Source organism: Cyrtonyx montezumae, unplaced genomic scaffold (genome assembly GCF_038088225.1).
Source record: "Cyrtonyx montezumae isolate F1298 unplaced genomic scaffold, pur_monq_1.0 scaffold_2, whole genome shotgun sequence".
Classification (NCBI taxonomy): domain Eukaryota; kingdom Metazoa; phylum Chordata; class Aves; order Galliformes; family Odontophoridae; genus Cyrtonyx; species Cyrtonyx montezumae.
In genome coordinates, this window is record NW_027071936.1 from 63584666 (window position 1) to 63727876 (window position 143211).

The 143211-nt window shown below is 43.5% G+C and overlaps 4 protein-coding genes across 4 annotated transcripts; 3 read left to right on the forward strand and 1 right to left on the reverse strand.

Moving 5' to 3' along the window:
* Nucleotides 1–27368: 27368 nt before the first annotated feature.
* LOC136048524 (octopamine receptor-like) lies at nt 27369–31514 on the forward strand. Its single transcript, XM_065736174.1, has 4 exons — nt 27369–27393; nt 27497–27773; nt 30023–30199; nt 30651–31514. Exons 1-4 carry the CDS (start codon nt 27369–27371, stop codon nt 31327–31329), a joined length of 1158 nt encoding a protein of 385 aa, XP_065592246.1. The 3' UTR covers nt 31330–31514.
* A 1371-nt stretch (nt 31515–32885) lies between these two features.
* EIF2AK3 (eukaryotic translation initiation factor 2 alpha kinase 3) lies at nt 32886–70288 on the reverse strand. Its single transcript, XM_065735936.1, has 17 exons — nt 69970–70288; nt 65542–65671; nt 51454–51648; nt 49486–49616; nt 47394–47628; nt 46973–47126; nt 45740–45877; nt 45122–45244; nt 44766–44986; nt 44329–44441; nt 43147–43269; nt 41813–41962; nt 40021–40807; nt 37244–37411; nt 36602–36703; nt 34713–34775; nt 32886–33637 (listed from the first exon to the last, which is right to left on the reverse strand). The coding sequence occupies exons 1-17, from the start codon at nt 70215–70217 to the stop codon at nt 33461–33463; spliced, it is 3258 nt and encodes a 1085-aa protein (XP_065592008.1). The 5' UTR covers nt 70218–70288; the 3' UTR covers nt 32886–33460.
* Nucleotides 70289–75045: 4757 nt separating this feature from the next.
* On the forward strand, nt 75046–88000 carry RPIA (ribose 5-phosphate isomerase A). The gene is made up of 9 exons (XM_065735957.1): nt 75046–75315; nt 78204–78264; nt 79874–79929; nt 82513–82572; nt 83625–83689; nt 83797–83865; nt 84372–84513; nt 85833–85932; nt 87878–88000. Exons 1-9 carry the CDS (start codon nt 75130–75132, stop codon nt 87973–87975), a joined length of 837 nt encoding a protein of 278 aa, XP_065592029.1. The 5' UTR covers nt 75046–75129; the 3' UTR covers nt 87976–88000.
* An 11154-nt stretch (nt 88001–99154) lies between these two features.
* On the forward strand, nt 99155–112865 carry SUCLG1 (succinate-CoA ligase GDP/ADP-forming subunit alpha). The gene is made up of 9 exons (XM_065735937.1): nt 99155–99260; nt 104152–104255; nt 105165–105281; nt 105802–106014; nt 106103–106160; nt 108091–108174; nt 108821–108972; nt 109412–109600; nt 110704–112865. Exons 1-9 carry the CDS (start codon nt 99209–99211, stop codon nt 110728–110730), a joined length of 996 nt encoding a protein of 331 aa, XP_065592009.1. The 5' UTR covers nt 99155–99208; the 3' UTR covers nt 110731–112865.
* The last annotated feature ends 30346 nt before the right edge of the window (nt 112866–143211 follow it).

A 143211-nucleotide genomic window follows, 5' to 3' on the forward strand; every position in this document is an offset into this window, starting at 1 on the left:
ACGCTGTAGGTCACCAGAGGAAGGGAAGGAACACGTGGATGGAACAGTTCAGGTGAACCCAGCCACCCACCAAACCCAAGTGGAGAGCCCCACCTGCCTTATAACTGCAGTGTTCCTCACCCCTACATGTAGTGAGGTGAGGATGCTCCCTACAACACACCCTTTTTTTCTTTCTCATTTCACTGTCTTTTGGTCCCATTTTCAGATGATGTTGGCCTCAAGGGCTCACAAAGAGATTTGCCCCTCTCTTGTGTCTCCAGCCTTAGCTGAAGGAGCAGGTGAGAGATCCCTGGGGTGGCTTCTCTTCCAGGAAGCCCTTATCCCACACGTTATCTGAATCCCATTCCTCCTTCCAGGATCCACACCAAATCTCTAGATCCCTTTCCCCTTGGGGCAGTGTGGAGGAGAAGATCTGGTATGCCAGCTGTTGATGGAATGACTTCTTCTGGGCCAGGTTCCTGGATCACCACGGAGGATGCAATGAGGAAACCAGTGCATTCGAAGGTGAAATACAAAAGGGGTTCCCTCCCTCCCTGGGCTTTGAGTAATGGATTTGCAGTCTGCCAGGTTGGGAAGATAAGAGGAGCTGGTGACAACAGGCTTCTGGGTCCTGGCCAAAGGCAGTCACTCATCTGGGAAGCCCAGAGGGAGAAATGAGTGAAATGTTGGAATAGAGTAATGAGGATATAAAATATATTCTTGCACATAATGAATGGCACTGCTGGCAAGGCACAAGAAACCTTCTGTAAGATGCTGTGTGCTGGTGCAGTTATTGGTTCCTTTTATCTCAGTAGGTGCTTTAAGTATTTCAGCTTTGTCCTAAGCACCAAAGTGAGCCTGAAGGCTCATCTCACCCACTTTCCTGTCTCCAGCAGTGGGCTGTGGTGGATGCCAAGAGGGGAGCACGGGAAACAGGATGAGCACGTAGTGCTTCCTCCCTAAAATCCTCTGCACATCCCCTGAAGTTTACACTACATTAAGTTTTGGTCTCTGGGTTGGTGTCGCTGCCTCAGCATCCAATGGTGGAATTTCCTCCACAGTTACTCCAGTTGCACACAAGAAATATGAGACAGAAGCACATCCTTGCTTAACCTGAGTGACACCGGACCTCAAAGCTGATGAAAATATTTAACAGCTTTATACTTGTGTCCTGAGCACCATTATACTTGTGCCCTGAGCAGTCCAGGGAGGCTGGAGAGATGCAGGAGGAAGGTGTTCACTATGATGGTCTCCCTGGGACTAGAAGAACCCAAAAGGTTGTTGCCAAAGGATCTTGGACCTTCCTGGTCACCCTTCTTGAGGCTTAAGTAAGCAAGGGGCTGGAAATCCCTGTTGGACTGATCCCAGGGGATATAAATTGCATCCAGATGAGCAGTTTGTCCCCTAAGTATAAAAAGGCAAGGGAGGTTCAGGTTGGATATCAGGAAAATTTTCTTCTCTGAAAGAGTGGTAACGCACTGACACAGGCTGTCCAGGAAGTTGGTGGAGTCACCATCCCTGGAGGTGGCCAAGAGCTGTGGAGATGTGGAACTGATGTGGACTGAGAACACAGTGGGGTTGGGTTGGTGTTTGGGCTAGATGACCTTGGAGGTCTTTTTCAACCTTAATGATTATATTCATCTGTGTTTCTGCCACCACCTTTCAAAGGTGACAGAAGGTGACCAAGCCCTATCAGCTCCTTGTGTTTGCTTCCTTCCCTTCCAGCCATCTGCATCACTGGGCATGTACAAGAGCATGTACAAGAAGGACTACACGTGGCACGAGGAGAGCAAAACACCCACTGAGGAGGACGTGCAGGTACTGTGGGCTTCACCTTGCTTTGCTCTGTGTCCTTTTGGTGTCAGCTTCCTGCTCTTGGCTATGTGGGACAGCCAGGGACTGGTTGGACCTGAGACTGGGTGTGTGCAGAGGTGTGAGTCTCTTTGGTCCACTTTGGTACCTACTGTTGTGACCCAGAAGCAGTTTCTATCATGCCCAAATGCCCAAGGCCTCTGTCCTCATCCCTTCTGTGGGAAATCCCCCTAGTGCTCTCCAGTGAAAGCATCTGGGGCGGGCCATGCTAATTACACTCATTAAGCCAAAGCTGAACCACACCTAAGCCTTGGCCTCCTATTGCTCCTTGTGGGGCCGACCGAGCGATCAGGATCAGATCCATCCCTGTACCGCCTTTAGGAGGAGGGGGACTGCGTTTGGGATGGAGATGTCTCCGTGCCCCGACACAGGCCTGAGAAGGCTTCTGGGGGGGAAGCTTACGTTGTTTTCTTTCTAATCCCTTGGCGGTGCGAGTGACCCCCTGAGCTATTTAATCTGATTTGCTGCGCTCCGCCTGCCCTGCCCTAATTGCTTGTGGCAGCCCGGTGGGGACAGCTGTGGTTTGCACCGGGCCACTGCCGAGAAGTGGCGGGGGGCATGTTGGCTCGCTAAAGCGCTTTGGGCTCATTGGCTCACGAGAGAGAGGGGGGGAAAAATGCATTCAGGCTGGGGAGGGAGAGTGGGCAACAACAGAGGAATCATTGTGTGAAGGTGCCCGCTGGGACTGTCTGCGCAGGAGGGTAGTGGTGGCTCTCATCCTGCACGTCAGGCCCTGGCTGCACTGCTGTCCTCAGCCCTCTGCTTCCCCTCTTCCCCGGCTGCCAGCTCCCCTCCTCCTGCCCTTGGGAGTGCTCCCGCTGCCAGCAGCCTTCATTAGTGGGGCTGTGCTGGGCTGGTGAGTGCTTCCCGGAAAGCCCAAGCCTCAGGTGGCCTCCATGAGGGCAGGGGTAACGCCTGCCTGCTGCGGCATGGCGAGGAGCGCTCCTGGTGCCCAAACCATGGGCCTCAACTTCTTTTCTTTATTGTTTATTAGTAATATTTTTTCTTGACATCTTTGGAAGGCTGTGTGCATTCTGTGGATGCTCCTCATGGAGTTGAAGGGAGGAAAGAACCGAGTTGTGACTGCTTTCACTGTGTTCTATCTCCCATTCACTCTCCACAGACCTTCTAGCAAGGAAAGCTGTCCCACAGGGTCGTGCACTGATGAGGTCCTTGGGAAGCCCAAGTTTTGCTGTTGGACCTGCTCGTTTGTTTTTTGTTCAAGTGGATAAAACCACCTCGGAGTTTTTCTGTGTGAAATCTGGGGTGGTATCCTGCTGAAAGCTGAAGACAATTTTGGGTTAAGACAGAAAGCACCATTTGCTCTGTCATCCCCAGCATGGGTCTCCAGAGGCTCTTGTCCCTCTGGAGATACCTCATGAGGAGTTCTTGCCATCCTTGGAGGAGGAAACTCCCAAATATGGGTGGACCCCATAACTCAGCAGACTCCCCCTGCCCTGCTCTATGCACAGTGAAGAAGTCACCTTGGGCTGCGTGGTGGCAAGGGGAATCCAGGAATTTATGAGACCAAGGGACAATTGAAACTTGTGGAGGTGTAAAACGAGAGGACACAGATAGCTGATGGATGGAGCGTGGTCCTGGCTGAGAAGGAGTTTCTTTGTCTGAGCCTTTATCAAGGAACTCTGCACTGAGCTGCAGCATGCAACTGGAAAGATGCTGAAGCCGTGAGATTCCCTGAGCAGCTGTGCTAGCTGTCATGTCAGCCTTACCCTGCCGTGAATCCTTGCATGGATCTGTTCCTTCTGCTGAAAAGATCAGCAGCCTTCCTTCTCCACTTCATGCGTTGTGTTCTCATTGCTAATAGCTGAGGTGATAGTATGCTGCAGTCAGGTCATTGCCTCATCCATCCACCTGCTCTGCTCATTGCTTAAAGACGTGCTCATCCACTGTGGGAGGACATGGAAGGCTGGAAAGACACAGAAGGATGGAAAGTGGGCAACAGTGACACAACAGAGACCACAACCAGACAGATCTGGGCTTGCTGTTGCCCTGTTGCACGTGGTCTCAGTGCCCAGCAAGCCACAAAATAGAAAGAGGAGGGACATGAAGGCAAAGGGCTGGAGCACCCCTCTTGTGAAGAAAGGTTGAGAGAGTTGAGCTTGTTCAGACTGGAGGCTTCAGGAAGACCTCATTGTAGCCTTCAGTACTTGCAGGGAGCTTATAAGCAGGAGGGGAGCAGCTTTTTATATGGCCTAATAGTGACAGGACAGAGGGGAATGGCTTTAAATAAAGAGGGGAAATTTAGTTTAGATGTTAGGAAAGGATTCTTTACTCACAGGGTGGTGAGGCACTGGCACAGGCTGCCCAGAGAAGTTGTCCTTGGAGGCATTCAGTGCCAAGTGGGATGGGGCCCTGGGCAGCCTGATGTAGGGGATGGCAACCAGCCTATGGCAGGGGGGTTGGAACCAGATGATCTTTAAGGTCCCTTCCAACCCAAGCCATTCTATGATTCTGTGAAAGAGGCAACCTTAATGTTCTGTGCATTATTTAATGACAGTTGAGTGGCTGCTTTGAGGCTGTGATGTCCCTGTGGGCAGGTAGCACTGTTTAATGATGCTTTAGTAATCGTCCCATGCCTCCATTCACACCTGACTTCTTTCTGCAGAAACTAAGAGCCAAGGAGTTTGCCGTGCCTCAGGAGCCACGGGAGATGACATACTATGACAAAGCTGTTGGGGAAGGCAGAGACGTCTCTCAAAGCGAGAAGCAAGAAGGCACTGCCCTCAGTCCCAGAGTGCTGCAGCAGGCTCGTGAAGAGCAGAGAAAGCACTTAAATTCTGACCTCCCCCTTGCAGAAAGCCATGCACCAAAGCACTACCCCGATGCTGAACTGACAGCAACCCAGGTGGACAGACTGGAGAGGCCCTGGGCTCTCATGGGGCTGGAAAAGGAATTTTCTTCTTCCCAGAACCTTCAGGCTGCTGGTAGTGGCCCAGGAACTGCAGGTAATCTTGCTCAGCTTGTGTTGGAGAGATGCAGCAGCTGAGAGCTGTCTTTTGGGCTAACCCAGGTCCCCCTGCTCTGGGCTGGCTGGGCACCAGGGGCTGCAGGTTGGCTTAGCAGGGTACCAGGCTCATGGCCTGTTTGTGTGGATTAAAATGCTGATAAAAATTTGTGCTAGGACATTAGAAAAATAGAATCAGTGATCTTCATCTGTGTTCTATCTTCCCAAAGCACTTGAGATCTTCCTCTGAGTTCCAAGGTGGAAGGGAGGAGGGCAGCTCAGCTCAGCCGTGCTCCAGCACCAAGCAGAAGGATACAGGCAGGGATGTCCACTCTGAATTTCCATCTTCCACCATAGGACATCTGTCTGGAGCTCTCAGCTCTCCTAACGGGCAATGAGGAGAAAAGCCACAGATGTTTCTCATAGCCTAGATGCTGCCTTGAAAATGCTAGAATTGTAGAATTGTTAGAGTTGGGAGGGCCCCTTAAAGGTCATCTGGTCCAGCTCCCCTGCAATGAACAGGGACACCAACAGCTCCATCAGGTGCTCAGAGCCCCATCCAGCTTGACTTTGAATATCTCCAAGTACAGAGCATGAAATAGAGTGAACCTCGCAGGACTTCTGTCCCTCCATGCACTGGAAGTAAAGCTGGGACAAGTAGCTCAGATGGAAATGTCTCCATCTGCACAGATGACCGTTTGAAGATGTCTCTTAACATCTGAAGGCTTCAAGCATCTCTTTGCTGAGCCCATTTTATTCTGTATTGTGTTAGTGACACAACTTCTGTGGGCTTTTTACTTGTTGCTCTGCCTCCTATAGTGCAGTAGTGTTGTATTTCTTGCAAAGTCTTTCATGCAATGACCTGCAATGGGTCTCAGCTCCTTTTAGAACTCTGGAGCACCATGGAGACAGCATGGCTCCTTCCACTCACTTCACATCACCATAAATCTTTCCCCCACTGGCTTTGTGAACCAAATCAATTTCAAATTGATGCAATTCAGCAAAGCTCCACTGAAGGGAAAGAGTCTTTCCTTGATTTATACCAGCTGAGGCTCCAAGTTGCTGCTGTTGTTTGCTCGCTCCCACCTGAGAGCAGGATTTGGGTAATTGATAGATTTTCCCATCTAATGCACCATCTTCTCTCATTTCTCAGGGATGTTGCTGTATAGGCAGAAGCTGGATCCGACCTGGGGTACCTACCAGCACTTCATGCTGGAGACAGGCCAGGCCCTGCAACACGAAGCTCAGCAGAACAAGAACACGGCCTTGGGCTCATCTGTTTTGGTGGAAGGTCAGTGGGTGGAGGCTGTGGCAGGTGACTTGTGGTCTTCAGCCTGGCTTTGGGCTTCTTGAATTTAATGCAGGAATAGGCTGAGGAAATAAATGGGAAATAAAGTGGGAAATGCCTACAGGATCCCCACAGCCATCCACCTGTCGGTGGGCAGAAGTAGGGCAGGGAAAAGAGTTTTCTTCCAGAAAAGGTCGGAGCGTTGTTATCTCTTTCATCCCTATTTCCATTCGGGCCACTCCAGGTGGTGCAGCTGGAGTTGGTGGCTCTGTGTGCCACTTTGCTGTGAGTGATGGCAACACATTTTCTGCAGGCAGGTCCATTTGGTCAGGGGGACACACGTGCAGGGGAAAACATGGCACCCCTTCGAGCCAGCTCCTGTGGGGATTTTTGGGGACAAAAGCAGAGCAGATGTGATGGTCCTCACCTGGGGGCTGCCCTCCCTGCACGCATCCCCGCTGGCACAGGCTGAGCTGCTGTTCCCTTTCCAGATATCTGTGGTTTCTGCACTAAGAGCAGCCCTCCAGCAGCAGGTCTGCAGCCTGCAGACAGGAAGCATGGTTTTATCACGAACTCACTGCAAACTGGTTTTATTTGGGGTCACTCCTGCACCTATTTCCAAGCACACAACCAAAGACACAAACACAAGTGAGGAAACAGCCCTGCATGAGCACACAGCTCAGCCACACATCGGTGTCCATGCATCCTCTTGTGGTAACGTTGCACAAGATGGGCTGTGGATTTTTTGTTTGTTTGTTTTTCCTGCAGAGGAACTCTTCCTTGTATTAATCCTGACAAAGTAAGGCAAAGACATGTTGCTCTGGCATGATAAAGGAGGAAAATGTACACAGCAGGAAAAAATATTTAGCAGCAGAGCAGTCAGTGTCCACAAGGGACAAGACACCCTTTCCACCACATCTGCCTTGTGTGACTTTCATCACACTTAAAGGGCTGTAGGAAATGAGTGCTCAAATATCTCCATCCCCACCAAGGAAGCTCTTCTTGCATTTTCCCTTGATCAACCCTCCTTCCTCTTTGTTCATGGTAGCTCCAATGGGAGTGCCAAGAGCATGAAGTGCTGATGGAGCTCAGCAGGAGGGGGAACGGTTGGACTGCAGGGTGCAGGGGATAGAGACCCCCAGAATGTTTCATAGAATCATTTGAGTTGGAAGAGACCTTTAAAGGCCATTGAGTTCAACCTGCCTGCAATGAACAGGGACATCAACAGCTCCATCAGGTGCTCAGAGCCCAATCCACTGTGACTTCTCAATTATTTGTACTTCACTAGATTGCTTTGACACTGACCAGAGAAGTACCTACAGCACCGACTTCCAGTGCCCTCCAGCAGCCTACAGGGGATGCTGTACAGCAAATAAGAATCTATCTCACATTTTCACTGAAGATGAACACTTCTACCAGTAAGGGAAAGCTGGGCTGGGGGAGTGGGTCATGAGTGGGGACAGGGTAAGAGTAGGTAAGGGAGGTTTTGGAGCTGGTTGGGGTTGGAAGGTGTTTCTCAAGTGTGTTTCTCCATGTCCACATTATGCAATGTGTTCAAATGAATTCCCTCAGGGTCACGGCCTTCCACAAGGCTCAGCCTTTTCTTGAGAAGTTTTATACTGGGGTTAGTGTGAGCTGGGAAGATTTTCCCAGGGCAACCACTGGCACTTGCCCTCAGGAAGAAGGAACTGAAGGCCCTGTGGCATGAGCACAGGAGGACACATCTCAACATTTTGGTGCCTGAGCTTCCCCTGGGAAAGGCAGCTCTTGGATCAGACAGGGCAGGAGCTGTTTGTGAGGTGACTCATCTGCACACTGTGAACAAACAGGCATAAATTGCTCCTGAGCTCTCATTTCTCACTGGAAAGGTAATTCCTCCCTGCTGCCTCACCCCGTGCCTCCCCCTAGCATATATATATTTCAGATTTATGCTTGATTTTGATCCACAATCTTGGATTTAGGTGTGGGCTGCAGATGGAGCTGGTACAGTGGTTGACCTAGGTCCCAGTGACAGTACCCACCCCTCACTGCCTTGTCCATGTGCTCCACAGGAACCACTGGGTGTCTGAGTACAAAGACAACTACAGCATTTACTTGTAGAAGCTGAATTGGGCATCTCAAGGCCCCACTGCAGGGCTCAGCTCTGCCTTGAAGCCTCTAGGGCTGTCCTCCCAGAATGAGGTTGCTCCAGACACAGCCCAGTGAATGGTGCAGCAAGGTAAGTGGCAGGGTTATCTGTGTCTGCACTGAAAGCTGGGTGACACTGTGATGGGAATCAGTGGGATTTCGGGGCTGAGACAGGGAGGTTACAAGGAGACATTCCTGAGGTGATGAGCCAAGGCCTGAGCAGCCTCATCCATCTGGCCCTGCTTTCAGCAGGCTGAACCAGGACACCTACAATACACTGTGGTGTTCTTATTGATGTTAGGATCTGTGATCCATGCTGTTCTGTGATTGCAGCTCCCTGCTCTCCAAGCTGTGTGTCATTTTCCACTGGAAACCCTGGAAGCCTGAAAACCTCTCTTCCAAATCCACCACTACTGAGTGTCCAGCAGAAACCTTTTCAGTATTTCATTAACAAACCTGAACTTTTATCACTGTTAGAAATAAAAAGGGCTTTTTGAACATCACAGAGCTAAAAGCACCCAGCAAATTTCAATTCATATACTTGTTAAAAAAAACACTGTGTTCCTTTACTGTCTTAGAAGCCTTGTGCATGTTATTGAGGGCAGCCAGCATTAGTTTTGCTGTGTGTTTTTTGGGTTTAAGGTAATTTCTAGGATTTGTGGAAGGAGAAAGGCTGCTGCCAGCCTGAAGGTGGCATTGTAGGGCTGCATTTGCATGGAAGGTGCTGGGAATGCCTGTTGGCCCTGATCCTGCCCAGCTGCTCTGCCTTGGGATGTTCTGAGCAGGCACTAAAACTATCCTGGAATAGCATAGAGGAGGCCTTCCTCCTCAGCATCTCAAACATGCTGCTTTTAATGTGACTTGCTTATGGTACTGAAGAGTAAGCAAGATACTTTGAATGGACACAGACAAAATATCAAAAGATCATGACAACAAATAACCTCTTTTACAGTAATATCAAACATATCTAGTCCAGGAGCAGATGGTGATGGCATCTATAGACAAAGCAGCACACTGATCCTTGCCCCAAGGAATTGACTGGCAAAGGGAATCACCTCTTCTGCTTCTTTATACTTCACTGGTGTTCCACTCCATCACCATACCCTGATGACACATTTTGCCATTAACTTGCTGCAGGACCCTAGGAAAGCTACCAGTTCTCATAGGACAAGAGATAATGGCCTTACGTTGTGCCAGGGGAGGTTCAGGTTGGATATTAGGAAAAATTCATTCTCTGAAAAAGTGGTAATGCATTGGAACAGGCTGCCCGTGGAAGTGGTGAAATCTCCATCCCTAGAAGTACCCAAGAATCGTGTCAATGTCACCTTTAGGGACATGGTTAGTGGGCATGATGGGGAAGGGTTGGACTTGATCTTAGTAATCTTTTCCAATCTAAACGATTGTATGATTCTGCTCAGACATGCAATAGGAGGATGCTTGAGATGTCACTGACCCGGTCAGCGTGGTATTGGATGTTGTAGGGATTCCCATTGTGGCTGTGTATGATGGGTAGAATTTGAAAAGCAGAAACAATGAAACTATATTTACCTTAAGAATAGGAAATATAACACTTGTCTACAACGTAAGTTTCAGAAGTTGTTTGAATTCTTTGGGGAATGGGACCATGAGAATAGGAATGTTCTCAATGGGACATGCACTTTTGTACCATTTTAAACAAATTGTATGAGCTCACTGATAGGTTTATCTTATGAAAAAATGTCATTATCCTGAGTCCCCATGCTGGAGATGCTCCTCTGCAACAGTCTGATAGGCAGACAGGGCCATGGTGTGATAAATTCTGTATATAAGGTAATTTCAAGTCATCTTCACTAGGAAAAAAAAATACACTGCTAGTTGCTGATCAACATGAGCAACCATGATGGAAACCAATGTTCAGATTGGACCATACACTGGTGATGCACACATCAGAGTACTAATGAAGATGTTCAGTCAGGCAAACTGATGATGGACTTGCTAATGGGGTGCTTAACTGTGTGCTTGTCTGCAATGAATTATAGATCATCAGGCACCAGTCTGTAGTGGGGCACCCTGGAGGGTCTTCTACTTCATATTGTCTCAACTAACGTGTGGCAGTTTCAGTCTGTGGGTTATTCCTCCTCTCCTGGCAGTTGAGGAACTGAGGCAGAAGAAATCACTCCTTGGGTGAAAAAAACAGCCACTGCTCTGGCCACATAGGATTCTACCATTTGTCTTCCCAAAATTGCATTTGTTTTCTTTCCTCCTTTAGTTTTTCCATCCCACGAGACCTTGCTTTCTGCGGAGAGGCCTTGCACTAGCAACAAAGTTGAAAAGATAGGCAAAACAAAAACAAAAACAGTGACAACAATAAACCAAGATGGCAGAGGGAAATAAGTGGGAGATGAGTCGGACTGCGGCTGGTGGAGAGCAGGAGGCATTTTCCAGGAGCATGTCACCCCAATACTGCTGTGGTTGATACTAGGAATATTCCTCCAATGCATTTGGTGCCATCTCCTGGGAGGACGGGGAAATTCTCGCTTTTGGAGTGAATGTGTGTCCCAATACCCACTTGGTCCTGGCTGTGCAGGCATCTTCTGGTAATGGGGCGTGAGGGTGTGGCCTCAGGGTAAAACACTGTGTCCCATCTACTTTGTTTCTCAGTACTTTTCTTCCTTAAGATGCACAATGAGGATGACTGCTCTGGGAAAAGGATGTTTCATCACCTGTCATTAGAGTGGCGTTTTCCTCCTTTAATTTTGTTTTTTATACTTCCAGGTGGGTAAGAACTAACTGAATTCTGAACTTACTCCATGCATCCTTTATGGGAAAATTCATTCAAAGTGATGGGGCATTAGTGCAATGACTATTAGAAGTGAACTGAACACAGCAGAGCCACAGCAGTGTTTGGGGTCAGCTTGTAATAAGGTGTAATTTGTAAAAGAAAAGAGACAGGCCTCCCCTCAGCTCAGCCACTAACTCAGCAGAAATTATGAGCAAAGGCCAAGAGCCCAACTTGGCAAGCAATATATTTCAGCAAAATTATTTTCATCAAGGGATGTAAATTAATCAGAGCTTTGGGAATAGTATATTTTTATTGTAACTTTCTTGAGCCAATGATAGAGTTCAAAAGAGATGGAGAGAAGTGGCAAGAAGAGAGGAAAGCCTGTTGCAAAGCAACTGATGTCTTGGGAGTTGGGAATAAAGAAGCTGTCAGCCACTCCTCCCAGTTTTCATCGTATGGCCTTTGGAAGACACGAGCACTGCCCTGATCCCAGGGAACAGTGGTACCACCCAGCCATGCCTTCCTCCCCAGGAGGAGGCAATCATATATCAAGTCAAGCCTATAAGCATCATTTCCTTTCTCTTAAGTGTCAAATTGAGACACATTAACGTATTTGCCGACTCAGTTTTTGTCCTTCTACATCCAGCTTGGAGCAGACAGATCTTATGTGGTAGAATGGGAAGCCAAAATAACAGGAAAAAGGAATAGGTTTTATTTCTCTATAGACCATTCCAGCAGACCAGACATGGCTCCTGGCCAAGTTGCTAATAATAAGCCAATTAATTGAGTAGGTCAGCAGAGCAAATGGTCACATCAGAAAGCTCCTGATCTAAGCAACAGTTGAGAGTCTCCCAGCTTGGCTGTGCTAAATCTTAGCACTGTCGATCTCAGTTTACATTAAGGGATGGCCCTGGATTTACCCAAGTAATATGCAAGGATGGCTGGGTCTGGGGAGTGGTGGTGAATGGAGTTAAATCCAGCTGGCTACTGGTCTCAGGTGGTGTTCCTTAGGGGTCAGTATCAGGGCCATAAATCAGGGCTTATAAAAGTCAAGACTATGAGGCTGGGAGAAGAGGAGGGCCTCAGTGGAGCATCAGGCATCCTGCTAGCCAAAGGCCCTGGTGTTTCAAGGACCTTAAGATGTGCAGGAGGGTGACTGAGGGCTCTGTAGAGTGGGACAGGTACTGACAGATTTCTGCTCAGAGGGAAAGATAAAACTATTGGCAAGTCACGAGATCCCTCTCTTTTCCCTTTCGGATCATGCCAGCAGTGGGTGCTCCCTAGTCGTCTTTAGCTTTAGCATAAGGCCTTCAGTTTTTGGACACTCTCTCATTTTAGTTGATTTGTTAGCTTCAATTCCAATTATACTGTATTGCATTGTGTAATTTTGCATTCCAATGTCTTATTTAGTAAATCAGCTTTCCTCCTCAGATTATTGCCACTGTTTTATTTTTAGGCCCAGCTCCCTTTTCCTTTTCCCCCTTTCCCAAGGCATGGGTGTGGGTCACACAAGAACCAGGCCGAACCAGCCTGTAAACCACTGACAATAGTTTTTCTGATTGTTTAATAGGAAGTAAGTGGTTTGTATTCCAAATGGAGCTGTGCAGTCAGTGTGAGAGATACCAGCTATTAGCTCTGGTGCTTTGGTTTTAAATACAATTCTTCCTCAAGCCAGCCATGGGCGTGCTGCTGGTTTTGCAGGAAAATCATCAAAGTGGCATTTCTGCTGCAGTTTAGAGTACAGAGTAGTTTGGGAACAGTCTTTGAATTGGAATCAGACCTTCTTTTTTTCACTGACACATTTCTAGCTTTCTAGGGAGAGGTCAGGAAAGAAGAAGGACTTAAGAAAAGACAATATTTGGTCTTCTGGAAAATTATTATGGGCTTATTCTATTTGTTTTTGACCTAATCTATCCTCTCATCTATTTCAGAGCGGAGTGAGCTGCCCCTACAGTCAACATATTTCCAACAATGCCAGAACAAGGTGACATCCATCTGCATTTTTGCATTTATGTATATATATATATGTTCTACTACTCAAACACTGTTGTATTTTCAATGTTTTTCCTTTCTTCCATTTTCAGTCAGAATCCTCACTGCTATGAATAATTAAGAGCCTGATTAGAGGATGACAGTGAAAGAATACTTAGTGTGTGTGCATGTGTGTTACCATACTGAAACAAATCTTGGAGAAAAGGGAATCCTGAGGGCACATCTATGCTGCTGCATCAAAGGGCCAGGCCCTCAGCTGAATCATTAAATCAGCACCTTAACTCCATGGCTCCCTATGACAAGCTGCTATAGAGGGCTAGCCCTGACTGGTCAATGGCTATGACATAAAATCACAGAACAGTTCGAGTTGGAAGGGATTTTAAAGCCCATCTGCTTCCAGCTCCCTGCCATGGGCAGGGACACCTCCCACCAGATCAGGCTACCAGGGCCCTATCCAAGCTGGCCTTGAGCACCTCCAGAGATGGAGCATCCACAGCTTTTCTGGGCAACCTGGTCCAGTATGTAAAAAGCAAAGAATTTCTTCCTTGAATCTAATCTCTTAGTTGAAAACCATTACCCTTTTCCTACCACAACACGGGTAGGATTAGCCATAAAGGGATTTAAATACAGAAGTCCCAGTTATGGTTTTGAAAGCTGTACCTAGCCAGCAGTGGAAGTCTGTGCGTCCCTGTGGTTTGGGTAATAAGGATCTCCAGGGAGTTGTCTGTCTAGCTTAGGAATAGGATCCTAATTTTTTGGGGGGGATGGTCGAAGCCCAGCTGCAATTCATCTTGAGGATAACACCTCAGTCTGGGACTGAGGCACAAAACAAAAACTGAAGTCAGAGCACTAAGATTAAAACGGGCTGCTTTTCACTGGTCAAAGTTTGAAATGAAAATAATACAGATTGGCTCCAGTCCTGGATTTTTCATTCCACGTTTATCATGGATGGCAATGAGGAGGAACTACAGGAGGGCAGTGAGTGAGGCTGTGCTTCCAACAGCCCACAAATCATTACACCCGGAACAACTGTGGCTTCTTCAATCCTCAGCTCGAGGTGAATCAATACATTTGGTAGTCTGCACCTGTGGAAGCTTGTAGGCTCTCCTGGGTACCTCAGGAGCATTTTCTGGGTGAGCATTGCCTCTGTTGCTAATTTCCTACCTTTGATGACCCACTTTTGCCATTGCAGTGGCATTCATTGTTTTAAGTTAAACCAATGGAGAGGGGCTGCTGGGTGGCTCTCTATCAGAGAGTTTAGAAAATCTGCCCAGATGGATATTTTTCTTCCTTAAAAAGATGTGGGCATGAGATTTTCCAGTTATTTCTTTTGAACAGATTCAGTCTTACAGAAAAGCAGTTTCATCAGAGATTAACTCATCCTCATCAAATGCCCCCATCTTCACTTTAGAACTGGTTATTTTTTTACCATAGATTATTTTTCAACCAATCTAAAAAGATTTTTGCGTTTTAAAGGGATTTTTTTTTCCCATTTAAAACTGCTAAAACGTTCTGCCCATTCAGCTTCTGGCATTAGCAATCTCCCTGCAAATGGCTGTATGAAGATTCAGAAGTGTTTCAATTTCCCTGTTATCAAGCACAAAAGGCTGGGGGCTGTTCCTGCTGACAGAAATGCTGTCTGCAACCTGCTATCCAGTTGGTATGGGATTTCTGTGCACTAAGGAGACTGAAGCTTTTGTAATCGTCAGCCTCATCAACCACCTCTTCTGGATATCAAGTTATGTAAATATCCCCTCAATACCATCTCTTTGGTGGATGCCCCATCCCTGGAGACACTCCAGGTCAGGCTGGAGGGGCTCTGAGCACCTGATGGAGCTGTAGGGTCCCTGTTCATTGCAGGGGAGATGGACCAGCTGGCCTTTAGGATTCCCTCCCAACTCAAACCATTCTGCAAGGGTCTCTTCCAACTCAAGCCATTCTATGATAAGATGTTGCCCAGAGGAGCCTTTCTAAAACATATTTCTAGCATGCCTGTCTATTTTGGATCACTTCAGGCATTTTTAGCCAAGCTTATTCTAGTTTTCCAGACCAATCTTTTAAAAATACCTATTATCATTCAAATGGTGGAGGATGCTGGTGCAGATCAATTATTTGACACACTCTTGCTTTAACAGCTGGGCTGCAGAATTGCATATATTGGCTTTACAATCCACATAAGCACAGTGTCTGCAAATGAAGTGCTGTCTCCTTTTTACACGACAGACTTGCTATCAGAGGAACCTGGGGAATCTGATCAATACATAAATCAGCAGCCTGGGGAATAGAAGCTGAATTGCAGGGTTTCTGCTCTGAGATAACCAATTTTGTGAGTCATGCAGTTTGCAAGTGAATGTTAGAAGAGTTCTTGGGCTTTAACTTACTGCAGTGCAGAAGTTGCCAAATTCTACTGATTGCTCTGCCTATTAAAAAAGATTTGAAGTAATCTCACATGCAAGGTTCCCCTCGTAATGAGTGTTTAATTGAAAACTTATTTGACTTGAGTGAAGTATTTTTGGACCCTGGTAAAGTAAATGAACATCTAAAGCTCCCTTGAGGCCATTATAATAAGAACTATCCAGAAAAAGACAAAAAAAAAAGTTGTACTGGGGAATAAAGGCTCCACCATGACACAAAGCAAAACCAAGGCATGTGAAACAGCCAAGAGGGCTGTGGGTCTGAACTGGGCAGCAGGGACCCCACACTAGGGCAGGGTTTTGTTCTGTTGCTAGAAAATGCTCTGGTTTCTGGTCTCCATGAGAACACGTGGACAGCCATTAGAGACTGCAGCCATTTCTGTATTCAATCGTTACTTATCAAAATTGATTAAAACTGACTCAGCAAATCTGCTGAGAGTCTGGATACAAATTCTTTGAATCCAACCCACATTCACCCAGCATCAGTTGTATTTATCTAGCAGAAGTTACTGGCAGAATTTAGGCATGAAAGCCAAGCAGCCGAAGCACAAACTGGAACCAGAACTTGAGATGTCAGACACTTGTCCTGGGGAATTTCTATCAGGAAAACTTAGACAAATAAAATCTTCCTAACACTGAACCAGAAGCAGTGAAGCTTATGGTGCTGACTCACAGGACTCCTCAGGCTCCTCTTGATCTGGACTGTGCTGTAGAAAGGCAAATTTCACAGGACCAGGAAGAAACAAAGCAAGAAGCAGCTTGTTGAGCTGGATGCCTAGGAAACTCAGTCTTTAAATGAGGAAAGCCCTAGAGACCAGTATTTTAGTGTGGGTATACAGATTATCTATACAGATAATCACTGGATAAAAAACAGAACATCTACAAAAGGCTCAGAGCTGGACCTGCTTCACTTCCAGAAGCTGCTCTGGTCATGATGACAGATGCCTCCATCTGCTCCATGAGAACCACTCTCTGAGCTGGGTGCCTTCTTTTTCCTGAGAGTTATGCATTTATGAGAATTTCAACCCTTGCCCTCTGTTTCTACTGGTGAGATTCTTTCCGTTGTGCACAGACAATGGGATTTGAGAGCAGTGCCACTGTGGGTCTGACACACTGTAAATCATACGGACTCCAGCACTCTGCTCTCCCAAGGATGGGAGTAAAATTAATGGAAGAAAGCAGAGGAGGAAGAATATTGCTCCATTTATTATAGAAATAGCAACTTTGTAATGGTGAAGCCTGACTTCCCCTGAAAGTGGTCTTTTGATTGGGAAATAGAATGTGTTATTATGTACAGAGCTGTTTTTAGTACACACATATGCATATTTTTAAATAGATACATAGCATATCTTCTCCTTCTTAGTATACTCCTTAGATTTTTGTGTGACAGAAGCTCAAACACTAAAAGCACATAGGACAGAAGTGGGAGAAAAGTGCATATTCTCATTGAGATGAGCAAGGCCTTCAGCAGAATTAAATGTTTCCAAATTCCATTAAGATCAGGTTGCCAGACCCAGAGCTGGAGCCAGTCATGAAAAATATAGTAAGTAGAAGTCAGGTAACATTATGTTTTAGTTTTCCAGGTCAGGCAGTGGAAAGCAGGGAGATTATTATTGTGAAAGAAGGTCTTTGGGCTTTGTTCACAAGTTCTTGGCTAGATGAAGTAATTCATTCTATGTTTTTTTCATTCCCTTCTCCACTTGCTTTACCTTTGCTTCTGGAAAGGATAAGATTTTGGCAAGACAGATTTTTGTTCTGCTCTTAAAAAGTCATGTCTTCCAGCACAGAGTAGTTCATCTCCGTGAATGAAGGACCTGATCCTTTTTGAGCCTCTTTCATGGTGTAACTGCTGCTTTTTCCCTCCCTGCTCCTCCTCCTGAGCCCAGCAGCCATGCATCAGGAACAGCTGGGCAGCACAGTGGAGGTGCCTTTGCTGACCGTGCATTTATATCCCCGCCCTTCTCCTGCCATCCAGATTTTCTGACCCAGTAAGATTCACACGTTGAATAATGAAACAAATCTTTGGAGTCCAAAGTCTAATTTCTACCACACGCTCCTTCCATCTCCTCAAGGCTCGCTTCCTTCTGGAGCAAAATACCATGGCCAGAGTTTGATTTCCCATCACTGTGAAGCAGCATGTTTCTCATTCTGCTAGTTTAAACACATCCTCATTTCACCTAACACCTTCATGGGTATTCAGATCAGGTGTGTACTCATCCATAGGCAATTATCCCACACAAATCCTGCACTGCTCTGTTCAGTTTTCCACCCATGGAGCTGCAGGGCATGTTATGGCATTAGTTAAGCTAAAAGCAAGTGATGCTGATTTTTAAATAAGAATGCTCTATGGATTTAGTATCACAGTTACTGAAGTTGGTGAATGTGGGTTTTTTTTCCTATGTGGGCAAGGGAATTCAGCTACGCAGCTCAGAAATATTCCTTAATTGTGATTTTGTCAAGAGGTACTGCAGGAGGAAGATCATGTTCTTAAGAAAAGAAGGTTATTCGCTTCAAAAAAGAAAAAGAAAGAAGCAGTGTAGATCAGGCTTTGTGATTCACAAACATTTTGAGATCCTCAGGTGAAAATACATCCTAAAATGTGAAATACCACCTGTTCTGACAACTTCTAGTTCTCCAGCTATGAATCACATCAGTAAACAGTCCCTGGTCTCTCCTGGGTTTGGGTATGCCTTGGAAAAAAACAAAGATAATGAATTTGCTGTCGATTCGTTCTTCACTATGGTGTAGCCCATGTCACATTTGTACTTGGTGTCTAATCCACTTGATCTGGGTGGGCAGTGATAAGATTTGAGAGGAGATATTCAGCTACAGCTAAAAATAAACCAGAGTTATATTTGTTGAATGATGAAAATGTAATGCAGCTGTTCGTGCAGCAGAATGTACCATCATAGCACGGGAAGGTCTGAGATGTAACAGCCTGGTTCCAAAAAAGCATCTTGTTCAATTCTTTCACTTTCTATAATTTTCCTGCCTACCTGAGTGCTTTTTAACTTGATTTGCCATTCTCTACCCTGAATCCTCCCTGTTTTTTGGAGCAGACTGGTGCTGCCACAAGACCTGTCAGCAAACCTGTCCCATTCAGGAAAAACTGTGTTTTGGAAATACTCTGCCCACCTTGCTGTGGAAGGAAGTCGTTCTTCAAAGTCTTTTAGGACATTTAGAGAGGTATCTTTGATTTCTTCAGGTAAAGCTTGCCTTTAGGGGACCCCACTGGATCTGATGCTCCAAGCTCTTTGGCTCCATCTTCTGCTCAGCCCAATGTGCCTCTCCTTGGTGCTGGGCTGCCTGTGCGTGTGTAGGATGGACAAGGAGATGCACTGTGCTTCCTAGCAAGACCTTGATCTTCCTGGTGAGGGCATTGGGGTCTCACTGTAAGGACACTGGGAGCACTCCTCCTCACCACTTGGAGCAGGGTTTCCATGCATCAGCCTCTGTCCTACAAGGGGGTGCTCATGAAGGTGTAATTCAGAGAGCTCCACGTTTTATTTTAAAGTGGGAGGCCAAACCTATTGTTTCATTGTAAAGCTAAACATAGCTTGCTGGGCTAGAGCTGCATGGCCTGATGAAGGCAGGAAAGCCTCAGAGAAGAGCTCACCTTGTGCCTGTGATATACAAGCTGTGGTCCCCTCCAACTTGCTTCCCATGTCCAAGCAAGAAGTTCAAAGCAGAGGCGTAGTGGGAACAGTGCTGGGTTTGGACTCCGCCGCTGCTGCACGTACGGGATGTGCAATGGTCTATGGGATAAAACAAGACCCAGGGAATGCTTGTGTTCATGCCATTGTTGCTCTTAGGTATTGCCATTTTGGCTGTATCCTCTTCCACTTAGACAATGCCCTGTTTCCTCACATTTCATGGGTTGCAGAAACCATAACACCTTGCTATGGGAGTTGCCATGGAGACTTTGGTTTGTCTTTTAGTGGTTTACTTTCTGCAACGTTTGTAGTGCCAGGTGTCCAGTGGAGGCTTCCTTCCATCTCCTTCCAATTACTCAGCCTAATCCTTGTCAGCCTGCAATCAAACCAAGCAGCCTTGTGAGGCACGAATGTGTTTCATGGTTGTAGTTAGCTTGCCAGCTTCAATGACATTTGGAAAGACAGTGGTGAGTCATACAAGACAAATAGTTACTGCCTTCTGGTTTTTTTATGTATGTATATAATTAGATCTTTTCAGCAAAAGAGAAAGCATCCCTTGTCCAGCTTGTCAGGAAAATAATAGAAAGGGAAAAGAAAATCTTCTTTGGCAACTTATTTCAGACTGAGAAGTGGTTTTCAAGATAAGTGTCAGAGATGATTTTTTTCTCCTCAGAGATTTATAATACAATTTCGTTGCTGTTGCCAGCAATACATAGTAGAGCCACAAAACAGAACTGCTCGAAGTAAGTAAAAATTCTGCAGCTATTTACACTCTGCGGGATAAATTGCCTTTTTCCTCTGGTGGTTTTGTGCTCTCCTCCCACCCAGAACACTAGGTATCAGTCTGGTACAGGTGCTCTTTCCTTCCAAGGTCAAGGTAAGCATTTGCAACGCCCCTCCCTCACATTAGACACTAAAAGGTATCACACAGAACCCAGAACTTCTTGTTTCAGACCTTGACACTGATTCATTGAGTGGTTTTCGGCAAGTGATAGAGGCTGGCAAAAACGTCCACTCATTTCTGATGACTCAGTTTGAGAGCTGTGGTACCTCTTGGGCTTGAATATCTTGAAGGGCTTTGAGAAACCAAAGTGCACACTGAGTTACACAACGCTGCTGCAAACCCAGCCTCACTATCCCAGTCTGGGCACTTAGGATCAGAGGACACTCTGGGGAATGTCAGTCTTACTCACTGGGTCTTGGTTTATGGCTCATTAACATACAGAGGGAAATACCAGCACTCCTGAACAGTAGGCCTTTGTTTGCAAAACACAGTGATCCACAGGTGAAAGTGTGGTGATGTAAGCAGGGTGCCCATGTTAGAAAACGTGACCATCTGATAACTGGGACGTGCCCTTTCGTAGGCAGACATATTTTGCTTAGAAGTACTACCAAACTTCTGGAGAACATGAACACGAGGCGTCTGCCCAGCAGCTAGGCAGATAAACAAGCCACTTCAGAGAGGTGAGAGAACTATTTCATTAGAGTATACAGCAGATGCATGGATGCTTCATGGCAAACTAACCCAAGTTTGCAGAAAGCCTCCTGATACCTAACAGCTCGTTCTACTGTAAAAGTCACCACTGCTTTCACGTGAACTCGGGGATATATTCCTGCCAGCCCCAGACACCTCCATTTGAGTTACAGAATATCTCAGGCACAATGATTTCTCTTGGATTATCAGTCAGTGTGCTGTGATCTGACAGCATTAGATCTTTCTCTAGGGGTTAAGTGCCCAAGGTCTCCTCAAAGTGTCAGATGAAGATTGAGATGGAGCTGCTCACGGCCATGCGGAGAACTGCCCATGTGTGGTTGAGCTGAAATGAAGCAGCACCAAACAATTCAAACACATAAGTAGAAAAACATTCAGGAACTGTCACCATCGTAAGTCATGAGCAGCACGTCTTCTATGCTTCTGAGTTTAAGTTTTTACAGCTTAGAAGGCTCAAAGACTTCTGTAGCTCAAAGTAGAATCCATAACAGCAGGATTTGGATACAGAGCCCATTTATTAATTAGTTCAGCACCTACACCCCTGCATTTGACGGGTTTTGAACAGAGCTATGGGGAGAACAAGCACAGGCCCACCCCAAAACAACACCTTGCCTGCACGTACCAAAGAGGAACCCAGCTAAAATACCAGAAAAAAGAGTTTAAAAATTCATTTTCATGAACAAGCCACCAAGGACACTCTTCCTTTTAGCACGAGTCCCACAGACTATGCTCCAGGGTTTCCCATAAAATCCCCCTCATCTTTGCCCTTCTCTCTGCTGTGGGTGCCCCCTCTCCTGCTCTTTGTTTGCATCCCTAGCAGCTGTAAAAACTGGGGTGGGTCAGCACTTGAATGGGAGGCTTTTGTTCTGCTTTTGTGTTTGGTCTTGGAAGCTTTGAAAGAAGTGTCCTTTCTTCTCTCCAAGTGGCCCCAAATTGCCCCATAGGATAAAAATGTTGAGCACTCTGAGAACTCTGTTCTAGGCTGCAGCAATTCGATTTCACAGGGATTATTTTGGGAAGATCCTGATTTTTCAGTGGAATGACTTGGGCCGACGTGTCGTTCTGTACTCTTTACTTCAAGAATCTAAATTGGACACAATCGGGCAGGAAAAATGAGGAGTGTGTATCCCCTACACAGCCTTTGGAGAAGGGAGCAGAGAAGCAGTGCAGAGCAGCTGAGCTGAGTGTCTGAAGCATAGAGTGTGGACTAATCCCTCCGTGTTCCTCTCAGGGCTGAGCGTGTCAAGGCAGAATGCTCATCAGTCCCACTTCAAAGATGGGATAAATACATGGGGTCTGATGAGGGAAAACTGGAAAGGAAATTGTCAGAGAGAATTCATCGAGAACAAGAAACCCCTCAGACACAGCAGGGTGTGAAAAAGCACAGCCATGGCGTGCAGCAGGTATCATGTGAGCTTGGCTGCTGGAAGGGATGACTTACACCACGTACACAGAAATGAAGCATGGTGCAGCTGACAGAGCCCTCTGAGACAAACAGCAGTGAGCCAGTGTCTGTGGTGGCTTTGGTTCAGAAGCCCTGTCAAACAGCCAGGTTATTAAAGAGCTATTTTACAATGGAGATGACTGTCTGTGTGGCTTCACACCTGGCTGAATCAACATAGGCAGCAAAGTGAATATCCACTTCTTCTTTCTACTCTTCATGCAGCTGCCCTGCAGAAACGACCTTCACACAAGGCTCCTCCTAAAAAGACAAGGGAAGATCCGGGCCTATTTATCCAGTCCCACATGATTTACAGTTGTTTTTTTTTTGTAATTTTCTGTGCTTCAGATAAATTTCCACGTGATGGATACTGCCATGGCAATGCCTGCACTGCCAAAGCCTTGTTGTCTCAAGCCCACCCAGGAAAGCACTGACACTTGGCATCTTAACATATTCACCTGAGATCCTTCTTCAGAAAGGCTTCCCCGTTCACAGCAGATTCACCAACACTTCCCACGTTGGTAGTAAGAGCAAACAAATACTCAAATTATTCCTGGGTGTACCATTCCCTGTAACCTCTTTTTCGGCAATACTGGGAGATTTACAGTGCAATACTGTGCACTGTACCTTTGGTTGCACTTCAGAGTCTGCATGAATGCTTCTCAACCACTGCTGAGTTGTTCTGAGGCCAGGCTGCTTCTGATATGCAAATGCCTCTGAAGCACACACTTTCCATTTCTCTTCTTGTTGCCAAGATGAGAAATTCAATTAAATTCTGACTCCCTTCCCAGGTAGCCTGGCATGTCATGTGAAAGCAAAACCCCAACAACCCATATGAGCATTTCCCTGCAGTGTGATACTCTAGAAATTCCAGTAAGTGCCAAATTGTGGGGGTTTATTTTGATGCCTTGTGATATCCATCACAAACACCACCACGAGTGGCTGACACAGCATTTCCAGCCCTTTGGCCAAACCACTTCCCTCACCTTCTGACTGTTATCTATCACTTCTGGTCAGTATTTGAGATCAGTGCTATTGTGCTTGGCAACCTGCGAGCTTTTATTACTCTCTACTCCGTAAGAACTCTTATTATTTGAGTCTGACAGTCTTCCTGGACCACACAAAGATCATAGAGTGTCCCAAGCTGGATGGGACCCACTAAGATCATCAAGTTCAATTCCTGATTTCACACAGGACCACTCAAAATGAAAAAAATCCACTTTTCCAAGAGGAAAAGTCAGTACACATAGACAGACAGTTGGATAGATAGATAGATTCATTCTGTGTTTATTGGTTTGGTTGTCAGCACCAGTTTGGTATATGCTCTTTTAACCAAACCCTCAATCCTTAAATTGTTTTTGCTATGACTTCTTCACCTGCCTTCCCCAGGTGCTCCCACTTGGCTCTGATGGCACAATGACAGCTTCAAGGGCTTGGCTTGCAAAGAGAGCTGGCAAACAGCACCCTGTGACTTCCTCCAGGATTGAAAACTGTTATATTTGACCTGAAACGAAATAGTAATAAAATAATGTTACTTCCCATTCAAGATGTCCAGACTGACTTTTTTAGAAATACAAAGTTTTCGCTGACTGAAGTGAATTTAGATCCAATGAATGTTCTGCTGCCTGCACAGCTTATTTCTCCACTTCACAAAATATTTTGGTAGCTTGGAGAGTATAAGGCCCCCAAGAGCCCCCCTTGAGGCTTTCCAGTACTTGCAGGGAGCTTACGAGCAGAAGGGAACTGACTTTTTACATGATCCAATAGTGATAGGAAAGGGGGAATGGCTTTAAATGAAAAGAGGGGAAATTTAGGTTAGGTGTTAGGAAGGAATTAGATGTTAGGAAGAAACCGAGGGCTGTGAGGCACTGCTGCCCAGAGAGCTGTGGGTGCCCCATATCCAGAGGTGCTCAAGGCCATGGATGGACCCTGGGCAGCCTGAGCTGGGTGGGGGCAGCCAGCCCACAGCAGGGGGCTGGAAACTGGTGGGCTTGGTGATCTCCTCTAATCCAATCCATTCCGTGATTCTATGATTTTATCCAACCTTATCAAAGGAAACTACCGAGATGAGAAGTTGTGATACCATTTTTCCTCCCCCTCCTTCCTTTTCCCGTTTAATTTCACCGCTGGACTCGGAAAGGACCGTTTCAAACACACCCGATCGCATTCAAAAGGCGATCTGCTATTCCCGGAGCATCAAACCGATCGCACAACACTCCGAACTTGCTCATCATCCCCCCGCACCCCCCCCCAAAAAAAAAGGAAAAAGAAAAACAACACAAAACCACACTCGTTTCGCACAAAGGTGTGCCTGGGTGGGGGGAGGCGGCTCCAGGAGGCGGAGCGGGGCGGCCACGCGGTCCGTGGGCTCCCGGGGGAGTGGGGCCGATGTACCGCCCGCTGCCGGTGAGTGCAGCCCGGCTGGGGGCACTGGGAGACCCCCAGCACTGTGCTGGGAGCACTGGCCGTGCTTCCCCGAGCTCTCGCCGCTGGGGGTTTTCCACGCGGGTTGGGGCTTTGCGTGCTGGGGGGATGGGGGTTTTGTACCCCCGGGGCCCTATGGGGATTTGCACCGCGGGGTTCGGTGTTGTTGTTTTTCTTGTACGATATGGGGTTTTACATCCCTGGAGGCTGCGGGTTTGCATTTTGGGTGCCGGCAGTCCCAGGGCTGGGGGTATTCACCCCTGGGGTTGTAGGCTCGCATCTTTGCAGGTCGGGGCTCGCACCTCGGGTTTTGGGGTTCTCCTCGGAGGAGTGCACGCTGCTGCTGCGGAGATCTCCAACGGGAATGGGCTGCGCTCCCGGATAACGCAGCTTTGATGCGCGGCGGTGGAGCAACGCACGCAATGCTGAGCACTGAGTGCTGGGGCAGCGGTCAGGTTTGAAGGTAAGGAGCACGCTTGCTGCTGGTGGGTTTTTCACACCTGCTTTGGAGTTATTCTGCGCTGATTTTGGGGGTGGAAAGAAATCATCTTTTGTGCTTAAAAACGCTGCTCTGCAGATGGAAGTGGGAGAGAAAGAAGTGCTCAGGTGTGCCTGGCGGTGTGGCCTCCTTGTAGGCAAGCTTTACGTGCCTGAAGTGCTTTGTGAGTCCTTTCCAACTTGGGATATTCTGTGGTTCACTGGTTTACAGGTGGGAGCACCAGGGGCAGGCACAGCTGCACGTTGCTCTGTGCTTTTACTTGGCTTACCGGGGTCTGGCAGCAAATCTGTTTCCAATTTTCACGATTCCTCAGATTTTGGAGCACAGTCAGCCTTGAGGTTTGCAGAGCGCTTTTTCCTCTTTCCATCAAAAGGTACCAGCTGCTGATGAAATCAGCCTTTCCCTTGGGATTCGTTTGCTGAAGAAATCAGGTCAAACTCTGTATATTCCAGGAAAACTGCCATTATTTGAACCTTCGTGGTTATGCTTCCCTTCAAAAATTCACGAGATGGATCCTATTTGCAGTCTGCTTGTCCCAGAAGTTTTAAGATTACTGCTTTTCTGCATTAACAGGAAGGCTCCAGGTGAATTCAGGTGGAGCGTTTCTTAGCAAGAAAGAAATAAGTTGCTTCCTTGTCTGTGTAACACAGCATGCTGACGTACTTCCAGCCGCTACATGGGGGTACTTGAAATGGAGCCAGGAGCAGCAGGACCCTGTTTTCTGCACCCTGAACCCAGACTTGAATTTTCAAGCCTCCATCATCCCTTCCTCTTCTGAGTCCCTGTGGGAGAAATGGCATGGACAGCCAGACGAGGGGAGCCTGATCTCCAGCTGCTCAGTCTGTCTTTGTGTCATAACCAAGCAATAATACGAGTGTCTCTTCGATGCTTTGTGAGTGTGGACATGTTTGTCACCTCTGTTTGAGCATTGCTGTGTCCTTCCCCTAGATGTATCCCACATTAAGGAACTTGCTGTTAGATTCTCACTGGGAGAGACCTTCTTTCTGGCACAGCCAGCTGGTAACTAAGGTGGTACTTGAGCATCAAAGAGAGACTCCAAAGATGGACTCTGAAAGCTGAGTTCTCCTTGAAGCTTTTCAGGAGTGTGTGCTCACAGATCAGCAGCAGAGGAGCTGTGTGTCAGTGTGTAAGTCTGCTTTGTTCAAATGCTTGCACATTTCAAAGGTTCATGTGGGCACAGACGTGTCTTGCAGGAGGGAAGATGTGACTGCTAAGCTTTTGTTTCAGTGTCACATCTGAAAACCTCAGTCAGCAAACACAGAGCTCCCATCCGCAACTGTTCAGGAGCAAAGGAAAAAGGAGAAAAACTCGAAATAGAGTGAAATCTGATTTTTCTTGTTAGTGTCTTGGGAGCCCATCCTAGTGCTGTGAGGCCTGACCTGAAGAATTGCAGAAAAGCTGAAATGAGGATGAGCGACTGAGCATTAAATGGAAGGAGAAATTTTGCTGTGAAGTGGTGGACTTCAGAGGTGATGCAAGTGAGGGAACCTGGTTTCTTCCTACCTTTGTATCTGCAGCAGTGAGCTCTGAGCTGAGCACTGCCATTCAGGAAGGAGATCTTTAGACTGCAAAAAGGTCATCTTAGTGCTAAGTGCCAATCAAAAGCAGCAAACTACGTTAGGAATTGCAGTGAGAAGGAATCAGAGACAGAACAGGGAACAGCGTTTTGTCGTTATATAAATCCACAGCACTTTCAGTTCTTGGAAATTATTTGCAGGTTTAGTCTATCACTGTATTAGAAGAGCTGCGGGGCTGTCTAGGAGCCTGAAATTGCTTCTGTATGAGGAACAGGCAAGTTGTTGAGGGCTCTTCATGCTGACCAAGTGATGATGAGGTGCTGGGGGGTGTGAAAGACATAAAAGGGCCCATCACTGTTATATTGGGCCATGGGGGCATTAATCCTGACCCACTGAGAAACTGGGAGCATCCTCTCCCTCCTGTGCACAGGAGGGACTCGATGTCTAGAGGTCCCTTCCAACCCCTACAATTCTGTGACTGGAACACAAGTCTGCTGCACCTAAGACCCTAAATTACTTGCTTGCCTTAAGGTCTCTGGGGGGTAACTGGCAGCTCTGGTTGCAGTTCAGAGTGTGGGATGGAGCTGTCACTGTTCTCTGCCTGCGGGAGAAAAAATCATACATTGAGAGCCTAAAAAACAAACAGGACAATCCAGGCTATGTATACTCAACTATGGATTATGGAAGCACCCTGGGGAGTGGTCTCACCCGGTCTGTGGACAGCACGAGTTGATGCCAGGAATGTATTCTGTGGCTATGGCTTGCTGCTAAGTGGGATTTAGCAGAGCTGCTTTAATTTGGATTTCAGTTGCTTGCTTGAGTCCTCACTGCTCTCAGCACTCTTCATTTGTCCTTCACAGCCAGGAAGAACTTCAGGCAGCGTGGCACGTTGCCTCAGATGCTTCTGAGCTGATGGCCATGGGATGGTGATGGAAGGGGCACAGCAGGGTGTGTGAATTTTTCTTGAAGCCAACAGAATAAAATATGTTTTCTGTACTTCCTTTCCTTGTGCGTTGAAGCGTCAATTTTTTCCCCTTTTTCTCTCTTTCAGCTCTTAACAGTGAGAAGATGCTGATGGACAAAAATGAATCTAATTTCTCTTCTGCATCATCCTTTATGAAAGGAGCTGGCAGCTGGGCAGGGATCGGCCTCCAGGAGGTGGCCATTGGGCTCATACTCACCCTCATCGACTTGGTCACACTCCTGGGAAATACAGTAGTCTTTATTTGCCCAGTGGTGGAAAAAAGGCTGCGGACTGTCACCTACATGTTCATCATGTCCTTGGCCATGGCAGACTTCCTTGTAGCATGCCTTGTCATGCCATTCAGGTAAGAAGTGCTCGGCTGAGCTCAGCTCTCCCAGGATCTGAATGTCGTGTCAGTGATTACAGATGTTTCCATGCCTCACTTTCCTGACCCAAACCTGTTGGTGAGGTTCCCTTTGTAATGAGATTTCTCTTGCTGGCTATGGTGCCAGTCTGCACGTTGCTGAATGTTTAGGCAGCGTTTGGAGGATGTGAGGTGGGGACAGTCCTCGGTGTGTCATCGTTAACCACAATGACTGCGTGGGTGCCACTAACTTTTCAAAGGCAGAGCAAATCACGGAGGCTATTTTCCCCTCATCTCTCCCAGTCTGTTGAAATCAGTGGTGTTAAATTATGTGCAGTTGGTTTTATACTGCTTTAACCTTCTCTGTTATCACCTGGCAGTGGGAGGAAGGAGTGAAAACGATCCTTACATCCTTACTTGTGGAAGAAAATGAATGATTTCAGATTACTGGACTTGATAGGCTGTTGCAGAGGTGTTGTTCTTTGTATTCTTGGTGAAACACTGAATCTTCATCGTTCCTTCTGGCTCAGACAAAATAACAGTGGGGTTTGTGGGGAAGATTGGTGACCTTTCAGGATGGATCATTTGCCTACGTAAACAGACAGTGTTCAGTGGGAAATCAGATGTGATTCACTGCGTCTGGGGAACCGTTTTACACACATTACCGTTACAAATTGATAGCTGTCACTGTTGGCATGGGGACAAAGGCCATCTCCCCTTTCTCTGTACAGAAGTAACGATTTTGCTTTAGTAGAAGTAGGGTAATTCATGCTGTCCCTGTATTTAATGAAGGAAGCAGTGGAGTCCCATTCCTGGAGGTATTTTAAGAGATGTGTGGATGCGGGACGAGGGACGTGGTTCAGTGCTGGGACTTGTTAATCTCAAAGATCTTTTCCAACCTGGATGATTCTGTGGTTCTGTGAAACCAAAGCAGCTCTCTTGTGGGCTCTGCTGTCTCATGCTGCAAAGCAGCCATAAGTCTGCGTACAGTGGGTGGCAAATAAGGCAGTCAGTAGTGGCAGTGATACTGTTTACGGGGCAATTTCAATTTCCAAACTGCATAAAGCTTTGTAACACTGCTTCTGAAGCCATCTGTCTGTAGTCATTGTTCTCCCCTCTACCCTGTGCCACAGGTATCTGCCCCAGGGACTTGGATTATAGATTAGCTGTAGGGTGACCTAACTGCTCCCACCCTATTGAAGTCACTGGGAGTTGGGCAGAGATGTCACCAGGAGGTTCATATCGCTGATGGTTCTCAGCTGCACGTCCACGTTGCTCTTCTCAGTTGCAGTTTGCACCTCAGTGGGCATGGCAGCACATGTCAAAGGGAAAGAAAAGAGCTGGAGCCTTTCCACGGCACCGTACCCTGCTGATGCACTTTGATCAATTACTGTGCTCTAAAACAGCTTTTGCTGGCACTTCTAATGAACTGCTGCTAATTAAACGCAGAACAGGAGTTGATTCCTAGCTCCTGACATCACGGTGGCTGGTGCTGCCAACAGAAGAGCTCACCTAAGTGCTGTGGCTCTGCTTCCACTGCACCTGAACCGTAAAGCTGTGAAGTTCCTGAATAATTAAAGCTTTGCAGGAATGTTTTTTTTTTACTCAGCCCTGCACATCAAATCCACAGCCAATGGTTGTTTCAGCAGCACTCCAGGAGCTACAGAGAGGGGAGGCAAATTGCAGCTAGCTGAATGCTATAGGAACACGCATCAGCTTTCCTACAGCTGCCATATGTTCCTTCCATCACTGCTCACTTCTTACAGGCCCCTCTGACGTTGTTGGGAGTAGTTTTGGCATAATGCCTGCTTCTTGCTAGTGTGTTTCCTTGGCTGAGGCCTTTCTGAGCTACATAATGTACAAGCTGCATAGGCTTCCTTCCTAGCCTCTATTTTTTTCTAGCCCAGGAGTTGAAAAGCGAGCACCTTCCTCACCTTAGGAACGGGGGAGGATCGATAAAGCTCAGTGATTCAAAGGGCACTGGAAAAAGCTGTGATAAAGCTGTGGAGCTCTGGGATAGAGTGCTTACAGTGCAAGCAGCAAGCATGGGTTTGACCTTCAGCCATGTTCTATGAGTGGGTTAATGCCTTGGATTGCACTTGGAGGGTGACTCTCCTGTGTCTAAATGACCTTCACTTCACTGAGTGCCCCTCTTGAGCACCTCCAGGTGAAAAATATTACTTCAGTGCAATCCTGAAATACGTTACATCAACCTTTCTAGCTCTGGTTTCTACCCATTGATCTCACAGCATCATTTACGAGGTGACGGGGATGTGGTTGTTTGGGAAGCTCTTCTGCAAGGTCTGGATCTCCTTTGATGTCATGTTCTGCACTGCCTCCATTGTCACACTGTGCTTTATCAGCTTGGACAGATACTGCTCTGTGGTGACCCCATCTCACTATTCCAGAAGGATGTCCCGTGGCAGGTGAGTGCTCCTCGTTCCAGGTCCCTCTGAATTTTCTCTTGGCCACTGCCTATACTGAGTGGGAGCCAAATAATGAGTAGGAACCAAATAAGCTATTGGCATTTTCTACCCCAAATTGGAGCAATGTGACAAAAGAAACTTGGCTCCATTTAATGTCTTGCAGAATTTTGCTCCCATGAAGGTTTCATGTGAAACACTAAGTGAGGACTGCAGGGTGGAGAAGGCTGTCAGAGTGTAATACTGACCCCAGTTCTGTAAGCCATAGATCCTAGTGCTCAGTCATTAGAGTTGCTCATGTATGGACTTATTGTACCTCAGCCTTTTCTATGCTTCTCAAAGCCCTTTGGGACTATTGAACAGTGATATCTCACAAAGGTTACCATGGGGATTGAATTGTACTGGATATTCTCAACTCAACTCAGACCCTCTCTCCAACTCTTTCCTTTGGCAGATGCGTTGTGATGACCTGCACAGTCTGGGTATACTCCTCCCTCATTTCCTTCCTTCCCGTCATGCAGGGCTGGAATGAGATCCCCGGGGTGGATTTTGACACGGGAAGAGAATGCATCTTTGTTACCAACTGGATTTTTGCCATCGTAGCATCTGCTCTTGCATTTTTCGTCCCCTTCGTGGTCACGTGCAGCATGTACTTCTTCATCTGTCGTGCTTCCCGGCTCAAGGCCACTCGTATCATGTCTCAGACCCTGGAGATCCACTACCACCCTAACAGCAAGAGGCAGAACCACCTGCAGCTGGAGAACAAGGCCACACGGACCATCAGCATCATCATTTCTGTCTTTGTGCTGTGTTGGCTGCCGTACTTCGTCCTGAACGTGTGGCTTGCTGCCAGGGGCAGCAACTCCACGAGCACAGTCCTGGTTGAAAGCTTCAAGGTCATCACTTGGTTAGGGTATTGCAACTCCACTATCAACCCAATGCTCTATGCTTTCCTCAACAGGGACTTCCAGCGGGCCCTGAGGAAGCTGCTCATCTGCAGGCACAGGTCTCAGGTGGACACTGGAGAAGACGTGGTTTCCATAGCCACCTTCACCAGGACTGCTCCAGACATGGACTGTAGCAATACAATGCCACTGCCCAACGATGCCCAGAAGGGCAAGCCCAAGCAATAGGGTTCAATAGGGCTGGAGGAGGTGGTACAGAACATGCAGGAGCCTGTCCTCGTGGAAAAATAAATGGCTTGAAAATAGGGGAAGGAGGGACTGGAACGTGACAGCTGGGGCCATATGACTAAAAAGCATTTCTTCCACAGTTCTGTGAACGAGGACCAGTTTGTTATAGCAAATGGAGCAAATCCCTTCCTGAGTAATTAGTTTTTAAAACGAGTGCTTCCTAAGACAAATTCAGTCTTCATACTGGAAAAATATTTCAGTATGACAATGTCAACTTGACTTACCCTGTATATGTCCTGGTCACCTCCTTAAGTTGGAACAGCCTTTCCGATCCAGCAACTGTAGCTCTTATCTTGCACTTTACATTACAAATGTAACCAGTTTTCACTGGTATCATTCTGTAAGTGGGAATTGACAGGAAGGATGTGATCAAAGAGCAGAGGTTGCTGTTCAGTAATGGCAGCACAGGGCCCAGCTGCATGCCCTCTGCAGTCTGAGCTGCCCACACAGCTTGCTTGCTGTGATGTTTGGAGCTTTCCCATTTCAGTCTTGGCATTTGACAATAAAGATTCAGCAGTAGGAAGAAAGCAAGACTCTCTGTACACTGACCTTGTGGCTACCCGTTTGTAAAACCTGCTGCCCCAGTGGCTGTGCATTATCTGGGACTCTCTTTATTAATTCTGGAATATCCTATGTGTCAGACCTCGGGAAATGAGCCAGAAGAGTTGCTGAAGCATTTATCTGTAACAGCCAGAGCAGTGAATGGCCAGGAAGATCACTAGGGTTACAGGTACCCAACACCAGTGAAGTTTCTTTCATGTAAGGCACTGTGCAGCTGTGCTATGAGCTGAGCTATACAGCACTGAAGGACCACACACTTGTAAAAAAGTTGAGATACCTCATTCCTTGCTTCCTGCTCTGTCTGTATCTCCCCTCCATGCAGCACTGGGCAAGTACAGGACAGGAAAGTAAAGCCGTGGTGGATAAGGACTGCCGGTTCTAGCCGCACAAGACTGCCACCTGCAGCACACGGATGGAGGTTTTGAACAGAAGCGACTACTGCTGTTTTAAATAGAAAAGTTTATTAAATCATTTAGACTTGAAATAAGTCACAATAATTAATGCACTCAACGATTAGAGCGAGTGCATTCTGTACACCACCAACCCAAATGGATTGATTCTGTATTTTTTTAAATAAAAATTAACATATTTACAATGAGAAATAAAAGCACGGCGTTAGGCAGCTAAATGAGCAGATTACACAAATGCCTAGAGATTGATTTTTCTTTTCAGAGTACAAATCTACGAGATGACATACGACATGTATGACTTCATTAGCTTTAAATTGTCAGAATCACAACATTTCTGTACATCATTTTTACTATGGCTCTTGCGACCATTGCCTATAAGCCCTCTTTTCAATGGCAAAAAGCTCCTTCCCTACAGGTTTATCTGTATAAAATGCATTCCCTAAGATCTACTAACAGTGTAGAAATATGAAAAAAATTCCTCTAAAGACTGTCTATGGGGAGTGACAGTATGTACAGCTGTGGTCGTTATTTTTTTGCTTTAAAAATAGTGCAGATTCCCAGTTTATCTACCAGGGACAAAAAGTCATCATTTTGTGTCTTTTGTTTTTCCAAAATCATCTTCATTTCACCAAAGAGCAAGTGATTCAGATATACACTCACTAGGCTTAGAGACTGTAATTTGCTCTATAAAAATACAGTATTTTAATTCTATTTACATGTTACAGATCTCTCACTTACCCAGCAAGATGACATTTACAAGCTTTGAAAAAAAAAAAAAAAGAAAAAAGTTACAAAAAAAAATTACCAGAAATCCCAACCCCCAAAAAAGAGATAATGGAGCACACCATTGGAAAGCACAGTAACTGAACCCACCTGCCTGGGAGAGTTAAGGTAAGAAATATGGAATGTGGAAAGTGTGGTTACTGACTTTCATTGGCTGTCAGAGTAAACAAAAATCTGTCCAAGACTTCTCAAACATTAGCTATGGCAAAAGAAAGTTTAAGTAAACATTTCCAGGACAGACATTCTGCATCACTGGATCCTTCTGATGAACGGTCCCTTTAAAACCTGCTGAGTGGAAGAAGTGATCCTGAGGATAATTATTTGCTTGGTTGTCTTGAGTGCTTATTTCCTGATAAACTCGTTGTCCGTGACCTCTGCCTAAGCACTGGTTTTGCTGGGAGTTCCAAGTCTTCAAATACAGGATTTTCTATGATTGCAGCTGCCTCTGGTCTCTCTGTGGGACTTGGAGAGAGCATGTCCTTCACCATGATGTACTGAAAAAAAAACCCATGAGACATGCTACATAAAGCAATCCATAAATTCATTACTTCACGTTCTGACTTTGTGTCTGTGTAAACTATTGCCTCCTATGTAATTAGGGAATTAGTACTTGGGCACAGAAGTTAGGAGTGATTTAAATGCTGGAAAATATACCACTATGATTTATTCTTTAAATTGTTTTTTACTAGCAAGGATGACAATCAATTTGGCAAACCCAAACTGGCCCAAGATTCAATGGAGTTATAAAAAATGTATAACATTTGAAATCATAAGGATTTCAAAATATATTACGTGTAATTTATAAGTAATTTTTAGCTTCGTGTTTAACCACCATGTTTAAAGCAAAGCAGTAGTTTTTGATGGTGGTGGCTTTCCTTTAAGTACGAGCACAGTTTGAAGGTTTGTCTCAATTATTTAACAGAACATTTTTATTAGTGAAAAACAATGTTCTGTTCCAATTGAGCACAGCACATCCCATGGTCCAGTCACTTGGTAGCAGTGAAGCCAGAAAGGCTGCTTTCCTTTAGCTACTGGTCTGAAGCTACCATGAAAACTCAAAAGCATCTCATCTTTTTTACTGTAGAGCTTTTGTACACCACCTCCTTATCTGGATGTGTATAGTTCCCAGGATCTGACTCATTCAGTATATGGTTTCCTACTTGAGAGATGCAGTTCCTGGAGCAAGGTACCATGCAGCCACAACACTGCACTGTGCTACCACGTTGTCTCCACTTCTACCTGTCTAGAAGTCTGCACATTCTCTTTGTGAATATGGATTCATTGAAAGAACTCAAGGCAAGATATATGCAACATGAATGACACTAAGTGGCAAAGGGAAGCTGGACAACACTGTATAGTTACTGGAGATAAACCTCATGACAGAAATATCAATGTCCACATTATTACAACTTTGAAACACAGTAAAGTATATCATGGAGAGAGAAATGTGTCTTCATAGCAAAGTCAGTGGGTTTGACACTTCGTTCTTGTTTATTTGTTTTCTTTTTTACTCGCAAAGCAATTGGAAGGCAAAGGAAAAAGCTACAGTTATTGCCATGATATACTTACCTCTTGTGCATATTTCTGAGTGAACAATGTCGGAAAGTTCAGATTTCTAACATCACTCAGGGTCTGCAGAAATGTGAAGAAAAACATGAAGCTTTTCCAAAATACCATTGAACACTATTATTCTTACTTGTCAAGCTATGCAAACAGATCAGCCTGATGAAGAAAAGCTTTATTTCTAAGTCTTGTTTTAGAGGTTAAAATCACAGCATACTTAAATGAGTAAGCTGCCTCTTGCCTCTGTACCTTCCATAAGGAGCACATCAGCTCCACCTAGTGACAGTATTTCCTCCCCCCCCCCACTCAACCATAGTTACTGCAAAATTGAGCACAAAACAGACAAATTCTCAAGTTAAAACAAATGCATTATTACTCCACTGGAAGTACCAACTGAGTAGTTAATAGCAAGGGGCAACAGACAAACCCCTGTCATGAGAACTAAGTTTATGACAGTAAACTGCTTCAAAAAGTGCTTCTCTCTACCAAGTCAGTCTGCATTTAGTGATGCATTTTCAAACACCTAATTTGGAAATAAAGTGCACTGTCACAGACTGAATGCTAACAGCTGAGACAGAGGCAGGTCCCATATTGCCCATATGGGGATTCTTCAGTCCTTGGTCACAGACTCCTAGAATTTACTGGGCACATAGGTCAGGCAAAGCATTCTTTGCTTCAGCATGTAGCAGTAAAGATTGGCCAAGAAAAACGTCAGAGTAACAAGCTGGATGCAAATATTGAAGAAGCTAAGCTCCAGGACAGACAAAATAAATGGCTGGAGGTTCTTGATTTTGTCAAAAGGAGTGAAAAGAAAAATAAACAGGGAAAGTTGGGGCAACCTTCTTGCCCTCTTTCTAAGAACCAAAATTCCTGGGGTATTGAGTTAGATGCAATTTAGGGTGCATTCTGATTACTTGCTTTGCCTCACCATAGAAACAGGAAGGGCAAAGCTTGTAATCAGACCTGCAGGAGAACTAAAAACCAAGGAGAGTTATTAGGTATGTGTCACTAAAACTAATTTTATTTGGAGAAGCTCAAATTGGTTTTAGTGGAAAGGGTTCAAATTAAGCACTGTAATTCCTCCTTTAGACTATGCTCTTCTTAAAAAAAAAAAACCCAAAAAACAAAGAAACCAGAATGTTAAGGCAGATAAAGCAGCACCAGAATAAGGAAGCATCTGGTCAGGCTGCACTCACAGCATGGTTCTAACTTCTCTGCTAAGCAATTCAGAGCACTAAACACTGATGATAAATACAGGCTTCGACAACTCTCTTTCCTGCACAGGTCATTGGTCACCATGGACAAGAGGAAAAACCTTTCTGGTTGTAGCCCTTGTTCTTCTCTATGAACTTGTTCCTGGGAAAGACTGATTTCATGCATCTTAACAGCAGGAAGATGTATCAAACCTTCAAAATTCACACTGGATTCATTGAAAGTCACCTATTACTGGGAACATGGTGCTTTAAGCTGAGCAGGACTGCTAAGATTTTATTATTAGAAAATGAACAACAATTTTCTACTTTTTTGGTTTAAAAAAAAAAAAAGCACAACATGGCTCCAATTCCTGAATGAAGAGAGCTGGTAGGCTTGTAGCTGTAACAAGTTTCTTGTTGCTTAAGATCTTGGATATTCCAGTTCATTAGCTTCTCTTAACTTGGCACGACAACAAAAGAAACTGCAGTCTCAATTCAACTGCACACATAAGACTGCAATTAATTTCCAGTGATTCAGGGAGTCTGTATAAGGCTGATAAAGATTTCACGGCCCTAATTCCAACACTTTTTTAAAGCTGAGAAGAACATCTTGCATGTGTCTTATGAAGAAAACACTTTTACTTTTTACTTTTAAAGAAGGAATCAAACTGAGGGTAACCCTTGGTGCGGAACCATACCTACCTTCACTCTCTCCATCTGTGTGCTGAAAGGGTAAAGCAGCTCAAAGAGAATCAGTCCCAAAGAAAATATATCCACTTTGTGAGAATAGGTGTTCCCACAGATCTGAAAATTCAGAATTCAGGTTAGGTCAGCCAGTCTAGTCACTGGAATTACACACAGCACAGTTAGTCAAACAACTTTCCATACATGGAAGTGATTAGCTCTGTACAGCTGAAAAGCACAGAAAAGGTGCTAACTGTAACAGCCTTTCAACACATCAAACTTTATCAAGTGAGTATGAGTAAACAAGCTCCTACCATCAGCTCCCCTTTGCAGACCTAACCACAGAGTTTCAACTTAAACCACTTGTACAATACCATGTTCTTTACTGACTTGAATATTACATAACCTAATAAATTAAGAGCATGATAATCAATGCCCCTAAGTACAAATCATTACCCCCCCCTTTTTTTGTGTGTGTGCTTGTTTTTGCTATTTTATGTTAAAAAAAATATTTTGGAATTCAGTTTAGCTCAAAACTTTGATGAGAAATAATGTAAACCTGATTGCTACAGTTTACTAGAAAGACTGCCTGACCCTTGAACTCGCAGGAATTGAAGCATCTTCCAGGTGGTGCTGGAAATAGCTTTAGAGAACACAAACCTGTTCTGGGCTCATGTAGAGTTTGGTCCCTACTTGTCCTGTGTGTCTGGCATAAGCTGGCATCGGGGTAAGTACCAATTCCTCCTCCTCATCTTGGTCCATAGCAGTTACCAGTCCAAAATCCCCAACCTTCACTACATCATCCATTGTGAAAAATATATTGGAAGGCTGAGAACACAAACAGGTGGAAAGAAAAACGTCATAAACAAGTCTGTGTTTTGCTAGATACAATACACTGTGGGGAACAGCACAGGTAGGTTATCTTAACTCTCCAAACATATGGCAAATTCACACCACGTTACACTTCTGACTCAAGATTTTAGTTGTTTTTTTAATTCCAATCTCTGAGTTCTACACTCATTTGCAATATTATTAACCAGGATGCAGCACACTGCCTTATCTTATTGATAAAAGTAGACCTTGCTCCTAGATTTCCAGTCTGCAGTTGGCACTGCACAGTTTAACTGTGGGAATAACAGTCTGTATAACATTCTAATTTCGAAGCTTAAGAACTTCACAGTTCCCAAAAAGTCCTATTTCAAAATCCACCTAGCTTCTTCAGTTAAAAGCAAACTCACTCCGTGCAAGAAAAGACAGAAGAAAAGGCTTGTTTTCATATGCAAGTAAAAACACCACTATTTGCTTACTGCTGAGCTGTTGAGATATCTAATTTGCTAGTCTGGCAGTACCCACATCCTGTCTGTAAAACTGCCACCTGAGCCAGGTCTTATCTTCATCTTTTGCTGTACTTTCCAGGACTGAATGTCCTTTGGAGTCACAGCTCATTTAGTGCACAAAAGCTACTACCCTGTAAGCCTGTTCAGGGAAAGCTCTTTCAAGTCGTTCAACCAAGTAAATAAAATACAACCTCACTTTCAAATAGTTGCTAACATTTACTGGAACATCTTCAGTTCAAATTCTGTGCAATTGTTAAGAGTGAATCAGCTTTAAGACTACATACATAAGCTTTACTGAACAGCGATCTAAGAGTCTGCAGAGGGTTACAACAGACTGTTACTGTTAAGAAACGTTATTAATTAACATGTCTAGCAACATATTAACAGAATGGTTACATTACTTTTCTGGTCATTTTCTTCAGCACTGAAGATTTTTCAGATAATGGCTCAAAGTAATAGTTTAATGTTGGGTAGGTTCATGAGTTTTTTCCAACTTTGGTTATCTTTTTGTGCTACTGAATTTCAATCCCCTTTTACTGCCTTGTCCAAGATGGCATTTTCATGTTTTTCTTCTACTGCTACCATCTGAGGAAGCTACAAGAATGGTTGTAAGCATTTCAGCACTTACTACACAGAGGTAGGCAACAATGCCTCCTCAAATAAGGAAACAAAACAGGTACTGCCTCTCCATTTGACAAAAGCAGTTTCTCACAGCTTAGAAGAGTAAGACTAACTTAATCTGGGCTCTTTAACTACATTCCTGTACTTGGTAACAAATACTGACACTTCCAGGGCTAAAACTTCCAGCAAGAATAGGCACCAACTAGCGTATGTTCAGAAGCAAAATGAAAGGAAGGTATAAAAGTCATGCTTGACTTATTTTCAACATCAGAGGGAAAAATAACTACAGCCTTTCCCATGCTGTGCAGCACTCACTTTCAGTCTTAACAGCCTCGATGTTATCAGCATTAAAAGGTCATGAATCCCTCAGAAAGCTGCTTTTTTTGAGAGTCAAAACATTCAACTCCAGAACAGCTCACATTTCAATCCTACAGCAGTAATATAACTTACATTCCCAAACCAGGAGTAACACTGCTGCTGTCCAGCAGTATTTCTATGGAAAGCAGAAAAAATGTGTCAGAATTATCTGCTTCATTTGAAGTGATAGAAGAGGTTTCCAAATAGCCTTCTTTGCCATATAGCTCAGCAATGAACAAACCTGTATAGACTTCTGCAGTAATGAATAAGTAATTATTACTTCCTGGAGCACTACATCTCCAAATTGTTATACAGACATTAATTCAGCTTTTCTAACATCCATCCTGAGATTACTGTAGTCAACTATCTCAGAGAGATTCTCCTACGAGGAGACACTGATAGAGCTGGGACTGCTCAGCCTACAGCAGAGGAGGCTCAGGAGGATCTCATCAGCGTCCACAAATGCCTGCAGGAAGGTGCAAGAGGACAGAGGCAGGCTCTGTTCAGTGGTGCCCATGTATAACCGAGAGTCCAGGAGCTCCCCCAGCCCATCAGGCAGCACTGCTGTCCTGGGCAGTGCTGAAGCACTGGCACAGAGACAAGAGTGACAGTTTCCTCCAAATCTGTTCTTTTTTTTCCCCCAAACCTGCCCAGATGTGTGCCCAGGCACCCTGTGCTGGGTGTTCCTGCTTGGGCAGAGCTGGGTCAGAGGGACCCAGAGGTCCCTGCCAGCCTCAGCCATTCCAGGTGGTTTCTCTCCAATGCTGTACTACTCTCACAGAAAACAAAACAAAACCACGCTACCTGTAACAACACATGATCTGACAGTTTAAAGCAGAACTGGCACTGCTGTGTTAGGAGCAGTCAAATATGTAACTGCTACCACTCAAGCTAGTAATGCCATCTGAGTCAGTCCACGTGTTTCAGGAATTTTACAATACTGGAGCACAGGTAGTTCAAGTTACAGCTGCTCCAAAGAAAATCTCACAGAAGTAAATGAGAAAAATGTTTGTCTATAGGACACTGCCAGTAAGGTAATTAAAGTAACTCAAACCAGAATTTGGAAACTTCAGACATGCCAAGAGATAAAAACATTTCCTATAGTGCCCTACGAATACAAACCTTGAGATCCCTATGCATTAATCCTTTACTATGCAGGAAGTCAACGGCTTCAGCTATCTGCAGAAAAATCTGCAGACACTCTGTCCTTTCCCTCTCCTCTATTATGCATCTTCTGCTCATCCAGTCTTTAAGGTTCTCTTTCCTGCAGAGCTGCATTTGGATGTAAAGATACACCTTTGGAGAGGTGGGCTTGACTTTTTCTGCAGTATTTTTAGAAAGGTCCAGGCTTAAACTTGTTGGCCTTGGAGGAGAAACAGACAGGGGACTTCCTGAAGATTTCTTGTTACCAGGTTCCTTTGTACTCGTTGGCTTGTTCTCAGAAAGGCTTTTATCAGATGAAGCATCAATTTTATCTTCCTTACTAGAAGCATTTCCACAACCAGAATCCTCAAACACAATAGAGGAGGAGGTCCCTTCCCTTAGGTGTACCACAGGAACAGCTGGAAGACAGACTTCCAGGGAGTGATCCAGTTCAGAGCGACCAAAATCATTACTGTTGATAGTACTGTCTTCTACATCACAGCCTGTAAGAACACTGTCCTGAAGGTTTAATAGTGGATCTTCTGATTGGTGCAAATCCCTGTTGTCTGAAGCAAAAAACTCCAGAGGAGAGAACTCACTTTCAGATGAATCAGATGGACCACATGGTATTCCCACAGAGAAGGACCTTCCCTTCTCTGATGAAGTGGCAATAACTTCAATGTGATCCTTCATACAAAATGGCTCTGTTCTGTTCTTAAATGATGGGACATCCATTGGACTAGGAGAACTGAGTGGCCAATCAGTGCTAGGAAAAAAAAGAAGAGGTCAGTACTACAGAAGTACTACTACTTCATCCCACTAAAATGCAATTTCAGAAGACTTTTTCTGAAAACAAAGTATCACATCAAAGCAGGAACTAACTTCCCATGTGTGAGAATAAGTAGGATTTGTCACCTATTTTTTTTTAGCAAGTATAATATCTTCTAACTGAGACAAGAATGTTATGGAAAGTATCTCCCAAATGAGAAAAGAGAAATTAGCAAACTACTGCTGAGTTCCCAATGTGCAATCAGGCTCATCTTCAGCTCAAAAAAAACCCTCGTTCCTTTACAACAAGCATTGCAATGACTATCTAAAGTGCCTTAAAAGAATTACAGCTGCAAAATGTTAATTTGTTACCTAAAATATGAACTCTTCTAAGAATTGTTAGGCATGTTCAAATGTTATTATGAAACTACTGAATAGTGGATCAGGAGAATATTAGGCTTCATTCTCCCTTGCCACCTTTAAATGTTGCTGACATACACCCACCTTTTCTGTACTCCTAACACCTACCTTCGTTATCTAATTTTTCATTTTTAACCTAATTCTACCAAGCTTTATAACTCACCAGACTGGTAATCCCTCACAGACTTAATGCTGACATACATTAACTGAAGTACTGAATCACAGCTATCAAAACCAAGATAGAAATAAAAAAAAGGACAGTTGTGGAGAGGAACAGAGAGGACAGAGCTGCCAAAGTTTAAAACTGAATCACAGTAGCAAACAATGCTCTGATCTTCCTCAGTTAGAGAAGTGATAGTAAGAATTACAAGATGTTTCTGAAGCTTCAAGAAGGCACTTAATACAATGGAGTACCCAGAAATCAAGAATGCCACGCATGAACATGATATTTTTTGTAGCTTGCTGAACTGAAAATTTGACAGTCAGTCACTATTTCTTTCCAGCACTTCCTTGTCATCTTCCAGTTCCCCTCTTCTGTTGGTGTACAACCTCAAATTCAACTGAATAAAAACCCACAAGGTACCTTTCATCTTTTAACCACTGTTCGTCCATCTTTTCCTGCCACCCCTCAGGTGGAGCTTCCAGCCACGCATTGAAGTACCGAACAATACCTGGATGCTCAAGTTTAGCTAATGCCTTGACTTCCCGCATCACTTTTTCACGTGCCAGTTCCCTAAGATTTGGGGTTAGAAGAAAAACAGAGATGTGGTTACACAGAGCAACAGCATAGCACAGAAAAATTCTGCAAAAGAATTTAACCAAAGTTAGCCCAGTATAAGCCAGGCTCGTAGTACAGCTCTTCACCCAAAAGACACATTCAAATTCCACAAAGTAATCCCTTTATGTTAGAAGCATGGAGGAGCAGTGTGCTCATAACAGCTAAGCATTCAGTCACCTCTTTTCACATAATTACAGGCAGCAAAACTGAAAAGAAAAGTTCATCTTGTTCTCAACTGTTTACAAGGACAGAAAAAACAGTCCACTAGAGAGCAATATTCTACAGGGATGTAGAAGACACTGACACAAAAGACAGACAGTAACACCTTAGTGTTTCTTTCTTAATCGGCAGAACATAAAGACTATCTTCATTCTATGGACTAAATATATAAACTCTCTTATTAAGACCATAACACTCCATCAAAGGAAGTCTAATGGTTTCATTTAATGGATTTGGATATGCTTGGAAAAGGCTACCTTAAATTTCTGAACAAAACCTTTGATCTTAAATAATCACGCTTATTTAACACATTCAAAAAATATTAATTCTAGATTTCACAGCTTTACCCCCTCCCACTACTGGCCTGCCTGTTGCTGTTCTAACTTGAGATTTCCAGAAGCAGTGTCTCCCATCTCCCACTAAAAGGAAGTTCTGTGTAGGATAATTCAGCATCAAGGCTTGACCACCTATGACTGAAAGAAAAGGTAGGGGTTGTGGGACCAGAGAATGAAACACATGGATAAATGGGAGTAAAAAAAGCAGGAGAGGAAAGGGGATGAGAAAGAAAGGGTGGAGTAGGTAAGGTAAGGAAAGAAAGGAGAGAAGCAAATTAACAGTGCTACAAATAAGTAGTGCTGTTATTAAAGGCTCAATTCATCAAGGAAATCAAAGGAGTTCCAATGTAGCTGCAGCATCCTCACAAGGGTTCTGCTATGTTAGTAGCTTAGCCAAGCAGGTCACCCTTCTGCTGTGAATACATATGCCAGATTCTTGATGCCACAATTAAGTCAGCCCGCCCATTAAAAAGTATGTCATTCATCCTAATGTAGAATCTGAGAAACGAGTTCAGGAACAGATGGTTCTGTGTAAGATCCTGCTATTCATTAATGTTTCTAGATCTCAGCAAGCTCATTCAGTACCTGTTAGGCAAACGGATCCTTTTGATAGCATAGTTGCAGTCATCCACTTTATTTTTGGCTTCAAAAACAACTCCAAAGCCTCCACGGCCCAGACACTGAATTGGTTCAAAATCTGTCAGGTACCTGGCAGGAGAGTGGTGTGAATAAGGGACAGAAGAATGGATGGAGAAAATGCATTAGCAAGGACAGACATAATTGAAGGCTATGTGTGTTGTTTTTGTTTGTTTGTTTGTTTTGTTTTTGTTGTAAGGGGAAAGGGTTTAAGCATTAAATAACTCTGTGCAGGTAAAATGTGCTGAATGACTTCAAGCATTTCTCCTCTTCTTTCTCTGCTTGCCCACCCACCAAGGTAATCAGATGGTTACCTACTTAGGAAACTGACAGGTGCTGATTATGCATTTATTCAGAGTCTATCACATCCTCAGCAAGACTCCTTACACATGAACCTGACAAACTGAAGAAGCCTTCCAGAGTGCTGGTTTTTATGACTACAGAATCACAGACCACAGATATTTCAGTTAAACTCCCGTGCCCAAACCTGGAGGTGTTAGACGAGTATTTTCCAAATCATTATGTGCTTTTAACCCCACCACAAATAAGTATTTTTTGCTACTAGCCCTGAGCACATCTTCTGAAACATCACTTCTTAAATCTTACTACCTTTCTTACTCATTTTAAATTGTCCAGTTCCTATTTTTGTCAAATTAGAAGTAGTTCCATTTTTTCCAGAGTACCACTGACAAGCCCCTATACACCCACCTTAAACAACTTTTACCTAATGAGCTACAAAGGTTCGTCCCCTATATACTCAGCTTGTTCTGCAGTGTAAATAAAACATGTTTACATCTGCAATTCCCCTGTTCTAATCCACAAGCACAGGAACAGACAGAATAAACATTGATTAAGAATATTAAGAATCAATCCTTCATTTCACCTAACAGCAGGAAATAGTTCAGCAACATTCCCAAGCAGAGGTTCTATGCAGGCTCTGAGGGACTGCTCAGACTGATCACAACAGCGACCTCTTGATGATAATGGGGCAAAAGGGTTCTTTCTCATTATTCTGTGGGGTCAGAGGACTAGGGTAGGTAAAAACTAATGACCACCAACTCTTTCCTCCAGGCAGCATTAGTTTTCACACTGACTAAAAACATTACACGAGCTGTATTGAACTGAATTCACCTTGATACGTATCCAGAGCTCTTGACATCACTCCAGCTGGTGTCCTTTGCATCTCCACAAGCAGACTCATATTTGCTATCGGTCTGACACTGTGTTTCAGATTCCTTCCGCAGCTAATATCATGACCAAAACAAGAACAAAAACAAAAATTCAAGTCCTGAGTACTTGGGATCGGTTCGTACATGTAGATAAGGCATCCCATAATTACACTGTAAGCCTCCCCAAAGTAATCAGATATGGTTGAGGCAATATAATCTGCTTGCTGAAGCAGATAAGCAAATTGTTCGTGGCAGCTGACAGGCTTCACAGATTAAATAATAAATTTAGTCTAGGTTATCTCAAATTATTAACACCACAGAAAGCAGAATCAAAACCAAAAGAAAAAGGCTACAATATTACATTCTGTATTTAGGATTCAGGGAAAAAAAAATACTTACTCTGCTGTAAGGATGGGGGTGGAAAAGTTTGCGTACAATAAATGTTGTGGCCACAATGCAAAATACAATGGTGCCAACTATTTCTTTCCACCAGTGAAGCAGAAGAACAGGGTCTTTTTTGCGAATGTTCTTGTAATTCATATCATCAAAAAATCTAACAGTGATTTGGGTGCTACGTTTACTTCTCTCTCTTTTGTAGTAGGGTAAGTAGTAACCGTTATCTGCATATAAAAGACACAAAGAAGGCATAGATTTGTTTGTATGCAACTACAAAGCAATCATTTCTTCTATGTCTTTGTTCACACACTTTTTTGTTTTTGTTGTGTAACACTTCAAACCTGAGAAGGTCCACCTACCATATGGATACTGTAGAACTGAGAGTGCTCCATTACTGTATTCTTCATGAGAATACTTGTCGTTGCTGAGACACTTATCAAATTCATCCGACCCCACCAACACTGGAGTCCTGGAAGGAGAATCTAAGCAAAACAGAGACAACTTTCTCAGATTAAGTATTATTCACAAAATTCTGCTCTTGGATGACTTACATGAGAACTCCAACTGCATTATCTTAAAAAATATCAGTTTGCCAGATCCAGATCAGGCCATGAGAACCGAAATTAATACAAGGAAACACAAAGAAGGTAAAAATCAAGAGGAGTAACCACCACTAAATACTTCTTTCCAGCTAAAGTGACAAGTCAACTAACTCATATTCACATCGTGCAAAAAATTCTTCTTTTGGCAAAACAATTGTTTTAGATGACCAAGATTTCATTACTTTAGAAGATCCCATTAAATCCATAGAGTCACCTACGATTCAAATACCTCATCTAAAAAAAAATATTACTAGAGCACAGATGTTTCCAACTGTAAACTCATTCAAGATCTATTAGACTAGTTTGAAAAAAAAAAAACCCAGAAAGATGCTTTTAGGGCTAAGAAAGTAAATGAGACTCTGAATTGTTACTTACGAATTAAGGGTTTCCATTTAATTTTGGGGAGGGGAATAATTGCATTATCATTCCTGGATTCCAGAGCCTTTGGGCTGGTTGGGAATTTTTCAGAAATTCTGACTGAAGACTGAAGATACAGCTGGCCCCTATACATACCTGAAAAACAAACCAGAGAGCATACTATTAGGACTTGGTATCCTTCATGATAAGGGTGACAGAGCACAGGAACAGGCTGCCCAGAGAGGCTGTGGAGTATCCATCTCTGGAGATGTTCAAGACCTGCCTGGACGCCTACCTGTGCAACCTGGTCTAGGGAGCCCTCCATTAACAGGGGGATTGGACTTGATGATCTCTAGAGGTCCCTTGCAGCCCCATGATTCATTCTCAGACTCAAATCATACAGTTAAGATGTACGGTTCAGAATATTTCTGGAAGTATTTCTTTATATTCTGAGAATCTGAGATACTGACTGATTGAATTCAAGTAGTATATGTTCCCTTTGCTCTAGGAAAACCACAAGACCAGAACATCTTCAGAAAATTGCCACCAGTTCTGAAGAGTTACTAAGTATTTTGGGCTCAGCCTAAATAAGACTTCTAATTTCCTACCCTTGTTAACAGTGGTGACACTACTCTTCAACAGCTGTTAACAGGAAGGCTGGAAACATCTATGTAACCACTAATAAGAAAGGCTTCTAGAAAGAGGCTAAGACAAAAAAAAAAGTCTAAGAAAAACAAAGCCCATCCACCATGCAGAGACAGATAGGCAGCTGAGAAGAAGGGCCTGGAGTCACTATTTCAAACTGTCACAAATCACACAAAATTAATTCTAATAGCTGGATAAAAACTCAATCACATATGAGCTTAACTGAAATATCTTCATGGTAAGTTACTGTGATCAGTGCAGTGAAAAAAAAATAATGTGAAAAGTTAGAGGGCTAGAGGGGGATAATTCTTAATGGCTTTCTGAGCAATAAGACAGCACTGTTAACTACAGACCTAGCTCTAGAAGTTTCAAGACTTGAATCACCTCCAAAGTACTGCACCTACAAAGTAGTAAACGTATCCTAATCAAAATGGAATAGATGCATGCATGGTTTTAAAGCCTTTTTTTTCCTTTGTCAAAACAAAACATTATTTATTTACCACTTTAGGCCAAATAGTCATAGATATTAATCCTACTGCTATGGAAAGATGTGCTTTACTAAAAGCTCACAGAAAACAATTGTATTTACAACAGCTGGTGTCTCACCCAAATAGACACTGGATTCTGTGGCCCCTCTGGCAGCTTCCACAAGATCTTCTTCATCTTCACTGTTTGTGGTGTAACTTGTGTCATCAAACAGACTGATTGGAATTACCTTGCCATCCTTAACCAGCCACGCAGAAGCAATTGGAGTGCAAAACTGAAAGAGGTAAAAGGGAAATTAATGTCATATTAATTAGGTGTTATATAAGAAGCTTACTAATGTGCTTAAATTCTCCTCAGTTTAGTTTTTGTAACAGATGTAGCAACTCAAAAACAGAACTTCAATAAAATAAGTTACAAACAGATAAGTGCCTTCTTTTTTAAACGCAGAGACAGCATCTAAAAACCCAGGATGATACATATCACCTATGAAGCTGCACAGCTTCTACAACCGTAACATTTATTATTCTGTCTCTTTCCATACCTGGTGTTCCCATTCCAGATGCCCTCCTCGTTTGTTAAAAGCCAAAACCTTCCAGTCAGCTACTGAGACCTTTATAACTGTATCTTTCATCACTGCCTCCTGCTCATCCACATCTGAAATTATTTTTGTTTCTTCTTTATTCACATGTAATTTAAAATTGCTCTCAATGTATCCTGCTCTGTTTTCTATGTCTGGGGCATAGTGCAGCTCAAAGTGACCAACACTGAAATTCCACCTAATAGAAAAAGAGAAAAAAAGATTTTTTAAAAGTTAGTTACACAGTTACATTTCTAAGCAAGTTCCATAACCTCAGTTCAAAGATTCTTAAACTGAATTACCTATATTTGGCCCAAATTTTCATATTAAACTCCCAGTCAGTCAGATTAACACAGTTGTACCAGGAGAGGGAGTGCTAATCCTGTAACTGTATCCAGAATACAAACCAAACAAGAAAGAAATCTTGTTTGATACCCAAGGTTAGAAAACAGCTGGTGAAGTACTGCCAATGACATTAAAGGTAAAGCATATGGAGAGGGCAATTAAAGATCATCAAATAATACAGCTAGGTCTGTTTAGGGAGAAAGATGTTACATAGCTGATAAAACCATAAAGTATTTAGGAAGCAGCATTCTACAGAAGACATACTTCATGAACAAAGGACATTTTATTTTAAATGTAAGGTTTTCAAGCTAGAGAAAGGATGGTGCTTTCTTTTTTTTTTTTAAACCCCACACACAAAACTTAACACAGGATCTCTTTGATAGGCACTTCAATGAAACCAAGGCGGCTCATGTTACAGGTCAATGTACTCTGAAAAATATGACTATAAGGAACACAGGGCTGTCTTGAACAGCCAAAAGCTCTTCAATTTTTGTAAGCCAACAAAATGGGACAAAAACAATTATCCTGAGGACCTCAGGAGTTCTTATTTCCACCACACAGAGCCCAATAGAGCTGTAGAAAGGTACAGAGGGGAAAGAATGGTAAGTCTGTGTCTGAAGGAGCAAAAGGAATGAAAATACTCTTTCAACAATATATTTGGGTACCCAGAGCATCTCTATTTCTGGCTACAATGACTGAAGAATTCACGTACAGAAGGTACCATGCTATGTTATTGAAAGACATGTACAAACGAAAACCATGTTTTCATGACATACCTCTCTCCCTGGCAGTATCAGTCTCTGAGAATCAAGATTTCTCTTTTAAGACTTCTCAATTGCTAATCTATTCAAACTCTAATTACCTTATCTCTGACAGACTGCACACTATCTGCCAAATCCTGCTGCAAACAGAAGAGGGAGCAGGTGAACAGAGAACCACTAGCCCTCTCCTGAACTGTTGGGCAGGTACTGTATCTTCATATACCAACCAGCCTTGTAAACTTGTGTTTACAAGGTGTTAAGTTTGTTGTTGTTTTTCCAGTTGTTGTTGGGTTGGTATATGAAGATACATATTGTTTGTTTTGTGTGTGTGGTATTTTTATAGAAATCCTAATGTATTGAAAACTCCAAAGTGAGAGCATGAGGGAAGTCACAGACCAAAGCAGTTTCTACAGCTTGCAAAGAAAAGAACACCTACAGTATGAAACAAAAAGAGATGTAAGAATTAGGCTTTTTGAAATGTCTTCAGTCTTAATGTGTTGGTTTTCTTAGTCAACTTGAAAGCTAAATCATCAAGTATAAAAAAGGGACAGTTATCATGAGTAGGTAAAGAACTTAAGAAGAGAATCAAAAAACCACAGAAGGATTTCAAGCTATTTCCTGCTGTACTGAATCATCAGCTAGAACGAACAGTAGACACATTTGTCTTCTGCAGTAGAGCAATGAGAGACTTTTAAGGTATATAAGGAAAAGTGACTATCATTTGACTTAAGAGGAAATAAGTGTGGACAAGTATTTTTTCTAATGGTCTAAAACTGAACTTAGAGATTTCTTTTCAGAAATGTTGAAGACCAGAAGAGTTGGGTGCTAAATAACATTTGTTACATTCCTTTGGCTAACAGTCCAAACTCCCTTACACTTATCTACTGAGAGTAAAAAGGTCAAATTCTTAAAGTGTTACAAATTAAGACCTCTGTAATTATAACACTCACTTCTCATTACCACTGCGTGGTCCAACAGCACGAACTGTTTTCTGAGTTCGGCGTAACAGGAGCGTGTCTTCCTGCTCTGCTTCTTCATCATCCCACCGGCGACAGCCCACAGCTGAGCAGATGTACTTCACCTAAGGGACGAGGCAAGAGACTCCCAGCTTGGAAATCCAAACAACTTCAAGACCAAAAAAAGTGCATCTAACACAAATGTTCAAAACTAACAATTCTTATAGTACATTTTCAGCTCACGGCAGATTTAGAGCTCTTATTTTAGATGTTTAACTGATGGATGTTGAAAAAGCATGGTGTAAGAGAACTGCATTGGCAAAAAGTTTTAGGATTCTACAGTCTGGGCCATCCTTGTCTTTTTTTATTCTTTGCATGTTTTTCTACTTCTAACAGAAAGAAATCCTAGTGAGAAAAAAAGGAATTATGTCTATTGACGTAATTTCTAGAAGTAGGTTCATAGCATAATTCTGTTTTCGTGCCATATCCACCTCAGCATAACTCTATTAACTTCAAATTAAGTACTATTGATCTATATAAAATACTACAGAGCCATCCCAGTCAGTCTTCTCAGTTATTAAAAGGAGATGGGGACCTTATTTAATGCTGATAGATAGACTTTGCAGCAGTCCAATTCTCAAACAGTATGTGGAATATATAAAGCCATCTGTGTTTTGAAAGTAAGTTGGACACACTTTCAGAAATGTGAACTGACATTAACTGCCAAAAACAGCACACTGCCAAAACTCTTAACATGGAAGAGTGAAGCACTATGTCCTGCATGCAGCATTTCTGGTACTGTGAGTCTTGGCCTGCAATCAAAGCAGGAACTGAAATTTCCATTCCCCCAAGTGCTGGTACAAGCACCCTTTGCTATCAATGAAAAAATCAAAATGATTTCATAAACTCTTGCTTTGGACCTTTATCATGAGTGATCATTATAGAAACTGCACTGCTGTTCTATGTGAAAACACCTGGTCAAAATGGAAAAAAATGGTTTTATTTTATTTTTTTTAACTTTTGGAAGTTTAAAGATGAAAAGCATTATCACTTTTCTTTTTATACACTTTATAAACAAACTTTTGATTTTAGCAAACATCTGTTATTCACTACACAGAGTATCTACGATCACTTTACTAATACGTGACATGGAAACGGGAGTCTAAGAAAGCCAAAACAATGCAATCAATTCCTGAGTTTTAACCCTTTTTTCCCTTCCCTTTTTAAAAACACACAACATTTAACCAGATTTCAGACTAAAAACACTTTCTGAACCAGTCAGATAGAAAGCAGGTTTCAACTTAACTTCTGCATGAGTTTAAAATGTAAGAACTTCTCCTTAAGGCAGTGTAAGCTGACTGGCAACAGCTACAAATCTGAGAAGTTCATGCACATTGAATGCTTTTCTTATTTTCATCCAGAAAAAAAATGAGAAAAAAAAACAAAATCTGCGAGTGTGAAGAACGCATCAACTAAAACCTTATTTGATGTTCAGTAAGCTGAACTGTGAAGGCTGTTCCAGGCAGTGCTACATAATAAAGCTGAACTCATCTTCCAATTCGGCAGAAAGGGGTCATTTCTTCCCCTTGCTCTGAATTTGCTAACTCAGCACAAAAGTAATCCAATAAAAAGCGAAGAGTTTTCTGTTAGGTTAGCAAATTGATTCTACTTAGCAAATGGCAAGTGACAGAGCCAGTACAAGGGAGAGAGCAGAAGCTCACACGCAAGAAGACACTGCGGTGATGCTCTCAACAGTGTCATCTTACTGCACCAGCTGCTAAGTCTTATGACAGCCTGCTTCATTTGTTTCCCAAGAAATTTGAATTCTGCTCCTTGATGCTGTGCAGTCATACACCAGAACTGTACTGCAGCTTGTACTAAGACCAATCTACTTGCAAGATAGTACTAGAAGCACAAGACATGCAAATGCTGGACACACAAGACAACTTTAGAGGCTCTTACCTTCCCTGAGTATGAGCTCAGCCCGTAGCTTGTTAAAGACTTCCCCCCAACTAAGACAACATCCTCGCCCAGTTTGTAGGATGACTCAAGAAGGGATTCAACTGTAAAAGGAACTGCTTCCATGCTCTCTCGATCTCGATCCCACTGGAAAAGGTCTCCATCCAAGGAAGGAATTATCATCTTATTTCCAAATTCCTAAAATAAGCCAAAAGAACATTAGCTACTACTTTTAGCAAGATATACACAGATGGAAAATGCAAAATGAAGCACAGTATGAGCAAGTACAATGATAAATACTTCAGCATCTTATTTTATGGTTTTGTATCCCAGAATCTTGTTTTACAAAGTTACGAAGAACACTTTCAGGCATCACATTAATTAAATCAATACTGTGCTGGTTTTTGTTAAAAAAGAGTTCAGTGTGTAACACTTTAAGTGTACTATTTTAATGCTCTATGAGTTGATTTGTTTAATTCAACACGAGAAATAAGAATAGAAGCAGTCCTGAAGAGACTGAACAGTCAGTCAGTCAGTGGCTAAAGTACTGCACATTATTTGTGATCATTTTGAGACAGTGGCATTCGAGGTAATGTTGTACAGTTCTACCCCCCTTCCCCAGAGTGAATGTATTACTAAATACAGAATGGAGCATTTTTTGCAGATCAGATGACAGAATTCTGTCTTAAAAGAAAAGCTGAGGCTATAAGTGTGCCCTTTTGCAGTTGATGACTACACCAGAATAGCCACCCTCCTTTAAAGCAGACAGAGCAACTACCATTGACAGATCTTACACTCCTTTTCTGGCTTTCCAAAAGATTAAATCCAACTTTCCCTCATCTTATGTTTATATACAGTTCCCTTCAAACTCGGATTTTTCTTAAAACACACAATACATCACAAATTCTTCACCGGGATCCGAGTTCCATCCATTAGACAGATTCTCAAGGAGATCCTCATTCGGAAGCATGAGTCATTGTCAATGAGTACTAAGGGACTTATTAAGAAACTCATTATCAGCATGATAGACCATAACTAATGCTGTGGAGCCACGGTGGCTGCGCCTGTTGAGAAGAGAGAAACCGTAATCCCTCTAATCTTAGCTTTTGAGGATATGGATTAACACAGAAGATTTTAATGCTTTTGCAGACCTTCTGTCCATTTGGGCAGTACCCTACAACATAATTACATTATATTCAGATCCCTTACACGTTCTAAAGACTGGTTCTGGTGCATGTATATCAGTCACTTCAAAGGAAACATACACGCATGATCCAGGAGTTTTCTGCTTATTATTTCTGGAACTAATCTAAGTTCTGATGCTACACCTTCTGCATGATTAAAATGCTCTCTAACACGAGACTTGTGGGTTGCACAAGAGCAAACAGCACGAGCAAAGTTGAGATTCACATAAAGATGGAGGGAAAGACAGATCTTGTTGACGTGCATGTGTCATCACTGGTCTCCTTCCTTGCAGTGCTTGGATATACATCATTCAGAAGGAAAGTTCAGGGGAATTACCTGATAATGTTAGTGACTGCACCTAAGGGATCAAAGACAAAGGCTTTCTGGCTTTGAAAAACTGCAAGATGGCTCATGATGAAAAATTCTTCTCAGAAATACAACATATAATTGAAAAAATGCTGCACTATGTCTTACCATGAAGGGAGGGAGGACGTGTACACATATGCATGATTAAATACGTGCACAGAAATAAAACAGTAAAAGGCAAACATTTGTGCAGGGGGTCATTTGTAGAAATCACATGATTAGTGGAAAACTAAAGCAAACAAAAGGTTTATATAAACAATCATATGTGAGAGAAGCCTTGTGATCTTTAGAAACAAAGCCATGCAGATTGTGGAAAATGCTTTTTAACAACAAAAGAAGTCTGTGCTAAACTCGCAGCCTTAACCAAGCTGGGGCACTTTGTTACAACATTCAGCACAGAAAAGTAGTATCAAAAAATGTTTTTTGTAATGTAGTCCTCCAGAAGCACATAATAATGATCAAAACTTTTAGCCTGTGCAGCACAGCGTTAAAAAATTATCCATGAGGCTTCTTCCCACACCCAGTTCAGTTCACCTGCACGTAATTTGGAGAGCTGTGCTTTATCTCCAGCAATGCAAGATACTACATGTGAAAGAAAAAAGAATGAACAACAGACACTGCTCTTTTCAAAGGCAACTTTCCAACCCACCAAAAACTAAAGTAGCTCCTGTAGCACTGTTTCAGCACACAGTCAGGCAAACCCTGTTATGCCATCGAGGTGTTACAACTCCACGTACATGTGAGCCACTCCAATCTGTCCGATTCTGATCAGCACTGTACTACTACTGCTGCAGAACAACTACCTGCATCTTCACCTCTCAAGATATACCAAACACCTGCAAGGATCTGAGGCTGACTTCAAGCTGGAGCCAGAAGAAATTCAGCCAGGCCACAAGCCAGCTAAATTCATATAGCCTGGCCAAGCCACGTGTGTGCTGCTGGCAGCTGGACAGCTATGCGTGGGTTCAGACTTCCAGATACGCTCCCTGGAAGTCACAACAGCAGGGGCTGTGTGGCTCAGTGTATACTCAGAGCACCTTGCCAATCGCTTTGCAAAGTGAGGAGGCTTTTCTGAGCAAGGGAAGCTCTTAAGTAAGTCTTTGAGCTCCGGGCACAACATGACATAAGGCACCCCAGGCATTTCTCTCATCTTGAACCTCTCTCTCCAGAGCCTCAGTAGTAATTTTGGGAAAATTTCCCTGCAACTGGCAAAACGTTGGTCATTTCAGGGAACGGCACACTCAAATCCCCAACACAGAATAAGCTTGCTTAGCAACACATGCTTTTGCACTCCCAAGATACAAGTCAAATCAGGTCATGCCTTGTATGCCTTCAGAAATTTTCCAATGGTAGCTGCTCATCTGTTACAGCCTTGGTGCTCAGCAGCCACAGACAACAGATCTGACCGCTCCAGTTAGTTCTGCTGATCACCTGCCTGTGCTCCCAACCTTGGGAATCGGCCCACGGGAGCAGCACGTCCTGTGTGACATTGGAAATAAAGGCTGAGAAAAGACACAGCTGCTGCTGGTGAACACATCAGAGCACCAAGCACAGGCAGCAGAAAGAGCCATAGCACTGAAGGACAAACACAGAGCAGAAATGGATGGGGTTAAATGGACCGTGGATAAGTGTAAGTAGACATTTTGGTTACCACCCACCACAAACATGGCATTTCACAGAAAGCTCCAATGGAGTAACAGAACCGAAAGAAATAATTCACCTTCTAGGATGAATCTTTCTATTAATGGGATTGTGTGACATGGCAGTAGTCGGGGATTGTACCTGACTACACAAAGCTCCTTTATTACTAAAACAGCTTTATTTGAGTAAAGGAACAGGTATGAGAACATGTATGCTTCCAGGTGCAGGTATACCCATATAACAAAAGGGCATTTGTGGACACCAACGTGGTTTTACATGCAGGGGCTTTAGGAACACAGAAACAGTATCAATTCCTCGGAGTTATGCAGCTCTGGTATATGAGAATCAGCAAAGGGACTTTCCTTGAAAGTATAGCAACCAGCATCGGCATGCAGCTCAGGTAAAGGAATGACATCACCCTGTATCTCAAAAGCATTACCTCATCTCCTAATCCAAGGAGTGAGTCACCCAGGCAGTCAGCTGCAAATCTCTTGGCACAGAAAATGTAGGTTACCAGGATGCACTTACACATTCCTCTGATCTGTCAATGTAAATAGCTATTTGTTCAGCTTCACTGGTCAGCAATATGGCACATAATTGTTAAGTGGCTTGTCTTTCAGAAGTAACACACACACACAAATAAAAAAAGAAAGCCCACATTAACTCTCAGCCCTAAATGAGACGCTGCTCTTTTGCTCATTAAGAGTTTGAAGCTGAAGTTGTCCATTGGCTCAGTGCAGGGTGCTGCAGGCCTATCAGCAACGCGGGCTGCTCAATCTCCAGGCCGACGGGTGAGGTAATGCAGTTTCTAAAAAGCCTTCACAAAAAGCAAAAAGGCATAACGATCCGAAATGGCATACACTACCAGGGAATTTGCTGTCTAGACTTTTTACTGGAAAGGAGGGCGCAGCACGAGAGCTCCCGCGCCACGTTGAACCAGCACAGGAAGAAAGCTGCTGATTTATTGTAAGGCAAAAAAACAAAAACAAAAGTCATGTAAACAGAGATCAAAAAGCTTCCAGGAGCTGTTTAACAGCAAGTGTAACATTCATTTCCATACCTAACCACCCTTACCGTATTAAATGAAGCGTGTTTGCATGCAGTCTGAAAAAACATGATGCCAAAACAGTCCGCACAGCTTTCAGACATGCTAGACTTCCCAGCAACTGCAAGCAACTCCTCAGAGTTAAAATACTTTCCTTACAATAAAAAGCAGCATGCACTTGTTTTTCTAACATTTCAGCTTGTGGTTTTCAAACCTCACTCTGATCATAAACTATCATTGCTGTAAGAGCTTTACTGCAGTTACTAATTAACTAAGCTATGTGATCTCAAATAAAGGTTCCCGATCTTTGCCTCTGTGATTGCAGATACAGTAAGATTACTGTAACAAACAAGATCAAAGCCAACATCAAGCGTGCTCTCAGAGCTACTCCAGTGAGAACTGTTTCTTTTAAACTCCTTTAAAATTCATCCAGGCAACATATTAAGAGACAGTTTCAGCAGTTTCATTATGAAGGCTGGAAACAAGAATCTGCACAAACAAACTGGGGAAAGAAAAAGCAATCGCTTCACATTCCGTGTTCAAAAAGAAATTGCAGGCACATACATAAGGATATCTCTATACTAAGCTTCTACAGATTTTTAGGTCACACACAGGGCGCAGCCTTAAGATAAACCTAGCTCAAGTTTGTCTGGAACTGATTTGTTGTCTACCTTTTCAATATGCATGCTGGGAGATATCTGCACAGATACACTGCTTTATTTCTTTCTTCCAATAGGAAAGCTTATTTCTGCTCCTCAGCTTGGATTTCAGGATGGCTGATGCACGTTTTCCCTTCAGAATCTCTGCTGATAGCTGAAGTGCTGGGTACACAAGGACAACAGCACAACTGGCAAGCCATACTGAGAACACACTGGCATGAAGGGACTGTCTATACTGTAAGGACACACTTTTCTTCAAACTTTTTGCACGGTCCACATAATTGACACTGCCTTAAGGAGAGAACAAAGCCCCAGACAGCAGCACAATCTTCTACGAAAACAAAAGGCTGTTCCACTGCCCAAAGCACTGGTAGAAAAGCAAAGTATTCTTTAGAGTACATGGTGCTGTTTAACCAGCCAAGAAAAATCAACTGGAAATGGGAGTCTGTGATTTGCATCACTCATACGTAAAGTGACCTTCTGAGATATGCTCAAGGGCAGCAAAGAAGCTGGAAATACCTACAAGACAGATGATCATTTTGTCTAGAAAAACTTTCTTATAAAAAAAACCACTTATTTCTGCATAGCAGCTGTTTACAAAGCATGTACCTGTTCCTAACAGCATCCTATTTCAGTTAAATAGTTTACATGCTAAAAGCATCTTTGAGATCAGTGCACTGAGAAAGGTTGCACCTGAACTCTTGACACATCACTATTTGCTGCTGCAGTCCGTGCAGGCATTATAAGACCCTCCTGCTCAGAAGAAGGCAGCTTATGCCTGAGCAGCACATCAGAGTACTGAAGGAAGTAAGTTTCACCTCAGTCAGGCTGCAATACAGTGAAGAGGCACATCACCTTTGCACAGGATAAGTGAGCATATAAGATTTTAAAACCTCAGGATGACTTCTACAATCGTGGCTCACCCAGAAACAGGAGTTCACGAGATTTGTGAAGTGTCCAAATCTGCTTTCCTGCTTCCACCCACATTAAGATCCATATGAAAATAGTTTTAACTGAACACATTTTTTTCTTCTTTCTCCTGCATGCCTTATACTTCACTGGCTGGCACTGTCTGTTTCACCTTTCACTGGTTAGGAAAGATTGGGCCAAGATGGAGAACATAACTTTCAAGGTCCTGTGTTTCATGTGTGATTAGTGCAGGGTCCAGCCATGAAGCAGAAGCAATGCTAGATTCCTGTGCCTGGATGAACAGTAAAGAAGCTGTTTCAAAACACCTTCCCCCCCCCCCCCCCCCAACTTTCCTGAAAGCAACACCTACAACATACTACCAACAACTTTATTAAATGACTGTAGTTGGTATCTCCAGCATAACTCTACCCTTCAGATCTTAAAACCCAATTGCATGTCAGGACACTGGCAGCTTACAAAACTGCCTTTTACACTGAGCAGTGCTAACAGTAACAGATGACAGCAGCAGAGCAGCTTGAGAATTAAAACACTCCTTGCCAGCACCAGGGACATTGTATTGTGTTTGGCTTAAGTTGGCCATCAAAAGAATTAGTGCTACTCTGCCCTCCCTTGAACAGCCACACAGTGAAACAAGAACTGCAGCGTGTTAACTAAACTGCCCCAGCTTCAAAGGAAATCAGTTCTTCAACACCATGTGTTGTGCAATCAGACCCTTTTCTGAAGAGCAGCAAGCTAAAACACCACTGTTACTTTAATCACAGTCAAACAAGGCTTGGGATTTTGACTGCAGAGATGCCAGCCTGCTTTGCTGCCATGGTAACAGACTTTTAAAACTGTTCTTCTTAATAATAATAAAAAAAACTCACAGTGCTTTAAGAAAGATTTTATTTTGACATTATTCCATCCCCCTCTTTAACACAGTAAGTTTTATTAAGAAGACTTCAATAGTATTCTGGAAGTTAAGAGCAGCCCTTTCCAAGGCACACTGGAGCTGCTGCTGCTGAGTCCACCCCTGAGGTCATTGAAACCAACGGCATGTAAAGGAAAAGGCTAGTGAGGAAAATGAGAATCACCCCAAGCATTTCACTTACAGAAACAGGCATCATACTGAAACTCACTAGTTGCCATGTCAAAATTGGTACTGTTCCAATACTGGGATGTCTGAAGATATTTTAACTCCCCTTCAACATGCAGGACTACATGAAACATGCAGTGATCCTGAGAGAAAAATCGTTACCTGTGTATGGAGGAAAAAGTCCAGATGAAATTTGGAAATGAGGTATCAGCAGCTGTGCTGTTAAAGGAACAAATTGTCAAACTGTCTAAAGTGCTTAATGCTCAAAACAAGCACTTCCTTTTACAGATGAAGTTACAGGCCAGAAGTTCAAAAGTGGTTTAGGGGAGAAGAAAACACTTGGTTGCATTTTGGGCAGCTAGGCTCCAAGTATCTCAGTCATTCGTTCAGTTCTGAAATGAGTATTTGTCTCTGCATCACTAGAGCTGAGCCATTTCAAAACAGAGAACACTGGAGCTGCTTAACAGCCAATACAAAACATGCAGCATACCATATGTAATTAAATTACAGGCTCCTATAAAGATAACTAAACAGAGACAGCAAGATGATGATAAATGACCTCTCTAAGATTTACTGTGATACATTTTGACCACGTCTGTCAGCATAACAGATGAAAGTTGGCCATAACCATTAACCCAGAGTGACTGTAAGACAAAACTTGGCTGGCACGGCTCGAGGAAGAGCATCACTTGTGAGAATTAGGGCTGAGTGCTCTGATATCACACGAGCCACAATATCTCATTATTCCAGCTCCCCACGTGCCTCGTAAGGGATGCTGTCGCACCCCCCTCCCCCTCAGACATCGTTACAGCACAAGTTAGAGACACATGTCAGCACTTTATCAGAGCCTCAACAGTGCTAACTACTCTAAGTGCCAGCGAGAAAGCCACCAAGCTGCTGTTATAGGAAGCCCTTTTTCTTTTCATTTTTAATTGCACAAGTCACTAAACTCAGATGATTGTGTTTGAAGATGTATTTTTCAAAGCAGCACAAGGCCACTTGTCTAAGCAACAGACCTACTTGCTATCCAATCAAAAGCACCATGCTGCATCACGTTAACCCCTAGCTTTGCTCAAGTGTTCATTAGCAATCCCCCTTTCCTCACAGATTTCTCTCTTCACATTAACATGCTCATTTTGATTTGCTACTATAGCACAACTTGCAGCCATCAAGATACTTAAAAACAATTTGTCTTTTGCCAATGGTATTTAGTCCCCTAAATATGATTTAAATAAAATGATTGCCAGGAGAATTATAGGTTTAGTTTCACCCAGAAAGCAGCAAAGATCTGCACTCAGCAAGCTCGCAAAGCATCCACTGCTTTATTGCCAAGTGCACCTTGCCTGTTGCCAGCAACAGAACTGTCTGGGTCATCACTAATCATAATACACCCACGTAGTTAAAGAGCAGTCACATCTATTCTCTTCTTGTAAAACACAGGCTCCACTCCCCTTGATAGCCCTAATAAGCCTTTTCTGTCTCAATTGCAATTAGAATTTATCTTCCTTTGAAGTACAATTCTGGACACTCGCTTCTCATTCATTATGAGCTTTTCCAGGACCATTTACGACTCTAATATCTCTCTCTGCCCTCAAGCACCATAGGATCACATTTCCTTTCCCTGCAGAGGAATAGAGATGACAGCTGATAACCTGTCACAGGACCTCTTACCACACAATATTCTCTTATAAACAGATCACCTCTAACCTCAACAAAATTGTCGTTATCAATCCCCACATCTTGTATTTCATTCAGTGCAGTTTAATTCCATTTCTATTACAGACAAGATGTATGATGGAGAACTGGCTTATGCCTTCCTCCAGAGGAATGATACCTCCAGCAACCAGAGCATTTGGTGGTCCTGCATCTATCCCAGTAGCATATAAAAAAAAAAAAGAAGAAAAAAAGAGAACTACAGGACACAAGGAACTCTAATATACTTCTTAGTTGTTTGGAAATGCCTATCACTTTACCTGACAAGAAATAAGTTTTCTTCAAAATGTAAATGTTTTTACTCACCTGAATAACAAGTCAATTGATTTACATACTCTGTCTACTTGAACTGAGTGGCAATCTGGGGCTTTGCACCTGGTTACAACACAGAACAGCTGGAAAACAATTTTGCAGCATCACTAGAAGTTTAAAACATTTTTGTTCTTCACTTTCCGGAGTACAGTTTTGTTTTTCAGAGTTTTGCATATACTCTGAACCATAGAGGACCAACTTCTTACTCTCTGTGGGTGGCAGACAGACCTCACTACACAGCATTTGCTCCTGCAAGCAGCCTGAATTGTGCACAAAGCCAAGTGATAAGCAGAACAGATTGCTTCTGTTGCTGATGTGTCCCGCACCAGATGTTTTAAGATGCACGAATACATTCAAAGTTCAGATTAACCCTAGTGAGCCAGGCAGAGCAACTTGCTTGTAAGCAAAAAGCCAGAGCAGAGACAGCCATTTTCTCAGTGCTTTGTGTAGATTGAAAAGTACCTCCTTTTATTTTATCCAGTGACTGCTAGGAGTGTCAGGAAAGATTTGTACAGGTTTGATAGAAATTCATAACATTCAGCACTCTAGTCAAAAGCTGATATAATAACCCTTTAAGTGAAAGCACTCGAACAAACATGACTGCATGACTGACAGTCTGAAGTACTCCCCACCCATACCCGAAAAACACATCTCAGCTTTTCATTGGATGATATTTACAGAGAATGACTTAATTGAAAACTAACTAAACTAGAAAACTATGGGCCAAACAGAAAACCTCATTTCAATTCAGGTTAATAAAATGCTGCTGCAGGGGTGCTGTAAGTGATGGGTGTGATTTTCCTGCAGCTGATGTCATAAGATCTCTCTTTCAAAGAGGCAGTTAGTTAAATTATTCACCCACCCCTAACCTCTGAGGACACACAGAAGAGAATCCAGAAATCACAAGCAGGACCCCGGAGGGCATGCTGACCTCTTGCCTTGCCCTGACCTGCTTCACTGTGGGTTTGGCAATTTCTTCCACGCTGAAATGTAAGAGGGCAAAGGATGAGTGAGGCTGAATCTTTTCTCATGTTCCCAGGACAACCTAGGATAACTCTTGTCCCTTCTCTGCCCAGGACTGGGTGCAGCAGATGCTTTATCCAACATGGATCAAAGTCCAGGCACCTGAAAGTGAATGCCAAATATTTAATGGCATCACGGCACACATTTGTATTCCTTCTGTTTTTTCTTTTCCAAAAGCATAGAAAATTTTAAACCGTTCATGACACAGTTAATGCAAAAAATAAGAACAACTCCAAAACATTTATATTGTACATTAAATCCTTTAAATCCTAGCAGAGCTTTGGAGACCTTGAAATTCCTCCACAACTGCCTGCTCTACACAGCAGTCTTGTCTTCTCCAAAGGAGAAAAAAAGAAACAAACTGCTGAAGATATCCATAGATCCACTCTGCATACAATACAATCAGTTTTCTGTTGATTTCAGTATAAGACTTCTTTGCATCTCTGCATTTCTCTCAAGGAAATCCCAGGCTATCCCATAAAACAAACAGCGACCTGCCACTTTTAGGTCCAACAAAAGATCTCACAGTTCCTTGAGTTTGTAGCAAAGCTTATCTTGTGTGGCTATACAACAGACTTTTACAGTGCTGAGAGTGTTGGTAAATTTTGCTATAATATATAAACCCATTACTCCATTTTTCCTGTATGCAGTGCTGTGTTTATCATGGCTCCTACAAATGTCATGTCCTGGGGCTAAAATGTTATTTTTTTGTCTCAATCTCAAATCATTCCAATTAAAAACAAAAGAAAACAGTTCTTACTTAGAGATTAGTCCATAACAACAGAACTGTGACCAAGTTACTTTTATTGAGTACATTCCTGTATACACTCTACCTGGGCCACTGAAAACACAATTGGTGCCACTCTGTCGGGCTAAACTCCCTGCGGTATTCCTGACAGCAAAGAGAAAAAACAACTCAGTCATGAATCTTTAAGCTGCTACTCTCACATCACTGCAATGGAGTATGATGCTTGTTCTTTCTCTTTCTTACCACACCAGAAAAAAAATAAATCTATCAGCTTTTCCACAGTAGTATCTTTATGGATGATCCATCTTTTAATGTGCCTCCTATCACCTCTCCACCAGCCACCCTTTGTCACACTCACCTTTACTGGCCAGAAACTGAATACACTGCCAGCTTACACTAATTCATCTTGTGTAACAGATAACACATGAAAGAAAGACAGAATCCCATTAAGCAATTCAGTATGAAGCTATGCAAATAAGAGAACACATCGCCCTTGTTAGTACATGACAACAGCCTCATAACAATGTGTTATAAACCACTTCCATTGCTTGAGAGGCAGCTCTAATTTTAACAGGTTGACTCTCCAAAATGTATTCTAACTACAGATGGTATATTCTTTAAAAAGTTTAAATTTAAAGAGTAAATGTTTTTTGTTCAAAGTTAAGTTCACTTGCGGAAAAGGTACGATTCAGTGACTTCACCCTGAACTTCAGCAGGCAAACTTTATGTACAGCTTTGAGAGAGCAGTTTCTCACCTTAACAGTGACTAAGGAAATAAAGCTGTGATGCACGAGGCTGAAATGCAACCTCATGCATCTGCAGCATTGGCACACTGACCATGGTTATGTACATAGGAGCTTTGAGACAAAGAATTTTACTATTTTAGTTACCCAGACAAACAATCAGTAGTTCAGCAGACTTTCCTTTCTAATTGATCTGTTCACATGACAAACGAAGAACTCTTTTTGTTGGCGTCGTAAGGAGTAGTTTCAAAATCTGAAGTGTTTGACAGAGCTGCTGGAACATTTGAAATTTTACTCTCTCACTTTCCTAATTAACACACAAGCTTCAAATAGACAAGTTAACACTTTGCAATTAAGCAAAGGCAGCAACTACAGTTCTATTAAACAATTAAAGTTTGAATCCCTCATGCCTTTTCCTAAAACACGTTTAGAAATGGATTTAATACTCTGGCACCAGGACTTGGAATTCATTGTGTTCTCACCCAACACAGCTGAAAGTTTCAGAAAAGTCAGAAAGAATCGAGACACAGCAGCACACACTGCCCTCATTCTGAAGGAACACAGTAACACTCCAAATGTAATGCAAAAGGAATTTGCCACCTGCCATTTCTAGCGAGATGAAGATAAACAACATGCATAATTATACCACTCTACGCAAAAGACAATATTGTGGTCGTAAGCAGAGAGAACTTGCTACCTCAAAAATGTTGGAAGAGGAAGAAAAGGCCTCAGCAGTTACTTTGAGTAAAACATGCCACATGCCCAAATCAGAACGGAAACACTGAAGTGGAGAGAGGACAAACTTTGAGACCTCAGGGAATTTAAGATATTGACTCAAAATACAGATGGCCCAACAACACTAAAGAGGCCAGATATTCCATCAAGTAGCCCATAGATTCACTAGGGAATCTTACAGCTGAAAACTGACATTAAAATACTGAAATATTTCAGTGCAGTTAATGTGGAATGTTCACTACTCTAAGTTTTTGGTAAATTTTATGTCTCAAACAAGCACTCTTCTAAACAGCCTACATTCATAATTCTTAACAGCTTCTAAAAAGTCAGAATGAACTTGTACTTGCTTCTAATTTTACCAGTTATCCCCTAAAGGCCTGCATGTAAACTGCCAAAAGCCATTACTGTCTTTGACCACAGATGCAAAAATACAACAATTTGGAAGCCCATCTAAACATACCCCATATACATAACACTCAAACTGTAATTAAGGGATGCCCATAGCTTACTAACTTGTAGCCAGAGAAATGAACTAAACAGTGCATGAACAAAGTACAATTCTCAATGTTCAGGCATCAATCTTCAGTTTCTAATGTCACACCGCATGAAAAGAATATGGTTTAGTCATAAAAATATTAATTTGTAAGAAAACTCATGCAGTACTATATGCTAGAATTCTTGATGTCTTTAAATACCATGAACTCCTGTCTTAGTTTGTAAGAAAAAATTATTTTCTTTGTATAGATTTCAAGTGTTTCATACATGGTTGTTCTATTTTTGTTCCTAATCTGAAGCATCACAGCAACTGGTAACAGGCCAATATTTAAAGTTCCTGGTACAATCAGTATTTGGGAAGGATGACAGCTCCTATTGGACACGTTCCTCTTCACCAAGCTCATCACAGTCTTCATATTATCCAATTCTGCTGTAGAACACATTTTTGGAGAAGTTCTTCTCCACAGTGTTACTTTTACAAAAGAATATAAACAAAAATATCTCTGAGCAAGCATCAAAAAACTGCATCTGGGAATAAAAGTCTCTCAGAAACAAGGGAATATGGGTCAATGTTCACTTCAGCTTTGAAATCAGATGGAGATGCTTATTACTAGCTCTTACCCTTCAACAACCACAGCATCAAACCAGATCTCTCAACAGAGGTCATGTAGACATAACAAGGAACCACAAGCAACCACACTTATACAGACTGAATACCCCTTATTGAACTTCCATTCTTTGGTGTTCTTCATGTAAAAGTATGGCGTAGGACTGGTTATCAGCTTCAACCATTGGTGACAGTGAAGGACTGTGCATTTTGCCAGCACCCCAGCACCATAAACTGATGCAGGAAATGGCACCAAACAAGGAATTTAACTCCCTAAATTTCCTTGTTACAGCTATCTGTGACTAATGATGCAACCCTTCCCCACTAAGTCCTTCAGGGTGACCTTCAGTGCTCTATTCCATTGCTAATACATTCTATTTCACAGGCAGGCTGCTTATCTAGTATAAGAAACCATCTTTTGTTCATTTGTTAAGTCGCAAGGACTTTTTTCTTCCCCCTCAACAAAAGGAAATGACAGTACTTGCCAAAACACACTCTAGTAATACAAAGCAGATGATCTTTCTGTTCCATTCAAATTTCAAGTAACTTGCTTCCAGTCAGCAATTCCCAAACCCGGTTACATCACCTAATTTGATAGTTATCAACCCTGCCAATAGTAGGGCCCACTCAAGTTTGAAACAGCAACATGATGTAAGCCTCACAAAAAAAAAAAAGTTTGAGACCAGCTGTCAAACTTTGTCCATGCTAGTTTTGCTGCATTATTTAACAGATACTAAATATGGAAGAAACAGTATTCAATTTATTACTGATAGTTCTGTTTCAGAAGACAGTCAGGAGAGAGATCAAGCCTTACCTCGGGTTTACTGTGGCTGGATGACACCAGAGAACCTGACCCCACATCCAGGTCCCACTGCTTTCTCCCACTATTCTCAGGATCCAGTGCAGCAATTCGTCCATCCAGGGTGCTGATAATTACTAGAGATCTGCAAGTGGAAACATCCGCAGTCAAAACCCTAGCAACAGGTAGCCGATCAGTTCGATGTTTTCTAAAGCTAGATTCCCACTGCGTTAAGTCAAACCCATGTCAATGTGTGCCAGAAAGCAGCATTTAATTTGCTAGTTCTATCAATGAGAAGAGAAAATACAAGCCTGTTGCTGCATATCAAACTAATTTATATGCTGTAAGATGTGCTTAGAGTTCAGTTCAAGGAGACACAGCTGATTTCTTGGTCATTTCTTGGTAACACATGCATGTGCTACCACAACAATACTGGATGATATCTTCCTCTTTAAAAATACTTATGTGAACTGTATAGATCTGATTGATTTCACAGAGATCTTTAACACGTCCTTTCAAATCAAAGGAAATCAGAAAGAATAAATCAAGTAACTTTTTTTTTTTTTAAATGCATACTGGTTTAAGCCACAACTAAGTTTTCAGTGCTTCTGGATGAAACAAGGAAATCCTGGGGGAGATTTAAGTGTCCTAAAACAAAGAAGTCTCACCCAAGATAAACACAGAAGGCCAGAAACCTCCAGCCACTACAGGCAACAAAGCAAGCAAATTGACTTATGCCACTTAAGCTTTAAGTAGCCTATCTGGAAATGCGTGGCAACAGCAAGGCAGCTGCTGGTTTCTACAGTGCCTGAAGCTTATCAATTCTCCTACGTTGCAGTCCAATTAGAACAAGCAATTCTAATCTTAATTAAAAACAAACAAAACACATACACACACACACCAACGCAATTCACAGAGCTAGAACACCCACGAAACATTTTTGAACTGTCTTTTTAGTTCCTTGAAACTTCTGCTCTGACCAGAAAAGACCAGGGAGTTGTGGGCAGTTGTGGCTTGCTGCAAGCTCACTGACTTTCAAAGGCAGTGGGAGTAGTCTGATCTCTTTACAGACAGCTTACACTGAGGGCAGCAGGATTTGATGACCCAGAAAAACTTTTTATAGACAATGGTTTCAGTGAGAACGAGGAACTGTGCAAATAAGCCTGATAGGCAGGTTGGTACATGGGTGGGAAGGGGGGGAAATTGTTGCTACTTACTTACCTGTGTGAGCAACTAAATACATCTTCAACCTGTAGCAAAAATAACTGCAGCCCTTACTTCCAAAGGTGGCCAAGCAATACATTCTTAAACTAAGAAACTGATGGAAGAAAAGTGTCAGATGTGCAAATATTTGAACAGTGGAATACATGTGTTTTTATAAACAGAGTACATGTAATTATTCCAACAGTGCAGAAATCAAGACTGCGTTAATAATAAACTGGACTGCAGGAGACTGTTCTCATGCACTTAAAGAAGTGCTCAGACATGAAAGGCCTCAGACGCACATTTAACACGATCTGATTGTTTTATGGTAAAACAGTTCATCTGAAGCCCTCTGGCACAGCATAAAACATATTATCCCAAGTGGATCTATTTTAATGTCACACTGATTCAGCTGAGAAGTTGGTTATGAAAGAGAAGGTAGAAACACAGCTGTGGAGATAACCTAGGGCAGTAGAAAGGACAGATCCTAACATCACAGGGTGCTATGCCTCCTTCCCACCTCATTTCTCTAATTCTTCCTGCTTCCATTAAACCTTAGTAAGGAATATTTTATGCCTCTGTGTCCTTTCACACAATCTTTCCTTACCAGATACAGATATCAGCCTCCCCCCAAGAGCCCTCATCGTTGAAGCCTTGCCACCCAACGTGGCAACTTTCTGAACTTACACCCACATCATGTCCTCAGATAAATCATAAAGTAACTGCACCTAAGTTTTAAGTTTGGCCCATATATTTTTTATTTTCATTTTTAATATTTAAAAAACACGCCTTCAGGGAGAACTTCAGTACCAACAGCACACAATTTTTGCTTAAATTTTTCAATCAAGGGAACCTCTGTACCTACCCTAAAAGCCCCCAACACTTTCTAGGTGCTGCAGCACTACTTGTTACCTCCATCAGCAAACAGTTTGAGAAACAAAGTCCATTTTTCCAACTCCACCTGCTTGTTGTTTGCAGTACTGAAAGCATGAAGTGGTGACAACAAAAAATAGAAGATTTTCCCCAACTTTCAGGTGTTCTGATCAAGCAGGAGATTAACAGTCTGACAATCTATTTAAGTGGTTACTTCAGGAGACTGCTTCACTCAGTTTAGAGACAGGTAAGCCACTTCCTTTCTGTCGCCCCACTGTGCTATCTTAAGCTTACTGTAGCATATTATGCCAAATACTTACATCAGCAGCATATGGTTAAGAAAATGAAATTTTATTCTAGGTTAGAAAGACTGGGTTTTATACATCTTTTTGCAAGCTGTTGCTTATCGCAGTTGAAGTACTCGGTCACTGACATACTTGAAATAGAATTAGAGGATCATTAAGGTTGGAAAAGACCTCTGAGATCATCAAATCCAATCCCAGCCCATTGTGTCCACATCTCCACAGCTCTTGAACCCCTCCAGGGATGGTGACCCCATCACTTCCCTGGGCAGCCTGCGCCAGTGCAGTACCACTCCTGAGAAGAAATTTTTCCTAATATCCTTCCTGAAATAACAGTATTCTTGATTCCAGCCTCCTGGTAAACAAACATCAGTAAAAAGACACTCGTGGTTTCACCTTGTCTCTAGCTAGAGATCCAGAGCACATTATGAACAAGGTAATGGAGGAGGAGAACATCTCTCCTGGATCCTTACAGATGGCCAGCAGAAGGACTCAGGCAAACGACCAGTACAGTAGTGCATACAAAGATACCAATGTGAGAAAACATCCAAATATACTCCCCCTTCAAACACACCACATCCTGAAGGAGTCTCTATAATCAACTGAAAATCTGTTTTCTAATTTCCTCTCCTCTTTCACTGATTTGTTATTAAAGTGCAGTTACAATGCTCCCTCTCAAAACTATGCAAGAGACCATTAAAGGGTTTGTCACACATTTATAGAAGGCCTCTCCTGGGATTCATAACCCCTAGCTACCTCCCATGAAGAAGAGCACAGCAGTCTTTGAGATAGGGCAGCCTGAACTCAGCTCTGCTCTACTTCATGTAAGCAAAGTCTCTTTTACCTACAAACAGAAGAAAGGGGCCAAGACATAAAGGGAAGATGTCAACAGGACAGCAGAACACTGATTTGGCCTGTCCACACACTTCTGCTGTGCAAAAGAATTATATCTAGCAATGAGTTATTTTTTGTTACTAAAAGAAAGCAGAACATATAATTGCTTAAGTACAATATTTACTGCTATTCTTGCTTCAGTTGGAAAAAATAAACCCACAATCCTAATTTTGGACTCAAAAACAAAAGCAATTTGTGGCAGGACAAGTTACAAGAATGTGTCAAACTCTGTCTACTCCAACTTCAAAACCTGCACGACTGTAAGCAAAGCAAACTAGCAATCATCATATTTGCTTTCTCCTAAGAAAGAAAAATTCCTCAAAACCAGTTACATTTATTTGCCTACAGCGAAAACAGTTTAAAGAGGGTTTTTTTTCAGCCCTTGTTTGCATTACAGGGATATTTTGTAGCTGAAGAACAATTAACTCAGGGGAATAGCCATCTCACAAATACAGATGAAAAAAATAAAGCAGGCAAATACTATGGCTCCATGATTTGACAACAGCAAATCTATCCCAATGAGATAATCAATGAGAGAATCCCTACATTTAATCTTAGGCTTAAATTGTCAGACTGAACATCTTTGGTGCACCTCCATTCGACTCCATAGGTATAGACCAGAAACAATTGTTTCTAAGTACTTTCGGTGGTAAATAAATTAAGGTCATATTGAAAATTGAGTAAACTAGACAGGATTTTGACGGCTTGAAACACAAACGGATGGCTCCTGTTGCTGACAGGCAAACAGATCTGCTTTACACAAAACAGTACGCAAAGTTACCAGCCAGTTTTGTGCTCGGGTACACAGCAGAAAGCTCCGGGCTTCTCACGTATAGGAAGCATTAAGTCACGCTCTTCTTCCTTTGACTCTGTGGTTTATCACCTCATCTGCTCTCAGCCAATTCCCTAGCACACAACGAACAGCCCAGCAAAGCCGCCGCGCTTGAGTCATTCATTAAAGCCACCCGTCCGCCGCAGCTTTTCGTTCCCTGTGGTCACGAAGCGTTCCCTTTCAACGCTCTCAAAGTTGGCCATCGGGCAACCCCGTCCCCACTCGCTTCTCCTCCCTCCCAGCCCACGGCATCGAGACTAAGAGCCCGTCCCCAGGGCGGGACCAGGCCGCAGCGCCCTCACCCCAACCCCGGTCCCCTTCACGCAGCTCCATGCCCACCTGCCGCCGCTCCGGGCCTCCCCGCTGCCCTCCGCCTCCTGCTCTCCGAGCGGCGCGGCGGCCACGTCGTCCTCCACCGTCACATCGGCGTTTGCGGCCGGCAGAGCGGCGGCGGCCGCCCCCAGCCCGAAAGCGGCCTCCGCCACCGCGGCATGGCCCTGCGGAGCTTCCTCAGCGCCCGCCGCCGTTCCCAGCAAGACGAGAACCGTGAGGGCGGCCAGAGCGCTGCGGCACCGAGGGCCCCGCATGGAGGGGCCCCGCCTCAAGGTAGCTTTTAGGGCATGAACGCTGCCAACGCCGCAAACGCCGCTGCGGAATGGGCACCCGGCGCCCCGCCCGTTCGCCACGTACCGGCACCGCCGTCGCCGCCACCCTGCCCCCTCGCGGCGAGGAACGATCCCATTGGTCCGCCGGCGCGTCACTCTGCCCGCCGCTTCTCTGCCATTGGTTCAGCTGAGGGGGAGGGAGGGAGGAAGAGGTGTTTGTCAACAGAGCCTCCGGGCCAATCGGATTCACGCCGCTCTGTCCCCTCCCTTTCAAGGCGCGGCCAATCGGAAGCGCATGATTCACCGAGCTGCTCGCGGATTGGTGGAGGCGGCGCCACCACATGTGTCGCTGACTGGAGAGCCGGGCTGCTCGGCCCCGCCCCTTCCCGGCCGGCCCTCCGCCGCTCTGGAGACGTGGCTCTATGTCTGTGTGGGCTGGGCGGGGACGGCGGGAAGGGCTCGTCGGGCGGGAAGGTGGCGACGGCTCCCTCAGGAGAAGCGCTGCGTGAGGCGCTGGTTTTACGTTTCCCTCCGAATGAGTGATGAAAATACTGACGGTGGCTGCGATCCTGGAGCGATCCCGTTAGGAGTGGCTGTATTCGTGGATATGCAGCCACGAACATCTATCTGCGTGTATATAACTGCGCGTTATAACCGTCTACGTGTATATAACCAGGAACATCTGCATGGCCAGTGTCTAATAGATGCCGAAGTGATGTTGCATTACACCGCTTTTTCCTTAACATGTGCTGTAAAGTATCGCTCACTGCTTTAGAACTGAGTCAGGCCCCATTATTTGGTACTTGGCCAGCAGTTCTTACCTCCACGTTTGCTGTACATCACCCACTGCCCTTTCTGAAGGCACGCACTGTCCTGGCACTCTTCATCGCTTTCTAGAGTCTCCCCCTGGACTTTCTAGGTTTACTGAGGAGGAACACGAAGGATCCTGGCAGCCAGCTCTTCTCCAGCTCCTGGGTCTCAGTTATCCCTAAGAGCTTCACTGATTACTAATGGACCGAAATTCTCCACATCGCTGTTAACGTAATTCACCCACACGTCCTCCTGCTGTAGATCATAAATGTTCAGTGAAGGCTTCTGCGATCATTATTGACATTTGAATCACGTTCATCCAGTAATGGGCCTGTAGGAGAGTTTTTCTGGGATTCTTGCTGTGCTCAGCCTTGCCAGCTATGGATTTCCATTGATGCGCTTTGCTTCCAATAACTGCTCTGCTTACCATCACTTCTCATTTATAGCAATGTTTTTTTATTTCCTCCATTTTGGCTATTTATCTCCAGCCCCCAAGGTATTTTCTTTCTTGATTTTGCAATTGTGGTTCCTTGGCCACTCAGATGAACTCCTTTTTTTTTTTTTTCTTTTTTCTGAAGATCTCCTAATTGTTATTTATAGACTCCTTTATAGATTTTACACCAAATCTTAGTATTGTGCTATGCTTTCTGCAGTAACACATTTATTTTCCTACTATTTTTCCAGCTACTTAGGCAATGATAATGACAAAATAACCCACTGCAAGTTGCAGGATATATATCTCCGTACTTCACTAGGCCACCACTTTTACCTTTGTGCTGGTTCTTGAAGGTTTATTATGCTTATGGCAGCAACAGCCTTGTGCAAGTGTCCCTACCACACCCACGTGTATTAACTCCTTGTCTTGTATTTCTTCCCATCCCCCTGTCCCAGATCAGCAGTCTGCCCATTTCTGCCTTTTGTTTTTGGAGGCTGCAACAGTTTACAAGCGAGTCTTTTCTTCTAGATTCCCCTTTACCACTGCAGCATAAGGAATAATAATTGTAACCTAAAAGCTATTACTTTCCTGTTTTGGAAATGTATTTCTCTGATCGACTGATAATCTTTTTCAGAAATCCTTAAGCCAAACACTGCAGTACAGCAGCATAATTTTCTCTGTGTTAAAAACTTGTGTCAACAAAGCCAAACTTCCTGCTTTTTGCAAAGCATGACTCACATGCTGCTTAGTCTGAGTGACATAAGAGATCTATTTCAATCATATGACAATAACTTCAACCAGCCGTTTATCAGGAAATCAAAGGCTGCACTTGCAGGGCGGATGGATGTTAATAGGAATGACGTTTTACCTAACTCCACTGAAGACCTGCTTGCTTTTCTTGATTAACTTGCTCTTAGAGCATCGAGGCACAGCAGTGAAAGCTCAGCGTGCCACCTCGTGGCTGCCCTGCTTCAAGGGCCATTAGAAGTCTTCAGAGTTTATAGCCTGTCATTTCCCCCAGAAAAGCTCAGAGCCTCAAAAAGATGCATATATTGTAATTAGTGAGTCACCTCTTCTGCTGATATCTTTTCATAAGCAGAATTCTATCAAGCGCCAGGTCAAAGCAGAGATGAGAAGTGAAGTAGGTGTTGCACAGAAGAAATGCCACCCCACTGGAGTTAAAAAATCAGGTGGGAAGAATGGAATTGCTGGAGTGTAACTGGAGAAGCAGGCTTGGAGAGCTACTGCCAACCAGAATAGGAGTTTGCCTGGAGAGATGAGTTAGATGTGCTTTAAAATGCTAAGTCTTCCACTTGGTTTCTCTAGTGTGCTGGTGAAGTTTCACCTTCCTAGGTCTTGATGTCTTTCTTTGTCTGTTTCATGCTGTTTATCAAATGAGCAAGTCACACAGCTAACCTGACACTTGGAGGCTGCTGTGCCTTCACTAGGATTTCACTCCAGTTAGTATGCGTTTTGCAGTAGCTTTAAGCAAGGCGCAGTGTGCCACAGCCTTCCCACTGCCAACTGGCTGCTCTCACTGCCTTCCTCATGCAGGCACAAGGTCGGGAAAACTGTTTTTAGTTGTTTTATTGTTCAGGAAAAAATAAAAATAAAAACAGCTTCCTGCCAATGTGTGGAAGTAGCAGGAACCCTTGGCAAGGGATAGACTGGAGGGTGGGACCACTTCTTTTAGGGGACGGTGCTCAGCCAGAGCAGCTTAAGCTAATTATAACATTCCCATTCAGAGTGTTCTTATATGTAAAGTTTGGCTGAGCCAGCTCAACCTCACCTACCTGGCAAGAAACTGCTCTTGTTGCCTTTGTGGCAAGGTGAATCAGTTCAGCACAGGGTCAGAGGCATGCCAGAGCCAGTGCACTCTATATACCCAGGACCAGAGTGCATGGTGGGTGAAGGGTTTAAAGAGCAGAAGCCTCCCTTTTTGTAAACAGCAAGCTGTTATCTCAGCTACTGTGTAATTTCCTAATATGTAATTTCAGCCTCAGAGGATTCAGGATTCAGCGCCCAGAATCGTGCAGCCGCTCTCCCAGCCTGGTAGTCCACGCTCCTCTACTCTTCAGTGAGGCATTTTGCTAGTGTTGACATCCTGTTTGGCAAGGAAAACAGCTGTTTGAGCAGGTAAAGCATCTCTGTACTGAAGCAGAGATGAGAATTGGCTCCAGGAGAAGATTTGACAAGGGGCAAGCATTGTTCAAAATGACCTTGAGCCCTTGACTATCACTCAACTTAAGGGAAATCCATTTCTTGAAGGTCTCGTGCTCTCTTTTTATGCATAAACAATTCTCAGCACGTTAAATATTCTGGGAAGGGTTTTCTCGTGTTCTGACCTGTAAGGCCAGTGGATAAATTTGGCCAAGTGGGAGAAAATGACCACAGGAAGCGGCACTGTGTGGCAGTGGAGATGTCTGTGTTCCTCCATGCACATTGCAGGCTACGTTTCATCCCAAAGTCACTGTAAAACCTCCAGCAACGTTCTTATTTCAGGAGAAAATCAGACATTTAGGATACTGAAAGTAACAGTACCCAAACCAGTCACCCAGTTCGGTTAGAACACTCACACAGTGCTGAAGAACGTGGTACTGACTCTTCCTGAGATATATATTTCACCACACGTGTGTATTTGCACTTTTAACGTGCAGCTTGCATGCTAACAGGAATCTCCAAACCACCCTTAACTGCAACTCACCTGCTCAGTGCAGAAAGGTATGGCCTTCACTCGCCCAGATAAGCCTGGGGAATGATAACAGAGCCTTTGTTGAGAGAACACCCCATTGTTTGAAGGCTGGTGTGCCTGCCCAGGGAGAACAAAAGGAGACGTTTCCAGCCTTTAAAAATCACAGCAGAATTGGAGAGGTTGGCAACAAAACAAAGTCAGTCACACACAGGATTTTTTTTTTTATTTTTCTAGAAAGTCAACAGCAGCTTTTCTGTTGTGCAAATAAAGGACCGTTCTCCACTCATTGTGCTCTGACCTTGTACCTGCAACTCCCATCAGCCTCAATGGGATTTTGCAACCCACAGAAGGCTTTTTTTGCTGCCTATCGGTAACTGCTTATCAGAAGTTTCTCACGATAAGGGCGGTGAGGCACCCTGCCCGGAGGTGGTGGTGCCCACCCCCGGTCAGCCCGGAGGGGCTCCGAGCACATGATGGAGCTGTAGGTGTCCCTGCTCGGTGCAGGAGGGTTGGACTCGATGGCTTTTAAGGTCCCTTCCAACATCTTTCCCCGTCTCTCCTGCAGGCCCCTTTGGGTACTGGAAGGTCACGCTGAAGTCTCACCAGCGCCTTCTCCAGGCTGAACACCCTCAGCCCGTTTCCATCGCAGAGTTACTCCATTTTCTGCACATCCCGATCCTCTCCAACTCCTCCAGGTCCTCCTGGTGCTGGGAACCCACTGTTAATACTTCTGTTCGCCCTACAGCACAGCCCCGACCCTCCATCCTCAGCGGCAAACCGCTGTCCAGCTGCCCGGCCATGCATTGTGGGAGCTGTAGTTCGCGGCGTGCCGCACTACAAATCCCAGCCGCCCGAAGGAGGAGGAGGAGGACGGCGAAGAGGAGGAGGGAAGGAGCCGGCTCGGCCCAGGCCTGCAGCCCGCACGGGAGAGCCCCCCGGGGGCGGGCCGCGGCGGCATGCGGCTCCCCGTCCGGCTCGGCCCGCTCCGCAGCACGCCCCTGGCTGCCCGGCCGCCGGGGAGGGGCAGGGCCAGGGCCAGGGCTGGCGGGCGGAGAGCATTGAGCCGCGGGCGGCCCGGCGGCAGCATGGCCGAGGAGGCCAAGAGGCTGGCAGCCTGCGCGGCGGTGGACAAGCACGTCCAGGTGAGGCACTCGGGGTTTCTCATCCCCTGCCCTCTCTGCTTCGCCGTGGGGCACCCCGAGCCGGGTCTCGCGCGTCTCCTAACTTTCCCCATGCCCGCCGCTGGGAGTTGGGCTGTGGGGAAAAACTCGGGCTAACTCACCCGTCCCGAAGCTTGGGGTGCTCTGAGCTCCGACCAGGGTGCTCCCAAGTCTCCTGCCGGGCTGTAGTCGCCCTCTCCGTGCTCGGGTCGGGCTGGAGCTGCGCGGGTTGATGGTGAGCGCTTGGAGGGTCAATGGTTAAAGCTGAGCCGTTTATTGCAATGTTTGCTGTGCAAGCTTTGTTGCAACAGCAGTGATGAAAGGGTGTCAAGGCACTGCCGAGGAGCCCACTGTGAGCATTTGGGGGGAAAAACCCTTTCCCGCTGCCCCCAGGCTCAGTTGCCATTATGCTCTGTGCTGTCCCGTAAACTTTTCACTTATTTTACAGCCTCTTCTTGTTCCACCAGTGCTCTCCAAAGCTGTCTGGGGCTGCGGGAACCTGGTGTGCATCAGCTCCTGGCTGAAAGCAAACCCCAGAATTGTGTGTTTTGGGTTTTGCAGCATGGTGCAACTCCTAAGTCTGGGCTTTGTTGCTATTTCATGGTTAAACAAACTTTGATTGATATTTCTGTCTTCGTCCCAACTGATTAAAGTTGAGGGTCTCACTAATGATTCAGTAAAATAGGCAGCAGTGGGAGTAACATTGCAATGTTTGCTCTGAGTTGGTATGAAGCAATGGTGGAGAAGCAAGTTCAGAGTTCCCTCTGAATAGCTGGATACTCTCAGCTATTGCAGAAAATCTGTCTCTTCGGTTCCCTTTGGGAGGGTGCTGCTGCTTTTTGCAGCAGTTTTGTGCTTGGCCGTTGCTATCACTGTTAGCAGAAGGAGCCATATAATCTTCAAAACTGCAGACTTCAAAAATGCAGCTGCAGTCTCCATGTGGAAGGTGCTGTTGTGTTCATATATCGTTGTTCAAAACAAGTCTCTCCTGCTGGACTCCAGCTTTGGCGCTTTTATCTTTTCTTACACCCATCCCAAAGAGAAGCTTGTTGGGCAGCCCATGGCAGAACCTGTGAGCAGCTGCAGGGATCAGCAGAGGAGAGCTTTTTGTCTCTCTCTTTTTCTTTAATTAAGGGTAGGTACAACTGCCACAGTGAACTGAAGATACCTAAGAGGAATATGAGGCTCTCACTGTCCCTTTAGGGCACTCAATAAGCTGTCCCAGCCCTCACAGTTGAGGGCAAAGAGACTAAAAAGCTTCATGCATGGCCAAAAAGAGCAGCTCCCTTGCAGCTCCTGTGCTGGGCTTTGGCAAGTGAAACCTAGAAACACCAGGAGCTATAGGGTTTCCCCTGTGCTGCTGGCTGTGTTGCAAGCATATTGCTGTGACCCATTGCTTTCCCTATTGCAGAGTCACGGTGGTTAGGAAGGGCTGGAGCTGTTGTGTGCTGGCTTTCTGAGAACTGTTTTGTTTTTTTCTAAGCTTTCACTGTTCAGAAGTGAGGCAAATCACTAATCCTGAGGGACTGCAATGCTTTGAGCCCCACCTTTACAGCATTTCAACCAGCTGAAATGTTGCTGGGACACGAGCCTGCCTGGAAATGTGGTACTGTCCACAACTTGTTGCACATGGAGGATAGTTCTGAGCTGCTTAACATTCAAGAAGTGACATTCAGCAGCTCTGTGCCTGCAACTCCAGCTGGGTTCAAATTGAGCATCTGAAGTCTCTGTAGTGATATTGTACCTCCTTAAGTCAATTTCAGCTTTGGATCCCATCCAAAGTGAGGGCAATTACACTGAAAATGAGTGTGTAAGAGGCTGCAGGTAGCTCTGGCTGCATGGGAGGTTGAGAGGATAATAACCGCAGACTTATACAGAGCGTCCTCTTGGGAGGCAATAAATCCATGCACTTTCAGCCTGTGGCATGCTTTAGAAGTGTGTCTGCGTTGTGGATGAGGCCACAGTGATCTGAAAGCCAGACCAGAAGGAGAGAAAGCCCGGGGCTGAGCTGTGATCCTCTCCAGCACACGCTGCTGGGCTCACCTATCTTTCAGGCGTCGCTGGACTCTCTTGCAGCCAGTTATATGCTTCTAGAGGATGGTATTTATTATCCTCTAGGAACCACTGCTCTCCTCTTTGCATCCATACTGTTTACCAACAGTACTGTTGGCAGCAACCCGGCACTATTACTATGCGGCTTCTTTGGGAGATGTTATCTTGAGGTTGTTTCAGCTTTTTCCTCTGTGGGTTGTGTAGAGCTCCTGGCTTTCCAGCAGGAGCAGCTGGATGGAGTGCTGTGTTGCTTGCCGTTTTGCCACAGAGCTGATGGTTTCCTATCACCTGCTTTCAAAAGGAAGTCTTGTCCCATGCCAGGGCTGGGGCTTGTTTCAAAGCTGCTGCTGGCTAGCAGCACTCAGGCTGAGCTGCCAATTCCTGTGCAAGCATGGTGATGTGAAAGCTGTTTCTCAGTCTCCTTCCTCCTCTGCACTGGGTTTTTGTGGGGGAGGAAAAGCCCTGTTTCCTTTTGACTGACCTGATCACAGTCCCTCAAGGATTAGTTGAAATTCAAACTCTGATGTGCTGGTGCTGCCTGTAACAGCAGTGAGCATGCATTGAACACCTCAAGAGCCAGGGCATAGTGGTGCTTAGTAACCATGTGTCCTTTAAGGAGTGGGTGAGTTGCTTAAAATCTTGCAGCTGCCCTCTCCTAGAGCAAACAGCAGCCCTGCCATCCTGGAGAGAGTTCCTTTCCGTGTCTGAAACACGCTAGCACGCTGTGTCCCCTTGAATGTATCCAAAATACGGAGTCTATTGGGAAAAGTAGAAGAGGGCCCTTTAACAGCTCTCCTCTGTTTCTCTTTGATTTGCAGAACAACCAAGTTCTTGGCATCGGGAGCGGTTCTACGATTGTCCATGCAGTGCATCGATTAGGTAGGATGCTCCCCTGCTGCAGGAAGTCCTCTTGTCCAGCTGCCCCTGGCTAATTGAAAACCGACCCTAAATGATCAGGACTGGGAGCTCATGCCTTAGGGGTATTCACCCTCTGCTTTGTCCTTGAAGCTGAAGGTTCGTGCTCCAAATTGATTAACACAGAGACCTGAGCAGGGAATGGTTCCCTTGACTTTGCTTGCCAGGGCTGAGCTTTGCCACCTGCTCTCCCTGGAGGGACAGGGAATGAACTTTACTGGCACCCACTGCAAACTGGAGCTAAAAACCTCCTGTTTCATTCCAGCTCTGCCATGTCTTGACTTGCTTTGTGGCTTTGGGCCATGCAGCTGCTCTGCTTCTGTTAACCCATTTGTATGCAGCTCACACTGCTTGCTTACAACCACGATATTCACACTGAGGGTCCTGCTGAGGTGTAAGCAGAACAAGGGATGAAATCTTACTGTGCCTTTTTTATACTCTACAGATAGATTGATCTGCTGGCCCTTAGGGACTAGTTAGCTCAAGGTGTCATTCTGAACAATTCAGCCTGTTTGCAAAATATTCTAGAGAGGCAAATGAAATTTTGCAAAGCAAATGGGAAGATAATTATCATCATGCCTCATTACAGAGCTCTAAGTTTCTTTTCAGCCTTGGGGCTCCTGTTTAGAAGCAGAGCTCAGAGTGTCCTGTCTGTGTGACCCCAGCTCCTTGGGCAGAGCCTGCCCCGAGCAGGGCTTAGAGCTGAGCAAAGGAAACATGGGATCAGGGTGGGACCTGCCTGGTTGCACCCACATCACCCCACGCACAGATTTGTCTGGGAGGTGGCTTGAGAGCTGCTATTCAGCTGTCTGGTTTTGGCTCAGTGTTACAGCCATTCTCCACTTCAGCACTGGATCAATCTCTGAACAAATTCAACTTTTTGAATCTACTGAGTTCTAACAGCACACAGCACTGTATATTGCATTTTAACTCTGGCAGTGGGGTTGCCTTGAACTTTATAGCCCACCTGTTTGCTCTTTTGCTGACTCTTGGCTTGTTCCTAAGTATTATATTTGCTAAAATAACATTTTGTCCATAATTATATCTTAGTAATAGATTTTAGTCATTTGAGGTTAACCTCAGGGAGGAAATATTTCCTCCCATTTAGTGCAATATTTTATTAGCCCTTTGTCTGCTTTGTTTTTAAATGTTTCATAAGAAGTGGACATGATGTCCCCAAGGCAACCAGCCAGAAAACCTCTCAGACAGCTGCAGCAGCTCTGCTCACAAGGAGCACAGCAAAACTTGTCTAATGGAGCGCGAGTGGGAGTGGGGTCTAGTTCCCAGGTGACAAAGCACAACTCTTGCTCTGTTACTGGAGGCACAAAGGTTAATGGCTGTGTGTCAGGGGCTGGGTTCAGATGGGTGTTCAAACATTTCTGTGGAAAGGGAGCCTTAGCTCTGCAGGGTGGCACCTGTTTGAGCTTTGAGCGTGACTGAGTTATTTGCAAGCCAAGCAAGTAATTGCAGTGATTCAGAGGGGCTGTTCCAAACTGAGATTTCTTAAAGAGAAAGCTGCTGTGGTTTGTTATGCTGCGGTGAACAATCCGGGTCTTCTGCTTTCTTCCTACAGCTGAGAGGGTTAAACAAGAGAACCTGACAATTGTCTGCATCCCCACGTCTTTCCAGGTAAGCACTTCCCTGCTTGGTTTTATTCCAGTCCAGGTGCTTTCATACACGGTCATTCCTTTGACAGTGGTGAACCAAGCACGTCATGCAAAAATCTCCTTCGATTTTGTATCAGGCCCAGAAAGCTGTGCAAATCTTGTGTTTTCAAGAGGAGTTTGACTGAGCACATCAACTGGGTTTTGCAAAACATTGCAGAAGAGACATCAGCTTAATTTCTCCTTTGCAGTGCAACTTTTGCAGAGATCACTTCTTACCAACTTAGTTGTTGAGAAAGATGGTGGGGAGAGGGAGAATATTTTACCACTGAATCACATACTGCTGCTCAGGAAGCTTTTGAGCTGCTTCCATACCTTCAGGCAAATGGCTTTGCTCTGTGCCACATTTCCCTGTGGTTAGAACGTGCTGCTGATGGGCAGCTGTGCACCTTATTCCCTTAGGGCAAGAAGAGGTGGCATCACCAGCTGGTGGGACAGAGACCACCCACAGGGTTTTCAAAGCTAAGTGGCAGTGCCCCAGTCAGTGAATTGGGCATTTGTCCTTCTCTTGGTCACGGTGTGGATTCTGTGGTTGTACCTTTGTCACTGGGAGGATGTATTATTACTTTGTTTCATACATACACTGCAGTGGCAATTTCAATTTGCTCTGTCTAAAGTGATTCCCAGACAGGGATGTCATGTGTCGTTTGAACCTAAGAGTTCAGTTGTTAGGTCTTACAGATGGTAAAGACCTTTTGGTGAGTGTGGGCTGGAGTCTGCCCTACGCTGAAGTGTTCATGTAACAGTAGGATTTCTTACCAGTGAAACAACATATTTGCTGGTAAAGGATACAGGTAGGTCTTCCACCAGCATGAGCACAAATCCCCACAGCATGGGGCTGCTTCCTGTCTTGTGCAGTCTCTTAGACCTCATAGAACCTTTAAGGTTGTAAAAGGTCACTGAGATCATCTAGCCCAACCTCAACCAGTTAGGGACGAAGCATTCCCAAGTCAGCAAAACAGCATCTTATTTTCGCTACGTACAGGTGTAAATGGCTGCCTGAGGTCACTGGCAAGGAAGAATTGCTTTCAGTGGGCTTTTATTCTTCTCCCTTCCCTGTTGTAAGGTTGGGTTATTCCATCACCATCACTAAAGCTAGTGTCAGGGTAAGTATCCATCCCTTGGCTTTTGTGCTGTCTCTTCTTTTCACCTGGATGTCTGCCGAGAGCACGGAGCGAAACCGATCTTGGCAACGACCTGTCACTCATCTAATCCCAGAAAGACCCATCCTTCCTGCTGGCTAACGTGGTGCCTTGGACTGCATTGGATTCCCAGTGCTGTGCAATGGGGTTAACCTGGTCCTCTGTGGGTAGGCAAGTGCTGTGGAGTTACCACCGCTTTGTCCCCTACTGTGGGAGCTCTGCTTTTGATTCCTGCCAGTCTGCTCTCATCACCTTGCAAGCAGAGAGCCTGAAGAGAGCCACCTTGTTTTCACACTACTGACTCTGAGCCTGTTCTGGGTCCAGCCTGCATGTACAGCACAGTGTTTTTCAATGCTTTCAGTTCCCAGATCCCTGAAATCTTTTTACCTGAGCACCATACTGTGAATGTAAACCCACTGATGGCAGTTGTTTCTATTTTGTGAGCTTTTACAGGGCAAGCCTAGAGCATAGTCTGATGTAGAGTGTGGGTGTTAAAACTGCATGCTATGGAGTGCTACTGTAATGTAAAAGACTGGAATTGTATCTCATTGCCAGGACTACTCCTGGCTAATTCTTGTAACTGTTTCAGGATGCCAATGCATGTAGCTGGTGCACTTTGTTAGCAGGTAAAGCTCACAGGGATGAATTGTAGGCCATGACACGTTTCAATAGCAGAAGTTCAGGCTCCAGAAGAGTTTTGTGCCAGGAGGGAGTCTAACTCATGCAATTATTTGTAAGATGTAAAATTTAACCTGTTCCAGGTTCTGCAACCTTGAACTTCCATTTAAGACAGTGAATGGACCAAAGGGGGTGTAATTCCAGGTGCTTTGTGTTATATTGCCACTAGAGGGGAAACTCACAGCTGCTTTGATAAAATTAGATCACGGCCACCAAACAGCTGTTTCAGGAGGTGTCCCGCATTTATTCTGGGTTATACTTTTCTTTTTTGCTTTTCTGTTGTTTGTTTCTATTCAGTATGAAAAACACTTTCATTGTTAGTCCCACATCGTGTAAATATTTCGTTTTCCTGCTCCCATTTTTCAGCCAGAGGAGATCAGAAGGGGCTCAAGAATCCCATACCTGCCTCCGTGCTTAAATACAGGTGTCTCCTACCAGGCTGATAGCCCCATGCTGTTCAGTATAGAGAGACCTGGACGCAGCCCCATCCCTTTGCACCATCTAAGCGTTTCAGTTCAAATCAGCGTTACTTTGATGAAAAAAAAATCTGGCCTGGAAGCATCATTTCCTCCTTGCCATACATTTCTGCTGCTGATTGCAGCCTCTCAGCAAGCTCAGGATGCAGCACTGCAGCCCCCATCCGTGTGGCAGCGAGGAGAACGACACGACAAGTCTGATTTCCTTTCCTGCTGCTGGTAAATAGTGTTTGCTGTGTTCTTGGTGCACAGGCCCGTCAGCTGATCCTGCAGAACGGCTTAACACTGAGTGACCTGGACCGACATCCAGAGGTAAGCAGGACTGCAAGAGTGAGACGTCACTGACTTTCCTCTAACCTGGTCCTTCATAAAGCTCCAGGGTCGTCTGTCCTTGCTGAGGACAGAAACTCTAGAATGTGAGAGAAACGGCTTAGATTGTTGTTGGATTTATTTTTCCCTGAGCATAATTTGCTCAAAGACCAAAAATCACAGAATCGTGGAATCATAATCCTGACTTGGAAGGGATGTAAAGACCACAGAGTCCAACCCCCGGCTTCACACAGCACCACCCAAAATCCAAACCCCAGGACTGAGAGCATTGCCCAGACACTACTTCAGCTTTGGCAGCTCAGGGCTGTGCCCACTGCCCTGGGGAGCCTGTTCCGTGCCTGCCACCATATGAACCTTGTCCTAACACCCAGCCTCTCCTGGTGCAACTCCGTGCCATTTGCTCAGGCTGTGTCTCTGAAAAAGCAGAGCTTAGCACTGCCCCTCTGCTCTCTGTGAGGAGTTGTAGCCTGCCCTTCAGCCTCCCTCTTCTTTAGGCTGAACAAACAGGGATCTCAGCTGCTTCTCGCATCTCTTCCCATTCAGAGCCTTCACCATCTTTGGAGGCTCTCTAATGGTGTTATGTCCTAATATTGTGGCACCTAAAACTGCACCCAGTGCTTGAGGCAAGGCTGCAGGTGCTCTAAAATCCTAACTGCCGACTCCATGAGGTGACCAAGAAGGGCAGTGCTTGTGTCTGGGTGGTCCCTTGAGATGGGAGGCAGGGTGCCAAGCTGGTGGCCTCCTCTTCCAGCCTGAGGTTTGCAGGCAGGGGATGTTGCATTGCTGAAGTGTTGTCACAAAGCTTTTTGCCAGGAAACCCCAGCTGTCACGCTGATCCTTAGCTGAGAAGACTGGAGGCTGGAGAGACTTGCCTTGCAGGCCAACAGTTGGTTTTGTTTTGCTTTCTCGAGTTTTGCATGCCTGTGGTTGAGCTTGGGTTGATCTCCTTGTGTGAATGACCAGACTCTCATCTCTGGTTGGGGTGACAATGAACCGGGTGAGGTTTCCACACCAAGTTTCCTGTCTTCCTACAGCTTGACGTTGCCATCGATGGGGCAGATGAGGTGGACTCTGATCTTAACCTTATCAAAGGAGGCGGGTGAGCCTTGCTGTCTGTGTGTATGTGTCACAGGTGCTGGGTGTCCTCTGAGCTGCACTGAAGAGCAGGCTAATGTTTTGTTGTTTGTTTTTTTTCTTCCCTTGCAGTGGTTGCTTGACACAGGAGAAGATAGTTGCAGGATATGCAAAATGCTTCATCGTTATTGCTGATTACAGGTAAATTGTTACTATTTGTTGTGTGGAAGGGTTTGGATGGCTCTGTGTTAGGCTGTTATAATCCTTGCAGTGCATCAGGGGAGCAGGAATAGGTGGAAATGAGCTTGACTCCCAGTGCTTCAGCAATTGAATTTGGCTTTTATTTTTCCACTTAATTTTTATCTCAGCAGGCCTGCTTAGAAGTCAGCAGAGCTTGTGGGGAAAAGACTGCTCTGCTTTTTCTGAGCGTAGTGATTGTCAGCACGGAATAAATTTACCCTTCTGTGCATGCAGCCTCAGGGCTGTTGAGTACTTCAATCCTGCTTGTCCAAAATGTGTCAAAACAGGGCTTATGAGCTGAGCTTCATTCACTAAACTGGTTCTTCCTGCATGAGTGCACGTGCAAACTGATTGCCATGCCCTCCAGTGCCTTACACCTGAAGGGTCTGCGAGAAAGAGTGCGACAAGTGCACTGTTAATGGTGGTGACAATGTAATGTCTGACACTGATCCCTCCTCAAACCTCAGGAAAAAATCAGAAAGCCTCGGGGAGCAGTGGAAGAAGGGAATCCCTATTGAAGTCATTCCCATGGCTTATGTCCCTGTCACCAGAGCCCTGATCAAAAACTTCGGAGGTGCTGCGGAGCTGCGGATGGCTGTTAGCAAAGCAGTGAGTGTTCCTGATCCTTGTGCCCAATGGAGCCACCTGAATGTGGCCAAAAGGAGGATCTTTTGTTTGATTAAATCAGTTTCCTTGTGTAATTCCCTTTAATTGTATTAAATGAACTGTGTTTAGATGTCAGGGCTGCTTGTGGAAGACTTATGTCTCCCAGAGCAAGCAGCCCTTAACAAGGAGAAGAGGGTTGGCCATTCTGTGTCTGAGGGATGCTCTGTGTCTCTTCTTGGCCACAAATGACCTGCTGTTCAGAGCATGGGTTGTTGCATTTGTGGAAACGCTCTCTGTTCTGCTGGGTCCTCCATCTCACCCACAAATACTCAATCTGTTGCTCTACAGGAATGTTTAAAGGTTGGAGGGCAGTCTGTGCTGCCAAAGTGTTTTGAGTTAGGCAGGCAGCTCCTGGAGTTCCCAAGCTGCTGCATGCCACACACAGCAAGAGGAGACTAAATTAAAACTGAACCTGCTTTGCCTCCACTGTCACTGTCCTATCCTGGCTTGAGCAATGGGGCTTGAACAACTCACATCACATGGCAAGGGAAGAGAGCACTGTCTGCAGTTACAACTGGAGCTAATGCCTGAAGTCTGAGCACTTGTTTTTAATATGTTTAATCCCCTAGCCCAAGAGGTTGAGGAACTCTATTTAGGAGCCAGATAAGAGAAAGCCAGTTGTCTTCCATGAACTCAAGACCAGCCTTGCTTGGGGAATGCACATCCCAATGCTCCAGTATGAGCTGTGTCCTTGGAGGATTCTGCCTCCTGCTGTCTTACTTCCCGGTCCTTCCTGGCATGTGTGGTCATAAACCCTGCTCAGTACTGCTGAAACATTTTGTTCTCAGCTGTCTCAGCTTTGTTGAAAGGACCCAACTTTTTGTGCTTAAGAGAGTGCTGGGCGCATCTCAGACACCATCAGTCCTTCAGCTCCAAAACCTCCCTATGGCATGCAGCAGCCCACTCGTATCACAGGGGTGGCGAAGTCTTGTTTTGGCTTCAGTTGCATATAGTTGCCTTTTTAGGACATTCCTCCAGTTCTGCTCTTGTGAAAAGGATCCTCTATCCCAGGGATGAGATCATATCAACTTTTTTTCCAGCTGTGTGATTGTGAACCACACGCAGAAGAACGAGGAAGGCGCAGCTGCCTTGGGCAGTGGTTTTGCTTATAGGGTTAATGTTTATGTGGAGCAGTGGACTGTGCCCTTATTTACTTGAAAGATGACTTTCCCTAGACTCTTGCATCAGGAATGGTTCCTGGTGTAAGGCTGTGCTTGGTACAACAGGAGCTCGTGGTGTTAACATATAGGTTTGCTTCCCAGGGCCCCGTGGTGACAGACAATGGGAACTTCATCCTGGACTGGAAGTTTGACAAGGTTCATGAGTGGAGTGAAGTGAACACTGCCATAAAAATGATACCAGGTAATGTTTGTGATGTTAATGGCCAAAAACTAGCTAAGGCTGGGTCCGTACTAGAAATCCATGACGTCAGGAGCTTGGCTAGGAGCATGAGACCTGCTGTCCAGACCAGAGCTGCTTCTGGATCATCAAGGTCTGCCCAGGATTGGTGGCACTTCAGCAAAGCAAACTACAAAGACTGGCTCAGCCCCGTGTGGATATCTTGTCTGGATATTTTGGTGAAAGTCTGCTCCTGAACCTGATCAGCTTTTGGGTGCCTCTGATATCTTTAGAATTTATCCCAGATAGCTGTCTGCCCCTGCTATACATAGCAGAGCTACCATTAGTTTCACTGCTCTTTGTGTCTTACCAGAGCACACAGGAACAGGTTGGGATCCTGTTGGACAAACCTCCACATCTGCACAAAGTGTCAGTGCAATTAAAACACAAAATTGGGCAGAAGCCATGGATTTAGGCTGAGTGAGGTGTCCCCAGTAACTTCAAGCTGCTTCTGTTTGTTGGCTTTGCTTCCCTCAATGCTTATTGTAAGGCTGATTTGCTGAAAACACACCCATTTCCTTTCTGTGGATCTAGGAGCAAACTGCTTGTGTGTTACCTCTGCCTTGGCTTGTCCTGATGTCTTTGCAGCCTGAATAATTACCTGGCACTTGCTCACAGCCGACAGTAGATGGCAGGTTAAGACCTTTGGCAGGAGCAGATCTAAACAAACCACTGCCTGATGTAAATAGACCTGTGGGCACTGCTGGTCTAGGCTGTCTCTGTTGCAGTGCTCTCTACGTTAATGCAGTTGCAGTCCATGGCTGTACAAACACCTGTTTTGTTAGAGCTCTTCCTGTGCACAAGAGAATCTGTGGAGTGGTTCTTCTGAAACAAAACACAGCCTCTCTGCAAGGGCTCCTTGCATCTCAGCCGAGAGGGATGAAGGGGTAAGAGACAGACTGGAGGTGGTTTCAGCACGCCATGGTTTCACCACGAGCTCAGAAATGGGCCTGCTAAAGGAAAAAGCATCTTCCCTACCCAGAAGTGGAAGAGCAGAGCTGCTGAAGCCTGGATATATTGGTGGTAGCAGGGCTTTGGGCACTTTGCACGTGGTAGCTTTGTCCTCTGTTTTGTTTTTTTCTTCCCAGCCCTCTTAGGATGTGTTCATCTGGTAGGGTTAGGATTCAAGGCTTGGCTGTGCTAGCAACCAATATGAGTGCTTATATACAGGTCCTGGACTGCAGCAGGAGTCGTTGCTTTGGCAGGGGGTTGGACTGGATGATCTCTGGAGGCCCCTTCCAACCCCTACAGTTCTGTGATTCAGTGTCTCTGAGGGCTGAAGAGCTGTGCGTCACTGTGAGCTGCCAGCACTGGAGCTGTTTGAGCTCTAATGCTCCAATGCTGTAATGCCCAACCCATCCCTACCATGCCCACGAACAGTGTCCCTCAGTGCCACATCTCCACAGTTCCTGAACACCTCCAGGGATGGTGACTCCACCACTTCCCTGGGCAGTCTGTGCCAATTCATTACTGGTCTTTTCAGATAAGAATTTTATCCAAATCTTTCCTAAGGAGTTTGCTGCTGGATGGGAGCAAAGCCTGGAGGTTTTGTGTGAACCCATGCGGCCGGCTCACGTCTCCCATCTGCTTGGTTTGGAAGCTGTGAGCCCGGGTGCTTATGGGATCTGGCTGTGGCTCAGTGACTGCCGCGAGGTTTATGAGCACCCCATAATTATGTAATTAAATGCAACCCAAAGTGCATCTAACGGGCCACAAATTGCATTGGCAGTATCACATCTGCTTTGTCTTAACATTTAAATGGTTGGGCCAGATGATTTTGATGGTGAGGGGTGGGTGATGTGAACATCACGGGGAACTCTGGGAGTTGTTCCTTACTCTTCTTCCAGAAGATTCCAGCACTGGGGGGGGGGCGGCGGTGGTGCTAACCAGCTGACCAACTCGTTGCCAGGTGTGGTGGAGACGGGGCTGTTCATCGACATGGCGGAGGTGGTGTACTTCGGCATGGAGGACGGCTCGGTCAGCGTGCGGGAGAAGCAGCCCCGCTGATGGCGGCGTGCTGCCCGCTCTGCTTTGCCTTGGATTCAGCTGCCCTAACGGTGCCGACCTGATGCTTTGCCTTAACGAGCAGCGGTTATCACGGGAGGTGGACGGGGAGTGGATCCGAACCCGCTGATATGATACCGAATGTCTTTTTTTAAGAAAAAAACAAAACAACAACAAAAAAAATGATACTCTATTTCCAGATATATAGAGATATATTTTGACTTTACGAGAATGTTGTCTTTTTTTAAAGAATCAGTTAAGCCAATTGCTTTAATGTTTTTAATTTTATTTTCTAAGAAAGATTTACCAAAAAGAATACTTCTTTTTGTCTTTTTTCTTGTTTTTCCTTTTTTTTTTTGTTAGTTTTTTTCTTTTTTTTTTTTTTTTTTTGAACTGAACTTGAACCCTTCTGGTTGCTCTTACCGCTCAGTGGTTGAAGCTATGACCCTAATAAATCGTCCTTTACTGCCCCGGCTGGGAGGATGATGTATATAACAGGAGCACATCCAGTTGGGACCTACTGATGCCTTATTTGGAACCTTTTAGGTTCGGTATTTTATGCCTTTTATTTTTCTATACCACTGTTTTTTAATAGGTCAGGATCTCTAATTAATCCTCTGTGCATATGACAAATCTCTGAGCCTAGGGACGTTGTGGTCTCTGCATCCCTGTGTCTGGGACATTAATAGGGGCCTTTTTGGGGCCTCTGTATGGAAGAGATGTTGATCCTTGGAGCTAAGTTCTGTTCTACAACTGCATCAATCAAGTACCTCTGATTAAAGTCTATTCCAGTAGCTGGAGACGTTCAGGAGTTCATCCTTGTATAATGAGAGCAGAACTGGGCACTTGATGATGTTTACAAAAGCACATTTGAGCATTTTAGAGCAGTGTGGAGTACTGTTCAGTGGCAAATTATTTGGTTTGGAATGAAGGTTAATTATCACCTCTTGCAGCTGGTTGATTTGTAGAAGGATAGAGTGGAATGCAAAGGAAAACTGAGTCTTCCTGCCTAAACTTACCATATGTAGCAGGAGAGAGACACTCATTCAGTATATTGTTCTCTGTGTATAGGTGCTTTGCATGGTTCTGGTGTCAAAATGCAAGCCCTCTTTTTGTGTCATAGACATTGAAATAAAGAACTGTTATAACAGCTGTGGTGTAATTTCATTCTTAAGGTGACTTTCTTGGGAACAACACGAGATACTTGCTGTAACTTGTGCTCTAGTTCCATTAAAAGCTTCTGGCTGCATTTTCCCCTTACACGGGCACTGCATCCAGGCCAAATTCAACCTGTTGTGTTGGATTTCTTTTACCTTGAGTTAATTAAATACACTACATTATTTTAAATAATCCAGATTCTCCAACCACCCCTTGTTGGTTGCAGCACTTCCCATGCACCTATCTTAAATCTACATGTCTGAAACCTGCATATATAAGAACATTTTTGGCTTTGAATTCAGCCTTTCTTGCCCATCCATACTGTTAATTCTGAAGCACTTTGTACTGACCAAGCTGGCTGCCGTCCAGCCAACAGCTCGCTGGAAGTGCTGAAGTATCTCTTCTTGCAGATCTGATGCTGCTGAAGCTGTTCACAAAATCACAACTCCGTCTTGATTGCCACGGGCTGTTTTCAGATAGTCTTGGGCTCCTAATGTAATCCTAGATAAACAGAGAGCAATCAAGCAAAGCTTTGTGAGGAAGCTTCTTCTCGCACAGCACGCTTCTGGAAATGAGATTAGCAGGGGGAGTGTTGCTGTTGACTCTCTGAAGTCGAACAGCCCCTTCTTCAAAAGCCAATGAAACCATTACTGCACCATTTCTTTTTGGCCTTGGACCAAATATGATGTCATTCAGCTCTGTGCTTAGCAGGGGTTCATTAAATCTAAGCCTGAATGTGGCAGGTCTAATACCTTCTCTGAGTGCTTAAGATGCTTGTGGCACAGCCTGGTGATTCTGCAACAGCTTTCTCTGCTGGGGGAACTTTGAGTGGGTCTCAGGCCGAGGGCTACATGTGCACTTCAATGTATTACAGGGTTAGAATCAGAAAGCCTGCAGTGCTGGAGAAAGATGGGTGTCTGAACTGCTTCTGGAAGCTTTGTGCAGCTTTTGGTGCAGGTCCTGTTCTCGCCAACACGAGGCACTGGAGCAAGTTGTGCTGAGGGGTTGTGGATGCTTCGTTCCTGGCATGTTCAAGGCCAGGCTGGATGGGGCTTTGGGCAACCTGATCTGATGGGAAGTGTCCCTACCTATGAGTTGGAGCTGGACAGTGTTTAAGGTCCTTTCCCACCCTCCCTTTATACAGCTCCATGCCATTCCCTGTCATCACAAGGCTGCCGTGCCTGCTCAGGAAGAAGAGCAGAGCTGTATTTTTCAAAGATTGCAAAACCAAACCAAACCAAACGATGAGAGATGTCCTTTCAGTGCCCAAGGTGGGGGAGCTGTGCATGTTTAGGGTGTGATATCACAGTGTTCCCTGACGCTTTCCACGGTGAGAGGTTGAGATCCATCGCTGCACGCAAACCCTGGCATCGCTCTCTGCGCTTTGCACAGTGGGTCGTGCACGGCTGATTGACCATTAGCACTGAGTTATGGATTAGCTCAGCCTTGGAGAAAACAAATGTTTCAAGGAAGATCAACAGCAGCAGTGAAATGAGTGAGGAAGAGGTAATAAAACAGCAGCGTCATTCAGAAAGAAAAAAAACAACAGCACTATAGGTGGAATAATAGTGTGCTTCAGATCCAACTGAATTAACCTTTGGTAAGCAGGTTATCTAATTAAGCTGAATTAATTAAACTAAGGAGGAAGAAATTAAGCGTTTAGTTAAAGTGTATCACCTTGTTCCATGTTATACAACAAGTGTTACCACCTGTCAGGTTTTTATTAATGTCTCTGTAGATCTAGTTTTATGATCTGATATAGTTATTGTTCTGTGAAAGCTGACATAGAAGGAAATGGAAATAATTAAGCAGGCAGCACAGAGCATGTCAGCTCTATGCATTAAACCAAATGATTATAACCCAAGTGATGAAGAGAACATGAGCACCAGTGAGATAAAGGAGCTGTTATGAGTATTAGTAAGGTATAATGAGAATTAATCTCCTTTAAACATACAGCCAGGACTGTCTTGCAAACAAGGAAAGCCTTCTCTTCACTTACCTAGAAGAGATCAGTACATCTGGAGGAGCTGGTAATATCCACTTAATCCAGGATGTTGAATTAGGAATATATGGATATTAGGATATGGAAGAGAGGGCAGAACCTGTATTCTGGCATCCAAAGTCTTCCATAACTTTGGCAGAGCTGTGATGGGTTCTTCAGTTCTGCAATACAGGCCCTTCCTTCCTAAGTGCATGATGTTCTTGCTGCTTTCAATCCTCCAGATGTGGAATATTTTGGTTGTAAAGGGACAAATAAGCCTCATTCGGTCAGTGGCTGCTTAGAAAACAACATTTCTGGATTAAATAAATTTTGGACTACATAGTCATTAAAAAAGAGGGAAAAGAAATGTGATTACCTTTCTGTTTTCTTTTGGCTCAAGAGGAATCAATAAGATGCGGTCAGTGTGAGAGAACACATTCTGCAGGTGCTTTGTGGTGGGTAGTGATGCCTTTCCCAAGCAAAATGTATTCAGTGGCGACATTCATGTCCCAAGGCCTACACTTAGTGCTTGAAGAACACATACAGTATTTTAGGCATGTCATTATTTACAGGATCAATATTGCTATTTAGCAAGACAGCTGCGAAGCATGGGCAAATGCCATCTGCTCTAATACATTTCTCTGTCTATCGATCTCTCTCTGCGTGAGTTTTGCTGATCAAACAGAGAAAGCAGGAACAGAAGCAGCTTATTCCTACTTCTACTGCATCAGTAATAGGGTTGGAGTTCAATGATCTTTAGGGTCTCCTCCAACCCAAGCCTTTATGTGACTCCATGGTTCTGTGATTCTATGATTTTATTCTAGGATTGTAGGATTGTAGGACTGTGATTATATGATTCTTTCCCTGCATACAGCCCTCCTCCATGTCACGATCACACCCTCAGGGCAGAGGCTGCTCTGTGCCTGTGGTGTGCTGTGAAACTGTGGCTTTGGTGGCAAAATGAACCTTAGAGAGCTGGGAAAGAAGACACGGAGTACTCAGTGTGAAGCTGTAGGAGCCCCAAAATTGGAAATGAGAGAAGGGAGATGGGCTGTGTGCAGGGGTTACACCCAGACTACGTAGTGGGGTGAGGGCTGGTAGGTTTGGTTGCAGGGAGGTGACCACAAGGGCTGCTGGTGACAAAGAGGTCTTTGTGGCTCTACTGGAAGGAGTTTCTGCTTTCTGTGGTGTGATTAGTTACACAAGTCTCACACAGCCTTAAAGACACATCAGGAACATCAGGGCCAGCAATGCTTTCTGCATAAAAATACTGTCCTGAAAATGTAAAGGGTTACTTTTAAAATACACTTCATTCTTAAAGAAAGAAAAAAATGAATAGGTTCTAAAAATTCAAAAGTGAGAAACTTCACAGAAAACATTTCAAAACTTCAGTGGCTTCTTTTTTTTTTTTTTTTCCCACTCATAGGGAGTATATTATATTTCTAATAGCACTAATTAGTGCTGCTGCCATAAGGATAGTAACGGCACTGGCACAGGTTGCCCAGAGAGGTGGTGGATGCCCCCGTCCTTGGGACACTCAAGGTCAGGCTGGATGGGGCTCTAAGCACCTGATGGAGCTGTAGGTGTCCCTGCTCATTGCAGGGGAGTTGGACCAGATGGCCTCTAAAGGACCCTTCCAACTCAACCGATTCTCTGACCATGTGATTTTGGGGTGTTGATGCTGCTGCAGTGCCACATAGCTGCTTGTAGCCAGGATGAGCTCAGTGGGGTTCCCTGGCAGGGAATGGTGATAACAAGGACACGTCAAGGAGTTTTAATTAGAGGAATGGATAAATGAACATGAAGAAATCACTGCCCATTGCTAAAACTTAAGAAAACAACACTGGATTCAATCCTTTCCAAGACCAGTAATAAAATAAAATCTTCATCTGTGTAATTCAAGTGTATTTTATATCAGAACAATATCTTTAGAATAGCTCTGTATTTTTGTCTTAGCACAGACTGCAATCAAATGTGATACTTTCCTCACATATTTAGGCAGCATCCAAATCTTTGATGAATACATGTGCCTACTTGCTCAGGATGTCAAAATTCTTTAAGACAGCCTAATGAAGCACCTTAAAACAATGACTATGCTGGGAATGTGACTGAAGTCCAGCAAATAATTGATAAAAGGGAAGAAAATATTTAACTTCCTCATGACTTTCCTCTTGTAAGCACGTATTTATGATTGACTTGTCATCATTGACTAATTAGGATTTATGAATATGACAGCTACCCGAGATATGTACAGCCCTTGCTCTCCTTTGCACAATATTGTTAATTTGCTTGTTTCTCTGAAGACCATTAAGATGATGCATACATCTGCACATCAGCTATTTATTTTAGCTATTGCTTAGCTATGCTCCAGCTGTTTAACTATTGTTTATCTACGCATCAGCTGTTATTTTAATTAGCTACTTTAAATCTTAGTTAATAGACATCTCATTTTTTTTTTCTCTCATCTTGGGTATTTAACATTAAAAGCCATACCCAAAAGACCATGACATCAACCTAGTTACTCCAATCTAACCAAGCAGAGGCAATACATTATATATAAAAGAATAAAAAGAGCAATTTGGGGCACTGCAATAGGCTCCAAGTGGCCACATGGCATGCATGGGCACAGCGGATGGTCCTATGGTAGAAAATAGTGAACAACACTGGGACAATTACTTCCTCTTGCTGCATGAGCATATTCAACCCAAATCGTATTTTGTCATCTGGTTATGCACGATTGGGAACATCTGATGAACAATCTGCAAGGTTTAGTGGGCATGGCGGTGATGTGTTGGGTTGGACTAGGCGATCTTTTCCAACCTTGTTGATTCTATGATTCTATTTAAGCCAGCATTTGGTGAGAACCAAGATACAATGCTGTGAAAATGGTGGAAAGCTGAAGCTGTGAAAAGCTACGGATGCTGTGAAAGAGCATATTGTGAATTGGGGTTTGATGCTGCTCTGGGCTGAGATATGTGGATTTAGCACATCGCTGTTCATTAGAATGAGTTGGTCCCACCAAATCAAGGCATCCTGATCTAGTGGTTGGGGCTGGAACTGTGTGAGCTTTAAGGTCCCTTCCACCCTCAGCCATTTTATATGATTAATGAGAGATCCCACTAGAGAGCACAGGCATGGCAGCTTCCTTCCAGGACTGAATTTCCACTGCTGCAAGTAGTCAGTACAAAATGTGCTGGGGAAAATGAGCTCGTTTGTGGTTTTTTTTTCAAGGAAAAAAAAAAAGAACAACAAAAAATTGAAATCTTGTGGAATTTTAAGTGAAAAATTCATGGCTTTGATTAAAGCCACCTCATGATGTGCTGTCTAAACTGGAAGAGAGAAGGGAGGCAGCCTTTTCTGTCAATTTAGAGCTGGATTTACACTGACATTTAAATAATGCTTTTTAGTCAACCTTTAGATATTCCTTTGAATAGTGTTTGAATGGAATTCACACGTCTGCTCTGCTGAAGATGCCTAGCACTTTTCTGCAGTGCATCTTCCAACCAGGGATTGGTGGTGAGGCACTGGCATAGGTTGCCTCATGATGCCACATCCCTGAAGACTTAAAGGTGAGGGTGGATCAGAGCCTGGGCAACCTGATCTAGCTGTGGTGTCCCTTTTCATTGCAGGACTAGATGTCCTTCAGAGGTCCCTTCCAGCTCTAAGGATTCTCTGAGTCTATGATTTCTCCCTCTCTCTATTAAAGCATCTCATAGAGAATTTGCTGAGCTGAAGAGCCACAGTGCAGTGGGAGGGAAGCCACATCAGGACAAATGGTCCCCCTCACCTTTATCTTGAATGTTGCTGACTGCAAGAGCAAAATCCATCCCAGACACAGTGTGGCTTGTTAGGATGGAGTCAGAGAGGAGAGATTGCCATTAGTTTGTTTCCTCCATCAGTTTCTTCCAGGTGTAAATAGGGAACCTTACTGGAGTTGCAGGCTATGATGCCAATCTGACTATTGATTGCCATGGGAAGACAAGACCGGTTCCCATTAAGACCATGAAGTAGGAGTTGTGTGATGACACCATGCTGTCACTACTTGCAAAAGACATCCCCCTTCTGACCCATAGGCTCATCTGGCAGCTCTGACAGGAGGTAGTTACAGGAGCATGGCATGCGCTGAATTACAGAACTGTTTGAGTTGGAAGGATCCTTTAGAGACCACCTGGTCCAGCTCCCCAGCAATGAGCAGGGACACCTCCAGATCCATCAGGTGCTCAGAGCCCGTCCAGCCTGACCTTGAGTGTCTCCAGGGATGGAAGAGTGTTGACTTCTGTTACAAAGCTAAAATTCAGAGGCTGCTTTTGTAGCAAATCATGCCCTGGGAAACAGGGATTGTGCAAATTCAGCACAGGGAGAACATTTCCATGGAACATCCCCTGCACTTTGTAAGGTGGGTGCAGTTTGTTCTTACAATCACTTTTGTCCTCTTTTTTTCCACTGTTATTTTCCTTGTTTTCATTTTTGTTTTTCCCTCAAGGGATTGCTTTAATAGCAATTTCACAGGAATTCGGTTTTGGTTTTGTTTGTAACATAAGTGCTGTCAACGGAATGAAAACAGAATCCACAGGCGCAATTATTGGTCACAACAGAGTGAATAAATGAATTAATTCTCTCCATCTTTCTTATGACTTTCACGTGCAGAGCGATGGCACGGGCTGCTGCTCTCACTGCGCTGTATTCAGGAGAAGAAAAATTCTCTGAAGGTTTGTGGGAGATAATTAGTTTGAACCAACCTCCAAAAAGATGTATCCTCCTGTGGGAATCTCAGAGCTAAATCTGGAGGATGAACAGGTTCCTATGGGTGACATGAGAAGAGACAGACATGGGGCTGCTCTCAGCAGGGAGGAAAAATATTCTTCCCCTGCCCTTCACTTGCTTCCTTTGTGATGCAGTTATTTGCCTTTCTGCCATGAATAGGGCAGGGATGCAGCCAATCTCTGCAGCAGTTTGGCACTAAAATTAGCTCCCTTTGAGAGCAAATGCCCTGAGTTTGGCTTAATTATGATTGCTTGATGGCTTTTTTTTTTTTTTTTGTCATTTCTTAACCATTTCATCAGGAGGAAGCAGGTCTTCATAAGCTCCAACTGGAAAGCATCAACAGCACCAACGTAAATGTCATTAGTTAATCTTAGAAAAAGTGTGGAAAGGTGACTTTTTCCCAACAGTGAAATTATCAGCATATAGAAGAAGGCCATATCCTTATGATCACTTTGATTTCATGCCTTATGATTTTTGTGCATTTCCAACATCCCCTTCTTCTCCCTGACTCTTTGCTTCCTGCAGGCTCCCTTCAGACTGACCAAGCTGAGGATCTCAGCAGGGCACGAAACTATTACTCAAGAAAACTCAGTCCTAAAGCATCTTCCATCGGTGGCAGGACAGGAGCCTGGTTCTTCTTTCCTTTCGCTCTTCAGCCAAACCACTGTAAGCCCTGGGAGAAGAGTCAAACAACGAAGCAGCTGTGACATCTAGTGGCACTTGCGGCTATTTCAACTCAGACAAAAATACCTACTCTGAATATGACTGTATGTGTATTTGACAATCAAGCCTTCATGCCCAGCCTGCAGTTTTCCTCTATGATGGAGCTAGGGGAAAAGTAAAAAATCATCATTCTAGTCAGTGGAGATGTAGGGTTGTTCAGCCATCCATTGCTTTTCTGCCACAACTGGTTTTGAAAGGTTACTCAGAAGACAAAAGTAGAAGATGCTTTAAAGAAGAGATCTGAATGTCATTCTGTGGGTTTTCACCAGTGCCAAAAAAACCAAAACAAAACAAAACAAAAAAAAAAAACCTGTAGGGATGAATAGGAAAAAAGTGATGGGGATGGGCTGATGGTTGGACTAGGTGATCTTAGTGGCCTTATCCTGATGTAGTGATTCTATGATTCTATGATTCTATGAAATGTTTTAAACAACATTAGGTATGTAAGAATAGGCACATTCGGTGGAAGCTGACTGTGATATAAAACAGGAATAAAATTGAAATCTCAGAGAGCCCACAAGGTCTGAAGTGCTGCAGAAGGAGAGATTTCAATGCTGGTGCTCCAAATTTAACCCTAAAATGAGGGTCAGACTCCTTACATTTAGTCCAGATACGTTTTGCAGACATTTGATTTCAAGGTCTGATTCTGAAGCAAAGCCTTTCAGAGGAACATTAACTTGGTCCCATGGAGCTCTGCACACTGCTGAGACAGCAAGATCACAGAGAAGATAAAGCCTCAATGAAAAATCTTCACTTTACAAAGCAGCAGGGCACTTTATGTTGTCAGCTGTTTGTTGGAAGCACAAAACCCCTTCCCATTTACACAGAATATTTTTTCTTTGGGTGAAAGACTAATTCTCCCACTGGATACAGGTTGCTCAAAGTCCCATCCAGCCTGGCCTTGAATGCTTCCACGGAGGAGGCATTCACAACCTCTGTGAGCAACCTGTTCCAGTGTCTCACCACCCTCACAGTAAAGAATTCCTTCCTGATATCTACTCTGAGTCTACCCCCTTCCAGTTTAAAATACCAGACAGGCTCTGGAGTGTAAGCAGGACACCATGGAAAATGTAGGCGTGGCTTTTCTGCTCTTGGTGCTAGTAAATCCAGATGTTTAAGGATGATTTATTTACACTGCACATTTTGTCACATGATGGAAACAAACTAAGCATTAGCATCACTTTTTCTTATACAGAAGAAGCTGAGGCTGGGAGGTATTGACTAATTTCTGTGATGGCCCCAAGGAAGTGTGCAGACCCCAAGCACCCAAGTATCACAACTGTCCAACTAGGATGTGAACAAAGGAAAGAAAAACATCTTACTGAAAGTTTTAAGGGAGTATCAAAAGAAACTGCATTTTATGCCTGCAGTGAACCCTTTTCATCTGAAGATCTAGGAAAGGGACAATGTGTGCAGGCAGTGTGATGTTATCTAGTGCTACTGCTGGAGTTCCCGGGTAGGTAATCATTAACAATGATACTCTGTTACTTAGGTTTTTTTTTTGTTTTTTGTTTTTTCCCTATCTGAAGGTCGAGAACTCTGCAGACAGATATGAGGCAGAAAGTCCTGTGTTTAACATGAAGTTCTGCTTTCCAACAAGATCAAAGCCCAACTCTATGTAAGAGAGCAAAAAGATGTTTTCACTGGGATTCGGCTCGTCTCTGGGCTTGTGATTTCCTTAAGGTTCAGCTCTAAGATCCACATTGCTCTTAAAACATGGTTGTGTACTTAAAAATGTATTAGGACGACCCACCCCTTCTTGCAATGGCCAAAAAGCATTGTTCAGGGATTAAATCCCATGAGTTTTTTTTCAACCCTTTGGCTGCCCCACATTGAACCAGCTCCTGTCAGTGCCACCTGAGTGCTGCTCATTGCTGTACTGTTTCTCCCTGGGTTGATATTGTTTCTCCCTGGGTTGAATGGTTTCTTTCTATGTAGTTGATTAAATCAGTTAAATTAATGTTGGTGGAACAAGGTGTTCTCTGCCAGGAACAAAGCCACGGCACTGAAGCAACCCAAAGCAAGCTTATTTTTTCTTATGTCCAAGTGAGTAGAACTGGTTTCCACACCCTGAAACTTTTACTTTTAGGGGGGTGATGACTTGTACCAACATGAGGAAAGCAGGATTATTTGGTCTGGGGAAGAGGGGTCTTAGGGGAGACCTTACAGCTCTCTACAGCAAGGAGATTGTAGTGAGCTGGGTATGCCAGGCCACAGTAATAGGACTGGAGTAACAGCCTAAAGTTGCACTTTAGGTTGGATATTGTGAAAAACTCATCAGAAAGAGCGGTAGCAAATTGGAACGGGCAGCCCAGAGGGGCGGTCCCTGGAGGTGGTTCAGGTACTGCGTGGCCGTGGCATTGAGGGTTAAATGGTCACGGTGGGGGATGTGCTGGGAGTGGACCAGACATGCCCACGCCCCTCAAGGCTGCCCGCCCCTCAGCCTACAGCCCCCACAATCCCCCGCGAGCCTTCCCGCTCCCCCATCTCCCCTCTGATTGGTCGAATCCGCTCCGAGGGCCTTCCCTTTCAGCCAATCGCCGCGCGGGGCTGCCCGGCGCCGCGCCGGGGTGGGCAGCGCAGGGCCGCCGGGCCGGTGTCATTGGGACGATGTCTCACTGCAGCGCCGCGGCCGCCCGCCTCCTGGGCCGCTTCCTCCGCCGTGAGTACGGGCTCCCGCCCCTCAACGGCGCTCCGGAGCCTGCCCCGCTGCTTGGCAACCGGCTCCCCCCCTCCCCCCACCTCATCGCGGTCGCCGCTCCGGTGTAGGCCGCGGGGCCCGCGCCTGCTCCTCCTCCCTCGGCCGGGGCCGGGCCTGCGGCGGGGCAAGGTCACCCGAGGAGGGGGGAGAGGTGCTGGGCTTCGCTTTGAGGGTTGGTGAGGTGAACCCGAGCCCCGGGAGAAGCTGCTGGAGTCACTGTACTCTGGGCTGCATTAAAAGAAGAGTGGTAGTGGGATGTAGAGGGGATTTTGTCCTCCTCTACTCTGCCCTCGTGAGACCCCATCTGGAGTGCTGTGGTCAGGCTTGGGGCCCCCAGCATAAGGATGCGGCGCTGTTGGAGGGGGTCTAGAGGAGGGTACAAAGATGATCAGGGAGCTAGAGCACATCTCATTTGAAGACAAGCTGAGGGAGCTGGGCATAGTACCAAGTAATTCTTTATGGTGAGGGTGATGGAGCACTGGAACAGGCTGCCCAGGGTGAGTTGTGGAGTCTTCTTCTCTGGAGATATTCAAGACCTGCCTAGATGCCTATCTGTGCGACCTAGTGTAGGGAACCTGCTTTGGCAGGGGCGTTGGACTCAATGATCTCTAGAGGTCCCTTCCAACCCCTATGATTCTATGTGATTCTGTACGTAGCTGGCACAAGAGAAGACTCTGAGGAGACCTTATTGTGGCCTTCTGGTACTTGAAGGGAGCTTATAAATAGGAAGGGGACTGATCTCTTACAAAGGATGAGGGGGAGTGGCTTTCAGCAGAAACAAGGGAGATATTAGGAAGAATTTTTTTACTCAGAGGGTGCTAAGCCTCTGGCATAGGCTGTTTCAAGAAGTTGTGGGTGTTCCATCCCTGGAGGTGCTCAAGGCCAGGCTGGATGGGGCCCTTGGCAGCCTGAGCTGATGGGGGGCAACCAGCCCATGGCAGGGAGGTTGGAACTAGATGATCTTTTAGGTCTCTTCCAGTCCAAACCGTTTGGTCTTTCTGTGAGTTGGATCCACTCACTTTGAGCAGTGCTTTGGGCCGGAGGCCTCTTGAAGCCCCTAAGCTATGTGATTTCAGTATAACTACATGAATCTGGTTCCTGTTGTCAAGAGTAACAACAGTATGCATTAACTGGGGAGACTGCAAGCAATCTGAGGCAAAATCTTCAAAGCAAAACTTTGTTTCAAATGTTAATGTGTAGGTGAGGGACTTGTAACCTGATTATGCAGAGCTGTGACCCACCCTACCTCAGTTGTCCTTTCCGGCCTCGTGTCCCCCCATAAGTACCAGTGGAAAGCAGTGGTGCCTCAACACAGTGTCACTGTCGTCCACTTGGGCACCTTGAACTCGCTCCTGTGAGTCCAGTGAGAATTGGTTCTGTTGGAGGGTGGGTGCGTAGCATCTCCAGTGTTGGTTAATTTGTACTCCAGCAAAGCTAATTTTTGACAGATTTTTACATGTTTAAAACCCAACTTCATTCCCTTTACAAACAGCAGTAAAACAGATTGAGGGCAGAGTGCTTAAGGTGCTCTTTGGGTTGTAAGGGACTACTGAGGGTGGACTGAGTGTTTTAAGAGCCATTCTGTTTGCAACAGTTTATAAACTCTTTTAAAGAAACTTCTGGAAGACCAGATATTCCTTCATTTGAAACATTTTTCTGGTTCAGTACTCTTAGTAAAATGTTAAAAGTCTGCCAAAACCTTAAATTTGAGATGTTACCTTCTGGGTGTGTTTGAAGGCTTTGTCAAGCTCTTAGATTAAATAATGAAAGTAAGTGATGGGCACAGTTCTGGCCAAGAGTTACTGCAGGAATAATGATGCAAACTGAAGAATTGTGTGATGTTTTAGTTTTAGGACTCCCCCCAACCCTTCAGCTACGTGTATTCTTAGTGGGAAAAAGTTTGTTATCTTGGAAGAACGGTGCCTGTTTCAACTTCTTAAATTTGGGAGGAAACTTTATCTTTCAAATGCTGCTGTGGCACTATGGCCCAGTGTAGCCAGTATTGTTGGTTGCAATGAGTGGGGATGTTTCATATGGGAACAGGGGGGTGATGAAAGAAGTGAAGTTTTTCTACATGTGGCTTGCCTGTTAGTCCTGCTGTTCTGTGTAATGCTGTGGGTGTAGCATCTGTCCTTTTATAGACTGGTTAATGCATTTCCTGAACTCCTATGCTGTGTTCATAGGTGGGATCTCCCTTAATTGACAGGGATTTGTCAAGGGAAGAGAAGCTGGGGTATGGTAGCTAGAAATCCTTCCCTGACCACATAATCCTCTTTCAGACAGGAGTGAGGTATTCTGAGCAGTCTTTCAATTGCATGAGATCTCCTTGGTCAATAAGGATCATCTTGTACTAGCGCAGTCGATATCTTGAAGGCTGAATTCTGCAGACTGATTTGGGAGAAGAGGGATAATTGTGTGTGAATATGGCCCGATAATGGCTGTGGAAATGTGAAGAAGGACTGGAAGGAGAAATTGTGTCAAATCTCAAACTCCTCTTCCCGTCAGTGTTTGTAGGCAGAGAAAGGAGGTGGAAAAAACTTCCAGTGTTTCCACTGGTGCTCTTTGTACTTGACTCCTTTCCCTGACTTTGCCCTGGAGTCCATTTTTCCCGTTTGTGCTGGAGCCCATATATTTTCTAAGGCTTTCTTCTTGCCTTGCATAGGAAATAGAAAGGAAAAGGAATATCTTCCCTCATCTCCAAGCTCCCAGGGCATTCCAAGAAGTGATAGAGGGAGAATTTCATTTACTACTGCTCAGTATCCTGGCAATGGAGCTGCCTGCTAGGTCCTTCTGGAAAGAAATCTCTGCTGCTTTCCCTTGCTTTCATGTTGTGTTATTCTATGAGCACCCTCAGATGCTTTCTCACCTTCCAAACTTTATTTTAGCTTGGTCCGGGGTAAATGTGAGTGAGAGAGCAGCACTCTGATTTGGATTCCTGTCTATAGCTTTAGGGAATCTTCTGGGAAGTCCTGAAAATAAGTTTCCAGCTCTGTACAAAGTTTGAATTGGGAGGATTTTGGAGGAGGTTGACCCTAGTATCTGTACTGCTGGAATAAGCCGTGCAAATGTAACTTGGGCTACCCTGCTTTAAGTTAGATTTATTTATTTTTTTCTTTAAATACACATGCAAACTACTCAAAACAGAAAAAGATGTGGCAGAAACAAAAGGGATTGCCTGAGGAAGATTACCTAGCACCATATTCTGCTTTTCTGAAGCTGCACACAGTGATGTTAGTGTTAGACCTCTGATTGACCAAATATAGCATGTGCTTTTGATCAGATCTGGATATGCTAAGACTTGTCCTTGTGCTCTGTGGCTTTACACAAAGCCTGCACTGTTGCAGCTTGGCCTGTAAATTAGAGCTGGACATTAAAATGGTGTCAGCAATGAGTTTGGTTTTTACTGTCTTGTTGCTGAAGCTTTGCAAGCAGAAGTACAAATGATATCTTGCCCTGCCTTCCTGAAGGCACATGCATTATACTGAGGATCCCTAATTTGTTCTATTAGAAGCAATTGCTTGAACAGGAATTGGAAGCTGTGAAACAGGAGGAGCTGGTGAATGGAAGTCCTAGCTGGAAATTGAGACTTTGATTCTATTTCTGACCCTTACCTGCTGTGAACTTGGGTGTGCCGTTTCCATTTCCACCTGTTTCTTTCTCATCTTGTGTCTGTTAAATCACCAGCTGTTTGCACCCAAGACTTGCAGCCTGTGCCACGTGCAGCAGAACTTCATCTCAAGCCCTACCTTTGCTGTTCTTACTGTGCTAGTAGCCAGGGAGAAACTTTTCTACTTCAGACAAGGCCACAGAGGGCAATACAGAGTTGTATACTGCCAGCTATAAAGAATAATAAAAAATCTGTCATCCTAATCAAGCCCAGAAAGCACAAAGTGATTTTTTTTTTCATTTCTTTAAAAATGTATTGCCCCACAGGCACATGCCTCATGCTGAGCTGCCTCTATCAGAAGTCAGCAAACTGCTCACAACTATAGCCAGGCTTTTCTAAGCCATCTGTATTTTCTCTAAACCAAGGTTATTCAGTCATGTATGAGATACTTTCAAGAGTAAATCCATAAAAAGTTTTGGAATTTAAGCTGTTTTTCAGTTATCGGTGCAGAACAATAAATCTTTTCCAAGCTATCAAAGTAAAAAAAAAAAAAAAAAAAAAAAAAGACTTGAAAGCTTCTTATCTTAGAAAAATATATCCTTGTATATGTCTGAAAGCTGAGAATTGGTCAACTTAAGCTTTGGAAAACATTTTTGTGAAAGGTTATAAATATCAGAAAATAGATATGGGGTGGACAGCTGAACTGGGACTGCAGAAGTGGTTTTTATGGTATGGAGAAAGAAGTGTAGCTGTGTGTCAGTCTGTCCTGCTAACAGTCATCTGATTCTTGTGTCAGCAGTTTATATTGAAGAGTACGTTTTCTGTGTAGTAGCTTTCACTTCCTTTCTAGAAACGTGGGATTTTAGTTGTTCTTTATCACTTTGCAGAAATTCTTAGAGGACAGAAGCGTGTTGGTTTGCAAATGAAAGCAGTAGATAAGATGTTTCCATCTGCTGTCTGTCCTGACTGGGGTTCTCATGTTAAGTATGGGGTATGTGAAATGTGTGGTCTGACCCTCAGCAAACTGAGCAATCACAGTGGCAGAGTAAACTAGATGTTTAATATCATAGAAACAAAAGCCATTAACACTTAACTTTCAGAGCTGCTTTTAAAAACAATTGGATCAATTCATCTTCACATGAAAATATAAATGTATGTGTACTTATTTGATAGGACATTCATTAACATGGAGCATAATGAGGCAGTGGATTAATGGTTTGCTTTCTCTTCTCTGCCTTTCTCTAGTGCACCAGAATGGAGTACGACACTGTTCCTACTCAGCATCAAGGAAAAATCTATATATTAACAAAAACACAAAGGTTATCTGTCAGGGTTTTACAGGCAAGCAGGTATGTATGTGATCTGTTTCTTCTTTATCACCCTTCTGATGCAGAAAGTTTTTTGGCTGTACAATGTAGTCATGTGTAAAAGAGATTATAGCTTTTTCTTTGGTGATAGGAAACAACACTCTGTGATCAAGGAGATCCCTTTGGCTGTGTAGTTTCCCACTCTTCTGTTCAAGCAGCTTTTTTTCTTAATATCAGTAAGCTATAGATCTTTTTTTCAGTGTGCAAACATAAAACTTTGTTTTTGAGTCAGCTGTGTTCTGATTCCTAATTTATTTTTTATTTTTATTCTTGTAGTTGACTTTGCTCTTAAGCTTTAAGCTATGTACAACTGAAAGGGCTTCTTTGTAATGGGAAAGCTCCCTTTCCAAGCTTTAAAAGCTACAAAAACCTTACAGTTTTGAAAGTGCATGTGTCACAATGCCTTTGAACATAGATGCCTATGAGAAAAAAATCGTTTTAATTTCAGGATATTTCACAATTTTCTCACATTCACTCTTCTACACATTTGTAAGGGGAGAAGAGTGCTGTTGCTAAATCTGTCATCTAGTCATGGATGAGAATAGTAATTTATTGTTTCATTATTGTATTTGTCATCTGCCATAATTGATGTGGAAAATAAAATGTGGCTGCTGTGTCTACAGGTATATTGGCAACACAGAACAAACTGTTCTTTAGTGTGCAGCCACTGTGCTTCTATTTAAAACAAACAAAGCTTAACGTATTCTGAATTGATTTAAAACAAGTTGATGCACTCTTCAAAATAGCTGATTGTTTATTTGGAGTGAAATCACTTCTCATTGTAAATTTAAGAGCAGTAAGTTGCCTTCAGAATTGCAGATGTCATCAGAGGTTTTTTCACATTTTATTTGTTATTGTATGTATTTTAACTTTATTCTTTTTCTCTCCTAGGGCACTTTCCACAGCCAACAGGCATTGGAGTATGGCACCAATCTAGTTGGAGGAATTTCTCCAGGGAAAGGTGGAAAAACGCATCTGGGTCTGCCTGTCTTTAATTCTGTGAAGGAGGTAATTTGTAACAATGACTGAAGGAACAGACAGTTCAGTCAGCTAATGATGCTGAATGCTTCCATCCCTCATAGTGAAGAGACAAATTTGAACCTTGGATGTCACTATGCAAGCAGTGAAATAGAAGCCTTGTAAGAGAGGCTTTCCGTGTGGTCGTGCATGAGTTTTTCTTCCACTGTGTTCTTCACACTCAGTAATGCAAATAACTTTTCTGCACAGGAGGTTTATGTTTTATGCCTGTAGCTAGTTTCTGATTGATTCTGGTTTCATGATGAAACTGTAGTGAAGTATTAGCTAACAGTGCTTTTAGGAGAGGTCCTTTTCAGTAAGTTTCAGTTCCCTGGGTGCACTGTGTATGTCCATCTTCAGTGAATTTAACACTTGTGTGTTTATGGTAAATGAGTAGATATCTGTTTACTTCATTTTTGCCTTCAGAAGACATACTTCAAGTGACCAGTAATCAGGTGCTCTCTTTGGACCCATCAAATGCTTGATACCTCTCTTATTATTGTCCTTGTAGGCCAAAGAACAGACTGGTGCTTCTGCCACGGTTATATACGTACCTCCTCCATTTGCAGCTGCTGCGATCAATGAAGCAATCGATGCAGAAATGCCCTTAGTTGTTTGCATTACTGAAGGGATTCCTCAGCAGGACATGGTTCGGGTTAAACACAGACTGCTTCGGCAGAATAAGACACGACTCGTGGGCCCGAACTGCCCTGGTGTCATCAATGTAAGTAAATTCTAGATTTGCTCCAAGGCTGAACCATTTGTAGTGACAGTTTGAATGTTTGATCCGTCCTCTCCCATTTTTTCTTTAGCCTGGAGAGTGTAAAATTGGTATCATGCCTGGTCACATTCACAAGAAGGGCAGAATTGGTGAGTTTTTGAATATTTATGCATTGTCTAAAAGTAAAGTTTGGTACTCTAGTATGCTTATCCACAAGGCTAATCTCATCCTATCCAGAAGACGCTTAACATGCTGTATAAGACTTTGTCTGTCCTTCGGTTCATAAGTGAGCTTACCTGTTATAAATCCTGAAGGCCAAAGTCTTTCAGCATACTCTAGTAGTCACAGTGTGCTGATACACAAAACAATTGAAAAAGATCCCTTAGGTAATGTGATGGACTGAGTTTCCTTAATGCTATTATTTGAGTGTACTTCCAAAAAGAATTGATTACAGAGAACCTTCTAACCTGAGAGTTCACTCATTTGTACCATGATGAGTGGAACTGACAAGCACACCCACTTCTCAGTCAGGAGAGTTGAGATCAGAGAGGCAGTGAATTGTTGATAATCACAAGTTAGTTACAAACCCTGTTGCATGCAGACATTGTGTCCTTATTCCTTGTCTTAAACGCTGAAAATAAGAATAGATTTTAACTCCTGCACTGCATTATTTAAAAAATGTTCTAAATCTCACATTGCTGCTTTACAAAATAGAGCTTCAGAAACTTTGTGAACAGCATATACTGCCATTAACTGTCAGTGGGGTAGCTCATTTAACTTGAACACAACACCCTTAATGTTTTGCATGTTTTCTGGTGAAAAGTCTGCTTGCTGTGGGGGAAAGCTGCTCAGTGTGCTTGAGCTGACTGTACTTAATACAGTTCTTCTATCATGAAGAACTGTCTTCTGTTTGAACAATTCTGACTTTGCAATAAGCTGTACATAGTGAGTGCTGAAGTGGAGGAAGCATTAACACTTGCATCACCTGAAATTGAAAACTCAGACCTGCCGTTATTCCCCTTCTAGGTAACATCAAGGCTTTGCTCTATTACTGTATGAGTGACAATTGATATTGTCATTCAAGCTTTCTTCTGAATCAAATTTCTGTTAAGATCTTGAGTGTCTGCTGGAGTCACAGGACCATGGAATCTGAGTGAATGAATCTTTTGCACACCAAGTGCAAAAGGATGTTTTAAATCCTGATGTCCTGCTACTGCTAGAAACGTTTTTGATGGTGATCCAAGAGCCAGGGAATAAAGTTGTAAACTTTGCCATCTTCCCAACTTCATTTAACACTGACCTTTGGTGGAGTGCTCCCCAGCTTTCTCATGCTGTGAGGCATCCAAGAATCGTTTGATTATCTTGGTATACGAGCTATAAAAATAATCACAGTTTGTGGACTGTAGTTTCTTTCAGGCAGTGTGAAACATAGTAAATAGGAAGTTCTTTGAGGACTGCAGTAAGAAAAAAAGCCTACTTCTTTGCAGGTAGACATCTGCACTCTTCTGTGGTATAAACAGTAGACAAAACTAAATGTTAGTCTAATGGTGCATTTTGCCCTCTGTTTCTGGAATATATTAATTACATTGCTTGTTAAATGGCTTGAAATATTTGGAAGATAATGGCTGTGTTTCCTGGAAAACTTCCTCCTTATGGTGTTAACAAAGACTTGAAAAAATGAACAAAAGGCATGCAAGTGTTTTGTCTCCAGCCTACGATTCAGTGTGTAACTTTAGCTGTAGAAAACGTAGTTTGGTCTGGCTAGGGCTGTGGTCTCTACAAGGTGTATATTCTATTTTGCTTCCAAGATTCTCTCCTGATAAAGAGGTAGTGTGAAGAGTGCCATCTCAGCCCATATAACTGCTTTGCTGGGGTAGCTTTAATCTCTTTACAATGAAGTCTCAAAAATGCCAACCAATAAATAGTACGTATGTAATCCTACATAGAGTTTTCATGTTTTGGCAGCGATAGCTGGAAAGCCTGACATCTTGTGTTCAGTAAGGTGATTTTGATGAATATAAGAACAGCTACCTGTAGTCATGCACTTAGTGTCAAGTTTATCTCCCTTTGTTCTTAAAGGTATTGTGTCAAGATCTGGAACCCTGACCTATGAAGCAGTTCATCAGACAACGCAAGTTGGATTGGGGCAGTCCTTCTGTGTTGGTAGGTTTCCTCAGAAGCAGACTCTTGCAGCCTGTTAGACTCATTTGCTTTTTCTTCACAGGAACACATCCAAATTAGTTTCTTTCTGCAAGCCTAGGAATTGCTGAGCAGCTTATCTTTATGCTGAGAAACAAAATCCCTATCTGCTGTGATTTCTGTTACTGTTTCCACGTCAGATTAATAAAAGACTAGAAAACATCTTTGAGCAGAGAGCTGCCAACAAACGTGGCATCAGTTTTGAAACAAATTGTTCTGAGAAGTTTAGTATTAATGTAAAGGGATAGAGCATTCTTTGGCATTTAGTTAGATATTCTGAGTAAGGTGGTTCACATTTTTTACAGTAAAATTCTGTTACTGGAGTCTTAACTCTGCTGTATCTTGTATAGAGTCTCTGTATAAGATGTGTTGTTTGGCTTACGGTTTGGAAAGTGACTATTCACAGATGTTTAACTTTGGATATCAAGCTTTCTGTGAAATAGTGGAGGAGAGATTTAGAGCAGATTCTTTGGCACTCTGAGAGCTGTCTGTCTTAGGAGTCTTTGACAGTAACCCTCATGTTGAAACTTACTTTGAAACTGTTAGTGCAAATCTGGTGTCATTATCTAATTTTTTTAAATGCAGTTTTATGTTTGTTTGTTTTTTCCAGGGATTGGAGGTGATCCTTTCAATGGAACTAATTTTATCGACTGTCTTGATGTCTTCCTGAAGGATCCTCATACTGAGGGGATCATATTGATTGGGGAAATTGGAGGAAACGCTGAAGAAGATGCAGCAGCTTTCTTGAAGGAAAATAATTCTGTAAGTTTTGTAGAGCTTACTTCCCCTGTGTTGGTGGTCAGCCATTTTCTGCCATGTCAGGAAAGCTTAGTTCTATTTCTAACCTCTACTGATAAGAGATACAAGCTATCACACTTGGATATAAAAGAAATTTAACATGATTAAAACTCTGAATTTCAGTTTAACTGCAAAGCAGCATCAGCTCTAGATTTTTAGTTCTGTAATGACATTGGTAGGGAACATTTTACTTTATTTGTAAAATATTACTTCTGGTTTATGCTGTTTATCAGAAGGTATAGTATTCCACGCTCCTCAGATTAATGGTTCCATGTGGTTTGAGGTTTCTAGCTCTTTGTTATATCAACTAGCCAGGCAAAGATTATTATTTTAAATCTGATACTTAAAATTGCTTTTCATTTGCCCTCTGCTGTGTAACTCAATGTCTCTTCTTCATTGACAGGGTCCAAATGCCAAGCCAGTAGTGTCATTCATTGCTGGTCTGACTGCTCCTCCAGGCAGACGGATGGGTCACGCTGGAGCAATCATTGCTGGTGGAAAGGGTGGGGCTAAGGAGAAGATAGCTGCTCTTCAGAGTGCTGGTGTTGTTGTCAGCATGTCCCCTGCTCAGTTAGGTAGCACCATCTACAAGGTTAGTTATTTGGAAACTGGTATACATACTCACAGAACAAGAATCTACTTTTGAGTGAATAAGACTTGGCAGTGCATAGCATACCCAGATACTCTGTTGTTCTAAGCTTCGTTAAGCATAGCAAGTGTATTCAATGAACGAGCTGTAGTTATTACTTAAAACTACTTCTGCATATCATCTAAGTAATATTGCCTTTATAGGGAAGTGAACAACAAAATACAGAAATGATTAAATTTTGCTGTTGAGTGCAACAACTTGTGTTTTCTAGATACTATCAGAGGAAGCAGTGAACCTAAATTAATTTAAAATAATAAAGCACTCTTTGAAATTTCAGTCGATATGACATACAGAAGTGTCTCTTAAGTACCAATTCAGAATTGTAGCTGAACACATACAGCAGAAAAACTTCAATGAGATGGAATTCCTTGCATTTTTCTTAATTCATTTTCAAAACAAGGCATTGTTTCATTGCTAGAGAAAAATGCATAGTTCAGCTGTCTAAGTACTTGTTTTTTTTCCCCTGTGATGACTGTATAATAGCACTTTAAAAAGGCTGCTGTGGGAGTCTTCCTTTCTTTGGCTGTGTTTTTTCATGTACTAAAAATCCACAGAATTGTAGGGGTTGGAAGGGACCTCTAGAGATTGAGTCCAAACCCCTGCCAAAGCAGCTCCCTAGACCAGGTTGCACAGGTAGGCATCCAGGTGGGTCTTGAACATCTCCAGAAAAGGAGACTTGATCCTGATGATCCTGGATAAACTGCAGCTGAATTTCTCTCTACTTCATTGCATGCCTGGCTTGAATCCTTTACTGTGAGGATTCTACTGCAGTTCTTATGGAGAATTAGTGTTTTTCAAGCCAGTTTATGCTGTGTCTAGGTGCAGGTGGTTCCTTGGTATCACTGCAGTCTACCACAATTGTTTTTCATAGCCAGTGAGTTAATGTGAGTTGAAAAAATTTGAGTGTATTAAATACTTTTAAATTTAGTTTCTAATTTCTTTTTTTTAATTCCTAGATTTAGGAAGATAAATACAAAGCAATTTAAAATATAATACTAATGAAAGCCATTATTTTTTTCTTCCACCTGTCTGTGTGCTGTTGGCAGGAGTTTGAGAAAAGGAAATTGCTGTAAGAGAAGATACTTTGGAATACTGCCTCCAAAACATCAGTGCAGCACCTGGCTTCTGCTTATCTTCTGTTTGCTGATCTTCAGTTGCCCAAATGACTGACACTGGTCATGGAATTTGACTTGGAAGCCATAAACCTTTTGGCTAAACCTGTTTTGATGTCTCCTCGTTTCAGACATGATCACTGCACTGTAAATCACAGCAAATTAATAAATCTACTAATAAACCTGATTCATCTTTTTGAATTCCTGAAGCAGAACCGTTTCTTCAGCCATCATAAAGAAACTAATCAGCCTTGAATCTTTCGTAACTTAAGCACTGCCCGGTTTAAGGTAAAGTTGCTTATAGAGGTACTTTTAAATGTCAAGGCACTGACTTTATGCACATAAGACAGTTTGCTTTGTTTTTAAAAATCTTACTTGTTTGTTGCTGACAAGTATGTTCAAACAAAAGGCCAAAGTTTCCGTCCACTAACCAAAGCTGCTGGATCTGAAGGGGTTGCTTGTTGATCCATGTAGCTGAATATGACTCAAGTCCAGACTTCCTTTTCCAGGCTGAGCCATGCACAGTGTAGTCCTCTACTGACAAATAGCTCTGTTGTACGGAGAGGTAGAATTTTTATTCAGAAAAATGAGTCTAATTTCCCATGCAAATATATATATTCAAAGTTGTAACTATAAAAATGTTTGTTCTTTGGCTTACGTTACCTTACTTTTCTCTTTTACCTGAGTGAGGATTGCATTGTTTGTGTGTTGTGAAATCCCAGTAATGCTGGGACATAATGGAAAAGATTGAGTAATCTCTGAAAAAGATTGTAGTAAGTTATGTTACTCATTAACCACTCCAAGCACTGTAATGGAAAGCCCTTTTTTTTACTTTGGAAATAGCCCAAACACAGTGCCTATAAGTTAGTGTTATAAATTTTATCAGGATGGGCTAAACCCAAGATTGCTCTCTTTGTATAGAGGACTGAAAAATCCCTGTAACCTGGCACTTGTCTAAAGCTAACCTTGTGTTCCATAAAGGTGCTGATACAAAAGCTTGTGTTGTTCTTTGTTTAAATCTGTGAGCTTTCTTTCTCAGGCGCCTGTGTAATTTTGCTTCCTAATGCAAACAGTGACCATATATCTCCAAGCTGACATTTACAGTTCTGAGAGCTGAGACCTGAAGAAATGTATAAAAGGACAGGTCATATATCTGCTGCTTCAGATGTGTGTTAGTACGCTTCACACGTGGTCAGGATTGGTCAGATAGAGTCCATAGGATGCAGAAGTTAGATGCTGTAAAACATTGGTGTGATTTGCTAAAATGGCCCTGACATCAAGTCACTAGGCAGCTGGGAGCAACACTGAGCAGTAAATCATTTGATAAAAGCTATGAAAACAGGTAGGAATTGAATACTAGATCTGCTCTTGTTTTCCAGTAGTGTCTGATTTAGTCTGAAGCAAAAAAGACAAATCAGTGCCCTTTAGCTCAAGAAATATCAATTCTAAAATGTCTCAATCCATTTAGGAGTGCAGTTCTTCACCAGTGAGTGTCAGGATATTGCCTGATCTTCTTGTGAGCCTGCATTGAAGTTGACTCATTGTCATGGTGTTCACAACAGCTTTAGGGGTGGGTAACTCTTCCTGATGAGCCACCTGAATCTCATCATTGCCATGAGTGCTACAGTAAACAGCCTTCTAGGACAACTGAAGTGTAGTAAGCTTCCTGCTAGGGATTGCTCACTGGAAGCTATCTTAGAGGCATCAGCAATTTTATAAGTTAGCTATAAACCCCAGTGACTGTTTTACCCTGAGGAGGCATTCCTCATACATTTATGTTTGAGGAAGGGTTTAAAAGTGTGGCCCTGACTCTAACAGCAGATGTTCAGGGCCACAGCTTAGCAGCTGCTTGGTTCTGTGCAAGCCTGGGGAAGCAGTCCCTGCCAGCCTGGAGCAGAGGATCATCTGAAGATGGAGAAGAAATCTGACTGCGATAGAAAGGCTTACTCTTTTCAGTTTTCTCTTGCTGCCTAAAAGCATGCACTTGTAAAAGGCTGATGATATTTGTCATGGATAATGACAGTGTCTCTTTGAAAAATAGTCACATCCATTTGATACCGTATGTGCTTGTGAATAAATATTTCGAGTAATCTGAACAGGAAACTTGCTTTGGTTTCTTTTCTTTAAAGGAAGATGTTAATGTTGAGCTTTAACCTCTTGTAACTTTACAGCTTAATAAATAGTTTTTACAAGCAAGAGAAGCACATCTAAAGTTACTGTTCAAATTCTCATTAGGTTTTAAGAAATAATCCTCCCTTCCCCACCCCTTGTTCTCTTTAATCGAGACTGTCCATAAATATATATTCTATATATGCCTAATAAATCCTATGCCTTTTACGTGTTTAGGATGTGTTAGTATCTTTCTTTTTGTTGGTTTGTTGTTTTCCAGAATTTATACATATATTTTTTTGAAGAAGAAGATAGTGTTACTCCTTGTATCCTTATACTTGTATAGTAAAGGAATGGATTGTTAACAGAATAAGCAGTTCAAATACTGTTTATATTATATAGAGATATCATTAATAGAACAAACAGCATGGTAGTCAAAATGTATAACAAGAAAGATTATTGCAGTGGAAGGGAATAATTGAGAAAAGATTGAATACTCACCCATATCCCAGGCTCACAGTGGAAAAACTCCAAAGGGAGTAATCTCCAGAAAGAAATCTTTCCCCAGTGGTGGTCAGCCCTTAAATGTGGTCTAGAAGTGGAGCCAGGCTCCACCCCTTCTGGTCACACAGGTGCATTGCCTTCACCTGTGCTCCCATGGCTGACTCAGCACTCACCTCAGGTGATCCATCAGAGTTTCAAGCTGTGATTCAACAGTTCCCATGCAATACTTAAAACGATGCTTGCTAAATTCTAGCAAATAGATATTAATTGCTCAATGGGAGAAAACGTTTATGCCTATTGCTTTGGTTAAATAAGGTCTTGGTGCCTGGGAGCTGCAGAAGGGAGGAAAGGCTCCTGAAAGATGGATGCTGAAGTGTCAAGCTGCATTTAACACAGTATGGGGTTATTGAGAAAATGATGGTGATTTTCTCAACAGCTGCTGCGGTAGTTTCTGAGGTTCACCCCAGTTCTTTATCCCTTTGCTTGGATATATGTTTTCTTCTCTCAGATTCCTGCTTCCTCTGTTACTGGCACAGAGCTAATTAAAATTGGATGGATGTCGCGTTGTGATGGCGTAGGTGATTTCAGTTGAATTGAAGATGCAGCTTAATTCTTCACAGATAGCAGATTTAAAGCCTTAAGGTGAGGAGAAAATCACTCACTAATGGGCCTCACCAGTGATGAGTGGGTTAGAGGTTGCACTTGGCAGAAGGCCACTAATTAGGTGGTCTGAAAGAAGCTAAAAAATATCCTTTGGCCTGGGGCAGTGGCTGACCTCTGTGTGTGCGCTGATGGTGGTCCCCGCAGGGCTGGGTGCCCTGATGGCAGCCAGGTGAGTGCTGTGTCAAAATAGGCTGAGAAAAGTTGGGATCTTAGCTCTGAAACACATCACTGTGGTTTCAAGAACGACCACAAGGGGCTGGCTTCTGATTCCCAACTAATAAACTCTTAACTGTGCTGAAACTGTGCAATGAAGCATTACCTGCCACATCTCGCTTGTCAAGATGAGATTAAAGCTTTTCGTAAGAGGGACTCTGTGCAAGTCAGATCACATGGGCAGGAACCTGCTGGCTGTTTCTTGAGGTGATGATGGAGAGCCCTGTGCTGCTGCAGGCTGTGCCTCCTGGGGCAGGGCTGAGGGCTGTGGGTGGCTGAATGGTGAGGGGGAGGTTTTAAGAATCACAGAATCACGGAATCACTGAGCTTGGAAATGGCCTCTAAGATCAGCAAGTCCAACCCCAACCCATCCACACCACAGTGCTGACTGTGTCCCTCAGTGCCACATCTCCACAGTTCTTGAATACCTCCAGGGACGGTGACTCCACTGCCCCTCTGGGCAGCCTGTGCCAATGCATTACTGCTTTTGCAGGGGAGATATTATACCTAATATCCAATCTCTCCCCCCAGCACAACTTAAAGCCATTACCTCCCATCCCACCACCCAGGAGAAGAGGAACACCTCTCTCTCTCTTCAAGGAGTTGTAGGCAGTGATGATTAGTGCATTTGATAGAGAGTGATTTCTATAAATCCTCCTTCTTCCCCTCTGTGAAAACATAGTTTAGAGTTGAACTGACACAAAATCACCGTGTAAAATGTTTGAAATGTTTCCTGGCTCAGAAATACTGGAATGCTTTCAATTTTCCGAAGGGAACTGGCAACTTCTTCCGTTTGAGTCTGACATGGAAACAGTATATTTTCCTCTAAATGGGCATTTGAAAGTTTGCTGCAGTCAAAAAACCCCAGAAAACTTCTTCAGAAGTGCACTGTGATGTGTCTGCTTCTTTTTCCTCGTGGTGATGTGTGCTTTCTGGCCCAGCACGCTGAGCACACAAAGCCCACCATGGAACTCAGGCCACTGCCACTCATTGCATCCCAAACTTATGATTAAAAACCAATTGTTTTCTGCTGCAGCCATGTGATCTCAAAAAGAAAGAAGTGAATCTGCCTGTGTATGCAAACTATAAATTGAGGGAACTGGAAGGAAAAAAAAGTGCTTTCCTGTCTTATAATCGCTGAACCGCATACGGCAGTGTTTGTGCTGAGAGTAGATGCAATAGCCTATAATGATGTCTGTGCTGTGCAGATACATAATTAAGGGTCTCTTTAAAATCTGTTTTGTTGCCATAAAAGACAGCACAGCGAATTTATAGTTTGTAGCATATCTGTAATGCCCTGACATAGTTGCTTTAAAAAAAAGAAAACAAAACAAAGCACAGAGGACCCAAAACCCACCAACCTGTTTCCATTCGTTTTGCACTCTAGGTGGCAGGTTCTGACACTGAAACAATTTTGAATTCCATCTCTTAACTCGGGGACTGAAACTGTGCTGGAGAAACAAGATGAAATCAAGAGCAACACTACTTCATTCTTTCTGGATATTATATTGATTTATGATCATATCCCTTTATCCAAGTCAGGGAGAGGAGGTAGAGAGCCCAACTGGTTTTCCTCCCTGTGCTCTCAGCATGCCGGCAGTGCTGCCATTTCTTCTTGTTTTTCAGTCTGGTATGAGTAATGTTGTCTGAACTGTGTGGCTTTGGCAATCAGATGGGACCTGCCTTAGAGAAATACTGATCATCGTTCTGATGCGGACAAGAAATGTCTTAGGCTGTCTCTTCAAGAGCTTACCTGTACTATTTGTTGTTGTTGCTTTTATTCTGTTGCCCAAGGCTGGAGGGCTGATGAGGGGGAGCGTAGGTAGTACTGTTAGGGAGGAGAGACTTGTCACAAATGAAAGATTTTATATGTATGTTTTTCATTTACGACAACAGAAAGAAGCAGAAACCCAACCAGTGCATAATAAACTAAGCTATGAAATAGTCACCCTCTGCTGACTCTCTAGAGGACAGCAAAAGGATGTCTACACTGAAGGGAGCCAGCAAAGAACAGTGCCATTGGGAACTGGTGTAATCCTGCTTTTCTGTGATGTCTGGGACAAGATTGGTTTGGATCAGGGTCTTCAGTCTCAGCCATTATGTGACAGTGCAGAAAGGCTGGAAGGGGTTTTGTAGCCTAGGAGCTGTGGAAATAGATATTGTGTATACCGTGACCCATGTATGCATGCTTCTGCATGTAGAAATGTCAGGGATTCACAACCTGAAGAGCTGTGTCTTGCCCGAGGTCATCCTCTCCCTGCTCTGCCTTCAGGCTGCAAGTCTTGCTGACAACTAGCAATAGCTGTCAGGAGAAGAATCAATAGGGGGGAAGCTTCTCAGCAGTCATTTAACTGGATAGACCTTGCTTATATTTTGGTAGGAAACTGTTAGGTTAGTTCAAGTCAGACACTGAACTTTGTCTCCCACAGTATGGATTATTTGAGAATAAATCGTAGAACCATAGAATCCTTAGAGCTGGAAGAGACCTTTAAAGGCCATACAGTCTCTGGCATGGATTTTGCTTTTGCAGTCAGCAACATTCAAGATAAAGGTAATAGGGACCACTTGTCTTGATGTGGCTTCCCTCCCACTGCACTGTGGCTCTTCAGCTCAGCAAATTCTCTACGGGATGCTTTAATAGAGAGAGGGAGAAATCATAGACTCAGAGAATCCTTAGAGCTGGAAGAGACCTCTGAAGGACATCTAGTCCTGCAATGAAAAGGGACACCACAGCTAGATCAGGTTGCCCAGGGCCTGTTCCAGCCTTGCCTTGGAAGTCTTTAGGAATAGGGATTCCACCACATCATGAGGCAAACTATGTCAGTGCCTCACCACCCTCACTGTAAATGACTTTTTCCTTATATCCAACATAAATCTATGCTCTTTATGCTTAAAACTCCCTTGTCCTGTCCCAACAGACTGTGCTTCTTTCCTGTGGCTCCCCATTAGATACTGGCAAGCCACTATCAGGTCACCTCACAGCCTTTTCTTCTCCAGGCTGAACAGTCCCAGATCTCTCAGCCTGACCTTGTAGGAGAGGCGTTCCATCCCTTGAATCATTTTTGTGGCCCTCCTCTGGACACACTCCAACAGGTCTATGTCTTTCTTGTTCTGAGGACCTCACATATACAGTCAGTACTCCAGGTGAGGAGCCAACCGGAGCTTCATGGATACTAACCTAGACTCTGTTTCCAGACCCATTCAGAAACACAGAAGGATTTTGGGTCAAGGTCCACATCCATCTCCCAGAGACTTCAGACATGGAAGAATTGGGTGTTTAGAGTTAAGCATGTAAGAATTGAAGCAAGGGCAGCAAAACCCCTGGTGTGATCAAGTAGGCCACTGATTGTATGATCTACGTTGACTAGATCTCTGGCCAAATTCCTGTAGGAGAAACTCAGACACTCAAAGAATACATGATCACATCTACCTGAAGACAACTATGTTGGCCCTCTCTGGAGCTGCCCTCTTCCTCCCCTTGGCCAGGTCTTATTCAAAGTCATGTTTAACGTTTCTCAGGCCAGACCCCAGGCCAGACTCACATTTCAAATGTCACTTGAGCTTTCCTCCTGATTTCATGTCATACAGTTTATACTCACTACGCATGGTTAGTGTGCTATCCTCATTTCTGATGCATTGGAACATAGCAGCAAATCTGTATTTTTCAATTTGTCCTGTTTATGGTACAGTCTATTTCTGTTGCAAAAACACTGTTTGTTTATTTAATGTGTCTTTTATAAATCATTTGAGAATTCCTCCATCTGATTCTTGTACAGGGAGCAAAACCATACAGCATTAATCCATTCTTTCTTGCAATGATTTTAGCAATGATGGGAAACAATATAATTAGAAGCCATTCTTTCAGCCTGGAAATTGTAATTGGATTGTGCATTTTATAGCAGCAGCTTTCAAAAAATAAACAAGAGTTAGTCAACTAAAGAAAATATGCTTGGCTTGTTTCCAGCCAGGGCTCTGTTCAGTGGTTAACCTAAGTTACTGTTGTTGTTTTTCTTATTCTGGTAAATAAGACATCCATAGATGCTTCTGGGATGCTAAAAGCATTTTTCCTTAGGGAAAGAAGTGCCAACACTCTGCCTGAAGCAGGCACTGTAGCCATGCCCTCTTTGCTTTCCACCCTGAGGTTCACTTAGAGCATCTTAAGATTTATTTGTGCTCCTGTGGACCAGATATGCTTTAAGATTTGATTGAGAAGCCAGTGTACTCTAAAGGTGAGTGATAACAGCGGTGTGCAAACAAGGAAACAAAGCACAAAATAACCCACTCTCGTGTAACTGGGATGTTGTAGAGCCTCAGTGATGGAAGCAAGAAGGCAGCATAGGAAAGGTGGAAGGGATGATGCTGCTGTATTGATTGCCCAGGGGTAACACAGTCTTAGTTGAAGCACAGAACATAGTGCATAGTGGTTGAGAAAGTATTCATTACCCTACAAGACTCTATCTGTGGTAAATAGGTAGAAACCCTGTTACATTAATGAGGACTCAATGCAAAGCAGACTTCTCATCCAGAGGGAATTTCCTTACAAGTCCTTTCCTTACAGTCCCTCCTGCCCTGGTCCCATACCAAGGCCCAGTTCAGCAGACATACCCAGGAGACATTTTGAGCAGCCCATCCCATAAGATCCAACCTCACAAAACACTATGTTTTATTCAAGGATAAAACAAGAAAAATGCTGCAAGAAAAATGCTGAAGGAAATTTCACCTAGACTCGTAAAGTATTTCAGGATGGAAGAGACTGTTTTCTCGGTGATTTCAGTTATTTCACTCAGCTTTAGCTAAAACCTGAACATTTCAAGTGAAGAAGCAAAGAGGTGTAGATGAACTGAGATTCTGCTTTCCTCTTCCCTCAGTAACCTTGGGATCTGGGTTCCCAATGGGAAAGCTGTTTCCAGAGCTGTCAGCAAACACTGACTCCTGACAACTGATGACTGCATTGTCAACTTACACAGCAAGGCCCATTTGAATTTTTGTCAGACAATGAAAAGTGAGGGTGGGTAAACACCGTGTATGGAGACTGTGTTACCTTTGGTTTATGGTTAAAATAAAACCAGTAACAACACAGCCTCATGAAAATCCCCATATCCATATATTTGAGATGCTCCCCTTTCCCCTCAGTCCCTTCTCGCTCCATCACTGCCCTGTCACCAGCCTGGAGACCCTCCCCTGACAGTTTTATGGCTGATTGCTGAAGAACAAACTGTTATTCCTTGCAAATTATTTTCTAGATTGCCACAAAGGTATACATCATTATGTCATGGAGTGGCAACTGTATTAAATCTGGTTAGATAGTTAGGGTGGGTTGTTGTCATAAATCAGCCCTTGCCTGCCTTGTTGTGGGGGAAGTGCAATCAATAGTTGCTGCGGTGGTTTATACAGTTACAAAACATTTCCTTTTGCAAAAGCATTTTTTAATACTTCTCCAACTCATTATCATCCTGTCTGTTTACTGCTCTGAAAAAAGTCAAACATGTCATCCTCTTGGATATCTGCGCCGCCACTTCCATAATGCATCAGTACGAGCGTTTGGAAGTGGTTAAAAAGGGGAATTATTTCATCATGATAAAAAAAGAAGAATGAGAACAGCTCAGCTGAAAAGATTGCTTTGTCAGTTCTGATTTAATGTGAGAATAATGCTAGTGGGGCGGGGAGAACGCCTTCTCCTGGATAGATTGTTTTTATGTTGGTAGAGCCTGCATGCTGAGATTTATAGCATGAAAGTTTTTTTTTTTTTTTTTTTTTTTTTTGTGGATTGTTGTAATGAACTGAGTTTTGTTTTGTTCCATTTCCCTTTTGAATGTGAAGATCACCTGAATGTCAGTCATGCAGAAGGTGGTTGGGATTAGAGGCGTTCAGCCCACACTTTGGGCCAAAGGCAGCACTGACATCTCCAAGTGACTGCATCTCTACCAGGAGTGGCTGTTTGCTATTTCTTGCTCCAGGGCTGTGGAAGAAAGCTTGAAAATCTGCCTTGCCTGCAACCTAAGAGCTCAGACATTGAAAGGGAATTATACTGTGTGCTCTGGAGATGAGTGTAATCATAAAATCCTTTTGAATTTGGCAAAGACATAGGAATTGCAGCATCATTAATGTTGAAAAAGACCTTTCAGATCACCTAACCCAACTCCAACCCATCCCCACAGACCATGTATGTCCCTCAGTGCCATATCTTTGTCTTGAACATCTCCTGTGACTGTGACTCTACCACCTGCCTGGGAAGTCTGCTCTAATTCATTACCACTCCTTCTGAGAAGAAATTTTTCCCTAACATCCAACCTGAACCTTCCTTGGAGCAAGCAAGGAAACCCTTCTTACAGGATCAAAGAGCTAGAGGTTAAGAAACTGGGAGGTAGGGTAGAGGCTGCTCTTGGCAGCGAGCACAAGAGAAAAAGCACAGCCAAGTTTCTGGCTCTATTCAGGCCTATGAAACACCACATTCCCACTAGGCAGGAATACAGAGCACTGTGCATCCTTCCAGCTTAGGTCTGGGGATATTTTGCAACGAAAATGCAGCTGGGCCTCCCACCAATGAGAACATTGTTTGACTTTGCTAAATGCACCAGGTGAACAAAGAGAAGGTGTGATTAGCAGCCAGCTGCTGTTTGATTTGCGACTATTTTTGTCCTTATTTGTTTCATGCATCTTTTCATCTCATCACAGAAGTGATTTCCAGCCTTGGGATTTGAAAACGATCTTCTGCTCTAAAGAACAGCTCGTACATGCCAATTATCCCAGGCAGCAGAAAGGCCCTCGGGGGCAGGAGGCCACAAAGTCTGATGGCTCATTTGAGCCAGGAATGACCTCTAGTTTGCCTCCTGCTTGCAGCTGAGCATTAAACCATTCCTGCTCTGTGCCTTATGGCCAGGTGAAGGCTTTTCATGCAAAATAGCAGTGAAGCAGACTAAGATTTGAACTACATCTTCCTCAGGTGCAGCATGTATGGAAGATCTGTGGGCTGCTGGAGGGCAAAGGGAGGATAAGGGAAAGCTTAGGACATCCAAATTTGCTAAATTGACTACTAGTTCTTTGCTGATGGTGTGTCAGCCTGGTCAGCTTGCTCAAACCTCCATCTGGGTGCCAAAATGTAAGTAACTCTAGAGCTGAGTAGCGTTTTTAACATTATTGGATTAAAAATAAAAGGTGCATTTGTGAATTTTGACATGGAGAAGGGTGGGTTTTGTCACTTTTCATCCCCCAAATATTTAAGAAGTTATCTGAGCCTGAGACGATCTTACAGCACTTTTGAGTTTGATGTGAACCCAGACCTAACCAGAGGTTGTGTGTCCTGTGGAGAGAGCAGGGGCAGCTGGAGGAGAAAATGCTTTTCTCTGAGATCTTAAATCTCAGTTCAAGCTTCCTTTCTTCCTTTAATGGTTAAGTGAGCAGCACCAGGTCTGCAAAAGGATTTCAGTGCCTCTTTCCTATACTGATATCCTCATAAGGATTTCAGCCCTCAAGGTATCTCAGCTTCCGGAGATGCCTCTCATGCTACTGCATTTATGAGCAAAATAATCTTTGCAGAGAAATGTTTGCTGCAGATCACTGGCTGAACTGAAACACTTCAGCCCATGTATTCAGGAGTCAGAATCAATGATGGGTCTTTCTGACATCCAACACCCACACACCAATTAAATCACTTCTCTTCTGCAGAATTCAGCACAAAAGCTCAGTGTTCACTCCTAATGTGCTTTTTATTTCTTCTTCTGAGCCTGCAAACCATGCCTAATAGTGCTCTGGATTTGTAACGTGGATAACTGCTCCCAGAGAGCTTGAATCAAAGTCTGCTATGCTACTCAAGCTAAGTGCACAACTCAGCTGGCAGGAGGTGAGGGGCCGAGATGACAGAGGATCATAGGATAACGTGGATTGGGAAGAAACCTCAGGAGGCTCAAGGTCAGCTTTGTGGTCACTGAAGTAAACCCAGGTTGATAGCAGCTTTTGTTTCAGAAAGCTGTGTGTGAAAGTATAGCTGCAGTTCTCTGCTCTATATGCCAAATATGGTCCTGCACTTCAGTTTTCTACTTGCTGATGGATTCTGCAGCACCCCCAGTAGATTTAGCTAATGTGAACTTTTTACCTCTACGAACACCCTGGTTAGTCTCTTTTTGCTCTTCAGTACACTGCCTGGTCTGGAGTTGGAGAAACTCATCTTCAAACTGTCAAAATAAGAGGAATAAAAAACCCCAACAAACTTACAGCTTCTGCCGATCGCAATTAATATCAAAGTTGTGTTTCGATTTCAGAACTGCACTGCATGGAACTGTTCTCTTTGAAGAGGACACTTGCAAAAATCTATCCAATGAATTTTTTGTCTTTTCTTTTACTCAAACTCCACAACTCAAGAACGTGTAAATAAGATACTAAATGACTTGTCTCTTTCCCTGTATGTTTTACACATTGCAAAGCTTCATGAAACAAAGATGTCCATAGGGTACCACAGGGGAACAAAGAACCAATGTTACAGGGAGTGTTCCCATTGACTTGAATGGCTTGGGAGATTATGTCCAAGGCTAGATTGGATCAGAGCTAGACAGCAGTATTCCTCAGCCTCTTCAATGAGTGCAGCCAACTCAGCAGATCCATCAGCCAGTCTCACTTTGTTGAGGCCCAGCTACTGTTCTGCTCCATGTTCTGCTCATTCCTGATGAACTCTGCACATGATCTGGACTCACAGGGAAATCATATCAGTGAACAGAAAAGCTGTTTCTCCTGGTTAGCCAGTAAAGATTGAGGTCACTTCTTTGCGTGTTTATTTACTCAAAGTGATCCATCCCTTAAAAGTTCACTGGCTCAGGGGGATGTTGAGGCACTGGCACAAGTTGCCTAGAGAAGCTGTGAGTCCCTGGAGGTGCTCAAGGCCGGGTTGGATGGGGCCCTGGGCAACTTGATCTGGTATGGGGTCAACCAACCCATGTCAGGAGGTAGGACTGGATCAGCCTTAAGATCCCTTCCAACCCAAGCCATTCTATGGTGCTATGATTCTATGAATACTGGAAATCTGTCTGTACCATCAGCTGTCAGTGACCCTTCAGGTATACAGTCACGTCATAGAAAAGAATCACAGAATCATTAAAGTTAGAAAAGATCTCGAAGATCTAATCCAACTGTTGACCCATCACCACCATGCCCACTGATCATGTCCTTGGGACATGGCCCATGACATGAAACATGAAGTACGTGTGTCATAACACTTAATAGCTACGAGGAGCCACAAAGATTTTCACCTTCTCCCTTTACTCTGGTCCTTTTGCACCTTGTTTGTTGTTGCTCCATCTCTCATTCTTGAAAAGTTTGCCTGTGCATCTCAATAGGAAACAGGCAGTGTTTTCCATATGCCAATATGTGAGATATTTGTATGGCAAGTGGATTCTGAAACCTACTGTTTAAATAACAGCTACATTGTGAAGAAGTCTTCACTGCGTGGAGACAGATGTTATTCTGTTAGACATAGTCCTTTGCATCTCCTAAAATCAGTACAATTTGTTGATTTACTCAAAAGTAATTTGTGTATTAGAGAGGCATTCCGATCTCCTTTGGTATTAGACAAGGGGATTGAAAAGCAAAAGTAGGGTAAAGATTTGTTTAGCAGTTATGTCCATGAACAAAGATCAACCTTCCCAAAACCCAAGTGCTATAGTATAAAATAGGGTATGGGAGGAGGAAGAGACCTGGGCTGATGGCAGTGTCTGGACAAGCCATCAGTATAATGGAGCCATAAAGAAGACACTAGTGTTGGCAAGCTGTATCTCCAGGAGAGGAACATAAATCTCCTTGTAAGTGTTACATGAATCCATATTATGACTCAAATATATAGCTTACGCTCATAAGATAACACTAAACTGAAAGCCCTGTAGAGAACATCAGCTAGATGGCTGCAGGAATGGAGAACATATTGTCTGCAAGGTGGCCAAAATAATTTGCTTTGGAATGGCAAATTTTTGAAGTGCTGTCGCCTGGGGAAAAGCTGTCAAAATCCTGGTGCACAAGAGTACAATCTGCTAGTAGAACAAAACATGCAGAATCACTGATGTAGCAACATCTGTAGTGTTTTCCACTCCAGGTGTAAGGATGGAGGTTAGCAGTTGTTTGTGAGAAAAACTGCAACCTTCACTGTGGGATGTTGGTTGAAGTTGCTTGGAGATCACTGACAGCGAGGAAAAGGAAGGAAAATAATTTCTGAAATGACAACAGTTAATGCAAGGACAGGTGGGCAGAGACTGGACATGAGTTTAGTGAAATTAGAAAAAGAAGGAAATGAGAAAGGACAGACAAGAAAATGAAACAGTATAATGTATGAGATGTGGGCCCCTGCCTTTGTGGGACCCATCTACAATATCTGCTCTTTCAAAATGTTTCATTATTTTCCTTAAACATCCAACACATTTTAGGCCATATTTACAGTTCTCAGTGGAAGAGAGGAGGACAGGGAGACCAAGGAGATAGTGAAGAAAATGTTTATTCTCTTCAAGTTAATTCTTTCTTCTTCTATCCCTTCTTTTTTTTTTCTCCTTCTTTTGGCATGTTCCTAGCTGTCCCAGTGCAAGATCAATTTGAATAGGAGTGCCACTTTCAGGTGGTTGTGAAGAATTACATCCATGATCACTGCAAAATTGCTGAGGGGTTCAGTTTAAAACATTGCATTTACAGAGCCAGGTTCATGTTGGCTGGACTCCCAAGGAATCCCCAGGGAATTTCTCACCTGGATCCTTGCTATCCACCGTGGAGAAGGCTGATAATGGGCTGGTGGATTGAACCTTGGGTGGAAACCTGCCCCATCTGCCATCCAGACTGCTACAAGCCAAGTACTTTCTAGAAAATAGTGTCATGTCTTGGCAAGTTTATGGATTAATATGTCTACAAGACTTGGTTTCCTTTGAAATTCCCTGGACCACTTCTTCCACTCCTGGGCATCTCTGAAATTAGCTCAGTGGACAAAATGATTCTCTCATTCTGAAGCTCTAGAGCTCCTGAGGAACTTTATGAGAACAATCCCCTATTGTAACTCCATCTGAGGTTCTTTCCACTTGTATGTTTTGCTCTCTCTTAATATTTCTTTGCATTTCCAATCCCTTAATCCCATTTTGTCTTTCTCTTAATGCTTTACTATGTGCATTCATCTTGATGACAAGGTAAGATTTTCATTTTCTACTGAGAAATGACTCACTTATTGCAATAAGCTTTCTAGCTCTTCACTGGCTGCTTACAGATGCCCTTTGAATTGAGCGTTGAAATGAGCTTCATGAATAATAACAAAAAAATAACCTAGTGATGCTACTTGACTTTAGCTCTTGGAAACCCATATATCATCTTGAGCATCATCAGTTAAAGAAAGGTCCACTGAGTGTAAGAACATGTATTTGCTAAGTCAGAAACAGGCTTTGTGCAGCTTGTTTATAAGACTTCTAAGTCCAGACAAATGGGAAATTCAGGTTCATTTTAGTCACCTGTAGCCTTGGATGGAGTATCCATTGCTTTGAGAGCTTGGAGACACCCACATAATGGCTGAGAAGATACTGTGGTCCAGATGGCTTTTGCCCAGCAGGGAATGGCACCACTCAGAAGCAGAGGGTGCTGATGGATATCTGGTAGTCCTGGTTTCAGTCCTCAGATATATTCTGCCTTAACGTGGAAAAGGTCAGCATGGTCCCATATGTGTGCCTAGAGCACCTTGCTGATCTCTTCCAGATCTCTTTGATGGTGGGCACAGATGGATAGAGGATTATGGCAGAGTTTGACCAGCAGGGTTTGGCATGTGGGGTATCCCTGTGAGTATGGAAAGATGAAGGGAATAGATGTGATTCATGGGATGTGCTCTGTGCCTTTACATGCAGCTTATTTGTAAGCAAAACTTTAATCTCACTGGGTACAACCTCATGAATGCTTTGGGAATCCATACGTGAACTTACAGGTAACAACACCAGAGTCTCCTTCCTAAAGGTATCCTGATCAAACTGTGAAAAAGCCCTTGGCTGAATCTCTTGGTGGATCATATAGAACAAGAATTGGTTGGATGGCTGTAGCCAGAGGGTTGTTGTCAACAGCTCTATGTCCAGGTGGAGGCCAGGCACAAGTAGTCTTTCACAAGGGGTTCATCTCAGGATTGGTGCTCTTCAGTGTCTTTATCGATGACATAGACAGTGGGATTGAGTGTACCCTTGGCAAGTTTGCTGATGGCATCAAGCTGAGTGGTGCAGTTGACAAATTAGAAGGGAGCAATGCCATCAAGAGGGACATAGACTCACTCAAAAAATGGGCACATGAAAATTTAATGAAGTTTAAGTAGGCCAAGTGCAAGGTATTGCTCTTGGGTGGAAGCAGTCCCAGATATGTGTACAGATTGGGAGAACTCACTGAGAACAGCTCTGCAGAGAAGGACTTGAAGTTCTTGAGAGATGAAAAGCTGGACATGAGCCAGCAGTGCATGCTTGCATCCCAGAAGAACAACAACTGCATCAAAAGAGTGGTGGAAGTGGGACAGGGAAGGGATTGTTTGAGTTAATTTTTGCCCTTCTTGTACCTTATTATTCACTAATGTTTGCCAGACAACAAAACAGTTTTTTCTTTTTTTCCTTGTGTCATAAACGCTCAGAGTCCAATCGGAGATTTTGGAATATTTTATTACAATCAAAATGTGAAAAGCAATAAGCAAGCAGCGCTGGGTGTGCCGGGGAATCTCCGCTCCACCAACGACGCACCCCAAGAAGATGGTTCCCTTTTCTTTTATACAGTGTCTTATTTAAAATTCCCTGAAGTCCCCTCCTCCTTTCGGTTAATCATTTTAATCTTCTACACTTGCGTGGCTAGTCGCTAGGGGGTCGCACATTCCTTCAGGTGGTCTTTGGGGTGAAGTCTGTTTGTCTTCCTCAATGTCCTCTGATTCATTCCTCTGGGTTTGTGTTTGAGATGCTTATTTCTACCACCCCTTGATTTGAGGAACACCACTCTGTCTCCATCTTGCAAGGTTTTGTGTTTGAAATGCAGATAGAGTTCTGTTCTCAGTTTATCCTTCCATACCTCATAAGGAAATTTTACTCCTTTAAGCGATTTTCTCTACTGATTGTGGTTAAGGCTAGTTTACAGTTATTGTATCAGCATCCTTGACACTTTGTCTTTTGACACGAATCACATCTACATGTTTTACACTTTTTTTTCCCCCCTCTGATTTCCCTTTTTGTTTCTCTTTTCTTTCCACCATTCTATTACTCTGGGGAGATGTGTAGTTTCTGATTTAATCCACTTTTCATTTGGGAGCGTTTACAAAGAACAAAATCAGTTTATGGTAAGTGCCAAACCCAGTAACGACTCGATAAATTTTATGTGAAAGCAAAAAAATTAATACAACATTGAGGAGAATTCAATGTTAATATCAAACAGAGGTAAGTCTTTGTTTTCAAGAAATGCTCCTTTGTGCTAATAGCCAGTGCTACAGACAGAAAGGCACACCAGATTGTTTTTATTCTACTTGGTCTGAAATGCAAATGAAGTCAAGGATGATGGTGAATATAACTCAGAGAAGTAAATGTGGAGGGGGTGTTTCACGGTCCCCTTACAGTGTGTTAGTGGGGATGAGCACAGCTGCAACCTAAGCAGGACATGAGTCTCAGTGGGTAATTTTAGCCCTATGTGGTTCACCTGTGTCAGCCTTCCAGCTGCACCTAATGTTGATCCTGAAGGAAATCTGATTTGCTGGTGAGCTGATTTAAGAGTCTGAACCCTCCATAACCTCGTAACATCAACCACCTATTTACTTTGGTCTCTGCCATCTCTTCCTGAATTATTGTCTTGGCTTTGCAGAGAGAGAGGGAAAAGGAGAAAGAGGAGAAGGAGAAATGAAAAGGAGAGAGTGTTCTGCAACAGCTAAAGGTAAGCTTTTTTTTCTTTTCCTTGTGTTTTTGGGTTTAGAAGTTGTTTGTTCCACCATCGAAGAGTGATGTGAGAGCAGGTTCTCACCTGTTAGGAACCTTGCTCTCTCTGGAGTTGGTTGCTATTGCTTGGGCTGTGTTTTTGGGAGTTGAGTGTCTGTACAGCTGGTCTGGCACTTGCTACTGCAAAGCAAAGTCTTTTTGGCTGTGAAGTATATATTCTTAGAGTTTTATTGGACGTGTGTGTGAAACAGGACAGTGAAATTTGCTGGTTTGAACCATCACGGCTGCAGTTTCAAGGATTGCTTATAGGCCTTTCCTTCATGGCCCGGTGAACGCAGCAGTGCTCAACAGCAACTAGATAAATTATGATGAATGCAGCTGTATGATAATGGACTCATTGCAACTCTGCCAATGTCATAGATCAAGCTCGGTTCAGCGTTTCAATATTTTGTCTAAATTGATATCCTGAAATATTGTGTCTGCTAATTGTGACTTAAATGCTTGAACTCAGTAGAAACTTGGCAGCTGGCTGTGATTAATTGCCATATTTTGGTACCACTGATGCTACGGACCATAAAGTTTGTTTCAACAAAACGCTAGCTAAAGGGAAAGTTAAAAGTATTAAAAAGCAGAAATGGTAAAATTGTCTGGGCAGAACACCAAGCTCAGAAGTGGCACTTTTTCCTCTGCTTTGCTGCTGAGTAACTGTAATAAATTCTGAGTCTTTGCCTCATCCATACCGTGCTCAGGGAAGGGACTGTCTTTTCAGACCCATCTGTATGGTGCCTTGTGAAATGGGGCTGTAAATACTGCAGTGCATCTACCCCTGTTGTAAAAATAATAATAGCTCAGTCTTCTCACAAACATATCTAAAATACAGTTACGTCTCAGAGCACATGCTGAGGAAGGTCATGGATGAGGCTGGAAGAGACTAAGCTTAGTGGTTTAAGACCACCTACTCCAGGTGTTTGTTTTATTGTTACAGTTCCCTGCTCCAAGAGGGTGTTGGGTCAGCTTAACAATGGTTCAGTTTCCATGGTGCCTTTAGGGCAACAAGAGATGAAATTGCCCCTTTTGTTGAGAGAACGTCTGGGGAGAAACCCTTGATTTTAATGGATTTTAGGTCTGTCTATGGACTCCTGATGTGCTCCAAAGTACTTCGCAGCATTGTGTTTTAAAATTTATCATTTTCATCTGAAAAAACCTGTGTTTATGCAGTGATTAAAGCAACAGTGACAAAAATGGGATTGGTTTGGTCGCGTTGATGCTCTGTGCTATATTATTTATTTTTGCCGAGCACGGTGATTAAAGATGCTGTAATTAACCTTCCAGTGAGGCTGAAATATGCAGTTAACAGGTTCAGTGACTGCGTGGTGTAACACAGAAGGAGGAGGGGCTCTTGTAGGTTCTGTATGGTTTGTGCCTTCTCCAGGTGGCTGTCTGATGCCACAGTACATACATTCCAGATGCACTGAGGTACCAGCTTAGAGTATTGAATTGCTGCTGTAAATCTCTCTGTCTTCTGGTGGGAGATCTAATTCTGCTTCCCATTGAAGGCTTCTGTAGCTGGTTTAAACCCACTGAAGATTTTTGTCCTCTGTTCATTAAAACAGCTTTGCAACCAAGTTTTCTCTTTTGCTGCAGTTTTAAGAGGCTTTTAAAGCAATTGAGACATTCTTTTGGAGGGGGGGAAAAAAGAGATCCAAGTTTCTAATTTGGCTGTAATTTCACCACTTCAATGCACGCTAGAATGTCACTGTTGTGTCAGACATGTATTTTTGCTGTAGGAAGTCCTTTGTACAAGATCTTAAGCAGTGTAACCATTTAAGCATTTTCTAAATGCCCCATATTATCTATTTTATATTGCACCTTTCTCCTGGCTGTTCTTCAGAGATTTGAAAGAGAAAACTGGTAATTAATTATGGTAAAAATGTTTATTATTAGCTGTAATAAGAATAATGATAGAACAGAGCTTACCATTCACATAAAACGCCACCAAATGGAGATGAATGAAATCAGTACAGAAATTACATGGATATTAAATTCATAAGGTAATTTTCCTTTAGTGGTGTTATCATATCTTCTAGTGTAATCCATGAAAATAGATGCTCACAATACGGCTATAAATAATCATCTGTGCAACAAGCTTTCAGTCTCATCTCCTGCTGTTGGCTTCTCATTGCCAGTAATGGCATTACATTATTTCCTGCAAAGCTGAGCATGTGAAGGCATTGGGTTCACAATAACAAAGTTAGAGATAAAACTTACTGAAATTAAATTCGCTTCTATTGAATCCTGATAAACTCTTCTTATCTCCAGAGCTGCTCTTGTGAAGAAATGTTTTTATAATCTATTTGGCCATTAAGAGGAATTAAGAGGGCTCTTGGGCCTGTTTCATTGAGGAATGAAGGATGTGGACATGTGTGATGCCCTGTATGAGGAGCCTGATGTCCTGGTGGCTGGTTCCTAGTTCCTGAGTTAATGCAAACAGTATTATGTTCCCTAAAGGAGTTTGATAGTTAGAAAGAGTTATATGGTAATAAGAGTTATATAGGTGCAATGCACCTGGGGAGTATAAAATGCTCAAATTGCAACCCTTTCAAAGAAGTTATCATCCTTGGAAGTGGCTATAAATATATGTGAAAAGGAACAACTGAGGACTGAAGGGGAAAAAGTCAGATGAAGTTTTCTAAATTTCCTCTGCCCTTCTGTGAAATTCAAAGCTATATCAAAACCTATTGAAGTAATCCAGAGCCCCTGTAAGATGGAGCAATGCCATCTTATGAGAAGCCATAATCCTGGTAAGAAGCCATAACCATACAAAATAAATGACTAACAAAAATCTATGAATGCAGCTTTACGCACACAACTATATTTCATTTTTCTTTTTAAGAAAGATGTCAGGAGTCCTACTGATGCTATTTTAATTCATCTTATTATGTAGCTATTTATTTTCTACCCCTCAAAGGAAAATATTGAAGTAAAACAACATACGCTTGTAATTCTAATTTAAAGAGAGAAGTTATGTTTTCATTCCATTTCTGCTTTTACTTTGCGATCAATTCTCTGAAAGCCTAAGGAGGTTCAAATATTTGATTTATTTGGGGGAAAAGAAAAGATTTTAAAGGTTACTGCAAAACAAAACTACCCTAATTTCTTCATAGAATATAAATTACTTCTGTCAAAAACCTTCTTTCCAGAAACAAACTGGTGTATAGGCCAGCAGCCCTCCAAGCATCACAATGAACTTGCATGGCATTTGATAGCAAGCAAGTTGATTTCAGAGATGTTTTCCCAGCCATTCTAGAATAAGTAACATAAGACCTTCACAGGAACAAAAGGTAGCAAGGTCTTCACAGAAACTATCAGACAAGCACAAAAGCACTCCTTTAAATGTGTTTAGAAACCTCACTACTAGATGCTGGAAGGGGGGTGGAAAATCTGTCTTCCAAAACAGCACAGTCACAGCTATGGGAATGTGGGTTTTTCTGTCATTTGAGTAATCTGTTTTGAGTTGTTTTTCTCTTCTGTTGTAGTAGGGAGAAGTAACAGCTCTCAACAATCTCCCTTTAATGATTTGCATTACATAATATTTTTAAATGTTTCACAGCACATGATAGAGAGTTAATGTGGTATCTGGCCTCCTCCCTCTTGTTTTCTTAACAGAGCAACATGCACAGAAGATGGTTTCCAATGGCACAGAACTCCCATAGGTGTCTATTTCCCAAGAAGGCAGCTGTAGGTACAGGCATACTGCTTACAAACATGGTTGCACACACATGCTGATTATTTTAAAATGAAGTTTTTTCATTTTTTAGCTTCTTATTAAGCTTATACAAAATATTTTTTCCGTTCTCAGAAGGTTTCTGTCTCTCCCATGAAGTTAGAAGTACTTTTGCTAGGCTGATCTTGAGAGGTTCATCTCTTTAAACTGAATCTCGTGGATCTACGGGGGGGGGAGGGGGGGAGGGAGGTTGCTTGTACAGCAACAAACCAAGCGATATTCAAGCTACTTATTTTTATTGCTAAAATCAAAATGGCTCTTTCAAAACACTCATAAGCTTGGCAGGGTGTATGGAAGATGAATGACAGCAGTTGCAAATACAGCCTTGGGGAACAGCTCCAGAGCTGTTCTTAACAACCCTTTTACCTCTAGATCAGGTAATGCAATATCCGTGAATTAACTATTTATGCTGTCTACAACTGTGCAGTAAATTTGGCCTACCTGTGATTTAGCATAACTACAGTCCTGTTTATGACACAAAACCTTGGATTATAATGTCATACTTAACCTTGTGCATTGATTTCTAACCATATGAAATCAAAACGAAGTCATCTTGTGAACCAGCTAAGCTGTAAATGTCACATAATTTCCTAGATTAAAACCCTATTCCAGGATTAACCAATAAATGTTTCAGTGCTTTTCTTTCCCTGTTGCCTAATTAAAAAAAAAACATCTGTGAAAGGGAAGTGATTCATACATTGTTACTCGTTACCCAAGTCTGCTTCTCACACAGCTTCTAATAAAGCCCTTCAAAAGAAGGCCTGTTCAATCAGGCAATGCTCTAATCTGAAATAAATCCATCTGTCTAGTCTTTTGGAAGAAGGTGGAAGGCACAGAGCAGGAGAAATGTGTATGCAATCCCTGAATTCTGTCTGGAGCATTCCAGGTACCACACCAGACAGCTGGGTCATGTGCGATGGTTGTATGTTGTGAGATGCTGCTCATTTAATTGAGCTCTCAGTTATATGATGGCAGTGTGTGCACTTCAGTGGGATTTATTTTGGATAAAGCAAGCTAGTTGTCTAAGACCAAGGTGGGATCACTGTGGGAATCATCTCTGGTGCTCCTAGGCTTTACACAACTGTAATTGCATTGTAAGCCTGAGCTTTTCCACTTGAAGTTCTTTGGAGTTCTGCTGGGAAATTGAGGGGGGGAAGTTTTCTTTTTGTGGCTAAAGAAGAGCAGGTTCTAGTTCTCTTGTTTCCTGATGTGTTCAGATTTTAGAAGCAGAAGTACTGCTACTGATTGAGATGGTGGCATCACCAGGTAAAACTGATACTTGGACTTTTGGGGTTTGTAAGCTGGCACCTTGCTATCCTGTCACTGTGTGTGTCAGTCAAAATCATTGCCACTAGGATCACTGTGTTGTAGCAGTGCTTAAAGATAGAAATTGGTGGCAAGATCTCCTTGCAGCACCCAAAGCTCAGATGTCTAGTGCCGGCCCTATTAAGACCTGTGATGCAAAGGCACAGAACACTGGGACAAGAAACAGAAGGGTTGCCCTTGGTCACAGTTTATAGACTATAAAGAGGCACCAGCTTTCTGGCCTGTCTTTCTCCTACAGGGCACAACCACTGTAACGAGTAGATCAGGTTCAGCTGCAGAGCCAGCCTTGGGGCTTTCCTCCAAATCTTTCAGTGGGGGATCTCCTCTGCCTGTGGAGCTCACCAGCTGGCTGAGCTGAGAGGAAGGTCTACCTTGCAACAGGTTCAATGTGCTGAGAAAGCAGAAGGGCTTTGGACTCCTATTTCTGTAGTGTAGAGTGAAACTAAAAGGGATGCCAGGGAAATACAGTAGAAATGTTCCTGTTCTTTCTATGCAAGTTTCTTGTTCTCTCTAAACTTCACCTGATATATTTTCATTAGACCACAATGTAAAGACTGAATTTGATTGCAGTCACAATTTCTGACCCACTAAGCATTACTGAAAGCTATCTCTTGAAGAAGAGCAAGTACTTAATATTATATATCCTTTGTGTTAAGCCACGGAAGTTACCTACAGGGTCTAGCTTTTCTAAGCTAAGTGATTGCTTATTACTAATTGCACTTTCCAGACAAACAAGGGGAACAGATATATAGTTAGAACGTGGCTCTTTTTTTCTTTCATGTTCATTTTCATGCCTTTACCAAACAGGGGCTGTTATCTGGCTACACCTCATTACAAAGCAGTGCGATTGGATGTTTGCACCTCTGGCTTAAATATCTCTTTTCATTTGAGTCTTGCCTTCTGATTCCTTGTAAATAGAGCTTAAATGTAGTTTTTCGCACCTTGAGGAATCCCAGTGAGTACATATGATCCTGCTGATTTCAATAAAACTCAGTATGTCAGTAATGCAGGCGAGGTATCCTTGAAGCAGGTTAATAATACTGGACAACTTAAGCACGTAGTTATAGAAAGAAAAGCTGGAAAAATGCTTGAGAGAGTCATATTCACCTTCACGGTATCAAAGTTAACAGAATCTCAGCCTTTGCTGTGAAATTTGGGAATTTGGATGTGTTTAGTGCTGGGTTAGGGAGGATGGGCTTCATGTCAGAGGAATGTGATGTCTTCAGTGAGGCTGTTTATCAAGGTCCCTTGAGTGAGCCAAAACATTTGCTGGAGATGCCTGACTTCTTGCTGGCTGATAAGGCTTTAGGAATTATCTGTAGTGACCAGAAGGTTTGGTGGGATTCAGGTAGATGTTTCTCAATATCTGTCATACAGCAAACGTTTCTTTGAGAGATGAACATTCTCCGGGGAGTGTATGTTGTTCACTAATGTGGGGTTCTTAGGCATGATGAAAACATGTGATATCATGTCTAATCCCAGCCACTTTTATTAGTGTGAACTCGGGCAGCGTGATTTGTATTGTCATCACAATAACAAAAGCTGTTGGATACAAGTGTAAAACTTCATGTCTGTGATTCCTACATGTGGATGACACTAGCAACCAGGTGGCTTCTATAGGCTTTCCCAGGACTTTGGCTATAAGAAGATATGCAAATTCACTGCCAATTATCAGTGCTTGGGTAATTGTCAGACTGTAGTGATTTTACTTAAAAGTACCTAGACCTCAAAATATTTTTATAGCCAAACATAATGAATAAAAAAATCTTTAACAGGTCTTCCAAGTCAATGCTTGAAGTCTTTATACCCGTAGAGTTCAGTGTAGCAGTCACAACTTTGTAGCTGCCACCAGAGTGAACAATTTGAGCCATCACCGACTCTGTTCCCTGTGGCTGAGGTTACAGCAGTCCCTTGACATTTCAAGTTGTCTTCTGAAGTCACTGGAGCAGTGCATTGAAGGAGGAAAGAACAAACAAGTTAATTGGTGTGGGTAAGGATGCTGAAATCAGTCCCTCAGCAAGGCAAAGCTGCTTTTATTCCCATAATTTGGCTGTAGATGTGCACAAGGCTTCATGCTGAAAAGGGATATCATTCAAAACTGAAGAACCCCTCCAAGAATCTACTGAAACTCATTGTGGTGGCCTTTCCTGGCCACCAGATGATTCAGAGGAGCTGCTGCTTGGTATGCTGCACAAGACATGTCAGGGCTTATTTCTCCAAAGTGGTCTTAGAAAAAGGGAACCACTCTTAAAAAGAATGTAGTTGTCTCATGTCATACTGCTGGTCTGCAATTCGATGGTGTGTGTTTAGGATGAGAAGTAATCACCTCAAATTGTACTCTGGAGGTTCAAGTTGGATACTAGGAAAAATTTCTTCTCAGAAAGGGTGTGATGCTCTGGAACAGACTGCCCAGGGAGGTGGTGGGGTCACTGTAGTGCTAAGGAACCATGCAGATATGGCAATGAGGGATGGGATTATTGGGGTTGGTGGTTGGACTAGATGATCTTAGTGTTCTTTTCCGACCTTAACGACTCTGACTGTCTAGGTACCAATTAAAATGTAATAAACAGATATTTGATTTGGGAAAATGCTTTTAATTATGGAAAACACACCTGCTGACTGGTGGCCTGTCATTGTGATTCTGAATGTTTAAAAAAAGTTCCTTAACATTCTTTAGGAAGACACATGGTAATAGTGAAGCACAGTGACATGTTCATAGATTGCATGCCTAGCAAGGATTGTATGTTCTTTGGAACACCTATTGCAGTCAGAATTCTCTGGTGAAAAAGACCAATATGACAAATTGCGAATTGGTGACTGAGCTGCAAAAAGACAGCTGGAAAAACTATTTGCAGTTGTTTCTTGGCATGATGACAGAGTGGGTGGCTTAGATGCAAAATGGAGTTGTGAGGCTCCAATAAATGAGCTGTGCATTTTCAGGCGGATGATCTGAAATGTTACTGCTTTTTTTTTTTCTGCCCGCCTCATCCCTTTGGCAAAGGAACAAAGAGCTGTGGTGAGAGACTACCTGAAACCACTGCGGGTGGTTACCTGGAGCATCTGAGTTGATGCTTCTCATGCACAGTCACCTCTTGCCCTGCAAAAAGGCTCAGCGACAGCTTGTTCCTCCAGGCCATCAGACGGCTGGGATGCATGAGGTTCCCTCCCTCTGACTCTGTGTGACCTTGTCAGTGCTGGTCTCTTTGATGCTCCTTTCCCATTTGTTTACTTTCCAAAGGATGAAGTGGTTTTTGCTCCTGGGCAGTTCTGACATGACAGCTGCCTTGACTCGACAATCAGCAGTTCTCTCCCTGCCTGGCCAAGCTGCAGTTTGGCTGTGTGTTGTTTAAAGGGATGTGTGTGGGAACCGAAGGAAGAAATAAGAGGAAGCAACTAATGATGATGCCAAGATGCGAGCTTGGACTAGAGGACTGTGTGGGAAATCACAGTGCTTTGATGAAGCAGCATCCAGCAAGCCACGCCCCAAGTATAATGCTTTTGTGGCCGTACCCTGCTGCAGAACTGAACTGGTTTCTCCTTTTGTCCTTCAGAATACTGCCCACCTTCCTTTCACAGAGTTCATGTGAAGATTGCTGAAGTCTGTGTCCTGTTTACTCAGTGGCTTTGAGATGCCGGGGTCTCCTCTCATTGTTTCTAGCCTACAGCCTTGTTCTGACATTGGAAGGAAATCTCCTAAATTCTGATATCCGTGAGAGTTCAAAAGCAATGGTGGGAGAAAGCAGGGGGAGTAATTAGACATATATCTGCAATTAATCCCTCCAACTGAATTCCAGTCGGCAGTTGGAAGAAACAATAAATCCTGAGAGCTCATGCACAAAGGACTGATTTGCCTTTCAGTCACTCTAAAGTGTACTTTGCTCCGGGGAGCTTTGTTTGGGGTGGATTTAGCACCAGAAAGGCATTCCCAGCCCATCAAATCTATTCAGATGGCTGAAACACAGAATTGGTGGCAACTTGCAGCTTGCCTATATAGAAAAGCAGTAGCACCTGAATTACAGGAAGCTAAAGAGAGACTTGAGTAATCAGTCTGAGGCTTAATGGGGAGTGTGAAGGATGGGTAAGGGCTGTTGCCTTCCCATGGCACTCACTGGAGAGCTTGGTTGCAACAGGGAGTTTCTCTTTGAACAGGAGATCATTAGGGAAACAAACCATGGCAGTAGTTGGATTATTCACTGGCCCTTTGCAGAGCAGATTGCTGAAAGCTTGCACCTTGTTTTTCCCTTTGCAGATGGATTTTTTTTTCACTGTAGTAGCCTGTGGCTCTGGCTGTGGCTGGCAGAGCTGGTGCAGCGAATCTGAATTCCTTCTGAGGCAGTGCATCTGTGAGACGTGATCAATACAACAGCACCTATGAATCTGAGCTGCCTGATTTATGTTGTGGCTTGTCCTCAGGTTAGGTGGGCTGATGGCTTTCTTTATGGTAGCATCTCAGTTCTCTGCATGTATCTAGTTGCTGCGATCTGGCAGAGCTGACCTGATCCACCCCCTGTCTCTGCCTTTAAAACAGGTGCTTTTATGTTGCCTGATCCTCCTTCCAAATCCTCTCTGCAGCACATCATTCTCCTCCCTGGCAGCCTTGCACATTTAAAAGTTAAGGACTGAAGGAAAGAAAAAACACCTATCTAGCAAAGACAAATAAATGAACAACACACATGAAAACGGCTTGCCTTGAAACTTAAATTGCTTGTTAACTTTCTTCTGGCTTTGGCAGGGAAACAGATTATTTCCAGCACCCCAGCCTTAGGAGCTTGGCTGCTTTTCAATGTCTGACTAGGGCTTCAATGCTGGGAATTTTATTGTCTTCAACACCTGCAAAGGCAAAGCTAATAAGTAACTGAAGTTCCAAGGTAGTTTGATGCTGTTGGGTTTGTTAATTGAATTTTTAGCTTGATTTCCTAAGGAAACAAATTTCTCTAGCTACCTACTTCTGTGCATGTGCCTTGTCATTAAATTTTAAACCAAAAATTGACTAGAAATGATAATCAAAGGTAGAAGTGTCCAATTAGAGATGAGGAGTGATTTATGATCCCTCCTAAAAGGAACAGAATCAGAAATGAGGGGACATTGTTGAACTTTTCTTAGAGAAGCCACATTGACACATACTGCCCAAGTGCCCCGACTCACCAGGGAGCCTCCATCCTGCTCCATGTCCCACTGCTGTTGGAAAAGCTGGTGTATATGGAGCCTTTCTCCAAACTGATTTGTGGAGTCTCCTTCTCTGGAGATGTTCAAGATCTGCCTGGATGCCTACCTGCACAACCTGGTCTTGGGAGCTGCTTTGGCAGTGGGGTTGGACTAGATGATCTCTAGAGAGGTCCCTTCTAACCCCTACAATTCTGTGATTTTAGCTGTGGGCTCAATACAGCAGATCCTTGGTATGATGAACATCCTGGGCCTCCCCTGTGAGGGCTGGACATAGATCTTCCTTCAGCTCACATAAGCAGCACCTCAAGCCCTGATCTCCTCTATGTATAGAGACATAAGTATCTGGGAGCATGTAAGGAAGATCTAAACTGGTCTGGGTTCTTCCTGGAGGATGGACTAGATCCTAAGATTACAGACTGGTTTGGGTTGGGATGGATCTTAGAGTACACCCAACTGCAACCCTTGCTGTGGGCTGGTTGAACCCCACCAGCTCTGGCTGCCCAGGGCCCATCCAACCTGGCCTTGAGCACTTCCATTTCCATTTGAAGTTTTTACACCTACTGGGGGATGAAAAATATTTTTGCTTGCTATTTACATGCATTAAGGAATTTCTTCTTATGTGAGGAAAAGATAATCATATATAAGAGTGACACTATAACCCAATTAGATATCAACTTGCAATCTTTATATCTTACAACAGAAAAATATCCTTCTAAACCCATGCAGAATTCCATTATTTTTTTTCCCCCAAGGATATTAGATGGGTATTCAGAGCAGACTGAGGACTTCGCTGTTTCTGTTCATGTTATTGGATCATAGAATGATTTGGGCTATGAGTCCTTCAAGACTATCTACTTCCAACCCCCTGCTATAGACCAGGTTGCTCAAAGCCCCATCCAGCCTGACCCTGATGGCCTCTGGAGTATGTAGGTTATATCTAAGGTGCTGGGCAGCTATGGGCAGCTATGCAGAGATTTGAATGAAACAACTGGATGGAATACAAACTGATTGCAGGTATTTCCTTCTACATTTCTTGAATTATCTCAAATTCCTCTGAGCAGGAAGAACAAAGAATAAAAGTAACAAAGTGTGATCTTGTATCAGCAATTCTTATGCATGTACCCTGCTTTACAAACAGTAAACTTCCACTGCCTGTGCACTTAAAGCACATTTACTTCTGTGAGACTTTGCCTGGAGCACAAAGTTAATTACATGTCACTGAAGCTTTGCAAAAATAGGTCTAAATAAGGGTGGCTGCAATAGCCAGGAGGAACTGTGGTTTGGGAGGTGATGAATATGCTGAGCTGAACCCCTCCTCCCTCTTAGCACCACTCCTTCTAGGACAGTTTCTGTGCTTCTTGGGGGGGAGCCTGTGAGGACTGCTGTAGCAACAGAAATGTACACCAGGCATTGGTTAGATGGGGCCCCTTGATGATCTTTAAGGTCTCTCTCAGTCTAAGCCATTCTGTGCTCTCACTTCTTGTCGTGGTTCTCCAGTCAGTAGGAGTCATCATTCTGCACCCAGGAAAGAGAAACCGGTGGAATACTTTGCTGGGACTTGATTCTTAGGAGAGAGCTGTCCTTCATCTGTAAGGAAGAGCACTGAGCTCCTCTCTTTTGCCCTGACCTCGGTGCATGGGTTCTTCCAGACCAGGATGGTTGGGATGAATAAGTCTGTGCCACTTCTTGGGCGAATAAAATCAAGTAAATCTGTGAAGCAGTGCTCCAGAATTGGCAGTGCTCTTTAACATAGCTAACTGCTGGAATAAAGCTGCTCCTTTTGCAGTGGATGTGCTGAGGTTCAGTTCTTGTGCTGCAGCAAGAAGAGTGAGTGGTGTGACCGAATAGTCACCTGGGAATGCATTTTGCACGTCTTGCTGCTTGTGGCTCCATTAGCCTCAAGCAGTGTGTACGACTCCAGCAAAGCTCTGCTACAGGAAATATTTGTCCTTAATTTCTGTGCAGAACAAATTCTGGTTCAGCAAAGAGATAAATCCTATCTGAACTTGAAGATTTCTTTTTAAGTATGCCTTTTAAGTGAATCTAGCTAGCACAGGCGGACAAGTCACAGCCTCCTTAGTACAATCTTAATTAATAAATATCACCCTATAAATTTAGTGACAAGTTTAATGCTAATTATCAACCAAAGTATCCTTCGGGTGCTCAGTAGCACAGGCATGCAGCCACTGCATTGCAATTAGCACGTATGAGCAGCAGAGGGAAGCGTATCCCACGGAAAAAGCTCCCATCAGGATTGCATGGGCTATTTTTGTTCTGATGTTTGGAAAAGCAGACTGATAGCAAGCGATTCTGTGGAAGCAGGGCAGCCCCTCCCTGCTGCACTTGGCTGTGCTGTCGACAGGCGTTAGCTGCCGCATTGCTTAGAGATGATTTAGTAGTGGTGTTTGTTTGGGTATGGAAAAATATTTCTGAGATTAAATGCTCAAAACTTCGCTGCAGTGAGGTGAGAGGTTGTGCTTGAAGTTTTGTTTCCAGATTCCCAGGACAAGTGTGCTACCAGACCAAGGATTTCCAGGTCCTGCCTCTTGTGCATGTCAACTGCAATTCATTGTACCAGGAAGAAAGTTGAGTATGTCCAGCTTCCTTCCTCCCCTACTGCTGCACCAGTCTCCTTGGAAGAGTGCACAGTCTGCTTGAGGGTCCAGGCCTTGGGAGGTGGGACTCATGCCAAACTGTGGCTTCTGTTCAGTGCTCAACATAGTCATAGAATTATTTGACTTGGAAGAGATCTTTAGTGGTCATCTAGTCCAGCTCCCCTGCACCTACAACTTGGTCACCACTTCTCTTGGGCAACTTGTTCTAGTGCTACCCTTACCGTAAAAAAAAGTCTGAATATAAGGAAAAAGTCTAAATCTCACCTCTTTCAGTTTGAATCCATTTACCCTTGTCCTGTCACAACAGACTCTGCTAATGAGTCTGGCTCTTCTTTCCTGTAGCTCCCCTTATGTATTGAAAGACTGCTCTCAGGTCTCCCTGGAGCCTTCTCCAGGCTGAACAGCCCCAGCTTCTCAGCCTGATCTTGGAGGGTGGTGGTCCATCCCTTGGATCATTTTGGTGGCCCTCCTCTGAATGTCCTCCAACAGGTCTGTGTCTCCCCTATACTGAGGAGATAGAAATTTGAAGGGATCAGTTGTGGGAGGGCAGAAACCATTGATAACTGGATCTCATCTGGGCTATCCATTTACCTTTCTCTTCTTTCATTTGCCAAGGTGACTTCCCCAACACTGCAGAGGAAATCTGCACATTCCCAAGCTGCTCTTTCAGTAGTTGTTGAAGACTTAAAGAGGTATATAATAGTGTCTTCTCTGTGCTGCTATGTCACCTATATACCTTTCATGGCTCAAGATAAATAGTAATAATCACAGCAGAGAACATTTCACCTTGTCATCTCAATTCCTCTGTGAAGGAGAGCTCAAAGCAGCTCATCCATGATTACCAAGTTTCCCTCTTATAACTTAAGAGAATGAAAGCTCATTCTGAACAGCTGTGCTATTTGAGATAATACATTTGTATTTGCACATTAATATTTGTGGATAATCTTAAATGTGAGAATTCCTACTTATGTTTTTCCTATTTTTTTAAAAGGAAGTCAACAGATACTAAAGGGATAACAATAATATATGCAAAAGCACACAGGATTTCTTAGGAATACTGTGGGAATACCAACCTACTTTCTTCCCTTGATTGCTGTCACACTAAATCTTTCCCGGGGAGATGTCCTCAGAGGAGATGGTCTCTCTTGTCTGCTTTTAGATGAATGAGGTCAATGAACTGTTCCCTCAGGCAATAACTTTCAGAGAGACTGTCTTAGTTGTCCTCTTCTGTCAAAATGTAACCTGCAGAAGGGTCTTTGAAGAGCTCAGCACCATCCTTTGTGGTCTAGATTACTGGTGATAAACAAGGCATGACAATAACTTTCAGACTAGTTTTGACCCCTCCTAGTTTAAAAAATAGGCAGGTAAACATGCATGAGAAATACCAGTGGGATGTTACAGTCACAGATGGTTGTGGAACTTCCGGATTACATTTGCTTTAAGCTTATACAGACCATTTTGGTCTGACAGCTCACCAAATGTGTCTACTAATGAAGGTGCCTGCAGTTAATTGCATCTCCATTATCCAAACCATAAAACCCTGTAAAAAGCCAGCAAACTGCTGGTACCTAAAATGCAGTGCAGGGATGGGCAGAGGAGCAGCCACGCTTCTGTGTTGAGTGCAGCTGGGACTGCAGTGATTTTGATTGCAAGCAACTAGAGGAGAGGTTTGTGGCTTTCACATCACAAGTGGCTTTTACAGCACTTTGCTGGTGAGTAAAGTGATTCTGGACACCTTTCAGACCAAAGGAGTACCTGTTGCAAAGCTATCCAGTGATGGAAATAGCAAGTGGGTGCATTTCCTGTGGAGCTGAATCACTAGGCAGAGAAACCTCTTTAAATAGCTGGGAGAAGCAGATGAAAACCTGGGGCTGTGCTCTGTTCCTATTCATTTGACGTTGGCTGAGTGTTTTAAATTATACCACTGTTGTTAGCAGGGTCTGTATGCTTATCCATGTGGGGAGGTGGAATGAATGGATAAGTTCATTTTAACAGGAAGGAGATTGAGGTGCTTGTTTCAGCAGAAATGTTTTCTTTTGTTCAACTTTGGGGTGTGTTTTTCTTAATTTTCAATCATTTCTTTATGTTATAAATTTTTGGGAACTTAGAGAAACATAGATTTCTGAGCACTTTTTTAAACTGAAAAATTTGAATGTTGTCCTTAGAATTTCAGGAGAACAAA

Bases quoted from the DNA above. Each gene is read 5' to 3' on its own strand.
- LOC136048524 (XM_065736174.1), top strand. From the start codon at position 27,369: ATGGTGATGGAAGGGGCACAGCAGG. The intron at 27,774-30,022 runs GTAAGAAGTGCT...TTGATCTCACAG, and splicing joins TGCCTTGTCATGCCATTCAG to CATCATTTACGAGGTGACGG. The intron at 30,200-30,650 runs GTGAGTGCTCCT...TTCCTTTGGCAG, and splicing joins AGAAGGATGTCCCGTGGCAG to ATGCGTTGTGATGACCTGCA.
- EIF2AK3 (XM_065735936.1), bottom strand. From the start codon at position 70,217: ATGCGGGGCCCTCGGTGCCGCAGCGCTCTGGCCGCCCTCACGGTTCTC. The intron at 44,987-45,121 runs GTAGGTGGACCT...TTTTATATGCAG, and splicing joins AGTTCTACAGTATCCATATG to ATAACGGTTACTACTTACCC. The intron at 43,270-44,328 runs GTGAATTCAGTT...CTCTCCTGCCAG, and splicing joins AGCTCTGGATACGTATCAAG to GTACCTGACAGATTTTGAAC.
- RPIA (XM_065735957.1), top strand. From the start codon at position 75,130: ATGCGGCTCCCCGTCCGGCTCGGCCCGCTCCGCAGCACGCCCCTGGCT. The intron at 83,866-84,371 runs GTAAATTGTTAC...CTCAAACCTCAG, and splicing joins ATCGTTATTGCTGATTACAG to GAAAAAATCAGAAAGCCTCG. The intron at 85,933-87,877 runs GTAATGTTTGTG...ACTCGTTGCCAG, and splicing joins TGCCATAAAAATGATACCAG to GTGTGGTGGAGACGGGGCTG.
- SUCLG1 (XM_065735937.1), top strand. From the start codon at position 99,209: ATGTCTCACTGCAGCGCCGCGGCCGCCCGCCTCCTGGGCCGCTTCCTC. The intron at 104,256-105,164 runs GTATGTATGTGA...TTTCTCTCCTAG, and splicing joins AGGGTTTTACAGGCAAGCAG to GGCACTTTCCACAGCCAACA. The intron at 106,161-108,090 runs GTGAGTTTTTGA...TTGTTCTTAAAG, and splicing joins TCACAAGAAGGGCAGAATTG to GTATTGTGTCAAGATCTGGA.